The sequence below is a fragment of the Triticum urartu genome, chromosome 4A, assembly GCF_056163025.1.
Source record: "Triticum urartu cultivar PI428250 chromosome 4A, HENAU_Tu73, whole genome shotgun sequence".
Lineage (NCBI taxonomy): Eukaryota > Viridiplantae > Streptophyta > Magnoliopsida > Poales > Poaceae > Triticum > Triticum urartu.
This window is the reverse complement of record NC_141876.1, coordinates 64,935,663-65,079,841: the sequence shown is the minus strand read 5'-3', so window position 1 is coordinate 65,079,841 and position 144,179 is coordinate 64,935,663. Positions and strand designations below refer to the sequence as shown.

The window sequence follows — 144,179 nt, the reverse complement described above, 5'->3', positions numbered from 1 at the left end:
AAAGAGAAGAGGTAAAACTAAGTTGCTTCTTTGACCAATGAGTGAAACCAAAGGACCTTGAGAGTTTGAACAAAAGACATAAACAAGCAACGGAGATGACGAAGTTGAAAACACTCCGCTAGAAAAAAAAGGAACAAGCACATTGCGAAAAACCTTGAGGTTGAAAGGCAAGATATATATTGAAACCACTCCAGTTAAAACAAGATAGAGAAGGATTAAGAATGATATAATTTGGACAGCACTCCAACTGTAAATGGAAGGAATTGAACATGAATTTGGCAAGAAGAGGGGATACTTGATGAAAACAACAATACACTGCCTCCGGAACTATTGAAAGAATGGCACAGTGGGTAAGGACGATTTCAGGCGGCACTCCGGTTGAAAAAAAAATGCAAGGCTTTGTGAGGCGAAAAGAACTTTAGTAAAAAGGCACAACACTCCGGTTAGATGGATAAGCATAAAAAGAACATGATCTCTGACAAACGAGATGATGGGTTGAAAAGAGCAACATCAAAATGCCTCCGGAACGAAAGAATAGAATATAGATAATTGAGATAGGAGAGAGGAGAAGAAAATGCCAACATCTACCACAAAAGGCTTGACAAGGCATCTTTAGAAGAAGGTTCGAACGAAGTTGTTGGAAAAACCAACAACGAAAAGAACAAGGTTGTAGTGGACTTATGGAGAACATCTCAAAACTAAGAGGTGAAATTCTGCCACTAACGGAAAAATAGATTGGATTGATATAAACAAAGAGACGAGACTATATTTCACCGGGAGGATAGATGAAGAACTTGGGTCACTTATAAGCACCATAATTAGCAACAATCCTTAGGGAAGGCTTTAGGTGAAATATAACCCAAGACAATTTCAACGAATAGGTTGATGGATCTAAAATATCCCAATCTTGATAGCATGTGAATCATGAAAACATGAACTCAAATTATCAAGAATGACATAATACCACCTCCAATGATACGATAGACAGAAATGCACTCCGGATTACAATATGAAGAAAGCTTGAGTTTCTTAGAAAAGAATCTCGATGAACACTTCGAGAAGGAATATAAATCCTTGATGAACCATCACGTAGAACTTTCATGAGAACTCCGGAAATAAAAGAAATGGTCAATCGAAATGGAGGATGAAAAGAATAAGGTTGAAGCCTTGCAATGATTTAGATGGATCTCCGGGAAAAGAAAGATGAGCACTTAAAACCAAAAATAAGTATGATGAACCACTCCGGAAAACAGGAATTGAATAAACTCGATGAAACAAGAATAAGAATTACATTATGCGTATCCTTCACCAATATAAAATTGATGACAAGCAATGGAATTGGCATACTATGCTCCGTCCGCCACCCAGTCATTTCGTAACTTACCCCACATTTCGGACAAGCGCGTCTCTAAGCCATGGTTCCCCACTGCCATCCCATTCGCCCACCCATTCGTACACCAAGGCCGCGAAAGCCCATGACAAAACCTCACACTATGCTCCGTCCGCCACCCAGTCGGAGCCTCTTCCCCGACGACGTCGTCCACAGCAACACCTCGACGTCCCTCATCCACCATACCAGATGAGGATCCGTCGGCGATCTCATCGTCCCGCCGGTTCAGCCATCCCGTCCTCCACCTCCAAGGAGCTTCCCCGACGTTCCCCTCGTCTTTCGCGCCACCTCCATTCCCACACCGCTGTCTTCACCTACACCAGCGGAAGAGCATCATCATCACTGTTTCCTCGGATGAAGCTGCGGCCTAATCGGCGCCACCAAAGAGGTTGTACACTAATTGCCGCATTTTCTTCTTGATTCGATCTCACAGTGCCGCCGACGCTCGGTCCTGAGCCGACACGACGGGGCTCCATCCATGATGGCGTCGCCAACCACTTCCTCCACGACGTCGCTCCCTCGGCGGTGATGTCCACATCGGTAGGAGTTGCTGCCACTTCAGCTCTCGCTCGCGCTGCTGCTCTGCTCTTGCTCTCGGTCCCCTGCCTAGTCTGCTCTTGCTACTGCTCTTGCTCGCGCTGCTGCTCTCACTCTTGCTTGCGATGCTGCTCCGATTTAGCTACACTTCAATCGACTGAATCGACTTTTCGGTCAGTCGATTTTCAGGGGGTGGGGGGCTCGCCGGGGTGAAGGAAGAACCAGCCGCAGCGGGGAGGGGGGCTCGCCGGAGAGGTACCCCACTATCTATATTAGGGTTCGGGATGGGGGTGGTGGTCGCTGGCGGTGGCGGGGCGGTGGCGGGGGGATCGGCGGAGAAAAAGCTTGGCTCGGGGGGTTAGAGGGATGGTCGGGGCGGCGGCGGACCGGCGGTGGGGAGTGTTTTCGGGGCAGGCGGGGCGGCGCACCGCCGGCCGCGGGCGGCGAGGGGATGTTGTTTGGCCTATGGTAGCTAGCGGCCTAGGGGGGTGGAGGTTGAAGATGTACCGCAGGCCCTTGATTTCGTATCCAACGGCTGCAAAATCGACTGACCAGAGATGAAAAAGTCAGTCGACCGACGTGTAGCCTCACCTTGCTAGTGCGTTCAGTTTTGACAGCAAAATTCAGTTTCGACAGCAAAATTCAGTTTCGACAGTTAAGTTCAGTTTCGGCAGTTAAGTTCAGTTTCGACAGTTAAATTCAGTTTTGACAGTTAAGTTCAGAAATGAGCGGCTGATGTATTTTACATCTAGCACTTTGTGGTTATGTATTTTACATCATGTATTGGAGATGCTATTAGAATTCCACTCAGGTTAACGTTGTTCATTGTCTCTCTTGTCCTACTTCAGCCTCGGCGTCGTACAACTCACTGGAGCTGCTCCAACGACGAAACCCTCCATCACAGGGGAGCAGTACCTCGGGCTCCATATCCAGATGCCTAAGATCTTCTTCCGCTCCTCCGAGGAGCCAAGTCAGCCAGAGCATCCTCACCGGCCAACCCAATCACGCTGAGATCGACATGGCTTCGCCAAAGAGGTTGTACACTTGTTGCATCTCTTTTTTACTCTACATGTTATATATATTGTCCACTGAGCACTCGTAGTAACGGGAAATACGATTATTTTATCCTACTATATGACAAGCAGTGAGGTACCAGGCAGCTTAGCTATCCATGATGGACTCTCTTAAACGCCATCATTATTTATCTCTGCGTGTTTGAGCTGTGCATTTGTCGATGGGCTTGGGAGTTGAGCTAGTATGGCAGTGGCCTGGGTCCAAAGTAATAGAAATAGCACAAAAACATTTTTTTAGTGTAGGATTTTCCTTGCTCAAGCCTGCCTACTAGAATCGCCAGTGCTTGAAAGGAAAAGTGAATGAAAAACATCGGAATTGGAAAGTTTCCTATGGTACTACTTTTCATGAATTTGGTGCAAAGGAATGGAGCAAAGGAAAATTGTAGGATTTGTTCCTTTAGTGTCTCCTTGAAAGAAAAACCGTAGGAATTCTAATTTCCACTTCTCCTCCTTTTCATATTCCTATTCATCAAGCACAAGACTAAGAGATAGTAGCATAATAGCATTATAATTGTACATTTTCTTGTGGTTTGACTTAATCTCACCATGCTTTTTTTCATCCTGTGATCTTCCAATTGTTGTGAATCAAACACCCAGATTGGAGGAAATCATGTGTTTTTTAAATTCTCTGTTTTGCACGTGCATTCCTATCCTACTCCTGTCTATTTCCTATCCCTGCATTGTTAGAATCCTCAAATTCAAACGAGCCCTTACTCAATTACTTCTGTTACAGATATGTGTCAAAGAAAACCTTGTGTGGTTTGTCCTGCTCCTGCGGCGCTGTGTTCCACCCCAGCTCAGCTGCTCCAATGACGGAAGGGTTCACCACAGCAGGGATCCGCTCTCCAGACTGTCTTTCGCCGCCTCAGATCTTCTTCCCCGCCGCCCGCAGCCACGGCAACTGCATTATCATCATCAACTGAGTAGATGACCTTGAGGACTACGCGGGTCCGCAAGAGAGGTCGCACTCTTCCGTGTCTGCTTACGTTATGCATCGCTTAATATGATGACATGCTACATTATCGTCGTGTTCACTTATTAGACTCCGAGTTAGGTCCAAACTAATGCTGAAACTTGAGTTTTTAAATGGTTGTGGGGTACATATTGGGGCAGCAATCAGTACTATCTGTCTACTATCTGGTTAATCTCCGGTGTCTACTATGAGTTTCATGTTGGGTGCAAACAAACATTAAAGGAGCCATTATTTGTATTTTTTAACTAAAGCTATTATCTGCCTGCTATCATTGGTTTTGGGTCTATCCACAGTTTGCTACCATCACTCTGGATTTGTGCATGCACTCCTTACATAATCTCACTATGTTTTATTCCTATGCATGCCAGTTATTGTACACAATGGAACTGATTATGTAGAGCAAAAGAGACGATCCTTGCGTGGCAATAAAATTTCATGCAGACGTCATTCCATGGTGGGCGCAAAGGCAGCCCCCCCCTCCACCCATTTCGGATCGTAATCAAGAGGAAGATAACTATTCTGAGGGGGATTCAGAAGGAGAAGACCACTCCTATTTACCCCATGAGGTCTTCACTCTAACTTGGCATGCTGATGTTGGTAATATCATGCATATGGTGCCTTGCATTGCTTACTCTATACATTAAAGATGTCATCTGCTTAGTTTAGACATGCTTTGTGTCAATGCCATCTGTTTAGTTTCTTTATTGTATATGTGAATCATGCAATGCCATCTTTTCTAGCCAGGAATCATATATGTGAATTTTGCAATGCCACCCTGGTTAACCAGTCATCTTATACGTGAATTATATCATGCCATCATTTTTTTATTACGTGTTAAATTTGTCAACAATTAAGTACATTCAATTACTCTTCCTGTGCATCAGCCATTCGGCACGGTCATGGAAAAATCTGGAGTGGAAACAAGGTCTTCAGAGCAGACAATGCTATCTGACGAAGCGCATGTGTTGTTGGTTATAGATAGCTCCTCAGAGGAGGATTCAGAGACAGATGACCAGTCATATCCCCCCCCCCCCGAGGTGCATGCCCTAACTTGGCAGGGTTATGTTGCTCATATCGTGTGTATGGTATCTTGCATTGCTACGTCATTTGCTTAGTTTAGACATGCTTTGTGTGAATGCCACCTGTTTAGTGTCTAATTACCATATATGTGAATTATGCAATGCCATCTTTTGCAAGACATTATATATGTGAATTACGCAATGTTATCTTGGTGCAAGGCATTATGTATGTGAATTATGCAATGCCATGCTGTTTAGGCAAGCATCATATATGTGAATTATATCATGCCGTCCTTTTTTTGTATTTCTCATTGCTTTTGTCGACAATGTTTGTATATTCAACTGCTCTTCCTGTGCATCAGCCATTTGAATTGGTGATGGAGAAATCTGGAGTGAAAACAAGGTCTTCAGAGCAGACAATGCTACCTGCTGAAGCAGATATCTTGCTGGTTACAGATAGCTCTTCAGAGGAGGATTCAGAGGTAGATGACCAGTCCTATTATCCCCCTGAGGTGTATGCTCAAACTTGGCAGGGTTATATTACTCATATAATGCATATGTTGTATTGCAATTCTTAGTTTTTACATCACATGCACAATATTGAATGCCATCTCCTTAGTTGACACATCATATATGTGATTTCCCTCTGCTCACTTCCTTAGTATATAAATCATATATTTGAATTATGTCATGCCATGATGTTTACATAGACAGCATGTATCTGAATTATGGCATGCCAACCCATTTTCTAAAGACATAATATAGTTATATCATCTCATCCTGTTTACATAGTCATCATATTTTAAATTATGTCATTGTATCCGTGAATTATATCATGCCATCATGTTTCCATCGACGGCATGGTTGTGATTTATGGCATGCCAACCACTTTAATAGACACATCGTATAGTTATATCATGTCATCATGTTTACATAGTCATCATATTTTGAAGTATGTCATTCTATCCTGTTTAGTTAGCCATCATACAGGTGAAATTGTGTCATGCTATCCTGTTTAATTAGCCATCATATCTGTGAAATTAGGTCCTGCTATTCTGTTTGCTTAGACAACATAAATGTGAATTATTTCATGCCCTGTTTTCTTCCTGATACTTCCATTTTGCATCATGCTTTTATATCGATATTTATTGCATTATGGGATGTTATTTCACATTATGTCACAATACTTATGGCTATTCTCTCTTATTTTACATGGTTTACATAAGGAGGGAGAATGCCGGCAGCTGGAATTCTGGGCTGGAAAAGGAGCAAATATTAGAGACCTATTCTGCACAACTCCAAAAGTCCTGAAACTCCACGGAATACCTTATAATAAATAATGAAAAATCCTCGCCAAAGATGAAGACCAGGGGGCCCACACCCTTTCCACGAGGGTGGGGGGCGCCCCCCCCCCTAGGGCATGCCCCCCTACCTCGTGGGCCCCCTGGTGGCTCTCCGATGACCATCTTCTCCTATATGAAGTCTTTCGTCGAGAAAAAAATAAGAAGCAACCTTTCGGGATGAAACTCCGCTGCCACGAGGCGGAACCTTGGCGGATCCAATCTAGAGCTCCGGCAGAGCTGTTCTGCCGGAGAAACTTCCCTCCCGGAGGGGGAAATCATCTCCATCGTCATCACCAATGCTCCTCTCATCGGGAGAGGGCAATCTCCATCAACATCTTCATCAGCACCATCTCATCTCAAAACCCTAGTTCATCTCGTGTATCCAATTCTTGTCTCCAAGTCCGGGATTGGTGCTAGTAGGTTGCTAGTAGTGTTAATTACTCCTTGTAGTTGATGCTAGTTGGTTTAATTGGTGGAAGATCATATGTTCAGATCCTTTATGCATATTATTACCCCTCTGATTATGAACATGAATATGCTTTGTGATTAGTTATGTTTGTTCCTGAGGACAAGGGAGAAGTCTTGCTATTAGTAGTCATGTGAATTTGGTATTCGTTCGATATTTTGATGAGATGTATGTTGTCTAGCCTCTAGTGGTGTTATGTGAACGTCGACTACATAACACTTCACCATTATTTGGGCCTAGAGGAAGGCATTGGGAAGTAATAAGTAGATGATGGGTTGCTAGAGTGAGAGAAGCTTAAACCCTAGTTTATGCATTGCTTCGTAAGGGGCTGATTTGGATCCATATGTTTCATGCTATGGTTAGGTTTACCTTAATACTTTTGTTGTAGTTGCGGATGCTTGCAATAGAGGTTAATCATAAGTGGGATGCTTGTTCAAGTAAGAACAGCACCCAAGCACCGGTCCACCCACATGTCAAATTATCAAAGTACCGAACGTGAATCATATGAACATGATGGAAACTAGCTTGACGATATTCCCATGTGTCCTCGGGAGCGCTTTTCCTTATATAAGAGTTTGTCCAGGATTGTCCTTTGCTACAAAAAGGATTGGGCCACCTTGCTGCACTTTATTTACTTTTGTTACTTGTTGCTTGTTACGAATTATCTTATCACAAAACTATCTGTTACCACTTATTTCAGTACTTGCAGAGAATACCTTACTGAAAACCGCTTATCATCTCCTTCTGCTCCTCGTTGGGTTCGACAGTCTTACTTATCGAAAGGACTACGATACATCCCCTATACTTGTGGGTCATCAAGACTCTTTTCTGGCGCCGTTTCCAGGGAGTGAAGCGCCTTTGGTAGGTGGAAGTTGGTAAGGAAAAATTTATATAGTGTGCTGAAATTTACTGTCACTTGTTACTATGGAAAGTAATCCTCTGAGGGGCTTGTTCGGGGTATCTTCACCCCGACCAGTAGAGCAAAGAGTTGATCCTCAACCTACTGAACCTATTGAAAATGAAATTCCTTATGAGTATCCTTCGGGTATGATAGAAAAACTACTAGCTAATCCTTTTACAGGAGATGGAACAAAGCATCCTGATGAACACCTAATATATGTGGATGAAGTTTGTGGATTATTTAAGCTTGCAGGTATACCCGATGATGTTGCTAAGAAGAAGGTCTTCCCTTTATCTTTGAAGGGAGACGCATTGATATGGTATAGGCTATGTGATGATACGAGATCATGGAACTATAGAAGATTGAAATTGGAATTTCATCAAAAGTATTACCCTATGCATCTGGTTCATCGTGATCACAATTATATATATAATTTTTGGCCTCGCGAAGGAGAAAGCATTGCTCAAGCTTGGGGGAGGCTTAAATCAATGTTATATTCATGCCCCAATCATGAGCTCCCAAGAGAAACAATTCTTCAAAAAATTTATGCTCGGCTTTCTGAAAATAATCGCACCATGCTCGATACTTCTTGTGCTGGCTCTTTTATGATGAAGACTATTGGATTTAGATGGGATTTATTGGATAGAATTAAACGCAACTCTGAAGATTGGGATCTCGACAAAGGTAAGGAGTCAGGTATGACACCTAAGTTTGATTGTGTTAAATCTTTTATGGATAGCGATATTTTTTGTAAGTTTAGCACTAAATATGGACTTGATTCTGAGATAGTAGCTTCTTTCTGTGAATCTTTTGCTACTTATGTTGATCTCCCTACGGAGAAGTGGTTTAAATATCATCCTCCCATAGAATTAAAAGTAGTTGCACCTATTAAAGTTGAAGAAAAGATTGTCACTTATAATGATCCTATTGTTCCTACTTGTTATGTTGAGAAACCACCTTTCCCTGTTAGGATAAAGGATCATGCTAAAGCTTCAACTGTGGTTCGTAAAAGCAATATTAAAACATATACACCTCCTGAGCAAGTTAAAGTAGAACCTAATATTGCTATTGTTAAAGATCTCTTGTCTGATAATATAGATGGGCATGTTATTTACTTCTGTAATGAAACTCCTAGAATTGCTAAACCCCATGATACAGATAAACCTAGACCTGTGGTAGGCATGCCTGTTATTTCTATTAAAATAGGAGATCATTGTTATCATGGCTTATGTGATATGGGTGCTAGTGCTAGTGCAATACCTATTGACTTATACAAAGAAATTATGCATGACATTGCACCTGTTGAGAAGAAATTGATGTTACTATTAAACTTGCTAATAGAGATACTATTTCACCAATGGGAATTGTTAGAGATGTTGAAGTCTTGTGTGGGAAAACTAAATATCCTGCTGATTTTCTTGTTCTTGATTCCCCACAAGATAGCTTTTGTCCCATTATATTTGGTAGACCCTTCTTAAATACTGTTAATGCTACCATAGATTGCACAAGGGATGTTGTTACTGTCGGCTTAGATGATATGACTCATGGATTTAATTTCTCTTAATTTAGTAAACAACACCGTGAAGAAGAATTGCCTAGTAAGGATGAAATTATTGGTCTTGCTTCTATTACCGTACCTCCTAGTGATCCTTTAGAACAATATTTGCTAGACCATGAGAATGATATGTTTATGAATGAAAGAAGGGAAATAGATGAAGTATTCTTTAAACAGGAACCTATGCTGAAACACAATTTGCCTATTGAAATCCTAGGGGATCCCCCTCCACCTAAGGGTGATCCCGTGTTTGAGCTTAAACTGTTGCCTGATAATCTTAAATATGCTTATCTTGATGAAAAGAAGATATATCCTGTTATTATTAGTGCTAACCTTTCAGAGCATGAAGAAGAAAGATTATTGAAAACTCTGACGAAGCACCGTGCCGCTATTGGATATACTCTTGATGATCTTAAGGGCATTAGTCCCACACTATGTCAACATAAAATAAATTTGGAAGCAGATGCCAAACCAGTTCGTGATCCTTAACGATGTCTGAATCCTAAAATGGAAGAAGTGGTAAGAAAAGAAATACTAAAGCTTCTGGAGGCAGGTATAATTTATCTCATTGCTGATAGTCAGTGGGTAAGTCATGTTCATTGTGTCCTTAAGAAGGGAGGTATTACTGTTGTTCCTAATGATAAAGATGAATTGATTCCACAAAGAATTATTATAGGTTATAGGATGGTAATTGATTTCCGCAAATTAAATAAGGCTACTAAGAAAGATCATTACCCCTTACCTTTTATCGATCAAATGCTAGAAAGATTATGCAAACATACACATTACCGCTTTCTAGATGGTTATTCTGGTTTCTCTCAAATACCTGTGTCGGCTAAAGATCAATCAAAGACTACTTATACATGCCCTTTTGGTACTTTTGCTTATAGGCGTATGCCTTTTGGTTTATGTAATGCACCTGCTACCTTTCAAAGATGCATGATGGCTATATTCTCTGACTTTTGTGAAAAGATTTCTGAGGTTTTCATGGACGACTTTTCCGTCTATGGATCTTCTTTTGATGATTGCTTAAGCAATCTTGATCGAGTTTTGCAGAGATGTGAAGAAACTAATCTTGTCTTGAATTGGGAAAAGTGCCACTTTATGGTTAATGAAGGTATTGTCTTGGGGCATAAAGTTTCTGAAAGAGGTATTGAAGTTGATAAAGCCAAGGTTGATGCTATTGAAAAGATGCCATGTCCCAAGGACATCAAAGGTATAAGAAGTTTCCTTGGTCACGCCGGATTTTATAGGAGGTTCATTAAGGACTTCTCAAAAATTTCTCGGCCTCTGACTAATTTATTACAAGAAGATTTACCATTTGTCTTTGATGATGATGTGTAGAAGCATTTGAAATACTTAAGAAAGCATTAGTCTCTGCACCTGTTGTTCAGCCACCTGATTGGAATTTACCCTTTGAAATTATGTGTGATGCTAGCAATTATGCTGTAGGTTCTGTTCTAGGGCAAAGAGTTGATAAGAAGTTAAATGTTATCCATTATGCTAGTAAGACTCTAGACAATGCTCAAAGAAATTATGCTACTACTGAAAAAGAACTTTTAGCAGTTGTATTTGCTTGTGATAAGTTTAGACCTTATATTGTTGATTCTAAAGTAACTATCCACACTGATCATGCTGCTATTAAATATCTTATGGAGAAGAAAGATGCTAAACCTAGACTTATTAGATGGGTTCTATTGCTACAAGAATTTGATTTGCATATTGTTGATAGAAAAGGAGCTGAGAACCCTGTTGTAGACAACTTATCTAGGTTAGAGAATGTTCTTGATGACCCACTACCTATTGATGATAGCTTTCCTGATGAACAATTAAATGTCATAAGTACTTCTCGTAGTACCCCTTGGTATGCTGATTATGCTAATTACATAGTTGCTAAATTTATACCACCTAGCTTCACATACCAACAAAAGAAAACGTTCTTCTATGATTTGAGACATTACTTTTGGGATGACCCACATCTTTATAAAGAAGGAGTAGATGGTGTTATTAGACGTTGTGTACTTGAGTATGAACAGGAACAGATCCTACGTAAGTGCCACTCCGAAACTTATGGAGGACACCAGCGGGAGATAGAACTGCACATAAGGTATTGCAATCCGGTTTTTATTGGCCTACTCTCTTCAAGGATGCCCGTAAGTTCGTCCTATCTTGTGATGAATGCCAAAGAATTGGTAATATTATTAGACGTCAAGAAATGCCTATGAATTATTCACTTGTTATTGAACCATTTGATGTTTGGGGCTTTGATTATATGGACCTTTTCCTGCCTCTAATGGATATACACATATTTTAGTTGCTGTTGATTACGTTACTAAGTGGGTAGAAGCTATTCCAACTAGTAGTGCTGATCATAACACTTCTATTAAGATGCTTAAAGAAGTTATTTTTCCTAGGTTTGGAGTTCCTAGATATTTAATGACTGATGGTGGTTCACATTTTATTCCTGGTGCTTTCCGTAAAATGCTTGCTAAATATGACGTCAATCATAGAATTGCATCTCCGTATCACCCACAGTCTAGTGGTCAAGTAGAATTGAGTAATAGAAAACTCAAATTAATTTTGCAAAAGACTGTCAATAGGTCTAGAAAGAATTGGTCCAAGAAAGTTGATGATGCATTATGGGCCTATAGAACTGCATATAAAAATCCTATGGGTATGTCTCTGTATAAAATGGTATATGGAAAAGCATGTCACTTACCTCTCGAACTAGAACATAAGGCATATTGGGCTATTAAAGGGCTCAACTATGATTTCAAACTTGCCGGTGAAAAGAGGTTATTTGATATTAGCTCACTTGAAGAATGGAGAACCCAAGCTTATGAAAATGCCAAGTTGTTTAAAGAAAAGGTTAAAAGATGGCATGACAAAAGGATACAAAAGCGTGAGTTTAATGTAGGTGATTATGTATTGCTATACAACTCTCGTTTAAGATTTTTTGCAGGAAAACTTCTCTCTAAATGGGAAGGCCCCTATGTTATCGAGGAGGTCTATCGTTCCGGTGCCATAAAAATCAACAACTTCGAAGGCACAAATCCGAAGGTGGTAAACGGTCAAAGAATCAAACATTATATCTTAGGTAATCCCATAAATGTTCAAACCAATATTATTGAAACCGTAACCCTGGAGGAATACATAAGGGACACTTTCCAGAACGTTTCAGACTCCGAAAAGGAATAGGTATGTGGTACGGTAAGTAAACCGACTCCAAAACAATTTTAAGACAATATTTTAAGGTTTTGGAATATTTAGAAAAATAGAAAATTAAGTAGCAGTCCGGGAAGGACATGAGGGCCCCACGAGGGTGGAGGGCGCGCCCTACCCCCCTGGGCGCACCCCCCTACCTCGTGAGCACCTCGTGTACCTTCCGGACTCCGTTTTGTTGCACGATACGTATTTTGGTTGGTAAAAATTCACTATATATTCTCCCGAAGGTTTTGACTCCCGTATCACGCAATTATCCTCTGTTTTTGTTTCGAGCTGTCCCGCTGCAGATTAGATCAACATGTCTTCCCAGGATTCGGAAGGAGAAAGCTATGTGGATGATTACTTAGCTAATCCTAAGGTCTATGGAGATATGGAGCATGATGGTTGGACCACGGAGGAAGAAGAGGACTATGAACCCAATCAGAAGGAGGAGGTGAGCTCAAATGAAGATGAAGCCCCATTACCTCAACCTGGGGATATGCACGTGGAGTTCAAAAAGTCAAGTCTCCCTGATAGGGTAAAGAAACCAAAATTCAAGTTTATCCCTTTTCATCTCTTGCAGGAAAGTAAGCAGGACCTATGCAAAAAGATATTAACCCTGGAGTGGGAGATTGATGATCTGAGGGATCAAAATGCTGTCCTCAAGCGTAAATTAAGGGAGAAGTCTATGCCATCAACTAAGTCAATAACACCTCCATCTTCACCAACCAAGGAGATATAATAACTTGGGTATGGGCACTCCCCCTTGGCAACCGCCAAGCTTGGGGGAGGTGCCCCGGTATCGTATCACAATCACAACTCCTATCTTTACCGTTTTCCTTAGTTCGATCCTATTAGTAGTATTTTGATCTAGTAGAATAAAGTTTATGGCATGATTTAGTTTTAAGTTTTGCTTTATGATCTCTCTATGTAATCGAGTCCGTGAGCTATATAATAAAGATTAGTGTTGAGTCAAGGGCTTGATTTTCTTGCTATGATCTGGGGTGAATAAAAGAAAAGAGAAAAAGAATAAGAAGAAACAAAAGTTCATATTGATCTTATTGATAGTAATGACTGCACATAGAAAGAGTGTGATGATTAAAAGTTGTTGGGAGTTGGCAGACATAGCTTTGGTCATCGTTGCAATTAATAGGAAGTAATAAGGAAAGAGAGGTTTCACATATAAATATACTATTATTGACATCTTTTATGATTGGGAGCACTCATCAAAATATGACATTCTAAAGAGTTGATGTTGGACAAGGAAGACAACGTAATGGGTTATGTTTTCTTATATTGGAGATAAAGTATGTTGTCATGGATCGTCCAACATGTTGAGCTTGCCTTTCCCCCTCTTGCTAGCCAAATTCCCAGCACCAAGTAGAGATACTACTTGTGCTTCCAAATACCCTTAAACCAGTTTTGCCATGAGAGTCCACCATATCTACCTATGGATTGAGTAAGATCCTTCAAGTAAGTTGTCATCGGTGCAAAGCAATAAAAATTGCTCTAAATATGTATGATTAGTGTGGGAGAAATAAGCTCTATACGATCTTGTGATGTGGAAGTAATAAAGCGACGGACTGCATAATAAAGGTTCATATCACAAGGGGCAATATAAAGTGACGTTCTTTCGCATTAAGATTTTGCGCATCCAACCATAAAAGCGCATGGCAACCTTTGCTTCTCTCTGTGAAGGGCCTATCTTTTATTATTATCTTCTACCTTATGCAAGTGTCATGGTGATCTTCACCTCTCTCTTTTTCATTTTATCCTTTGGCAAGCCCAGCATGTTGGAAAGAACCTGATATATATATATATAATTGGATGTATGGGGCATGAGTTATTATTGTTGACGTTACCCTCGAGGTAAAAGGTTGTGGGGCGAAACTATAAGTCCCTATCTTTCTCTGTGTCCGATTAAAACTTCGTAACCACAAGTATTGCGTGAGTTTTAGCAATTATGAAGGACTAGATGATAGTTGAGTATGTGGACTTGATTTTTAGCTCTGACATAGACTCTTTCTGATGTTATGATAAATTGCAATTGCTTCAATGACTGAGGTTATAGTTTGTTGGTTCACAATAAGGTTTCTGATTCATACTTTCGCATTGTGAATAGATCATCACTTGAACATAAGTAATCATATGACAATATCTATGTATGTTGTTGTTATGAGAATAATCATGATGCCCTCATGTACGTATTTTATTTTTATCGACGCCTCTACCTCTATGTAACGCCCTCGATGCGGCTATATCTCCCACGTGTCGAAGCACGACTTAGAGGCATAACCGCATTGAAAGCAATGTTGCAAGTGAGGTAATCTTCACACAACCCATGTAATACAATAGGGGGAAAAGATACATAGTTGGCTTACAATCGCCACTTCACACAATTACATGAATAAAGCATTACATCATCCAAATACAATCAAGGTCCGACTACGGAACCAAAATAAAAGAAGAACCCCAAATGCGACACGGTCCGAGATCGACCCCAACTAGGCTCCACTACTGATCAACTAGAACGAAACAACATAAAGGACAAGATCTTCATAGAGCTCCTTCTTGAGCTTGGTTGCGTCATCTGCACGGACACATCGGCACCTGCAAACTGGTTTTGGAAGTATCTGTGAGCCACGGGGACTCAGCAATCTCGCACCCTCGCGATCAAGACTATTTAAGCTTATGGGTAAGGTAAAGGTATGAGGTGGAGCTGCAGCAAGCGACTAGCATATATGGTGGCTAACATACGCAAATGAGAGCGAGAAGAGAAGGCAAAGCACAGTCGATAAAAGTATGATCAAGAAGTGATCCTAAAACAACCTTCGTCAAGCATAACTCCAACACCGTGTTCACTTCCCGGACTCCGCCGGAAAGAGACCATCACGGTTACACACGCGGTTGATGCATTTTGATTAAGGTCAACTTCAGGTTTTCTACAACCGGACATTAACAAATTCCCATCTGCCCATAACCGCGGGCACGGCTTTCGGAAGTTCAAATCCCTGCAGGGGTGTCCCAACTTAGCCCATCACAAGCTCTCACGGTCAACGAAGGAATAGACCTCCTCCCGAGACATTCCGATCAGACTCGGTATCCCGGTTCTACAAGACATTTCGACAGGGTAAAACTAAACCAGCAACACCGCCCGAATGTGCCGACAAATCCCGATAGGAGCTGCACATATCTCGTTCTCAGGGCACACTCAGATGAGACTACCTACGAGTAAAACCAACCCTGAAGTTTCCCCGAGGTGGCCCTGCAGGCAGCTCAGTTCGGACCAACACTCAGAGGAGCACTGGCCCGGGGGGGTTAAAATAAAGATGACCCTTGAGTCCGCGAAACCCAAGGGAAAAAGAGGCTAGGTGGCAAATGGTAAAACCAATGTTGGGCATTGCTGGAAGAGATTTACTCAAGGCGAACTGTCAAGGGGTTCCCATTATTACCCAACCGCGTAAGGAACGCAAAATCCGGGAACATAACACCGATATGACGGAAACTAGGGCGGCAAGAGTGGAACAAAACACCAGGCATAAGGCCGAGCCTTCCACCCTTTACCAAGTATATAGATGCATTAATTAAAGAAGATATATTGTGATATCCCAACAAGTAAACATGTTCCAACAAGGAACATCATCTCCATGTTCCAACGAGGAACAAACTTCAATCTTCACCTGCAACTAACAACGCTATAAGAGGGGCTGAGCAAAGCGGTAACATAGCCAAACAACGGTTTGCTAGGACAAGGTGGGTTAGAGGCTTGGTTCAACAATATGGGAGGCATGATAAGCAAGTGGTAGGTATCGCAGCATAGGCATAGCAAAAGAGCGAGCAACTAAGCAAGCAAAGATAGAAGTGATTTCGAGGGTATGATCATCTTGCCTGAAATCCCGCAAGGAAGAAGAACGAGTCCATGAAGAAGACAAACGGACATAGACGAACGGGTCCTCACAAATGCGACGTTACCGGAACCAACCCGAAGAAGCAAACACCGGAAAGAAACACACACCATAGTAAACAAACCACACATGAACATGGTATGATATGCGGGATGCGGTATGCGATGCATATGCATGATTGGACAAGGAATGCATGAACCTGGCCTCAACTTGGAAATCCAAGAGTGCCACTGGAAAGGTGAGGTGATTTCGGTTGAAATCGATATAAAGATCACCGGAATCGGAGTTACGGTTTGGAAATGGCAAGCAAATCAAATATGGCACCGGTCTGCGATATACAGCAAGTAGCCTTCTAAATGCAACAAGATGAACATGCTACAGCACTCAAATATGGCAACAAAATACATGGCAGGGATCCACTCAAGAATCTTAACAAAATATGAACACTGAGCTACGGCCAATTCATCCATTAACAGGTTCAAACAAGCATGGCAAAAGTGCAATTGGTAAACAGGTTTCAGACTTAGTGAAATTAACACTTGTCTGGAATTTCAGATCAGGTAGCACACTTTGGAGCATGAAAACTATATGCTAAAGGACCTGAACATGGCAAAGAAAAGTATGGCATGGAGCTACTCAAAGATCTTAACAAAAGTCCCTTAGTGACCTTGAGCCAAAAGGGATCAGAAAATACATTTGCAAGCATGTGAACATGGCAAAAACATAATCAGGTTACAGACTTAGTGAAAACTGGAGCATGCTGAAAACAGATATCAAGTAGGCATGTTTACGAGCCCGATGCACTCACTACAGAGCAAGTCATGACAAACTAAGCATACACCCATCAAGAATACACATTATACAAGCTAGACATGGCAAGAACAATAACATAGCATGCACGGATCAACTACAACATCCTCGGCAAAATCGCTAACAAGTAGACAATCTGCCCAGATTCACGAAATAGCAAAAGTAGAGCTCGATTGACTCAAGCTAGGGTGCTCCATAATTGCAAACAAGGACATGGATGGATAGAGCACTACAAGATTAACAAAACATCCTTACTGATCATCCTTAAAAGAGGCACGGATCACTAGGAAACAACATGAACATATGGCATCATGAGAAAAACAGGTCAAGGACTTAGTGGAAATGCTAAGTCCCTGAAATCAGCATTACCAAGTGCCTCACTTTACAAGCTTGTGCTAGTCACCACACACATCACAAAAATACATGGGTTGCACCTCTGGATAGATGGCAAAACATATCAAAACATATGTAGAGCTCATGGACATATCATGCACACATTAATCATGGCAAAAATGACAAATACCTAAATGGAGCAGCAGATCTGACAATTATCTCAAGTAGTACTCTTCTAACAGCATTTCGGGCATCAAGATGAACTCAAATGAAAATGATGCAATGAGATGAAATGATGTACTCTCTGAGACGAACATTTTGATATGATATATGCCCGAAACAGAGCTACGGATGATGAGATGCGACATGATGAACATGGGCATATGGATCTGGGAATTTCGGGGACTTAGTGGCATTATACCTCCGCGAAAAGTCAACGCGGGACGAGGTGGTGCGGGACGGAATGGATCAGGCCGCGGGGAGGCCGTTTGGTTGGACTCCCAGTGGATCCGGTCCACCTTCTTCTCCGGCGAGGTACGGACTCCAGCGAGGCGGGCTTGAACTCCGGCGATCACCGGAATGGCAAAGGAGCGGCGGGTCCGGCGGGGCTTGACTCCCCGGGTCCGGATCTGTCCAAGACGGTGGCGCTCGGGCCCCGTGGACGAGCAGCAGCGAGAGGCGGAGCTGCAACGAGGGCAGGCCGTGGCGTTCCGGCGAGCGTGAAGCAACTCCGGCGAGGCAGGGAGCCCGTGGCGCGGGCGGGGCGCTGCGCGGGTTGCGGGGCAAGGCGCGAAGGCGGCGGGATGCGGTGGCCGGCGGCGAGCAACTCCGGCGAAGACGGCGGAGTCCGGTGATGATCCGGCGGCGGAGTCGGCGGCTGATGGCGGCGCGAAGGGAACGAGCGACTCGGGCGCACGGCGGCGGGGAACGGGCCGGGCGGGCCCGCGGTGGGCTGCGCGGGCCGCGGCGGAGAGGAGAGAGAGGCGCGGCTGAGGTGGCGCGCTCCGGTTGGCCGGAAGCGGTCGCTGGGATGACGTGGCAGGTTCCCATTGGTCGGAGTGATGTGGCGGCGGCGGCGGACACGTCCAGCGGCGGGACGGACATGTCCGGCGGCGTGCGGGAGTTGGATCTAGGGTTTGGACTGCGGGATTTTCGGAAGGGATCACATATTTATAGGTAGAGGGAGCTAGGAGAGTCCAAATGAGGTGCGGTTTTCGGCCACGCGATCGTGATCGAACGACCGAGATGATGGAACAGGTTTAGGTGGGTTTTGGGCCAAATTGGAGGGGTGTTGGGCTGCAACACACACGAGGCCTTCTCGGTCCCTCGGTTAACCGTTGGAGCATCAAACGAGGTCCAAATGGTACGAAACTTGACAGGCGGTCTACCGGTAGTAAACCAAGGCCGCTTGGCAAGTCTCGGTCCAATCCGGAAATATTTAATCCCCACCACGAGAGAAAGGTAGAAATGACCACCGGAGGAGAAGAAGCGCCGGAATGCAAAATGGACAACGGGGAAAATGCTCGGATGCATGAGACAAACACGTATGCAAATGAAATGCACATGATGACATGATATGCAATGCATGACATGCAATCAATGACAAGGCAAACAACAGCGAATAACTGGACGACACCTGGCACATCGGTCTCGGGGCGTTACACTCTAAACATGGGGACATATTTATTGTTATCGGCTTTCTCTTGAGGACAAGCGAGGTCTAAGCTTGGGGGAGTTGATACGTCCATTTTGCATCATGCTTTTATATCGATATTTATTGCATTATGGGATGTTATTTCACATTATGTCACAATACTTATGGCTATTCTCTCTTATTTTAAAAGGTTTGCATAAGGAGGGAGAATGCCGGCAGTTGGAATTCTGGGCTGGAAAAGGAGCAAATATTAGAGACCTATTCTGCACAACTCCAAAAGTCTGAAACTCCACGGAATACCTTATAATAAATAATGAAAAATCCTTGCCAAAGATGAAGACCAGGGGGCCCACACCCTTTCCACGAGGGTGGGGGGCGCCCCCCCCCCCAGGGCGCGCCCCCCTACCTCGTGGGCCCCCTGGTGGCTCTCCGATGACCATCTTCTCCTATATGAAGTCTTTTGTCGAGAAAAAAATAAGAAGCAACCTTTCGGGACGAAACTCCGCCGCCGCGAGGCGGAACCTTGGCGGACCCAATCTAGAGCTCCGGCAGAGCTGTTCTGCCGGAGAAACTTCCCTCCCGAAGGGGGAAATTATCGCCATCGTCATCACCAACGCTCCTCTCATCGGGAGAGGGCAATCTCCATCAACATCTTGATCAGCGCCATCTCATCTCAAAACCCTAGTTCATCTCTTGTATCCAATTCTTGTCTCCAAGTCCGGGATTGGTGCTAGTAGGTTGCTAGTAGTGTTAATTACTCCTTGTAGTTGATGCTAGTTGGTTTAATTAGTGGAAGATCATATGTTCAGATCCTTTATGCATATTATTACCCCTCTGATTATGAACATGAATATGCTTTGTGAGTAGTTACGTTTGTTCCTGAGGACAAGGGAGAGGTCTTGCTATTAGTAGTCATGTGAATTTGGTATTCGTTCGATATTTTGATGAGATGTATGTTGTCTAGCCTCTAGTGGTGTTATGTGAACGTCGACTACATAACACTTCACCATTATTTGGGCCTAGAGGAAGGCATTGGGAAGTAATAAGTAGATGATGGGTTGCTAGAGTGACAGAAGCTTTAACCCTAGTTTATGCGTTGCTTCGTAAGGGGCTGATTTGGATCCATATGTTTCATGCTATGGTTAGGTTTACCTTAATACTTTTGTTGTAGTTGCGGATGCTTGCAATAGAGTTTAATCATAAGTGGGATGCTTGTTCAAGTAAGAACAGCACCCAAGCACCGGTCCACCCACATGTCAAATTATCAAAGTACCGAACGTGAATCATATGAACGTGATGAAAACTAGCTTGACGATATTCCCATGTGTCCTCGGGAGCGCTTTTCCTTATATAAGAGTTTGTCCAGGCTTGTCCTTTGCTACAAAAAGGATTGGTCCACCTTGCTGCACTTTATTTACTTTTGTTACTTGTTGCTTGTTACGAATTATCTTATCACAAAACTATCTGTTACCACTTATTTCAGTACTTGTAGAGAATACCTTGCTGAAAACCGCTTATCATTTCCTTCTGCTCCTCGTTGGGTTCGACACTCTTACTTATCGAAAGTACTACGATAGATCCCCTATACTTGTGGGTCATCACTTCCCTACTATCCATTGCACCTGTCTATCTTACAATGTCTGTACATTTAATTACTTTTTTTGTTTATCAACCATTTCAATTGGAGGGAGTGATGGCAGTATCTGTGGGAGTAAAAACAAGGTCTTCAGAAAAGATCGTGCTACCTGTCGATGTAGATAGAACCACGGTTGTACTTGCCCAAGAACCAGCCCCACCACACATAACCCACACTCATGCAGATTGTACCCCTACCTAGTTGGACAGAGAACCACCTACACCCCTTCTAACCCCAACCCCAGCAGATAGACACCCAGATCTGGTTGACATAGCACCATCTCCACCACAAAGCACCCAAACACGAGAAGTTAGTAAGGCAACTGCAGTGCCCAAATCACGAGGACCACCACTCCGAACCTGAAGTCAATGCTTAAAGCAGAAGAAGAATTATTCTCAGGTCAGGTTCCATAGCTATGGTTCATACTACTTTGCTGTTGCATCACTGTATTTACTGATACCAACTAATTTCAAATTTGAAGGATGCAATTGAAACTCCAATGGCGCAACAGGTATGTTTTAAACCTATTTCTTCAACGTGTTTGGCTGTTTGCTGTTGTAACTTGCTCTATGTTGATTTCAGTTTCAATTGAATAAACAGTTATGTTCTCATGCCATGCACATTACAAGTGTTGTTATTGCTGTGTAGTTTCCCACACTTATATTCTGTCTATGTTGCTTTGTCTTAAATAGATATGATTTGAATGGTATCTATCTTGATTTGGCAACATAAACTAGAATGATATAGACCATACAGTGACCATACTATAGATATATGTTTGTTTCATGCTGTTATCCTGTCCACCTTACTACTGAACTGGTTTACCAAAATGAGTTTCATATACTACATTGTAAACCTGAGATGTGTTTGTTTGTTTCTCTTTTAGAACATGGATAAAATATTGGAGAAGAGTACCCTGTTATGCAATGGTAAAGGAAGTAATGCAGATAAGGTTCAAGATAGTGAGACATCCCTGTTGGTCTCCAAGAAAGCTGATAAAAAACTATATTGAAGACACTGAGACAACCCCAAAGTCCTGTCTTGATGTAGTGTTCGAGTTACTGGCTACCACTGTTGGCACCAGCTCTTCGAACTCGTTGCCTGAATCAGTTCGGCTTCTTGAGTCTCAAATTCAAGTTGAAAGACATCGACCAAATGTTATGCGACAGGAAGCCGAAGGACTGAGGAAGTCCCTGCAGAATTCAGATGCATACTTTCTGGTGCAACAGCAAGCGCTGGTGGACTTAAGCGCCAAACAAGAGAAAGTTAATAAGCTTGCTAAGCATCTTGCCAGCATTATGGGTACCCAGGATATTGTTTCTTGAGCTCTTCTAAAGTGGTTTCAATTCTAGACTTGTTTTGCTGTGGCATTTATATGCTCATGTGTTCCCTATATTTGCACTGGTGGCGAACTTTGATGCCCAGTGGATGTAATATGTGTAATAGCCGTGTTAGCCTAGTGTAAGTTGCTTGCTTATTTATTTCCTTGTTGTCTTGTTTATTTGTTTGCTTGTAGTCAGTGCAGTTCTTTTTCTGCGGTTTGCTAGTGGCTGCAATAACCTATTTTTTAAAACTAGGCCACAATAACCATGGGCTAATATTTACTGTAGTGACACTGGGCCTCCTATGGGCCGTAGAAACAGTGGGCCTTCTATGGGCCATATAAACAGTGGGCCTTCTACGGGCCGTAGAAACATTGGGCCTTCTACGGGCCATAGAAACAGTGGGCCTTCTACGGGCCGCAGAAACAATGGGCCTTCTACGGGCCGTATCATCAATGGGCCTTATACGGGTCGTATGATCGATTGGCCAAACATAGGCCAAACAGACCGCATTCTGGCCGTAAACGGGCTAGAGTTGGAATCGTCCGTTCATGGGCCGACCATAACGGGCCATCGTTAATAGGCCGTATTTGATGACGCTATGAAAACGGCCCAACGTATTAACGGACCACAAACAGGCCGACTGTAACCACGGGCTGAATTTGGCCCACAAGCAGAAAATGATAGTAACGGGCCGTAAGTAAACGAATGCTAGAAAATAACCCAAGAATAAATGGGATCTGAGAAGGCCGAAAGATAACATGGGCTGGAAACGGCCCAACGGAATAACGGGCCATTAATGGGTATAAAGTGATACACTATTCTTTACGGGCTAGTTTCACCTCGGGCCGTTAATGGGTGTAAAGTGATACACTGTTCATTACGGGCCAGTTTCACCACGGGCCGTTAATAGGCCAAGAGTTACATAGGGCCTCATATGGGCCGAAAGATGTCATCGGCCATACATGGGCCAGAAGTGAAAACGGGCTGGAATCATATTGGATGGCCCAGATGACGCTACTAGGCCTAATTCGAATAGGGCGTAACGGGCCTTGGGTTAGCGGGCTGTAAATGGGCTATATGCGAACAGGCCGTTAACAGGCTTTCCATGGGCCGGCCCGCCACCTTTTGACCAAGCCAAATGGGCTGGCCTTTTCACAGGAATGGGCCTCTGTTGGGCCATGCCACGTGTCGACGTATCATAGGCGCCTTCTGTCCAATGAGTGGATGACATCTGTCCCAGCGATGAGCCGACACATGTTTCCTCCAGCCAATGATGATTTTACACGTGGAAAATCCCCATTGGTCGGGGCTGTTAACGGGTTATCGGATCCAAAACCCGACCCAATAGCTTAACAGTGTTCCGTTATGGTGGATGCCACGTGTCGGTCACCCTTGACAAAAGCACTTCTGTGATGCGCGATTTATCGTCATGGAAGTGGACACTTTCGTGATGATAATTTTGGTAATTCATAGAACACTTCTACGACAGCACAGGTATGACTATCTTGATTTTGTCATAAAATCGTCATGGATGTACATGCATGACAGAAAACGTGACCTACTGTGACAAACACGTATCATCACGGAAGCATATTTTTTTGGAGTGTATTCATGCCGTTATATTATTTGGATGTTTTAAAATCATTTTATAGCAACTTTATATCATTTTTTTGGGACTAACCTATTGTCCTAGTGCACAGTGCCAGTTGCTCTTTTTTGCTTGTTTTTTACATCGCAGGAAATCAATATCAAACGGAGTCCAAACACCACAAAACTTTTTGTGGATTTTTTATGGACCAGAAGACATCCAGTGGGCTAGAGAAGCACCTGGGGGGTTCCCCGAGGGGGTCAAAACCCACCAGGGCGCGCTTGGGGGTCCAGGCGCGCCCAGGTGGGTTCTGCCCACCTCGGTGGCCTCCCGCACCCCCTCTTTACCCTATAAATTCCCAAATATTCTAAAAACCCTCGGGATTAACCTAGATCAGAAGTTCCGCCGCCACAGGCCTCTATAGCCACTTAAAACCAATCTAGAACTCGTTCCGGCACTCCGCCGGAGGGGGGAATCATCACCGGTGGCCATCTTCATCATCCCGACGGCCACCACGATGAGGAGGGAGTAGTCCACCCTCGGGGCTGAGGGTTTGTACCAACAGCTATGTGTTTAATCTCTATCTCTCTCTCTCACGTGTTCTTGAGATGTCACGATCTTGATGTATCGCGGGCTTTGTTAATATAGTCAGATCATATGGTGTTTCCCCCTCTCTATCTTGTTGTGATGAATTGAGTTTTCCCTTTGAGATTTCGTTTTATCGGATTGAATACTTTTATGGATTTGAGAGCACTTGATATATGTCTTGCAAATGAATACTCATGGTGACAATGGGGTATCATATTGATTCACTTGATGTATGTTTTGGCATTCAACTCACGGATTCTCGAGCTGACATTGGGGTAATCTATGCATAGGGGTTGATGCATGTTCTTGTCTTTGTTTCTCCGGTAGAAATCTTGGGCCACTCTTTGAGGTTATTTGTGTTGGATTGAGTATTATGAATCTGAAATTATTTGGTGTTATTTTAGTACAAACTCTTGGATAGATCGATCGTAAAGAATAGCTTCGACGTGGTTTCGTACCCTACAAATGATTTCTTCTTATGTTCTCTGCTAGATAGGAACTTTGGAGTGATTCTTCATCGCACGTTGAGGGATGGTTATATGATCTAATTATATTAGCATTGTTTAGAGATTGCACTAGCGAAAGTACGGACCCTAGGCCTCATTTTCAAGCATTGCAATAACGTTTTTGCTCCATTTTATCAATTGCTACCTTGCTATTTTTATTTATTCAGATTATAAAAATATATTTCTACCATCAATATTACACTTTTATCACCATCTCTTCGCTGAACTAGGTCACCTATATAATTTGCCATTGTGTTGGGTGTGTTGGGGACAGAAGAGATTTCTTGTATTTGGTTGCAGGGTTGTTTGAGAGAGACCATCTTCATCCTACACCTCCCACGGATTGATAAACCTTAGGTCATCCACTTGAGAGAAAATTGCTACTGTCCTACAAAACTCTATGCTTGGAGGACCAACACGAGTCTACAAGAATAAAGTTGCATAGTAGACATCACACAACGAGGACCTTGAATGTTGCAATGACACGAATCAAGAGTTGAATGGACACGAAATAATTTTGAAGCAACACATGTTACATGAGATGGACAATGGACAAGAAAGAGAGAATTTGGACAGCACTATGATTTAAAATGGAAGGAATTAGCATGAATTTGACAAGATGGGATGATATTAGACGAGAGCAACAACACAATGCCTTCAGAAGAAATGAAAGAATGGAATGAAAAGAGTGGAGAAGGAAATAATATCTTCTACCACAATGAATTTGAAAGGGCAAGCTTACGAAGAATGGTTGAACGGAGTTGTTGGACAATCAAGAGCAGAAAGATATGAAACTCGTGGACTTATGGAAACCATCCCAAAATTATGAGGTGATGACCTGCCACTGACAGAATCAATTAATTTGATTGAGAACACCAAAGAGATGAAAAACTTCTTCCACCAAGTTGATAAAGAGATAACTTGGATCATTGATAAGCACCATAATAGCAACATTCCTTATGGAAGGCTTTTGGTGAAATATAACCCAAGATAACTCCAACAAAGAAATTGCTTGGTCGAAAAGATCTCATGAACTAAGAGAAAATGATGATTTTAAAATATCTCATTCCTGACAAGTTGTGAATCGTGAAACACGAAGAGAAATTGTCAAGAATGACATAACACCACCTCAAAAGATAAGATAGAAAGAATTGCACTTTGGAATGGAAGATGAAGAATACTTGAGCTCCTCTAACAAGAATGTTGACAAACGCTTTGATAATGAATGCGCTCTTTGATGAACCACCAAGTAGAGCCTTCATGAAGAACTCCGGTAATAGAAGTATGATAGGAAGAAAGGTTGAAATAACATGGCAAAGCCTTGCAATGATTTAGATGAAGCTTCGTGATGACATAATGAGGAAACTTTCAACTCTGGAAAAGAAAGATGAACAACTTAGCACCGAGAAATTTATATCCTGAACGAACTCCGGAAGAAGGAATTAGATCATCTTGATGAAGTGAGAATAAGATTTATGTCCTGCTTACCGATCATCAACTTAAATTGATGACAAGTAATGGGTTTGGCGTACCACTTATTCTTGTTGAAAAGGATTGAGGAGAGATATAGCGCAAACTTGGGAAGGTCTTAAAAGAACCACTGGTAGGATTTTAGGAAGAACGAATGAAATGATACAATAATAAAGGAAGAGCAATGTTGAACGAACCACCGTAAGAATTGAAAAAAAACGAAGAAAAGAGAACGAATCGTCGGGAAGAATTAGAAAACAAATAAATATATTTGAGGGAATTTTGATACAAGAGAACAAAGAGATCATGAGCTGACTAGAGAATATTTGAACAAAGCACTAGAAGAATATGGAGATGATCGAAGAGGCATGAATTGAGAAGAATTTTGGAAATGAAGTTGAAAGATCAGAATGAAGAAATCTTTTGAAATGATGGGCTTTGGATGATCGAGAAAGGAAAACAACTCTAGAAATGTGTTGGATTGGTATGAAATGAATTCTGGATGATCGAAAACAATTTGAGAGGATGGCATGAAGCTTGAACTATGAATCTTCAAGAGAACGGACAAGGATTTAAGAGAAATTCTTCTTTGGTCTTCAATGCTGAGAATGTCGACTAGAAACACCACCAAAATTGTCGAGGCACTTCGGAACAATGAAGAATATCAAGCGGGGAACAACTAAGAGGTGCACCGACATGAGAATGCATTTGAAACAATGAAAGGCATATGATGAACATCAAAAGCTTGAATTGAATCCACTGGAGAAGAAAATGAGAATGAATGATGATGAACTTGAATCTTCCTTGGCATTTCATGAGAAAACACCGAGTAAGAACATAGAAGGAAAAAATTAATAGAATTCACATGAATAAAATGCATACTTGATTGCGACCTCTAAATCCAAGAAGAAAAAGGATGGGAGGGTGGGAAAAACCACTTGGGATGGGTGAAACAAACGCTGGTGAGAAACTGGGAATTGATCTTGCAAATGTGGAAAATGATAGGCTCATCTTGAAAAGAAGCACACCGGTTGGAAAAGAATTACCCTGACAATCACGATAATCAAGAAGAATTAGCACTCCCATAGAAATATGAGAACACTACTTAGGAAAGGTATGGAATCAACACTTGACATTGAAGCAACTCGAATACCACAACTCAAAAAAACTAAGAATTGACTTGCAAAATAAGTCGGAAACAAGTACATAACCCCTCATGCATTTGTTGGAAGGATAAACCTAGGTAACACTTGAATTCCCACCTAAGAACTCCTGAAATTTTGGTTATGCAATCCGGTATAACAAGTACATGGAGCAAAATATGATCACACAACTCCTAGCAGAATTCTACGCAAATGTACCGCCTCCTCAACACATAACCAAGAACCTCGGAAACTATGTAGTTAGACCTTCGAAAAACAACAACTAGTATAGCTGTGGCAATAAATCTAATCGCTCTACCTAGTACTGGGTGGCGTCACCACAAAGAGTATAGAAGCGTTTTCGATGTCGGCGTCCACTGGTATTCCAGAACTGAAATGATCATGAATGTGACAAAAACCCCTTGGAGCTCAACTCCCTGGAAGAAGTCAAGTCAAATAGAAGGCACTGATACATCTCCAACGTATCAATAATTTATGAAGTATTCATGCCGTTATATTATCATTCCTGGATGTTTTACAATTATTTTATAGCAACTTTATATCATTTTTTGGGACTAACCTATTGACCCAGTGCCAGTTGCTGTTTTTTTGCTTGTTTTTTACATCGCAGGAAATTAATATCAAATGGAGTCCAAACACCGCGAAACTTTTTGTGGATTTTTTATGGACCAAAAGACCACCAGTGGGCCAGAGAAGCACCTCGGGGGTGCCCCAAGGGGCACAACCCACTAGGGCGCGCCTGGGGGCCCAGGCACGCCCAGGTGGGTTGTGCCCACCTCAGTGGCCTCCCACACCCTCTTTTACCCTACAAATTCCCAAATATTCCAAAAACCCTCAGGGTTAACCTAGATCAGAAGTTTCACCGCCGCAAGGCTCTGTAGCCACCGAAAACCAATCTAGACCCCGTTCCGGCACCCTACCAGAGGGGGGAATCATCTCCGGTGGCCATCTTCATCATCCCAGTGGCCACCACGATGTGGAGGGAGTAGTCCACCCTCGGGGCTGAGGGTTTGTACCAGTAGGTGTATGTTTAATATATCTCTCTCTCGCTCTCTCTCTCTCTCCCGTGTTCTTGAGATGTCACGATCTTGATGTATCGCGGGCTTTGTTAATATAGTCGGATTATATGGTGTTTTTCCCTCTCTATCTTGTTGTGATGAATTGAGTATTTCCCTTTGAGATTTCGTTGTTATCGGATTGAATAATTTTATGGATTTGAGAGCACTTGATATATGTCTTGCATATGAATACTCGTGGTGACAATGGGGTATCATATTGATTCACTTGATATGTGTTTTTGCGCTCAACTCGCGGATTCTCGAGGTTACATTGGGGTAATCTACGCATAGGGGTTGATGCATGTTCTTTTCTTTGTTTCTCCGGTAGAAATCTTGGGGCACTCTTTGGAGTTCTTTGTGTTGAATTGAGTATTATGAATCTGAAATTATTTGGTGTTATTTTAGTATGAACTCTTGGATAGATCGATCGGTAAGAATAGCTTCGAGGTGGTTTCGCACCCTACAAAAGATTTCTTCTTATGTTCTCTGCTAGATAGGAACTTTGGAGGTATTCTTCATCGCAGTTTGAGGGATGGTCATATGATCCAATTATATTAGCACTGTTGAGAGATTGCACTAGCAAAAGTACGGACCCTAGCCCTCATTTTCAAGCATTTCAATACCATTTTTGTGCCCGTTTACTATTTGCTACCTTGCTGTTTTTATTTATTAAGATTGTAAAAATAATTTCTACCATCAATATTACACTTTTATCACAATCTCTTCGCTGAACTAGTGCACCTATACAATTTTCCATTGTATTGGGTGTGTTGGGGACACAAGAGATTTCTTGTATTTGGTTGCAGGGTTGTTTGAGAGAGACCATCTTCATCCTACACCTCCCATGGATTGATAAACCTTAGCTCATCCACTTGAGGGAAAATTGCTACTGTCCTATAAAACTCTGCGCTTGGAGGCCCAACACGAGTCTACAAGAATAAAGTTGGGTAGTAGACATCAAGCTCTTTTCTGGCGCCATTGCCAGGGAGGTGAGTACTTGAAGGTATATCTTTAGATCTTGCAATTGAATCTTTTAGTTTCTTGTTTTATCACTAGTTTGGTTTATAAAAAGAAAACTACAAAAAAATGGAATTGAGGTTGCATCATATTATTGATCATATTTATAATATCTTTCTTGAAAATGATGGATCGGAAAATTGTGCTCAATTCTTAGAAGAAGAAGTCAATAAAACTTTTGGCATAAAAAATTTGGATGATGAGCATGATTGCAATGTTGTTAATATGAATTATTTGAATATCCAAAATGCTAATGATGATTGCACAAGTCATGACAAAAATGTTTCAAATAAGCATGCCAATTTTTGCGGAGTGAATTGGGAGTGCAATTGCACACCAAAAAGGGAAGATAGATTTTGTAAGAAGCATAAATATTTAGAAATGAAAAAGTTGAAAGAGAGGCTAGATTATTGTGCTGAAAGATTTATTTTTTTCGCCAACCTTGTGAACTTTGCAATGAACATGGTCATTTAAATCTCCAATGCAAATTGTTTCATTATCAAATCGTGTCCAAAAATTGTGATAGCTTGATTACCCTTGAGCATCATAAAGAGTTTAGTCTCCTTTTGGGATATGAAGAAATGAAACGTATAACTGAGGATATTCCAAAATTTAATCTCAAGAGATTTCCTGATTTTAATCTAGAGCAAATTTATATGTTTTGTGCGGTAAATTGCATTGAGAATCCTTATATTGCCAATATCTAAAGACAAGAAAACAAATAGAATATGAAGAGAGTACTAATGAAAGGGAAAATATTTCCCAATACCCTCCTAGTGTTTATTATGATGAATCAGGTAACAAGGAGGAGCTTTCGGTGTCAAAACTGGTTGATCTCAGGTAGGGGGTCCCGAACTATGCGTCTGAGGATCGAGGGTAACAAGGGACAAGTGGGACACAATGTTTACCCAGGTTCGGGCCCTCTTAATGGAGGTAAAACCCTACGTCCTCCTTGAATGTATTTGATGAGTATAGGAGTTACATGAGTTGATCTACCTCGAGATCATAATGGCTAAACCCTAGTTGTCTAACCTATGAGAATTCTGATAGCCTCTACGGACTACACCCTCCAGTTTATATACACACCGGAGGGATCTAGGGTTGTACAGAGTCGGTTTGTAGGGGAAGGAAATAACATATCCGGACACCAAACTTGCCTTCCACGCATATAGGAGTCCTACTCGGACACGGGGGAAAGTCTTCTGCTTTATCTTCACGGCCCATCAGTTCGGCCCATGTCAAATAGTCCGGAAACCCGATGACCCCCTAATCCAAGACTCCCTTAGTAGCCCGTGAATCAGTCTTCGATGATGATGTGTTCAGCACGTGGATTGTCTTCGGCATTGCAAGGCGGGTTCCACCCTTTAAACATTTCAAGATAACTCCCTGTACACATGATCTATATCCGGCTTTGTATAACTAATACAACCCTTGGCCACAAAGGCAAGATATCAAAATAAAACAGTGGCTTTTACTGACAACTTTTTTTGGCAAAGTTTCCCATATGGCTCTTTAACATTTCGAACCATTTTCACGCCTCTCGCTTTGCATTTCGAGGCATAGCCCTCATTGGCATGTCTTGTCAAAACAGAGATTGTGCCCGCTCATTGCGGGATCCTCATCAATACGGTTTTGGGTAATCCAACCATGCCATTCGCATGATCTCTTTGGGAACTGTTGAGTTTTAAGGCTTGAGAGGGGGCATTTGGAATTTTACTGCCTATAAAAGGGTAAAGTTTCCTCCTTTTTCCCCACGCCTTTCTCCTAGCTCCTGCCTTCCCTTCCTTTGAGCTCCAGCTCCCAAAATCTCAATCTTTCCCACCGCCACCAACCTCCCCAGCCATGTCTGGAGCTGGTTCCAAGGGCAAGTGGGAGGCCTCCTCCATCATTTAGAAGGATGTCAAGGAGCTCCGGGGCGCGGGGTATCTATCCACGGACATCGCGCACAGGCTCCCCAACAAGGGTCACGTCATGCCTACCCTGAAACCCGGCGAGAGAGTAGTGTCCATTCCCCACTTCCTCCGCAGGCTAGGGTTTCCCCTTCACCCCTTCGTCCGTGGCCTCATGTTTTATTACGGGCTAGATTTCCATGGTCTAGCCCCAAACTCCTTCCTCCACATATCGGTGTTCATAGTCGTGTGTAAGGCTCTCCTCCACATCCCACCACACTTCGGACTATGGCTCAAGGTTTGTAATCTAAAGCCAAAGGTGGTCGACAGACAGCACGCGGACTGCGGCAGGGCCATGGTGAGCAAGCTTCCCGACACCGTCTGGCCCAAAGGGACGTTCGTGGAGACGGTCAAGGTGTGGCAGTAGGAGTGGTTCTACATCACCGAACCCCGCAATGCCAACTGGGCAGCCGCAACCGACTTCAGATCCGGATCCCCCACCAGGCACACCTCCTGCACTACTAAGGGCCTTGACTGGGGCTCCATGACGGATGTGCAGATGCTGCAAAAGCGCATCACCAACATGATAGGCAAAAACATCGGTCTCACAGACGTGATTCAGGTGATGCTCTTCCGCCGGACTCTCCCTTGCCAACTCCGGGCCTCTCACATGTGGGAGTTTAGTCCGGAGGAGCCACGTACCTTGAAGCACTTCTTCGGCACGACGCATGAAGACATTTGGAAGTTGCTCTTCAAGGCCCAAAAAACATGGCCGAAGAAGAACGAAGACATCGGTCTCGACATTGAGAATCCGGCCTCACCGGTAAGCATGATTTTCCGGAGTACCTATTCGGTAAACAAGTTTAGATATAATATATCATATGTCTTTCGTGTAGGGCTGGACAGCAAAGGCGGAGCAGATCAAGTGTCCAGCACCACTGCTCGAAGACCCAGCCACCCCCTAGCTTACAGAGATGCTGGTCCCGTCGCCGTATCAAGCGTCGGAGAAGAAGGCCAAGAAAAAGAAGGGCAAGGAAACCAAGAGCGGCCCACGCCACAAGGGTCCTTTGGACGCTATATCCGGAGAGACCGAAGCCCCCTCCTCCCATGAGGGAGACTAGGAAGAGGAAGAGCAGGAGGAGGTGGAAAGAGACTCCCCCCGCAAGGGGAGGAAGAAGAAGAGGGTGGCCTTCGAAGACCCAAAGGGGGAGGCGGCCAAGAGGGGGAAGATGACCCTCTAGGACATTTCGGACTTAGATGTCGAACTGGTCCCCGAAAAACCTCCCAGGGCGAAGCCCCTGGCCGAATCGTAAGTGTTAAAATACTTACTGTTTATCTTTCAGCCTTCCTATTTTCATTATATAAGTTATCATCTTATGCGCCTTTCAGCCCTCCCCGCGATCTCCCGAACACTTCGCTATCGGCGGGGAGTTCTCTGCCACCTGAAATGGCAGAGAGCAAGACGTCGCCACGATCCCTTGCCTATCACCATGGATGACACCGAGGTGTTATCCCGAAGGACCTCTCCTGGTCGCGGAGGGGCGGGTGAGACTATTGAGATAGCGCCTGAGTGTAATACCTCAGTCCCCGAAGACATAGGGGAGGCTACCCCTATGACAACCGCGGTGGGGACCGTCAACAATCCAGGCCCCAGCCGGACACTCTCCCAGAGACCAATGTGGCTCCGGGATCGGGTGAGCAGCCCCCCTTGAAGGAGGAGGGAGCATCAGCTCCATCAGCCACCTCCACTAATCCGGAGGCTCTGTCCGATTTGAGAGAGACCGAATAGAGGATCCACATATTATTTAGGAGAGTTAATCATACTACTCTATTTGTTTGCAACAGGCTTCCCTGTTGGCGGCAACCGCCCATGCCGCAGAAGTTTCTGAACTCAATTGGAAGCTGAAGTTGGCCGATGAGAAAATTGACCGCGTTAACAAGCGGTTCGATGAGACACAAGGTATGCGTATAGGTTTTAAAAGTTCAATTGTATATCATAAGTGATAGTTATATTAAGATATTTAATTTGTGTAATGCTTTGATTATGAGCATAGTTGGCGCAGCCGAGGTCAGACCCTCAAAGGCGCCCTTGCCCAAGCCCAGAAAGAGGCGAAGGCGAACAAGGCAGCCGCTGACAAACCGGCTGCAGAATTGAAGACCGAGCAGGCTGCCCGCCGCCAACACGAAGCTCGGGTGGCCAAAGTCGAACAGGAGCTAAAGGATGCCATCCTCAAGTGCGAGGGTTTGGAGTAGAAGGCTTCGGCCCAATTGTCCGAACTCGCCAAAGCCCTCCGGGAGGCGAAAGAGGCGCGGGTCGAGTCCCGGAGTGCTCGCGAGGAGATCCGGCAAGCAAAGCAGATAGCGGCTGGTAAGGCCTTTCTTCTGCATAGTATATTTGGAGGTCAAAGATATGCTTTGCTCACTCGAGTGTGGAGTTCTCCAGACGCGTTTGCGGATCTTCGGAGGAGTGCCGCCGATGCCTCATAGTTCTTCCGAGCCCAGGAGGGGAACTCGACCGAGAAGCTGTTCTTGTCGCAGTTTCATGCGTCGGAGCACCCGACGCCCCTGAATGACCAGCTGAAGCAGCTGATGGAATTTCATAGGGTGGCCGCCTTGGCCATGAAGGATTTAATAGTCCAGCTTTGTCCAGCCGAACCAATTCCCAGTAGCTACTTCGGTTTGGTGAGGCGGCTCGTCGACGCGCTGCCTCGGGTTGAAGTTGTGAAGCGCTCGGCGTGCATAGACGGTGCTTAGATGGCCTTTTCCCATGTCAAGATGTATTGGGCAAAGATGAAGGCTACTAACGTGGTGACCATGGGCCCACCTAAAGGCAAGGACCACCGCAAGCCGGAGAGGTACTTCCAAGACATCCTCACGGGGGCCCGAATAGTAGAGGGCCAATGCTCAAAGGACGTTATATTTGAGTAGATGTATTCAGGTTGTAAAGACTATGTTTGTGAACCCAGGCTTGTAATATGTGTGCGCCTTTTGATATTAAGCAAGTTTCCTCCTATGTGGCCCTTTAATTCTAAAAGTTGCCAGTCGTCGGCTTCAGCCCCCTCATAGATGCTACGGGGGTGTTCGGCATAGCGCGTGACCACACTTTATCCAACGTCTTGGTCCGTGAAGGAGGTATGTGCGAACTGAACCAGGCAATCAGACTATGTGGCTTTATTACTTTCACTTAGCCATAGGAGTTTGACGGTGGGGCTAAGTACTAGCCCCTTGTTTGTGTGCGGCAATCCGAACTAAGGTGCCTTTTCCGCGCGGCTAGACGATGACCAGCCCCTCGTATAACATGGAGGAAATCACTAACGATTTGTAGTAAGTCACCGAATCACCGACCAGTTCTCGCTATATCATGACAGTCAATTTTCAGCTTTCTCTACTGAGGTATTAGACCAGACAAACCAGAAATACAATCGCAGTAGTTCTCCCTTTACTACCTTAGCCGAACAAGTGAAACGTAAGGTGGTAAGCACAGGAGCAGGTCAACCCAACTATAGACCAAAGACATGATTCGGAGCCGATGCATATAGTGCAATATTCGGGATGCCGAAGAGTACTTATAGGTGTTCGGACTTGGAAACATGCGGAGCTGAATACAGCCCCTGGTATAGAGGCCGGATTAAAGCATGTGTGGCAATCTGAAGTAAGGAGGGAAGACAGATGACAAAAATAAATCAGTACCAAATGAAAGTGGTGATCAACTGTTTCCTTTATATCCTAGTTAATACATCGAGACGTTATATTGCAGATAATGCCAAGAATATCAAGGCTATGTTACATGCCGAAATTTTACACAAGGGAAAGTTTTACACAGGGCCAAAAAATAGTGGCCTTGAAGATCCCAATGGTGCCCTGTCGCATGCCTGCGCCGTTTCTCCTTGGTGAAAAATCCTTTGAGAGGAAAAGTCGATGGTCGCCTATAAGAAAGGGGAGCCTGGAAAAGAGCCCTTGCACGACCGTAGGGTAGGTAGGTTTTTAATGAACCTGTAGTGAAAAAAAGGAGAAAGAAAGTTAAGGTCCGAATAGGGTCAAGCCACACTATAGAACTTTTCCGCAGTATGCCTCTGGCGCTGCCCAAGGTATTTTAAGTGCGTAATTATGCACATGCGGTACCTATGACACAACCTTATGGGGCGATCTGTTGGGGAACGTAGTAATTTCAAAAAAATTCCTACGCACACGCAAGATCCATCTAGGTGATGCATAGCAACGAGAAGGGAAGAGTGTTGTCCATGTACCCTCATAGACCGTAAGCGGAAGCATTATGACAACGTGGTTCATGTAGCCGTACGTCTTCACGATTCGATCGATCCTAGCACCGAAGGTAGGGCACCTCCGCGATATGCACACGTTCAGCTCAGTGACGTCCCACGAACTCTAGATCCATCTGAGTGTCGAGGGAGAGTTTCGTCAGCATGACGGCATGATGACGGTGATGATGAAGCTACCGGCGCATGGCTTCGCCTAAGCACTACAACGATATGACCGAGGTGGAAACCTGTGGAGGGGGGCACCGCACACGGCTAAACAATCAACTTGTGTCCATGGGATGCCCCCTCCCCACGTATATAAAGGAGGGAGGGACGAAGAGGCCGGCCTAGGAGGAGGCGCGCGCCAAGGGGGGCAATCCTACTCCAAGTAGGTTGGGCCCCCCTTTCCTATTTCTACTAGGAGAAGGATGAAAGAGGAGGAGGGGAGAAGGAAAGAGGGGGCCGGCCCCCAAAACCCTGAACCAATTCGGTTTAGGCCTAGGGGGTGCGCCCCACACCTTGCTTGCTGCCCTCTTTCTCCACTAGGGCCCAATAAGGCCCATAGACTCCCCAGGGGGTTCCGATAACCTCCCGGTACTCCAAAAAATACCTGATACACTTCAGAACCTTTCCAGTGTCCGAATATAACCTTCCAATATATCAATATTTATGTCTCGACCATTTCGAGACTCCTCATCATGTCCATGTTCACATCCAGGACTCTGAACTACCTTCGGTACATCAAAACACATAAACTCATCATACTGATCGTCATTGAACGTTAAGCATGTGGACCCTACGGGTTCGAGAACTATGTAGACATGACCGAGACTCGTCTCCGGTCAATAACCAATAGCAGAACCTGGATGATCATATTGGTTCCTACATATTCTACGAAGATCTTTATCGATCAAACCGCATAACAACATACGTTGTTCCCTTTGTCATCGGTATGTAACTTGCCCGAGATTTTGATCGTTGGTATCTCAATACCTAGTTCAATCTTGTTACCAGCAAGTCTATTTGCTCGTTCCGTAATGCAACATCTCGTAACTAAGTCATTAGTCAAATTGCTTGCAAGGCTTATAGTGATGTGCATTACCGAGAGGGCCCAGAGATACCTCTCCGACAATCGGAGTGACAAATCCTAATCTCGATATATGCCAACTCAACAAACACCATCAGAGACACCTGTAGAGCATTTTTATAATCACCTAGTTATGTTGTGATGTTTGATAGCACACTAAGTGTTCCTCCGGTATTCGGGAGTTGCATAATCTCATAGTCATAGGAACATGTATAAGTTATGGAGAAAGCAATAGCAATAAACTAAACAATCATAGTGCTAAGCTAAGGGATGGGTCAAGTCAATGACATCATCATCTAATGATGTGATCCCGTTCATCGAATGACAACTATTGTCCATGGCTAGGAAACTTAACCATCTTTGATTAATGAGCTAGTCAAGTAGAGGCATACTATTGACACTCTGTTTGTCTATGTATTCACACATGTACTAAGTTTCCGGTTAATACAATTCTAGCATGAATAATAAACATTTATCATGATATAAGGAAATATAAATAACAACTTTATTGTTGCCTCTAGGGCATATTTACTTCAGTCTCCCACTTGCACTAGAGTCAATAATCTAGTTCACATCATGATGTGATTTCACACAAATAGTTCACATCTTTATGTGATTAGTTCACATGTTCATGTGACTAATACCCAAAGGGTTTACTAGAGTCAATAATCTAGTTCACATCACTATGTGATTAACACACAAAGAGTGATCATGTTTGGCTTGTGAGAGAAGTTTAGTCTATGGGTCTGCAAAATTCAGATCCCTATGTATTTTGCAAATTTCTATGTCTACAATACTCTGCACGGAGCTACTCTAGCTAATTGCTCCCACTTTCAATATGTATCTAGATCGAGACTTAGAGTCATCTAGATTGGTGTAGAAAGCTTGCATCGACGTAACTCTTTACGACAAACTCTTTTATCACCTCCATAACCGAGAAACATTTCCTTAGTCCTCTAAGCATAATTTTGACCGATGTTCAGTGATCCACTCCTGGATCACTATTGTACCCTCTTGTCAAACTCTTGGTGAGGTACACAATAGGTCTGGTACACAACATAGCATACTTTATAGAACCTATGGCTGAGGCATAGGGAATGACTTTTCATTCTCTTTCTATTTTCTGCCGTGGTCGGGTTTTGAGTCTTTACTCAACTTCACACCTTGCAACACAGTCAAGAACTCCTTCTTTGACTGTTCCATTTTGAATTTCTTCAAAATCTTGAGAAGGTATGTACTCATTGAAAAATATATCAAGCGTCTTGATTTATCTCTATAGATCTTGATGCTCAATATGTAAGTAGCTTCAGCGAGGTATTTCTTTGAAAAACTCCTTTCAAACACTCCATTATGCTTTCCAGAAAATTCTACATCATTTCCGATCAACAATATGTCATTCACATATACTTATCAGAAAGGATGTAGTGCTCCCACTTACTTTCCTGTAAATACAGGCTTCACCGCAAGTCGGTATAAAACCATATGCTTTGATCACTTTATCAAATCATATATTCTGATTCCGAGATGCTTGCACCAGTCCATAGATGGATCGCTGGAGCTTGCACACTTTGTTAGCACCTTTAGGATTGACAAAAACTTTCTTGTTGCATCATATACAACTCTTCTTTAAGAAATCCATTAAGGAATGCAGCTTTGACATCCATTTGCCAGATTTCATAAAATGTGGCAATTGCTAACATGATTCGGACAGACTTAAGCATCACTACGAGTGAGAAAATCTCATCGTAGTCAACATCTTGAACTTGTCGAAAACCATTTGCAACAATTCGAGCTTTGTAGATAGTAACACTACTATCAGTGTACGTCTTCCTCATGAAAATCCATTTATTCTTAATGGCTCACCAATCATCGGGCAAGTCAATCAAATTCCATACTTTGTTCTAATACATGGATCCCATCTCTGATTTCATGGCTTCTAGCCATTTCGCGGAATCTGGGCTCATCATCGCTTCCTCATAGTTCGTAGGTTTGTCATGACATGACCTCCAGAATAGGATTACCGTACCACTCTGGTGCAGAACATATTCTGGTTGACCTACGAGGTTTGGTAGTAACTTGATCTGAAGTTTCATGATCATCATCATTAACTTCTTCACTAATTGGTGGAGGAATCACTAGAACTGATTTCTGTGATGAACTACTTTCCAATTCGGAAGAAGGTACAATTACCTCATCAAGTTCTACATTCCTCCCACTCACTTCTTTCGAGAGAAACTTCTTTTCTAGAAAGGATCCATTCTTAGCAACGAATATCTTGCCTTCGGATCTGATAGAAGGTGTACCCAACAGTTTCCTTTGGGTATCCTATGAAGACGCATTTCTCCGATTTGGGTTAGAGCTTATCAGGTTGAAACTTTTTCACATAAGCATCATAGCCCCAAACTTTAAGAAACGACAGCTTATGTTTCTTGCTAAACCACAGTTCATATGGTGTTGTCTCAAAGTATTTAGATGGTGTCCTATTTAACGTGAATGCATCTATCTCTAGTAGTATACCATCCTCGAAGGGGTGAAGTGTAACGCCCTCGATGCGCCTATAGCTCCCACGTGTCGAGGCACGACTTAGAGACATAACCGCGTTGAAAGCAATGTCGCAAGTCAAGCAATCATTACAACATCCCATGTAATATATAATGAAAGGGGGAGATACATAGTTGGCTTACACTCGCCACGTCACATCAAAGTACATAAATAACATCCATCATACCAACACTCATGGCCCGACTATGGCGCCGAAATAGAAGAAAACCCAACATGCGACAAGGCCCTGAATCGAAACCCAACTAGGCACCACTACTGATCATCAGGAAAAGAAACATAATAACGCTGAGAGTCCTCGTCGAACTCCCACTTGAGCTCGTACTCGTCACCTGGAGCGGAATCACCTGGACCTGCATCTGGAGTTATAGTAATCTGTGAGCCACAGGGACTCAGCAATCTCTCACCCTCGCGATCAAGACTATTTAAGCTTATAGGAAGGGTAAGGCAATTATAAGTGGAGCTGCAACAAGCGACTAGCATATATGGTGGCTATCTTATTCGCAAAAGAGAGCGAGAAGAGGAGGCAAAGCGCGAGCGAGAAGCTAGAAGGCAACCTGCGCAAACATTACTCCAACACCGTGTCCACTTCCCGGACCCCGCCGAGAAGAGGCCATCACGGCAACACACTCAGTTGATTCATTTTAATTAATTAAGGTTCAAGTTATCTACAACCGGACATTAACAAATTCCCATATGCCCATAACCGCGGGCACGGCTTTCGAAAGTTCAATCCCTGCAGGGGAGTCCCAACTTAGCCCATGACAAGCTCTCACGGTCAACGAAGGAATAGACCTCCTCCCAAGACGTTCCGATCAGACTAGGTATCTCGGTAACTCAAGACACTTCGACAGGTTAAAACAAGACCAGCAACACCGCCCGAATGTGCCGACAAATCCCGATAGGAGCTGCACATATCTCTTTCTCAGGGCACACTCAGATGAGCCAGACGTCGGCTAAGCCAGCCCAGAGTTGCCCCTGGTAGCCTCGGACATCGCTCGGTGGGACCAACACTCAGAGGAGCACTGGCCCGGGGGGGTTAAAATAAGATGACCCTTGAGTCTGCAGAACCCAAGGGAAAGAAAAGGGGCTATGTGGCGAAAGGTAAAACCAATATTGGGCATTGCTGGAAAAGCTTTAATCAAGGCGAAATACCAAGGGGTTCCCATTATAACCCAACCGCGTAAGGAACGCAAAATCCGGGAACATAACACCGATATGACGGAAACTAGGGCGGCAAGAGTGGAACAAAACACTAGGCGAGAGGCCGAGCCTTCCACCCTTTACCAAGTATATAGATGCATTAAGATAACATGGCAATATAATGATATCCCAACAAGTAAATAAATGATGTTCCAACAAGGAACGGCCTCCAATCTTCACCTGCAACTAGCAACGCTATAAGAGGGGCTGAGCAAAGCGGTAACATAGCCAATCAACGGTTTGCTAGGACATGGTGGGTTAGAGTTTCAACATGGCAATTGGGAGGCTGACAAGCAAAAGGTAGGCATCGTAGCATTGGCATAGCAAGAGCGAGCAAACTAGCATAGCAAAGATAGTAGTGATTTCGAGGGTATGATCATCTTGCCTGCACAGTTGTCAGAGCTGACTGGATCCTCACAAGCAAACTCAACGGGCTCCTTGGTAGCGAACTCGTCTCCCGTATCTACCCAAACAATACAAACAAGCAACAAGGATACAATCAACCACGTGCAAGACCAAGCAATATGATGAAATGAAGATATGCTATGCGGGATGCGATGCGGGATGCAAAATGCAAGATATGACAGGAAATGCATGAACCTGGACTCAACTTGGAATTCCAAGGGTGCCACTGGAAAGATGAGATGAAATCTCTTGAAAACGATATAAAGAATGCCGGAATCAGAGTTACGGTTTGGAAATGGCAAGCGATTTAAGAATGACACCGGTCTGCGATTTACAGCAAGTAGGCATCTAAATGCAATGAAATGGACATGCTACAGCCACCAAACATGACAACAAAATACATGGCAGGGATGCACACAAGATGCTTAACAAAAGACTAGCACTGAGCCACGGCCAATTCATCCATTATGAGGTTCAAACAAGCATGGCAAAAACGCAAATGCAAAACAGATTCCAGACTTAGTGAAATTAACACTTGTCTGAAATTTCAGATCACGAAGCCCTCTTCGGAGCAGCAAAACAACATGATACATGACTTGATTAAGACAAATAAGAACATGGCATGGAGCTACTCAACAAGCTTAACAAAATACCCAAAGTGACCTGGGGCCAAAAGGGTTCACAAAATATACTAACGAGCACACGAACATAGCAAAAACATAATCAGTTTTCAGACTTTGTGAAAACTGAGACATGCTGAAATATAACTCACGAAGGCATGTAAACGAGCTCGACGCACTCACCACGGTGCAAGTCATGGCAAGGCAAGCATACATCCATTAATAAGGCACAAAATACAAGCTAGACATGGTAAGAACAATGGCATAGCATGCACGGATCAACTACAATAGCATCGGTAAAATCGCAAACGAGTTGACGATCTGCCCAGATTCACCATGAAGCAAAAGTAGAGCTCGATTGACTCAAGCTAGGTGCTCAAGACATGGATGGATAGAGCATAACATGATTAACAAAACTCCTTTACTGATCATCCTCAAAAGAGGCACGTATCACTAGGAAACAAGCTGAACATATGGCATCATGAACTAAATAATCCCAGACTTAGTGAAAACTACTAAGTCCCTGAAAACAGATTTCCCGGGTGCCTCACTTTGCAAGCTTGCACAAGTCACCACACACATCCTAAAAATGCATGTGTTGCACCTCTGGAAAGAAGACAAAATCCTTAACAAAACATATGAAGGACTCACAGGCATAGCATGCACACAATAATCATGGCAAAAATGACAAAAGTCTAAGATGAACTAGCAGATCTGACAATTAACTCACGAAGCCTCCTTCTAACAGCATTTTGGGCATCAAGATGAGCTCAAATGAAAATGATGCAATGGAATGAAATGATGTACTCGTCGAGATGAACATTTTGATATGCTATGTAACCAAATCGGAGCTACGAATGCAAAGTTACGGCAGGTCAAAGTAGGCATAAAAAATTAGGGTTCGGGAGCGAAAAGTCAACCGAGATATTTTTGGATCTAGATCCAGATCGCACGGGAACCGAGGCCGCTGGAGTTACTGTAGCTTGAGGTCGCCAGAAATGTCGCCGGAGAGGAAGGAGAGGACTGGGGCGAGGCCGGCCGTCGAGGGCGCCGCGGTGGAGGGCGGTGGCGGCGTCCGCGGCTCGGGGCGGCGCGCCGGAGTGGCAGAGGCCCACGGCGGCGGCCGAGGAAGTCGGCACCGGCGTGGAGAAGCGGTGCGGTGGCTCTGCCACCGGAGCTGGAGGCGATGGCGGCGGGGGCGAAGGCCGGGCGGCGCGGAGGCGATGGGCTCGGGGGGCCGTTCGCGGGCTCTCCCGGGCCGGCTGCGGCGGCGGGCAGGCGTGCCACATGTCGCGTCGTGGTTAGACGAAGGCGGAGGCGGACACTGTCCGTCCGGGGGCGGACGTGTCCGTCGGTGGCGGAATCTCCTTTTTTTTAGGGTTGGACGGGGAGAGATCCGAGATCCGAAAACGGGGGGGCTATTTATAGGCATAAGTGGAGCTAGGAGAGTCCAAATGAGGTGCGATTTTCGGCCACGCGATCGTGATCGAATGCTATAGATGATGGAGCTGAGTTTGGTGGGTTTTGGGCCAAAATGGAGGGGTGTTGGGCTGCAACACACACGAGGCCTTTTCGGTCCCTCGGTTAACCGTTGGAGTATCAAACGAAGTCCAAATGATACGAAACTTGACAGGCGGTCTACCGGTAGTAAACCAAGGCCGCATGACAAGTCTTGGTCCAATCCGGAAATGTTTAATCCCCACACATGAAAGAAAGCTAGAATTGACCACCGGAGGAGAACGAAGCGCCGGAATGCAAAACGGACAACGGGAAAATGCTCGAATGCATGAGATGAACACGTATGCGAATGCAATGCACATGATGACATCATATGAGATGCATGACAAAGAAAACAACACATGAAGACAAAGACCCGAACCCGAGAAATAAATATAACTTAACGCCGGAAACGGCAAGAGTTGGAGTACAAATTGGGCAAGTTACATCCGGGGTGTTACATGAAGTGAGCACGTGTAAAGGAGATGATTCACCTTTGTGTATGTGAAGTAGATGTCGCACGTGTCACTTGGCAAACGGACTCTTGACATGGTGATGTCCATAGGATGCTCCGCATCACCTACCATTGCGATAATTTGAACCCCAAATCGATAGTGATAAATCGGTAAGAGACATCATAGATCGCACCATATCTAATAAAGTACGGTTATGACGTTCAAACACACCATTATGTTGTGGTGTTCCAGGTGGCATGATTTGCGAAACTATTCCGCGTTGTTTCAAATGAAGACCAAACTCATAACTCAAATATTTGTTTCCGCGATCAGATCGTAGAAACTTTATTTTCTTGTTATGATGATTTTCCACTTCACTCTAAAATTCTTTGAACTTTTCAAATGTTTCATACTTATGTTTCATCAAGTAGATATACCCATATCTTCTTAAATCATCACTGAAGGTCAAAAAATAACGATACCCGCCACGAGCCTCAACACTCATTGGACCGCACACATCAGTATGTATTATTTCCAAAAAGTCTGTTGCTCGCTCCATTGTTCCGAAGAACAGAGTCTTAGTCATCTTGCCCATGAGGCATGGTTCACAAGCATCAAGTGATTCATAATCAAGTGATTCCAAAAGTCCATCAGCATGGAGTTTCTTCATGCGCTTTACACCAATATGACCTAAACGGCAGTGCCACATATAAGTTGCACTATCATTATTAGCTTTGCATCTTTTGGCTTCAATATTATGAATATGTGTATTACTACGATCGAGATTCAATAAACCATTCACCTTGGGTGTATGACCTCAGAAGGTTTTATTCATGTAAACAGAATAACAATTATTCTTTGACTTAAATGAATAACCGTATTGCAATAAACATGATCCAATCATATCCATGCTCAAGGCAAACACCAAATAACATTTATTTTAGGTTCAACACTAATCCCACAGGTAAAGGGAGTGTGCGATGGTGATCTTATCAACCTTGGAATCACTTCCAACTCACATCATCACCTCGCCCTTAACTAGTCTTTGTTTATTTTGCAACTCCCGTTTTGAGTTACTAATCTTAGCAACTGAACCAGTATCAAATACTGAGGGGTTGGTATAAACACTAGTAAAGCACACATCAATAACATGTATATCAAATATACTTTTGTTCACTTTTCCATCCTTCTTATCCGCCAAGTATCTAGGGCAGTTCCACTTCCAGTGACCATTTCCTTTGCAGTAGAAGCACTCAGTTCCAGGCTTGGGTCTAGCTTTGGGCTTCTTCGTTGGAGTAGCAACTTGCTTGCTATTCTTCTTTGAAGTTCCTCTTTCTTTACCTTTGCCCTTTTCTTGAAACTAGTGGTCTTGTTTAACCATCAACACTTGATGCTTTTCTTGATTTCTACCTTCGCTTATTTCAGCATCGCGAAGAGCTCGGGAATCGTTTTCGTCATCCCTTACATATTATAGTTCATCACGAAGTTCCAGTAACTTGGCGGTAGTGACTAGAGAACTCTGTCAATCACTATCTTATCTGGAAGATTAACTCCCACTTGATTCAAGCGATTGTAGTACTTAGACATTCTGAGCACATGCTCACTGGTTGAGCTATTCTCCTCCATCTTGTAGGCAAAGTACTTGTCAGAGGTCTCATGCCTCCCGACTCGGGCATGAGTCTGAATACAAATTTCAGCTCTTGGAATATCTTATATGTTTTGTGGCATTCAAAACGTTTTTGAAGTCTCGGTTCTAAGCCGTAATGCATGGTGCACTAAACTATCAAGTAGTCATCATACTGAGCTCTGCCAAATGTTCATAATGTCTGCATCTGCTCCTGCAATAGGTCTGTCACCTAGCAGTGCATCAAGGACATAATTCTTCTGTGCAGCAATGAGGACAATCCTCATATCACGGAGCTAGTCCGCATCATTGCTACTAACATCTTTCAACATAGTTTTCTCTAGGAACATATCATAAATAAAACGGAGAAGCTATACACGAGCAATTGATCTACAACATAGATATGCAAATACTATCAGGACTAAGTTCATGATAAATTTAAGTTCAATTAATCATATTACTTAAGAACTCCCACTTAGATAAACATCCCTCTAATCATATAAGTGATCACGTGATCCATATCAACTAAACCATGTCCGATCATCACGTGAGATGGAGTAGTTTTCAATGGTGAACATCACTATGTTGATCATATCTACTATATGATTCACGCTCGACCTTTCGGTCTCAGTGTTTCGAGGCCATATCTGCATATGCTAGGCTCGTCAAGTTTAATCCGAGTATTCCACATGTGCAAAACTGGCTTGCACCCGTTGTATTGTGAATATAGAGCTTATCACACCCTATCATCACGTGGTGTCTCGGCACGACGAACTGTAGCAATGGTGCATACTCAGGGAGAACACTTATACCTTGAAATTTAGTGAGAGATCATCTTATAATGCTACCGTCCAACTAAGCAAAATAAGATGCATAAAGGATAAACATCACATGCAATAAAAATATGTAACATGATATGGCCATTATCATCTTGTGCCTTTGATCTCCATCTCCAAGGTACCGTCATGATCTCCATCATCGCCGGCATGACACATGATCTCCATCATCTTGATCTCTATCAACGTGTCGTTCATGGTTGTCTCACCAACTATTGCTTTTGCAACTATTGCCATCGCATAGCGATAAAGTAAAAGCAATTATATAGTGATTGCATCTTATGCAATAAAGAGATAACCATAAGGCTCCTGCCAGTTGCCGATAACTTTAACAAAACATGAGCATCTCATACAAAAATTTATATCTCATCACGTCTTGACCATATCACATCACAACATGCCCTGCAAAAACAAGTTAGACATCCTCTACTTTGTTGTTGCAAGTTTTATGTGGCTGCTACGGGTTGAGCAAGAACCGTTCTTACCTACGCATCAAAAACCACAACGCGGTATAGTGATTGCTTTTTGATCCTTAGAAAGAACCATGTTCATTGAATCTGACTCAACTAAAGTTGGAGAAACTGACACCCACCAGCCACTTGTGTGCGAAGCACGTCGGTAGAACCAGTCTCGCGTAAGCGTACGCGTAATGTCGGTCTGAGCCGCTTCATCCAACAATACCCCCGAATCAAGAAACAACTAGTGACGGCAAGCAATATGTATATACCCACGCCCACAACTCCTTTGTGTTTTACTCATGCATATAACATCTACGCATAGACCTGGCTCAAATGCCACTATTGGGGAACGCAGTAATTTCAAAAAAAATCCTACGCACACGCAAGATCCATCTAGTGATGCATAGCAAAGAGAAGGGAAGAGTGTTGTCCACGTGCCCTCGTAGACCGTAAGCGGAAGCATTATGACAACGCGGTCGACGTAGTCGTACGTCTTCACGATACGACCGATCCTAGCACCGAAGGAACGGCACCTCCGCGATCTGCACACGTTCAGCTTGATGATGTCCCGCAAACTCTAGATCTAGCTGAATGTCGAGGGAGAGTTTTGTCAGCATGACGGCGTGATGACGGTGATGATGAAGCTACCGGCGCAAGGCTTCGCCTAAGCACTACAGCGATATGACCGAGGTGGAAATCTATGGAGGGGGAACCGCACACGGCTAAATAATCAACTTGTGTCTATGGGGTGCCCCCTCCCCACGTATATAAAGGAGGGAGGGAGGAAGAGGCCGGCCTAGGAGGAGGCGCGCGCCAAGGGGGGCAATCCTACTCCAAGTAGGTTTGCCCCCCCCTTCCTATTCCTACTAGGAGAAGGAGGAAAGAGGGGGCCAGCCCCCAAAACCCTAAACCAATTTGGTTTGGGACTAGGGGGAGCACCCCACACCTTGCTTGGTGCCCTCTTTGTAACGCCCCGAGACCGATGCGCCGGGTGTCTTCCAGCTATTCGTTGTCGTTGCCATGTCATTTGCTTGCGTGTTGCATCTTATCATGTCATCATGTGCATTGCATCATCATGTTTTCGAAACTTGCATCTGTCCCGGTCTCCCAGTTCTCTCCGTTGTCCGTTCTGAGCCCAGACACACTTGCACACGCCCGCGGCATGTCTGAAATATTATTTTATAAGTGGCTGGAAAATGTTCTCGGAATGGGTTGAAAGTTGGCCCGCGGTGTTGTTATAGTGTAGATAGGCCGCCTGACAAGTTTCATCGCGTTCGGAGTACGTTTGACGCCCCAACGGATAACTATAGCGGCAATATAGCCGGTCTAACGTCGGACGTTTTCGGTCTCCGGAAACAGTCACCGGGTCTCTCTCTTCTCTTCTCTTAGCCCAAGGCTTTCTGCACAGCCCACTGCCTACCGCCAGGCCCAACCTAACCTCTCTCGTCAGCCCGCGGACCTCCCCTCGCGCGCGTCCGAAAGTTGTCCTGAACCCGACCCGGGCAGTCGTCACCGTTGGGTCCGGATCATCCCCAAACATCTACAAAACGTCTCCGTATTGTTAATTGGTCTTCCTAACATATTTTTTCTCTACCGCTCGATTACGATCGAAGGGACGAGGTAGCCCTAGCCTAACCTACCCGCTATATATACTACTCTAAACCGAGACCAAACTCCTAATTTCTAGGGATCCTACCCTAGCGCCGCCGCCCACTTTCTTCTAAATTTCAGCGCCAGGCCAATCACCTCGCTCCGACCATCTCCCTCGATTTGCGCTGATCCACCCAACCAGCTCGCAGCCGCCTCCCCTTCCCTGCTCCCGTGCGTGTCCAGCACCAAAGGAGAGGTGCTCCTCGAGCCCTCGATCCAGCACGCAGACGCCTGAGCGCCTCCTCACCTCGTCCTCGCGCCGCTGTCGCTTCGCTGCAGTGCCCGCAGCACTGTGCTTGCAGCATCAAGAGCAGGCCGAGCTCCTCTCTCCATCCAGCCCCGCCTCCGGCCGGCAGGTCACCGGAGTCGCCCGACGGCGCCAGATCCATCAGGCCAGGGCCCTCGCCGCCTCCCCTTATTTATCCTTCCTCCCTCTGCTATCTCCCTCTCACGCAATTCTCTCCCTCTCTCTGAACCTTCACAGGAACAATGGCTCGCCGCCCAGAGCCGTCGCCTTCCACCGCCGCCCTTGCCTCGGATCCGGCCAGTTCCCGTGGCCCCTCGCCCCGCCAAGTTCCTCTGCTGCTTCTCTGCTGGCCCGCCGTCTTCGACCTCCCTCTGCATGCCCGCAAGCCCGCCGTCGCCGCTCCTCTGCTTCCGCTGCGTCGAACGGCAGCAGTTCAGGCAAAGGACGCCGCCTCTGCCTCGACCCCGCCTGGACTCCCCTCCGTCGGCCTTCAACGCCCTCCAGCACCCGGATCCGCCCCTTCGTCCCGCTCGCTGGAGTTCCGATCCCGGTCACCGGTGCCTGCAGTGCTGTTCTGCTTCACCCCGGCCCCTTCTGCTTCGACCACGCGAGGATGAACACGCGCCGCTCCCGTTTACCGCGACCCACAGGCCCAGCGCCGCCCCTGCTTCGATCGGCCTACGAGGCCCAGCCCCGCTGTCCCAAGCCGGCTCCTTTGAAGATGGGCCAAAGCCCATGGTGAGACAGCCCAGCGCCCTACAGATTCAGCCCAGTAGTGTTTTTTTAGTCTGTGCAATTTTAGCTTTTATCCGCAAGATTGCAGTTTTGCAGAAAACCCCCCCAGCATCATACATTTAATAAATGTTGAACCGTGCATCGGATTAAAACAAACTTAATATGAAAGTTGCTTAGAATTTTGTGTAGTTTCATAATATGTCTTTTTCATCCATGTTTAAAATGCTGTTTGGTTAAATTTGCTCCTATGTCAGGTTAAAATGATTTAATTCATAACTAATTAACCGTAGCTCGGATTTAAATAATCTTTATATGTATATGGGGTAGGAAAATGCATAGCTTAACATGGTGGCATCTCTTTGCATGTTTAATAACTCTAAAATATGGTTTAGGGCAGAACAATACCAAACCTAAAATATGCACATGAGGAGTTTCCGGACTTGTTGTTTTGTTGTTCCGGCCTCATTTAAACTTTCCTAGATGGGTAGTTTCATTATGCTTCACCTCTTGCCATGCTAACAACATTTAATATTGTTGAGTACATAAACAAGATCGAACGAAATAAGTCATGTGGAGTTCCGTCAATATGCAACTCGTTGCATATTGAGCTCCACCTAATTTGTAGGATTGCTTATGCATTTTGCCATGCCATGTATCTTTAAACCGGACATGCATCATACTTGGTTGTGCATCATGTCATGATTATGTGATGGTTGTTCACTATGTTGTTTGCTTTCTTTCCGGTGTACTTCTTCTCGGTAATCCGGTAACGTTGCGTTTGTGAGGATACGTTGGCTACGTCCGCTTGTCTTCTTCATGGACTCGTTCTTCTTCCTTGCGGGATTTCAGGCAAGATGACCATACCCTCGAAATCACTTCTATCTTTGCTTGCTAGTTGCTCGCTCTTTTGCTATGCCTATGCTACGATACCTACCACTTGCTTATCATGCCTCCCATATTGCTAAGTCAAGCCTCTAACCCACCTTGTCCTAGCAAAGCGTTGTTTGGCTATGTTACCGCTTTGCTCAGCCCCTCTTATAGCGTTGTTAGTTGCAGGTGAAGATTGGAGTTTGTTCCTTGTTGGAACAGGGATATTTGTTGGGATATCACAATATCTCTTATTTAATTAATGCATCTATATACTTGGTAAAGGGTGGAAGGCTCGGCCTTATGCCTGGTGTTTTGTTCCACTCTTGCCGCCCTAGTTTCCGTCATACCGGTGTTATGTTCCTTGATTTTGTGTTCCTTACACGGTTGGGTTATAATGGGAACCCCTTGATAGTACGCCTTGAATAAAACTCCTCCAGCAAGGCCCAACATTGGTTTTACCATTTGCCACCTAGCCTTTTCTTTCCCTTGGGTCGGCCGGCTCAAGGGTCATCTTTACTAAACCCCCGAGACAGTGCTTCTCTAAGTGTTGATCCAAACTGAGTAATGTCCGGGGCTACCAGGGGAAACTCTGGGCTGGCCTACCCGACGACTGGCTCATCCGATGTGCCCTGAGAACGAGATATGTGCAGCTCCTATCGGGATTTGTCGGCACATTTGGGTGGCTTTGCTGGTCTTGTTTTACCATTGTCGAAATGTCTTGTAACCGGGATTCCAAGCCTGATCGGGTCTTCCTGGGAGAAGGAATATCCTTCGTTGACCGTGAGAGCTTGTGATGGGCTAAGTTGGGACACCCCTGCTGGGATTTGAACTTTTGAAAGCCGTGCCCACGGTTATGGGCAGATGGGAATTTGTTAATGTCCGGTTGTAGAAAATCTGAAACTTATCCTAATTAAAATGCATCAACCGCGTGTGTTGCCATGATGGTCTCTTTCCGGTGGAGTCCGGGAAGTGAACACGGTGTTGGAGTTACTCTTCACGTAGGTTGTTCTAGGTTCACTTCTTGATCATAGTTTCTCGACCGTGCTTTGCCTTCTCTTCTTGCTCTCATTTGCGTATGTTAGCCACCATATATGCTAGTGCTTACTGAAGCTCCACCTCATACCTTTTTCCCTTACCCATAAGCTTAAATAGTCTTGATTGCGAGGGTGTGAGATTGCTGAGTCCCTGTGACTCACAGATACTACCAAAAACCAGTTTGCAGGTGCCGATGATACCGTGCAGGTGACTCAACCGAGCTCAAGGAGGAGCTCGATGAAGATCTCGTTCTTTGTGTTGTTCCGTTTCCAGTTGATCAGTAGTGGAGCCCAGTTGGGACGATCGGGGATCTGTGTAGCATTTGGGGTAGTCTTCTTTTATTTTGGTTTCGTAGTCGGACCTTGATTGTATCTGGATGATGTAATGCTTTATTCATGTAATTGTGTGAAGTGGCAATTGTAAGCCAACTATGTATCTCTTTCACTTATGTATTACATGGGTTGTGTGAAGATTACCTCACTTGCGACATTGCTTTTAATGCGGTTATGCCTCTAAGTCGTGCTTCGACACGTGGGAGATATAGCCGCATCGAGGGCGTTACACTCTTTCTCCACTAGGGACCAATAAGGCCCATAGACTCCCTGGGGGTTCCGGTAACCTCCCGGTACTCCGAAAAATACCCGATACACTTCGGAACCTTTCCGGTGTCCGAATATAACCTTCCAATATTTCAATCTTTATGTCTCGACCATTTCGAGACTTCTCGTCATGTCCATGATCACATTTGGGACTCCGAACTACCTTTGGTACATCAAAACACATAAACTCATAATACCGATCGTCATCGAATGTTAAGCGTGCGGACCCTACGGGCTCGAGAACTATGTATACATGACCGAGACTCATCTCCGGTCAATAACCAATAGCGGAACCTGGATGCTCATATTGGTTCCTACATATTCTACGAAGATCTTTATCGGTCAAACCGCATAACAACATACGTTGTTCCCTTTGTCATCGGTATGTAACGTGTCCGAGATTTTGATCGTTGGTATCTCAATACCAAGTTCAATCTTGTTACCGGCAAGTCTCTTTACTCGTTCCGTAATGCAACATCCCGTAACTAACTCATTAGTCACATTGCTTGCAAGGCTTATAGTGATGTGCATTACCGAGAGGGCCTAGAGATACCTCTCCGACAATCGGAGTGACAAATCCTAATCTCGATCTATGCCAACTCAACAAACACCATCGGAGACACCTGTAGAGCATTTTTATAATCACCCAGTTATGTGTGACGTTTGATAGCACACTAAGTGTTCCTCCGGTATTTGGGAGTTGCATAATCTCATAGTCATAGGAACATGTATAAGTTATGGAGAAAGCAATAGCAATAAACTAAATGATCATAGTGCTAAGCTAACAGATGGGTCGGGTCAATCACATCATTCTTTAATGATGTGATCCCGTTCATCAAATGACAACTATTGTCCATGGCTAGGAAACTTAACCATCTTTGATTAACGAGCTAGTCAAGTAGAGGCATACTAGTGACACTCTGTTTGTCTATGTATTCACACATTGCTAAGTTTTCGGTTAATACAATTCTAGCATGAATAATAAACATTTATATCATGATACAAGGAAATATAAATAACAACTTTATTATTGCCTCTAGGGTATATTTCCTTCACGACCGGCGGAGGCTAAACTACCATTCAAGCGCTGGATCCGCCGAGCTGTCGTTTTGTAGCATGGACCGGACTCGCTTGGCAGTGTCAGGGGTCTTAATGACCGATGTGTTGTTTGGCTTAATAAGGCTATTCTGTACCTTGGCCGCAAGGGCCGCGGTGTGCTCCTCGGTATGGAGGGAGCGCTCCACATTTTCCGTTGACTGTAATAACGCCACACGGTCCGGGCATTTTGAGCTTTAAGTAAGCATAATATGGGACTGCATTAAAGCGGGCGAAATCAATTCGTCCAAGCAGCGCGTGATAACCACTGCGGAAAGGGATGATATCGAAGATCAAGTCTTCGCTTCAGAAGTTGTCCGGAGAATCGAAGACTACTTCCAATGTTAGGGAGCCCGTACAATGGGCCTCCACGCCGGGTATCACTCCTTTAAAGGTAGTATTGCTAGGCTTGATTCTTGACGGGTCAATACCCATCTTACGAACATCGTCTTGATAGATCAGGTTCAGACCGTTGCCGCCGTCCATAAGGACTCTAGTGAGATGGTATCCATCGATGATGGGATCGAGTATCAGGGCCGCCGAACCTCCATGGCGGATACTAGTTGGGTGGTCCCTGCGATCAAAGGTGATCGGACAAGCTGGCCATGGGTTGAATATTGGGGTGACAGACTCTACGGCGTAGACGTCCCTTAGTGCGCGCTTGCGCTCCCTCTTTGGGATATGTGTGACATATATCATGTTCACTGTTTTCACCTTGGGGGGAAACTTCTTCTGTCCCCCTGTGATCGAAGGGCGGGCTCATCCTCGTCCTCACTTTGAGGCCCTTTCCCCTTGTGTTCGGTATTTAATTTACCGGCCTGTTTAAAAACCCAGCAGTTTTTGTTGGTGTGGTTGGCAGGCTTGTTAGGGGTGCCATGAATCTCGCAAGGCCTATCTAGTATTTTGTCAAAGTTGGACGGACCGTCTCTATTTCCTTTGAATGGCTTCTTCCGCTGACCGGGTTTGGAGCCACTAAATCCGGCGTTTACCATTGTATCCTCAGTTTCTTCATTGTTGTTCCGACGCTTGTTTTTGTTACATCGTGGCCTTCCAGCGCCATCCCTGGCCTCAGAGGTGCTGGGGTCACGGGTGTTGTTGCTTCTATGAGCCAACCAGCTATCTTCACCCACGCAGAAGCAGGTCATAAGTGAAGTAAGAGCTACCATAGTGTTTGGCTTTTCCCGACCGAGGTGTCGGGCAAGCCATTCGTCACAGACGCTGTGCTTAAAGGCCGCTAAGGCTTCGACACCTGGACAGTCGACGATTTGGTTCTTTTTAATTAAGAACCGAGTCCAGGGTTTGCGGGCTGACTCTCCGGGTTGCTGGACTATGTGACTAAGGTCATCAGCGTCCGGTGGCCGGACATAAGTGCCTTGGAAGTTGTCTCGAAAGGCATCCTCCAAGTCCTCCCAACTGCCAATGGAGTTCTCCGGGAGGCTATTCAACCAGTGTCGTGCTGGTCCTTTTAACTTTAGGGGGAGGTATTTGATGGCATGGAGATCATCACCGCAAGCCATGTGAATGTGGAGAACAAAATCTTCAATCCATACAGCGGGATCTGTTGTTCCATCGTATGCATCGATGTTTATGGGTTTAAACCCTTCCGAAAACTCATGCTGCATTACCTCATCGGTAAAGCACATGGGGTGTACGGCGCTTCTATATCGGGCAACATCACGATAGAGTTCGGATGACATCTGTGTTTGGTTCTCGGCCCGAACTTGGTTATGCTTGTCGTGCTGGGCTTGATGGTCGTCGTCTCGTGTTGTAGCACGTCCCCTTGATCAGTAGATTGATCTGGTCTGGCCGGCTCTATTGTCCAGGTCCTGACGTAATTCGTACGTGTAGCCCGGAGGCGCTGCCTCTTTGCCTCTACGGCGAGGTTACGCGGGCTGGTATTTAGCATAATTGGCCGCTTTGTCCCGTCCATGTGGTGGTCGTTCTAGTTGATCGGGATGATTGTATCTTGACGGTATTGTCTCAAGGACCTCGTCGTTGAATTGTGGCAGTAGCTTGCGCTTTGGGTAGCTCTTTGTTGGGCACTCGAGGCCATATACCTCGGCAGCCAGGACCTTGGTCCATCTGTCGTTGAGCGTACCTTGTTCGGCTTGAAGCTATTGCTAGTGTTGTTTCTTTTTAAGGCTCCTCATAGTGGTGATGAGTTGTCGCTTGAAGCGTTCTTATTCGAGGGGTTCCTCTGGTACGATGAAATCTTCGTTACCGAGGCTAACATCCTCCTCGGAGGCCGGCAGATAGTTACTATCTTCCGAATCCTCATGGTCAACAAGTTTGTCTGGGTTGACTTGTCCTTCTTCCCACTCATCCTGCTCAAACGCAGGCTCGACGGGGTGGTCGGAGTCTTCGACACTGTCCGGAGTGTCATTGTCTCCGGTGCCGGTATTGCTTTCCTTTTCTCGATGCGATCCTGAGCGGCACCGCTGACGTCGGTGTTTTGGTGGTGCCTCGACGGGCTTGTCCTCAATCAGATCTTGATTGTCATCGCCGTATTTCTTCTCGAGTGTATCCACCATGTACACGTCGTAAGTAGAAGTGGTCGTCCAACGCCCAGTGATAGGCGGGTTTTGGCCTGTTTCGGCTCCGGCATCATCGTCCATACCATCGATGTCTTCGGATGCGTAGTCTAGCATGTCGGTTAGGTCCTCGATAGTGGCTATTAAGTGGATGGTGGGTGAGACAAAAAATTCCCTGCTCTCAGCCCCCAGTTCAGGTTGGGCGTAGTTCGGAAGTGACACCTCCGTGATGGCGAGAGATCGCATTAGGTCCAGAGCCTCGTTTAGGAGCGAGAGCTCGGCAGGTGGATGAGGACCTGTGGAGCTGGTTCTAGTAATCACCACTTGACCATGCTCGGTGGACGCAGATTTTGAGAGTTCGGAGTTGACATCCCGAGATAAGTCCGGCTTCCCAATGACAGGGAGAGTCCTGTTTGACTCGAGGCCTGCTGACAATATGGTCACCTCTGGGTCTCCGGCTGGGAGCTCCGTAATAGGAGAGAGTCCGGCGGGGCTTCGTCTTCGAACAAAGTAGTCTGCTCTGGATCTAAGGCCATGGCAGGCATGAGAGTTGGTCCTTGAACGGAGTCTGATGGTGGATCTGATGGGCTTCCTTCATGTAGATGAGGAGCGGCGTCCGAGGCCGCGAATCCTTCGAAGATCAAGTCTCCTCGAATATCAGCGATGTAATTCAAGCTTCCAAACCTGATCTGGTGACCAGGGCGCAGCTGTCGATCTGCTCAAGGTGACCAGTTGAATTGGCACGCAGAGTGAAGCCGCCAAACACAAAGAGTTGACCAGGGAGGAAAGTCTCCCCGGAAACAGCATAGTCGCCGATGACAAGCTGAGCCATCGATCCTTCCGTCGACAGCACAGTTGAACTCTCAATGAAAGCACCAATGTCGGTGTCAAAACCGGCTGATCTCGGGTAGGGGGTCCTGAACTATGCGTGTGAGGATCGAGGGTAACAAGGGACAAGTGGGACACAATGTTTACCCAGGTTCGGGCCCTCTTAATGGAGGTAAAACCCTACATCCTGCTTGATTGTATTTGATGAGTATAGGAGTTACAAGAGTTGATCTACCTCAAGATCGTAATGGCTAAACCCTAGCTGTCTAGCCTATGAGAATTCTGATAGCCTTTACGGACTAAACCGTCCGGTTTATATACACATCGGAGGGATTTAGGGTTGTACAAAGTCGGTTTGTAGGGGAAAGTAATAACATATCCGGACACCAAACTTGCCTTCCACGCATATAGGAGTCCTACCCGGTCACGGGGGGAAGTCTTCTGATTTCATCTTCACGGCCCATCAATTCGGCCCATGTCAAATAGTCCAAACACTCGAGGACCCCCTAATCCATGACTCCCTCACTAGGCCTGAGCCCGGCATGGCCCGGCCATCGGGCCTGGTTTTTGGGCCCAAGCCCAGCCCGAAAGTGATAAAGCCCGCTGGGCCTCGGGCCATGGGCCGAGCCCCTTCAATAAATCACAAAAATGGAGGGGCCGGGCCCGGTCTGGCCTTTGGGCTCAAAATCTAGGCCCGGGCCCGGGTGCAACATTGGGTCGGCCGGGCTGCCCATGGCCACGAGTAGTTCCAAGATTTGCCAAAATAACGCCCAAACAAAGGAGATCGGGGGGGAGGGGGCTTGAAGAGGAGGAGAGAGGCGCATCCTCTCTGTTCGGGGTGAATAGGATATGACTTGCTCGAGAGAATGGGTGGGTAGTTGGCCCATCCGCCGCACCGTTGGCCACTTACCTCTTCACGCCTATCGCCATCGAGCCTGGCAGTAGGCTATAACAGGCTACCACCACGGTCCTTGTAGGTAGCCAACTATTCATGTAAGTCGGTGCCATGACGGCGCATACACATTGACTTGTTTCCTATCGCCAGTGACGATGATGATACATAGTGGTACCCTACCGCCAAGGACGATGACGATAGCAAAAAATGTTCGATCTGTTTTTTTTTAATTGATCAAATTGTGCTAAACTTTCAACAAAGGTGAGAAGTGTGATTTTAGCCGCTATCGACATGTGTGTGAAATTAAAGGACGGTGCAGGATGATGAATGGACCTGGCGAGGCATTGATCAAGTGATGTTTGTCTGTTTGCGCTCGGTGGTAGCCGCGAAACGGACGTTGCAACGCCTGCCCTGGCGTCATGTGCTCGATCACCGGGGATCACTTGTGGCCTGCTTACATTGCGTACTTGCGCTGAGCCGCGCAGATGGATCTGCTCGACAGCTCAATCATACTAACATTCTAGAGTTTGGCGCAAACTGTAAATCACGAGGGTGAAATAATACGAGTAGATCGTTCGTGAAATTACAGCTCGTTTGAACCGCGCCGGGGGAGGAGTGATTTCTGTACACATTCCTGTGAAATTCCAACTGTTTTCGCGGCAGAAAAGGTAGAACTCGAGTGTATTGGATGTGAATCATAGTATCACTTCGTGCATTGCTTGCGGCCAACACCTGCAGATCATTCGTGACGCCACAACACCGAACACGCCAAAGCGGGAGGTGCGTTTCACCAGGACAAGCGCACGTCAGCTCCAAGGTTACAAACAAACCTCACCTAGAAACCCGTCCAGATTCATTGCCTGCATAAAGACCCTTTTTAACCCCCTCGTCACCCGCATACTCAAGGCCACAACGCACTCGATCGGCAGTCGCCACCGTACACGTGAGATCGACAACTTGATCATCGACCGCGACATCGCCATGGGCGGCCTCTCCATGGACCAGGCCTTCGTGCAGGCGCCCGAGCATCGCACCAAGGCGAACCTCGCCGACGCGGACGGCATCCCGGTCATCGACCTCTCCCCTCTCGCGGCCGGCGACAAGGCCGGCGTGGACGCCCTCGCCGCCGAGGTGGGCAGGGCGAGCCAGGACTGGGGGTTCTTCGTGGTGGTGCGCCACGGCGTGCTGGCGGAGACGGTGGCGCGGGCGCTGGAGGCGCAGAGGGCCTTCTTCGCGCTGCCGGCGGACCGGAAGGCGGCCGTGCGGAGGGACGAGGCGGCACCGCTGGGGTACTACGAGTCGGAGCACACCAAGAACGTCAGGGACTGGAAGGAGGTGTTCGACCTCGTCCCCCGCGAGCCGCCGCCGCCTGCCGCGGTTGCCGACGGCGAGCTCGTGTTCGAGAACAAGTGGCCCGAGGACCTGCCGCGGTTCAGGTACGGTCATCGACTCAATCGATTCTGCAACCACGAGAGAAATGGTTCATATGATTCAGAATTTCGGATGTTAATCTCGATGCAAATTGATGTGTGCATGCAGAGAGGCGCTCGAGGAGTACGCGGAAGCGATGGAGGAGCTGGCGTTCAAGCTGCTGGAGCTGATCGCCCGGAGCCTGGGCCTGCGACCGGACCGCCTGCGCGGCTTCTTCAAGGACCAGACCACCTTCATCCGGCTGAACCACTATCCGCCCTGCCCGAGCCCCGACCTCGCCCTCGGCGTCGGCCGCCACAAGGACGCCGGCGCGCTCACCATCCTCTACCAGGACGACGTCGGCGGGCTGGACGTCCGGCGCCGGTCCGACGGCGAGTGGGTGCGCGTCAGGCCCGTCCCGGACTCGTACGTCATCAACGTCGGCGACATCATCCAGGTGTGGAGCAACGACAGGTACGAGAGCGCGGAGCACAGGGTGTCGGTGAACTCGCACAAGGAGAGGTTCTCCATGCCCTACTTCTTCAACCCCGGGAGCGACGCCATGGTCGAGCCGCTGGAGGAGATGGTGAGCGACGAGAGGCCGGCCAGGTACGACGCCTACAACTGGGGCAACTTCTTCAGCACCAGGAAGAACAGCAACTTCAGGAAGCTCGACGTCGAAAACGTCCAGATCGCACACTTCAGAAAGGACCGATCTTGAATGAAGGATCCATCGTGAATTCATGATCCTACCGCTCTCCTCGGTGATCCTAGTGCTACAAGCATCTCCCCATTTGTAGTAATATAAATAAGTAATTGTGTCGGTTTAAAAAATAAATAAGTAATTATCCGTACTAATAATTACTTTCTTCGTCCCATAATATAAAAGCGTTTTTGACACTAGTATAATATCAAAAACGCTCTTATATTATGAGACAGAGGAAGTACTTCCCCTGTTTCAAAATAAGTGATGATGTGGTTTTAATTCAAATTTGAACGGAGGCAACTAAAAAGGATATTTTAGGACCGAGGGAGTACTGGATATATATGTGTGTGTATTTCAATGTGATTTGGCGCATTTGAGCAGATCATTATTACTGCATTTGTAAGTGTTAATATCACCGTGATTCACCGGCACAAATTGACAGTTGCATCTCTACCTAGAAATGCAAAATGCTAAACTTGACGATGAAAACCCATCAAAAAATTACTACTCCAAAAAAATTTCCATTCTCAAAAGTTAGACCACTTCAAGCCCTTGCTCTAAATTTGATAAGCTACTCTTCAAATTTAAGCAGGAGGCAGGCGTTCCCTGCTCTCCCCGACCACTGTCTCGATGCATGTGCATCCCTGCCAAGCTCCGGCGAGATTCCGGTGACATTTTTTCCTCCACTTTCTCGTCTTTCCAGACGTCCCAAACACTATTTTGGAATTTCAAAAAATCACCAAGCAAAAAAGTACTCATAAAAATTTGAGGAGGGTGGTTGTTCTACACCTCAGCTCGATGCACACATACTACAACCACGCAAGAAAACATAGCAAAATATTTCAAAAAAATCTAAAATTTTGTGGGAATGATTATGAGCATGTTATAGATGCTTGCAAAGTTTGATGGTCAAATGACATCCGAGGATGTCATTTGACCACCTAATTTTGAAACCATCTATAAAATTTGTTGATAATTATTGCCACAAAAATTCAGATTTTTTGAAATGTTTTGGTATGTTGTCTTGTGTGGGTGTAGCGTGGGTGCACCGAGCTGGGTTCAGCCACTACTTTCTCAAATCTGAGAAGAAGCTTTGTTAGGGATGTCAATGAATAAGGTATGAGTCGGTACAACCCTTTTTTGTCTAAAACCACCGTGCTCGATGGGCATTTGAGCAGAACACTACTACTGCATTTGTTACTAAATATCAGTATGCTTCACAGGCACAAGTGACAGTTGCCGTCTCTACCTAGAAATACAAAAATGCCAAACTTGGGAATGAAAACCCATAACTTCTCCAAATTTGACGATTTGAGGCGTTACAGCATCTCTAACCAATCCACAGTAAAATTTAAACGAATAGAAATTCGGTTTACTCCTCTAAAGCGCACCTAGCCGATCTCGTATCTCCTTTAGAGGAGCAAAGAATTTACTCCACGCAGCGCTCGACTCTTAAATATGCTTGGCCGCCCAAGCTAAAGTAAAAAAATTCACATCTCCCACTGCTCCACCTTATTCACTCTGTTGCGGCCCAAGCACCCGCATCCCCCAGCTGGCACACCCCCCATCCACTCTAGTGCCGCCCTTGCCGCCCAAAATGGCCGGATCCAGCCGCGCCGATTAGAAGCACAGATCCACACCACCACGCGCAGTCTCAAGCTCGTGGCAACAACAATGCTTCCTCCTCCCGTGGTGGCGCTTCCCGCTTCTCCGATCTCTCACTGCTGCCAACAGCACAAATGATATACCTAGGCGTGCAACAACTGGCATGGGAGACATGGGTGACGGAGATCACCGACTGCGAGACCCACGAGAAGATTTGGATTGGCTCATTCCATTCAGCGGTGCAGGCGGCGCGGGAGTACGACATTATGCCCATGCACCTCTACGACGCAGAGGCGCGGAGGAACTTTCCCGGCAGACTGCTATAGCTGGAGCCCGTCGAACCCTGAGTGGCCACCTCAAGCGAGATTCGGGAACACAAGGAGCCATGTGAGCACCTCGAGGCGGAGCAAGCCGACGAGGCATACATGGCGGACCTCTGCCACATGTACCTAGAGCGCGTCAGGGGGGAGCGTCGACAGTATGAGCTCTACAAGGCGGGGCAGTGATAGTAACCGATCTTTTCTCCAGCGACGACTTTGGTTCGGCAGCGACGACGATGGTGAGGGCGGTAACCCAGACCCCATGACCGAATCGGACTGGGGAGGATGTTGAACGAGACCGACATCAAATAGTTAGTTTTAGTTTAAATTTTATTTAATATGTTATGTAAAATAGTTTATGCAAGTGGTTGAATCGAATCAAGTTTGATGTAGTAGTTTGAATCAAATTTGCACCGAATTCGTGTTCATTTTTTCAAGGGAGTAAAGTTTAGGGTTTGGTTAGAAACCACACTTTTTTAGTGAAGCAAATATACTCCCCTAAAGGATACTTGACCATTTTCTCCCCTATACTTTAGGGGATCGTTAGAGATGCTCTTAGATCACTTGAAGCCCACCCTCTAACTTTGAGAAGTTACTCTTCAAATTTAAACAGGAAGGAATCCTCCTAAAATTATCTCTCATTGGGCAACCCCCTCTCTCTCTCTCCGCCATAGATGCCATGGTCGCGCTCCTCCCCGCTCTCAACGGCCACTGTCCCTACGCATGTGCATTCTTGTCGACCTCCGGCAAGATTCTAGTGAGATTTTCTTTTCCTCGTCTTCCCAATCACCCCAGCCAATGCCGCCCCTCCATGTAATCCTTCGCCACGGTCACGCTCCTCCCTGTCATCCATGGACAATGGCAGAGCAACACCCACATAGCATCAGTTTTTGTATGAAAACATGGCTGCTAGACCTTGTCGCTGATTCTCACGAGCCATTGCGTCCCGTACCATGTCATCATGCCAACAAAAGAGTGAAGAGGATAATAACTCATTTAAACAAATATTCTCCCAAACCGTGGCCTATGTAGGACAAATTTCACTGACTTTCTGTTAGGAAATAGTTACTTTTTGGTTAGCCATAATCCATATTAGCATCATCACAAGATTACCAACATAGAAAATCGCATACGACAGGTTAGGATCATCTAGCATTTAAGCATATGGACTAAAGGCACATGCCAACAAAGATAGGTCCAGAAAATACAAGTTCACCGGAAACTCCGGTACTACAACAGGCCATCGTGGTGAAGACGATATGGTCTTTCCATGTAGAGGAAGCAGGCAGGCAGAGGCAGACATCGATGATGTAGTCAATCTTTCACGAGTCATCGCGCCAAGACGCTCCCCAGAAACCTTATCACCCCTCACCCGGTGTAGGTTCTCAAGGGACGCGGTTTTGGAGGCCTGCTCTCCTTGATGGCTATGCACGCAACCACCGGGACTAGGAACTCAACTATAGTGTGTGTGTTCAGTGTACTGCTATGAATTCTACGTGTAACCTCTTTTCTCTGGATCTCCTATACATAAAGGCGGACACATGGTATAGTGAAGAGATCTAATTGACACATGATGGAAGAACTCTTTGCAAGTTGAAAATGTGTCCACAATGAGCTCGAGTATTAGCACGTACACCCAAAACAAAGCAATGCACTACCATGCAAAATTTTAGTTATTCCAATGAGGCATATAACATTAGCCCGAACTCAAACTTGATTTGTGAACGCGACGTGCGTGCATTGCGTGGTTTGGCATGAAGTGGGTGAGCGCGCACACTGTTGTTCGTTTTGCTCATCATGCTACAAGAAGTAGTAGAACAAGGCACCTTTTATATTGTTGCCGCTCTTCCTCAACTAACAAAATGGTAGTAAACTTACACACTTGCCATGCAACTCAAATGGCTTTGAGATTTCAGGCTTTTAACTGGGCTAAGGTATAAGATAGAGTGGGTCCAGACCCATAAAATTTAACAAGACCCCATCTGATTTTGTAGGCACATTGGATTTCATCTGTTCCAAATTCTATGTTTGATACACCTGATGTTCAATGGAGACCGATTATGGTTGAGCCCCACCTAGCAGACAAGCATCTAACTTATCCACAATTGAACAATGGAAGACTTGCAACCGCATGTGTTGCAATCTAACAATAATTGCATGACCCCCAACAGGCCTGCAACTAGGGCCGGTAGCTTCTTTTTTGTCGGCTAGTTGCATGTCCATTAATAGAGATTGCAATTGCAAATGTTGCGACCCGCTTGTAAGTTTGTAACTGCACAGACCACCAACACGGCCTCATGTGTTACAACCAAGAGTGCAACTGCAATGGCCCCCAATGTGACTGCCGGGACTAGCAACTCAACTAATGGTGATGGATTTTTTTCACTTTATTAAAAAGGACACAAACTCTTTCCAAAAATCAGTGAAATTTTTTAAAAGCTTGTGATGTTTGCAAATTTGTGAACTTTTTAAGAAGTTCACGGATATTTTTTGAATTGGCTACAATTTTTAGAATTTGAAGAATATTTTTTAAACTCATGAATATGTTTGTTGAATTCGTAAACATTTTTTAAAATAGCGCAGACCGACCAATCCACGTAAAGGCACGGAAGGAAACAATTTTCCTGTCCTGTAGCGCACAATACCTTTTTGTGTGAATACATTATGTACTCATGGGCTGTTTTGTATATCCCACACACATAAGCCCATGGGTTTTACTATTTTCTTGAGGAAGATAGAGAGCCCTTTATTTCATTTCCAGAAACATTAACAATCTTTCTCTTTTACATTCTTGATACCGAATGGCACATTGTTACTTTGTTAGCCAGACAAAAAATCATCATAACAGTGTGCATAATCGTCGAGCTCATGTCCAACCATGTTGCCCTCTCTGTTGATCTTGGTCACGTTGAACAAATCCAAGTTTTCAACACGCCAAGAGCATTTTCCTAAGTGGCCCACCACCTTACTATCTGTTTTTAGCATTTAATGCCTTGTCAATTCTTCATGCAGTCAGTTTGTAATAGTGAGACATATATTAAAAAATGTTGACCATGTATAGAAAAAAAGTCAAATGTATACAGAAAAAATGTTGACCATGTATTCAAAGAATGTTAAACTTCTCTCTGAAATTTTTTAAATATGTAAACAAAAAATGTTGACCATATATTAAAACATATTAATCTTGTAATTAAAATGTTAATAAAGCATTTGAAAAAAATGTTAATGTGTATAAAAATATTTTTTGACAATGTATTCAAAACATGTTAATATTTTTTTTTGAAAAATGTCAATCAAGCATTTGAAATTTTGAAAAAAAATGTGTGAAAAATGTTGATCATGTATTAAAAAATGTTAAACTTGTATATGGAAAATGTTAAACCTATACTAGAAAATGTATTAGATATATACCAAAAGTGTACAATGTGTACTAAAAAAGTAGACATAAAAATATTTATAAAAAATTAAATCACATATTTAAAAATATTAAACCTGTATATAAAAAATATTTTTGATGTAGACAAAAAATGTTGAATGTGTACTAAAAACCGATAATATCATAAAAAAAGAAACAAAGAAACAAGAAAGCCAAAGAAAACCAAGAAATAAAAAGATAGAAGAAAAGAAGAAAATGAAAAATGAAGTGAAAACCGGGAACAACGACGAAAACTCAAAAAACCAAAGAAACACGTGAAAGCAAAGAAAACTGATAAGAACCGAGACAAAATTAAGAAAAATGATGAGAAAATATAGAAAAAAAACCAATGATAAAGATAAAGAAGATCAAGCTTGAAGAAAACCGGTAAAAAACAAAGAAACCAAAATACCAAAAATAAATAAGAAACAAAGAAATGTCTGCAGCAAAAAGACAGCGAAGCCACGAAACGGAAAAGGCAAAAAAGAGATTAAAAACAAAGAAACGTCCACAGCGAAAAAACAGTGAAGCAATATGCAGTATGTTCGAATGAACCAACGAAGCGCTTGTCTCACGGAAAAAAAAACAAAAGAATAGGCTGGCCCAGTCTCGCACGCGAGAGCTATATCCTTCAGGCGAAAGTAGCTTCCAACTTGCTTAAAGGATATATAGTTCTCGCGGAGCAAGTCAATCAAAACTGCCTTTAGGTGGTATCAGAGTATCAAAATAGTTTGAAAGCTCATGAGCAACTTAAAAGATAATGCTTGGAAGCCCATGGGTTATGTTGAACCTTAGTTGTCGTACACCTTACCCAAGAAACAAAAAATGAACAACGAACAACCCAATAGAGTGTTATTTTTTATGGTAATATGTATCCCATTTATATTAAATATTATAAAAATCGTAGTATAAGTCATGTATATACGAACCTGACAAAATTGGAAAAAATAACAAAATGTTAGCCTTTGCATAAAGGAACACCAGTCAAGAATAAAACTACACACAAGAACGGAAAAACCTCTGAGCTTGACACCAGCGCTTGTCACCTAACTCTGGCACCAACACAGCAGCTACCAAAGTTTTAAAAAAATGACAGATCGCCTTCACACCCGAGCTCGACACGGCTCCATCGCTTATATGCAGCTTTGCGGACCTGACACGCCAAAGACGAAACCATTACAGTTGAACGAAACCGGGGCAACACTCTGGACACGCCACCGAACTCTAGATCTGACACCCCCACATGACTAAGACGTCGGGAGGAGGAAACCATACCTGCCATCCACATACCACGAACCCAACACATGATGAAGGATATTATCGATGCAGACCACAATCTGGCTCCGTACCTAGATTACCTCCCAAGCTCTGCACCGGCGCTGGAGCAAATGTCGTCGCAATGATGGCGCCCGAGGACACGGGTCCATCACGAGAATGTCGCCGTCGCCGCATCATCCTTGCTTGAATAGAGTGGATTCTAAATCCAATCCCAACCATATGATTGATCGTCTCGTCGGAGTAAGATATGGAGAGACTTTATTCAACGTTGCCGTCATCATCGCTGAAGCCAAGACGATGAACAACCTAAAAGCTAATCTACTTTGACCTAAAGCTATCCATACACGTGAATCCGACGACCCCTCTGGGAGCCGCCGGAAGACGACGGCAAAGGAACTCCCTAGCGACTGGTGCTGCAGAGATCGCCTTTTCCTTCGAGGGAAAAAGGAAGGATAGGCGTGCCCAAAAAGTAGTGACAACGTTCAGCCACAATTATTTTGTACACAAGGACAGGTGACGTCAGGTGGTTGGGACATAATTATATCACATCTAGATGACGCTTACTTTAGCAAATTCATCCTTGCTATGACAAATTCGTCCCCTTTTTCCCTTTCCCTCCTTATAAATGACCCCCTAACGCTTCAGTACGCTCCCACACTATTACACCAAGCAACAACCAGTCAAGAACGGCAGAAAACCAACTCACACATACTTGCTCCCAGTGCTGAGGAGCAACATATCAACAAGAAGTGCAGAAACAATGAGACCAGGGGCAGGTTTCAATGCGACGGCGGCAGCAACGAAGGCTGCGGTAGCCCCTCTGGCCGCCGGCGCCGCGCACTCCGCGTGGCACTCGCCGGTGCCGTACCTCTTCGGTGGCCTGGCCGCGATGCTCGGACTCATCGCCTTCGCCCTTCTCATCCTCGCCTGCTCGTACTGGAAGCTGTCCGGGTACCTGGAGGGCAGCGCCGGCCGCGGCCACGACGAAGGTTCCGCCACCGACGGCGCCAAGCTGGTGGCCTCGGACCAGGCGCCAGCAGCGTGGGAGGAGAAAGTACTGGTGGTCATGGCCGGGGACGTGGAGCCGACGTACCTGGCCACGCCCATGTCAAGCAGAGACCGTAGCAGCAAGGGAGAAGAGGAGGAGAAGAAGGTGTCTGTGGTCGCCATGGCTAGCATCAAGGATGCTGGTAATGGTGAGCGCAGTCGGAACCAGATGTGAGTTTTGCATCCTGTAACTCCTGTTCCTTTTTAGGCTTAGGTGAGCTGGCCGTGGAGCCTTTTGATTCTTCCAAACAAAATAGGAGAAAGTTCATCTGCAGTTCTGGACTATGCAGGGAGAGCGTAACCCCGAGCCATGTTTTTCGTGGGGTTCTTCAATTTTTGCAATGACCAACTGGACTAGATCAGCAATCAAGGTTATGTTTTGTGGAATTACGGCATGAGAAATGCAGGTTTTGATAAGCTTTTTGTCACCTGAGAAATAGTTGGTGCTCTGTTTCCTTTCCTTTTGTTTTCTTGCTCTGAGTAATGGAAATGAGCATATTTTTCTTCTTTCTCCCCATGCTCTCTATCGTGGCCAATAGGCCCCGTGTGTGTGTGGAGGAATCAGCAGGTAGGGCACACACATGGCATGTACTACGTATGAGTAAACCAAAGGCAAAGTGGATGGGAATGAATCGTTCGTTTCAGGCAGGACAGGACGCGGTGCGTCGATGGGCATACTTCTCATGATTGCGAATATATGATGTGATCAGAGGGATACTCTCAGGAGAGGAGACTTGCTTGAGCTGCTTGTTTCCTTGTGGGCTTGTGGCCAATATTGTTTCCAGGATATCCAGAGTCAGCCAAACCTGGGAGACAGGGTGTAGTGAGCAGATTCTTGAAGACGATGTAAGACATCCTCCATGATGTGAACTGTTGACCTGCACGTATCACTAGGAGTCTATAGGATGAATGTATGCTGCTATCACCAAGGGTATAATTAGTGCTTGGAACGGTAGCATGGCGACCAGACCAAACCACGTCTACAGAAGTTTGAAACGGCCGCCGGTGGCCGGAGGTATGCTGATTCAGCCGGCTCCACAAACCCTTCTTATACGCCCCGGCGGACGGCCAAGTTACTGACCGGTCATAAAATCTTGACTTAGACAGACTCCTCAAACCGGCCTTATACGTCCAGTTCAAATCTGAGGCAGATATAGGAAGGTCTGGACGCGTCTGTCACGTCGGATCCGATAGGTAGGACCCATCATATTTGCACAAAATTGATCAAGTCCACCAAATCCACGGCCCTCCTCCCTCGTTCATTTTTCGCGCCCTGCTCCCCCATCCATGCCGCCACCCCACCCGCTGCCCTAGATGTCGTCGTCGGGTACCCCGCCCACCACCGTTACCACGGATGTTGCCTCGGCGTTGTCCGTGGGCCTCCCGTCAGTGGTGCCGAGTTGCAAGCCGGAGAATGTCGCCCCGAGAGAGCGGCAATGGAAGCACCACAAGAGGGAAGCGATGACAAGGAGTTTCAGACAAGGATGTTGTGGACCTCGAAGAGGATGTGTCCCCTCCGTTGTGTCTGGTCGCCCCACACCCGTCGATCCAGCCGCCAACAATGAAGTCGCCGTTCGCCCTGCCCATGATCGACATCGATCCAGCGACCAATTGGAGGATTCCAGACAGGTTTACAAGACCGCAGGGGGTGGACGACGAGTTGTGCGACTCACTGCAACTCCACGGATGCGCACAAGCACGGGTATCACCGGCGGCAGCAGGTCTGCTCGTGTCCTGTTCGAGAAAATGTCCCAGCTGGAAGGGGTAAATATTTTGCTCAATTTTGTATGCCTTTGTTCATTATGTTTGTTATGCATTGTATACGTTAGTTGCATATGCCATTGAATGAATTAGTTGCATATTCTGTTGGTTTATTTGAAATCATGATCGTTTTAGGGGAATTACATGATCGAGATGATCAACGAGGGTCAAGAGCCTATGGCCGGTATGGAATATGAGTTGAGGGATTCAAATCGTCTTACTTTTGATGTTAGGGTAACATAACGTACGCAAGGCACCGAAGGCAAGAACAAAAAAATGACAAAGGCACCCAAGGCAAGAGGTTCGGACTTCACAACATTTAAGGATGTTTTGTTGGTTAAAGCATGGACCCTATATGTGGGGAAGAGCAAAAGGGCAACAAGTACTAGGAGAAGATCCACAAGTTCTATCATGAAGACATGTGTGAAGCCGTATCCTATTATTACCCCCCGCAATGATGTTTCTCTCCAACATAGATGATCCACCATCCAAGAAAATGTGAACAAATTTGCCGGGCACTATGCTTCCGTATTTGGCCGGAATCAAAGTGGGAGATGAGTCCAAACTCACGTAAGTAAAATTGCAAAGTTTGTTGTGAAGTGGCATGCAAACTTCCGAGACGCCGTGGGTTACAAACTTTCGTGCACTATCATCTTTTTTCATGTATGCTTCATGATGAAGGGACATGCTTGCGTGTTGAGAGACATATGATAGTGGGATGGACCTTTTCTCATGATGGGGCATGCTTGCATGTTAAGAGAAATAGTTTTTTTTGAGCTGGAAATAGTTACTGAACCCGTACAGAAGACTCGCTGGCGACCACACCTGAAACAAAATCCGGAGCCTGCTCCATCCAAGACGTGGTCACAGCTCCCACCCTGAAGCCATACGCGGCTAGTTCATGGGCAACCTTATTACAATCGCGAGTACAAAAAACCAAAATCAAAGGACTCAAAGTTACCAAAACGTAAACTACACGTTTCCCGCAGGAGAACTCCAATCACGGACTGCTCGTAGTCATCGGACTTGAGCGCTTTCAGCAGCACTTGAGCATCTGATTCAAACTTCACTCTATGAAAACCCAACTCAGCACTGGCCTCGCCAGCCTTCACACAGGATACCGCTTCTGCATGCAACGGACCCGACAAGTGCTCCAGCTTCCCTGCAATGGCAGCCAGGAACTCGCCTTGATCCGAGCGAGCGACACACCCCCAGTGGAGTCAACAGGACAAAATGAATAGATGTCATTGGGTTAGTTGGGTGAAGATGACAAGATCAAAGAAGGATGGAGGACTTGGTTTCCAGGATCTCCATATTTTTAACATGGCCATGCTTTCCCGGCAGGGTTGGAGGCTACTGGAAGCACCAGATACCCTGTGTGCTCAAGTCCTAAAGGCACGCTACTATCCTGATTGTTCAATCCTTGAGGCTGCTGAAAGAGATGGAATTTCCTACACTTGGAGGAGTATTCTGAAGGGTATATCACTGCTGAAAGAGGGAATTATTTGGCGTGTTGGAACGGGCGAGAATATTAGAATCTGGGAAGACCCATGGATTCCAAGAGGCACTACTAGACGGCTTGTTTCACATGGGGGCAACGCTTTGGTTACCCGGGTCTCAGACCCGATTGATCCGGTTACTGAAACTTGGGACGAGGAGTTGCTGAGAGACATTTTTGTGAAGCGGATGTAAAGGATATTCTGCCAATCCCAGTGAGAGCAGGGATGGAGGACCAAGTTGCTTGGCATTTTGATCCAAAAGGAAAATTCTCAGTCAAAGTTGTGTATCACAGGGGTGTTGCCATTCGGGATGAAAACCTTGGTCGAGATGCGAGTACATCCGTAGACAATGTGTAGTGTAGGGGGGGAATGGAATCGGCTGTGGAACCTTCCTTTGCCTGGGGAGATTCGTATTTTCTTGTGGAGATTTGCACATAATAGCCTCCCCCTACGCATGAACATCAAGCATAAACGAGTCGAGCTTGATACTCGATGTCCTGTGTGTAACCGGCTGGACGAAGATGGTGGGCATCTATTTCTGAAATGCAAATTCGTAGAGCATGTCTGGAGAGCTCTTGATTTGGAGGAGACGAGGTTGGCGGTGTTGGACCTCACGAGTCCTGTGGCAGCTCTGGAGCATTTGTGTAGCCTAGATTGCCAGTGGTTGTTTGGATAGAGGAGATTAGCGATGGGATTATGGAAAATGCGTTTTAAGCTGGTTTTAAGGAAAATCGGTTTTATCTACATTTTTGTGAATAACCAGTTTATACAAAACTATGTTTGGATTAGAAAAGTAAAAAACTGGCCGCTTCAGTTATTTGCTTGGATAGCCCGTGACTTGTGAGTGTCTTCTCCCGTTCGTAAACTTCGCTCGTCACTACTTTCCCCAAATTAGCCGCCATGGCTTCTTCATCGAAGCACGCATGTGCCGCTGCTCCCCACCAGTTCATCCTCAGGCCCCTCTGATTCTCCTCCGCCATTAGCTCGTTGACACCGCTGCTCCATTCCTGTCGGTCGTAAATGAATCAGCGCCTTTTGCCACCATCTATTGCTCGGCTCCCCTCCGTTGGCGCTTCACCAGGTAGACGCCACTGAAGGGTGCGGACGGCGGCAAGGACTTCCACTCGACGACTCGCCGTGCGCAGCGGCTGCTTTACCTCGACGTCGGCAAGCACGGACGGCGGCAGCGGCCGATTCCCTCGACGACTCGCGCGTTCGTGTACTGCGGCAGCCACTTCCCCTCAGCAACACGGCGCGGCCGGCTGCTACCACTTGGACTCGGTGCCTTGGCGTGCGCGCACGACGGCAGCTTCTTTCCGTCAACGACTTGGCGCATGCGAACGGCGGTGGCCTCTTCCACTCAACACACAAGACGACGGTACAGCACTGCTTCTCGAAGTCAACAATTGGAAGAAAACGTGCGCTAATGAATTTGTTGCAGAAGGATAAATCAGTTACATTGAGTTTTTGTAATCGTGTTTTTACAAAAACGACTAATAGTGGTTTTTCGCAAAACGCATATTCCTGGTTTTGTGGAAACTGAATCCTACTTATCCATGTTTTATCTGCGATAATCAAATATGGTTTTAGTTTGTTAGGCGGTTGCCTCAGTTGACGGAAAACTAGTTCTATTAAAACACGGTATCCAAACAAGGCCTAAGAGGGATTTGGCGCTCATCATGCCGAGAGAAATAGTCAGTGAGGTTAGCTGTATGTTTTTTGGGAGCAACCAGTTAATGAGCGTTCCTTCGGGAGCCTCAGAACGATCAGCGTCACTTAGCGTGCTCTCAGCCATTCGTTATGTGTCGTGCTCTGGATGCTCCTTTCGAATTTTGTTTTTTTATTTTTCCGCACGCGTTTTCGACTTTTTAAACGTTTTTTTCCGGGTTTTTCGATGTTTTGGTTTTCTCCCGGTCTTTCTTAGCTTTTCGATCAAAAAAAAAATTACGCGAAAAAACGCATTTTTTCCCGCAAAAGTCACAGATTTTTTTCGCGAGAGGCACGGTTGTACTTTAGCGAGAGTTACGACCGTGCCTTTCGGAAACGAAAAAAAAAACACGTTTTCTGTTTTTTTTTCTTTCGCGAGAGTCACGGTTTTGCTTCCGCGAGAGGCACGATTGTGTGCTTTCGTGAGAGTCACGGCCGTGCCTCTCGAAAAGGGAAAAACAAAACGCGTTTTCTGTTTTTTTTTCTGTCACGAGAGTCACGGTTTTGCTTCCGCGAGAGGCACGGTTGTGCTTTCGCGAGAGTCATGGCTTTGCTTCTGCGAGAGGCACGGTTGTACTTTCGCGAGAGTCACGGTCGTGCCTCTCGAAAACGAAAAAAAAATGCGTTTTCTGCTTTTTTTTTCTTCCATGAGAGTCACGATTTTGCTTCCACGAGAGGCACGGGCGTGATTTCGCGAGAGGCACGGGCGTGATTTCGCGAGAGGCACGGACGTGCCTCTTTCGGATAGGGAAAAAACTGTGCTCCCGGTTTCGGTTTTTCGCCTGGTTTTTTTTGGAAAAAAAGTTTGTCAAAACCTAGTATCTAGTTTTGAAGATCTCGACGCGAGGAAAATCCAATGACGAAAACGGTTCGAGATTTGGACGCATGGTTTAAAAAATAAAACATTTTGAATAAATGAATCTACGAAAAAAAACTCTCAGGTTACGACAGTGGCGCGCTGAATATGCGCCACTTGTCGCGATCTGATAAAGTGAAGTGTTCTTTGCAACGAGTACTGATTTCGATGTTTTTAGGGAGTCGAGGGCCAGCTCTGGGCCTGTAAGTGTGGCAAGTGTGCCAGCACGGCACGGCCCATTTATAAACGGGCCGCCGTGGGTCGTGCCGCGCCAGGCATGTTTAACGGGGGGCGAGCCGTGTCGACCCATTCGGTCAGGTCTGCTCCTCCTTCCTGCTCGTGCGACCCGGATCCCCTCCTCCCTGGTTCGTCAGTCCACCTCCGCCTCCCAGCCATACAGGCCACTCAACGAAAACGAGGTCAGATTCTCAATCTCCACTCGGAAATCAGTACCGTGGTCATCTCCGTCGCCGCCGCCTGCCGCCGCCATCGCCATGGCTTTCGCTCTACGGGCCCTTCACCACCGCCTCCCCCGCTCTCTCCACCACTCCAATCCCCTCTCCACCTCCGCCTCATCCCACGACCTCCGCGAGCTCCTCCGCATCCAACGCATCCTCGGTGACCCCGCAGCAACCACCCAACCCCCGCAAACGCAACAACGCCCACTAGCCTCCAGCACCACGCACCTGCACCGACTGCTCCACCGCGCGGCCGGCCTCAGCACCGCCGAGGCCACGTCCCTGCTCCACCGCGTCCCTAACACCCACCGCCTGGGCCACCTTCTCCAAGAACTTCGTGGCCTGCGCCTCCCGGCGGACGAGATCAAGAACGCCCTCGGGTCCGACCCCGACGGGCTCCTCTCCATGGAGCCGGGCGAGCCGTCCCGCCTCATCGAGCTCCTGGACGAGCTCCGCTGCCGGGCGCCCATCAAGGACCAGGTCCTCTCTCACGGCGTGCTCAGCGCCGCAATCGCCACGAGGCGGCGGGTAGAGCTCCTGCACGAGCGCGGGCTGAGCCGGCGGGACGCGCTGAGGGTGATCTCCGTTGAGCCCAGGGCAATTTTATATAGCCTGGAGGATGTGGAGAGGAAGGTGGAGTTCTTGGTGGGCAGGATGGGGTTTGAGATCGGTTGGCTGGTGGAGTACCCGGAGTTCTTGGGGATAAATCTCGACAGGTCGATCGTCCCGCGGCACAATGTGGTGGAGTATTTGGCGTCGGTGGGTGGGCTTGGGGACCCCATTGAGATGAGGCATTATGTGAGATTCAGCCGCCTCAAGTTCTACAATCTGTTCGTGAAGCCATACCCGGAGTGCGAGAGGATTTTCGGGGGCCTAGTCAGGGAGAGAAAGGATGAGGTGAGGCGCCAGCATCCGGTGGGGTTGTGGAAGCTGTTTAAGCCGGCGAAGTATGAGAGCACTGAGGAGAATGTGAAGGACATGAAGTTGGTTGTTGAATCACTTCATTAGCTCTGTTCAGAACACCAACTGGTACCGATTTTGAATGGGGCTGCTCATGATTCTGGGGATATTTGTGGTGGTAACAATGTGGTTCGTATTGTGAAAGCGTATGTTTGAATTGCAGTGCACTGCATTCTGCCAGCAAAATCAAAATGTCATCTGTGCTGATCAAACATGGAACCGATTGGAATCTGCAAGATTAAGTAAATCGAGTCCTAGGCTCCTAGCTTAAGATGAGGTCAATTACAATGACCCCATCATGAGAGCTGGTCTCATCAGGAAGCAAACAAGATAATAGTTTGATGAAATCTGGCAACTTATGGAAGGCTCATCTCAAGTTACCAACAAATAGGTAAGAGAGGCAGTCACTCTTTCTATATTTTGAGTAATCAATGATCATCGGGGGATAATACTCGATAGGTTGCCAAAATGATTATTAATGTTGGAAGACTTGTGAACTTGGTGGTCTTCTTGGAGAAAGGTTATTGTGATACAAATTATATAGGCGGCTAATTTTTCACCTGAAGTTTTCGCAAAATCAAACTGAATGAATAAGCAGATGACATAATATGTGCTGTTTTGCTTGGAATTTGTGTACGAAGATGGCAGATGATAGCAAAAAGTGATGGATCTGGAAGAAGAAAACAGCAGCGAGGCTAATACACAGTTTTAATATTGTCATTAGAAGTGAGGAAAAAATCATAGGTACTCAGGTAGTATGATTTTGTTGCTGGTTCTTGCATGATCTGTTTAGCACAGAGGATGTAGGATTTGTAAAATGGTCATGCTTCCTAACTTGTATCTGTTGGTCAGTAATACTGTGTAACAGGGTTGACATTCTCTCCACCTAATGTGCTATAGATCCTAACTCTTTCTCTATTAGATTATTCATTTCATAGGAAATGCCAAGCTGATTGTTGCCATTTCCCGTACATATAAATACAGGAGATATGACTCTTGGTTATTTTGAATCACAGAAGCTGACCTCTGGTTCTATCTGTCGTAGTGCTCATTGTCCTCAATGCACAATATCAATAATAGTTTACTCATTTAATATTTTTTTGGTCCGTGGAAATTTTCAGTCTGCGTTTAGAAGTTAATCTTTTTGTGATCGATGACATAAAGTATATTATTTATTTAATTTTGTATTTCTGGTTATTACATTGGCAATGTCCTGTTGTATGAAGATTCTGGTTTGGGTACAGTTTTACCTTTCAAAGAATATTACCTTGCTGAAAGCTTAGTGACCCATTGGCACATTGAAAGATGTCCTTACTTCACATTCAAGGAAAGATAGTTTGTTGATGCATTGCTGCTTTAAGGAAAGATTAGGGGGATTCGAACTTCTGATTGGTGAGCTACAACATGTCATCGTGGACAATTTTTCACCAAAAATGTTTTGTTCTGTGATAAGCTGCTATAAAAGTGAAATAATTCATGCTCTTGGTAAGCCATCATAGCATTTAGAGAGTAGTCATATCTGCACTTCTGCAGAAGTAAAGGTGGAGGGATGAGGAAGCTTGCTCTACTGTTTATAGCCATGGTAATTTTGGAATTATGCTGTTTTATGTGTGTATCAAGTATGGAATCTGTCCGATGTAAAGTTCTCAAGCTATAACCTCATGTGCATTGAACATGGATCTTCTTCTTTTGTCAAGTGTGGAGGTTTTCCTTTTTACCACACAATAATTAATGTTAGAAAATGGAGCTGCTGGAAACTAAGGCCCCCTTTGGTTTGGAGGAATTTTGCAGGAATTCTATAGGATAGGATTTCTATAGGAAAAATTCCTTTAGGCCTCCTTTGCTTTGTAGGTTTGTAGAAATTTTATAGAAATTTTATAGGATATGATTTTTGAAGGAGAAAAGAAAAAAAATCCTTCAAAGCCTTTGGTTTGTAGAAATGGATTTCTATTCCTATGTAGGATATGAATCAATCTTTCATATTTTGAAGGAAAAATAACATTAGCCTAAACTCAATGCAAAAATTCATATTTTATGCATCAAATGACATTTTTTTTCTATAAGAATTGAGATACATGTCATCTCATTTTTTATGATTTTTCCATTCCTATGATACATGTCTTGGCATAGCGGTAAAGTTGTTGCCTTGCAACCATGAGGTCACGGGTTTGAGTCTTGAAAATAGCCTTTTGCATAAATATAGGTTAAAGCTGTGTACTATAGACCCAAAGTGATCGGACCCTATGCAAGCGGGAGCTACATGCACCGGACTGCCTTCTTATGATACTATGCAAGGGGAGCTACGTGCACCGGACTGCCTTTTTAATGGTATTTCTATCATATGAACCAAAGAAGACATGAAGTTGATGGTGATGACATGATCCATTGGACCCTGGGTTTGAACGAGTTCACTCCCCCATTCTGAACCCATCAGATTACTTTGGTTTATAAAAACTAACAAAAATAATGTCGTTGGGGAGCCTTGACCGCACTCTGCACCAGCTCAATCAAACCAAAAAGTGACCACTGTCGTGGTTCTAAGCCTGACAGTGATGTAGGGGGGTACGTATGGAGAGGCAGGATCTTAGCTGTGGAGAAGTTGTAAGCACGCAAGGTTTACGAGTTCAGGCCCTTCTCGGAGGAAGTAATAGCCCTACGTCTCGGAGCCCGGAGGCGGTCGACTGGATTATGCGTGTATGAGTTACAGAGGTGCGAACCCTTGTCTCGGAGGGGGGTGGCTTATATAGAGTGCGCCAGGCCCCCGGCCAGCCCACGTTACCAAGGGTTCAATGTTCATTAAGGCGAGGCGTTACTGGTAACGCTAGTAATAAAGTGCTATGATGACCATAAAAAGCTATTTAATGACCGACCGTTAGCGTGCGGAGTGACTTTAGGTCTCCTAGCCGTCAAGTGGTTGCTTCTTGGTCGAGTGTCTTCGAGTCTGTCGAGTGGAACACCTTCAAGTCGATTGAAAGGTGATTTCTTCTAGAGATGTCCTCGGGTAGGGTAGGTAGGACAGGTCCATGACCCTACCCTAGGTACATAGCTTCATCATTAGCCCCCGAATGGATCGAGGTTTGAGTGGGGAAGGATTTGAGAGCTTCTCCGACTCGTTTTTCATGTCGTGAGCATATCTAGTTTCAGATCAATGGGCCTGAGTGATGGCAGCAACTTCCTTTCCAGTCGCCTTGATCCTTTCTTAATTCCTCGTCGAGTGGGTTTCTTTACTTGTAAGGCTCCGAGTGATGGTGTGGAGGAGATCCTTGGTCTGACAAGTTATTCGCTGCCCGCGGATTTAGTGGGATCCGAATTTTGGGAAGCGCGCAGGACGGGGGAGGCCGCAGTAATCGGACGAGATAGAGCGGAGCTGCCTCGATCCCCGCGCCACCTTTTTCGCCACGTATCGCTCGTGCGGTCGTTGCGGGATTTGACAGGGCCACCTGGGCCTACCCGTCACGTCCCTCCGCCGCGCTCGCTCTCGCCCTAACACCACCGCACCGCACGCGCCTCGCCGGCGACAATGGGGAGGGAGAAGACAGCGGCTCTGGAGCGGGCCAAGAAGGCGACGGCGAAGTCGAAGGGGAAGGCGACCAGCCGGGGCGGATCTTCCTCGCGGTCTGGCCTGCCGAAGGGCTGGATCCAGGGCGACTGGATCCACTCGAGGATCTGCCAAGACGACCTCGATGACTTGGCCGAAGGGGGGCTGATCCCCTACGACGCGGCGCGGCTTCCGGGGAAGGAATCCAAGCCGCAGCCTCGGGAGGGTGAGCGCGTTCTTCTTGCCACCCACGTCGACCGTGGGTTTTCCTTGCCTCCTCATCCTTTCTTTCGAGGGTTTCTAAACTTCTTTGGGGCTCAACTCCACCATTTTACCCCCAACTCAATCGTTTATCTTACCGCGTTCATTCCTTGTGTGAGAACTTCTTGGGTTGTCGACCTCACTGGGGTCTTTTCAAGCATATCTTCACTTGTTGCTCCCAGACAGTGAAAAGGGCTAATCCGAGTGACGAGAGGACCCAAGTGATCCAGATGTGTGGGGGTCTTGGCATCCAGACGAGGGGAAAAAGCTCCTTTCCGGCCATGATTCTCCCCGATTCAGTTCGCGGATGGCAGTCGACTTGGTTCTACTGCAAAGACCAGTCGACGCCAGGGCAATCGACTGGCCTCCCTCCTTTTACCATGGACTGAGTGGAAAAACCCTCCCCTTTGAAGGTGCTCCCAGAGGAGAAGGAGCACGTGCAGGTGCTGGTCGACCGAGTGGTCCAGCTTATTCGCGATGGGGTCACTGGTATGGATCTCTTGTAGGTCTTCCTTCAGCGGCGCATCCAGCCTCTCCAAGCCCGGGACCATCCGATGTGGATGTATTCGGGTCTTGAAGACTCCACTCGGATCCAGCCGGAGGAGGTCGACGACGACACGCTGGAGAAGTGGCTGTCTGGCATTACCGGGAATAAGGACAATCCCAGGGGAGCCAGGAGAGTCCCTCCATTCGACCAGTCCCACGCACCCGAGCAGGTCTGATTCTGAGTTTTTGCTTGTAATCTGAGTTCACTCGCGCAGCCGTCTGTATTGCGTCGACTGACTTTGTTCTCCCTGCTTTCTTTCAGGCCATTATTGAAATGTATTCCATGCCCAACGGGGAGCAAGAGCAAGCTCTGGAAGGCGAGGCGAGTGGCGGCGAAAGCGGCGAGGGGGCTTCCGATGGTGAAGGGGACAGAGGGAGCGACGACTCAAGCGCTGGAGAAGAAGTCGAGTCGCCTCCTCGCAGGGAGAGGCGATCCAAGCTTGACCAAGAATGGCCGAGTGCTCGCGACAAGGCAACTGCTCCGGCTAGTCAGTCTTCGAAGAGCCCTCGGATCTCTTCACCAACCCCGACTGGGAAGGCGCCAAAGCACCCCAAAGTTGCAGAGCCGAAGACTCGGAAGGCGCTGCCAAAGATCAAGATCAATATCCCTGTCGCGTCCGGTGAGTGTCTCTCCTTGTATTCACTCGACGCTCCGCGCTGCCACTTCCGGAACCTCAACTTACAGGGATGATGATGAGGCGATGGAGGATGCGGTCACTTCTAATCCGGGTATGATTTCTGCCATACTATCTTTTTTTGGTCGATTCAACTGTATTGTGCATCACTGGGTGACGTGCTTTTGGCAATTTGAACCTTGCACAGCTCCCAACATTATTGACCTCCCTGCTGATGAAGGAGAGCCCGAGAGGCCTTTGATGAGGAAGAACAGGCGAGCTCCTGCAAGCGGGGCGCTACAGACGACGCCGAGGGCGGAACCAGTTGTTCAGGACACTGGCGACATCAATCGGGGTCCTGTTACCTTCGCTGAGCCGCTGTCGAGTGCTTTGCCTTCTTCATCAACTGCTCAGGCCCCTGTCGACCCGCCTTCAATTTTTGCGACCCATCGTGTCCCGGAGGACGAGGTGAATGCTGCTAGGGAAGCCATTCGTCAAGCGGGCATTATGATGGAGAAGATGAAGGCGGTGCGGGACGCCAGCCAAGCCGCCTATGATGCCAGCTCGGCCCTCCAGAGCAACATTCAGGTTAGTTGGTTGCCGCTTGTTCTGTTAGGATATGCTACCTGAAGAGTCTTTTCGAAAATCTTTGCATCTGCACACCCACTGGGTGCGTCGATTGAATTCTTGGACTAGTAGGGGCACGCTGAGTGCACCCACTGGGTGTAGTCCCCAAGACTACGGTGGACTGCTGACAGTCGACTGTAGTCTTAGTATTTTGTCGAATGTATAGTTTGTCTCTTCCACTCGATCTGGTCGAGTGGGATCAGAACTGGTGGGGGCACGCTGAGTGCACCCACTGGGTGTAGTCCCCGAGACTACGGTGGACTGCTGGCAGTCGACTGTAGTCTGAGTTCTTTCTCTCTTTTTTTTGGACTCGACTTCGGCGGGCCGGTCGAGTGGGGTCAGAACCGGTGGGGGCACGCTAAGTGCACCCACTGGGTGTAGTCCCCGAGGCTATGGTGGACTGCTGGCAGTCGACCGTAGTCTTAGTATTTATTGCCTTTGTTGTTTTTCGCTGTAAAATAACTTCTCCCCTTTAACTTCAGAAATCTTGCGATCTTGGAGCTCGCTTTGCTGACTTGGAGAAGTAGCAGATTCAACTGAACCTTGATCTGGAGCTGGCCAGGACAGAGCTGCAAAAGGCCAGAGACGGCGCCGCAGGTAAGACTATTTTGTCGACTGGTTAGTTTTAGGCTTGAGTACCCTTCTGCTATTTCCGAATCAATCATCATTTCTTTGCAGAAAAACTGAGAGAAGCTCTGGCGAAAAAGGATCAGGTCTTGGCTGCTACCCGTAAGGAGGCTGACGACAAGACCGCTCTGGCCGAACAGAAGCTGGCTTCGGTCGGCCAGTTAGAAGAAGAGAATACCAGGCTGAAGACCGCTCTGAATGAAGCCAACAGGGAGTGTACATGCTGGAAGAAGGATAACCTCAACCTGAACGAAAAGATGGAAGGCATTGCTCGCAGGAGGGACGATCTGGAGAGCTACTTGAGGAGCCTTAACAAGAAGTTGTATATCAAGCTTGAAGGTGCACATTTAGTTCTGACTGATTTTTTTTTGTGTCGACTCAGTGTATGAAAATTGACTTATCCTTGGATCGTGAATGCAGAGTTTTGCCAGAAATTTGAAGAGGAGACTGGGCGGATCGAACCAGGTTTGGATCCAATCAACTCTCCCATGAAAGATGAAGCTGCCATGAATTTGCTCTGACTGGAATCTCGCATTGACGGTGCCGTGGACTACTTGGCTCGACTGAAGGTCGCCATGTCACGGATCGACCCGACACTTTGGCCAGAGGCTACGCTCCAAAATGATCTCGAGTCTCTGATGACTCGTCTTAATGGAATCCCTGACCGAGTGCAGGAGTGGAAGAAGTCTTCTGCTCGGTGCGGCGCTGATGTGGCTCTGTCTTTGGTTCGTGTCCACTGCAAGGAGGTGCGACAAGACAAGCTGGCAGCAATCAAGGTCGCCAACACCCAGAAGCATGACTTCCGAACCTTTATGGAGACTTTCATCGCTGCAACCACTCGGATAGCCGACGGCATTGACCTGGATGAGTTCATCGAGCATGCCAGCCCTCCTCCCGCGAAGTGAACAAACTCTTATGTCCCACCTTAAATTTGCCTCGGAATGCCGAGTGGTTTTTGTAACCGTTAAACTTTTTCGGGTCGCATGCCCGAGTACCTCGATCCGTGATCCAGAACCTTTAGGATTTTATCTAAACTTGGTTTACCGTTGAATATCTTTATGAATCTCCTGCTGAGTGAACCCAACCTTTATTCGAGACAACTTTCTGTATTCGCAGCACAGCTCCGAAGGAGGGGGAAGTAGTCGACCCATGCCTTGTATTTGTGGCGAAGCTCCCCAGGGGCGGCGGCGGTCGACCCACACACTGTTACTGCAGAGTGGGACGGAGCGCACATTGTATTTGTGGCGAAGCTCTCCAGGAGAAGGGTGGGGGGGGCAGTCGACCCGTACTTCGTTACTGTAGAGCGGGATGAATCGCGCATTGTATTTGTGGCGAAGCTCTCTAGGAGAAGGTGGCAGTCGACCTGCCCCTCGTCGTCTTTGAGGATTGAGATGTGTTTGGGAGAACTTAGGCGAGTACTGGACTGCAGCTAAGCCCCCGAGTGGGAGGATTGCTCTCCGCTCGGTAGGGTTTTTTCAAACTTAGGCGAGTGCCTGACTGCAGCTAAGTCTCTAGGTGGGAGAACTTAGGCGAGTACTGGACTGCAGCTAAGCCCCCGAGTGGGAGGATTGCTCTCCACTCGGTAGGATTTTTCAAACTTAGGCGAGTGCCTGACTGCAGCTAAGTCTCTGAGTGGGAGAACTTAGGCGAGTACTGGACTGCAACTAAGCCCCCGAGTGGGAGGATTGCTCTCCACTCGGTAGGATTTTTTCAAACTTAGGCGAGTGCCTGACTGCAGCTAAGTCTCTAAGTGGGAGAGTTTAGGCGAGTACTGGACTGCAGCTAAGCCCCCGAGTGGGAGGATTGCTCTCTACTCGGTAGGGTTTTTTTAAACTTAGGCGAGTGCCTGACTGCAGCTAAGTCTCTAGGTGGGAGAACTTAGGCGAGTACTGGACTGCAGCTAAGCCCCCGAGTGGGAGGATTGCTCTCCACTCGGTAGGATTTTTCAAACTTAGGCGAGTGCCTGACTGCAGCTAAGTCTTTGAGTGGGAGAACTTAGGCGAGTACTGGACTGCAGCTAAGCCCCCGAGTGGGAGGATTGCTCTCCACTCGGTAGGATTTTTTCAAACTTAGGCGAGTGCCTGACTGCAGCTAAGTCTCTAAGTGGGAAAACTTAGGCGAGTGCTGGACTGCAACCAAGCCCCCGAGTGGGAGGATTGCTCTCCACTCGGTAGGATTTTTTCAAACTTAGGCGAGTGCCTGACTGCAGCTAAGTCTCTAAGTGGGAGAACTTAGGCGAGTGCTGGACTGCAGCTAAGCCCCCCGAGTGGGAGGATTTCTCTCCACTCGGTAGGATTTTTTTTCAAACTTAGGTGAGTGCCTGACTGCAACTAAGTCTCTAAGTGGGAGAACTTAGGCGAGTACTGGACTGCAGCTAAGCCCCCGAGTGGGAGGATTGCTCTCCACTCGATAGGATTTTTTCAAACTTAGGCGAGTGCCTGACTGCAGCTAAGTCTCTAAGTGGGAGAACTTAGGCGAGTGCTGGACTGCAGCTAAGCCCCCGAGTGGGAGGATTGCTCTCCACTCGGTAGGATTTTTTCAAACTTAGGCAAAACGGATTCACAGCTAAGCCCCCGAGTGGAAGGCTGGCTCGCCACTCGGTAGGATTTTTTTCAAACTTAGGCGAAACGGATTCGCAGCTAAGCCCCCCGAGTGGGAGGCTGGCTCGCCACTCGGTAGGAAACTGTTTTTACAAACTTAGGCGAAGCGGATTCGCAGCTAAGCCACCCACTGGGGGATTTCTTACGCAAACAAAAAACAATAATAATCACTGGGAAAATTATAACGCTCTTGTCTTTGATAAATAAACTACAGGAGTTTTTCTTATTACATCTCATCCGAGTGAGAATTTAGGTATAAAAGGGGCGGAGTAGCTCCGCATTCCAGGCTCGTGGCTCATCGATCTGGCGATCGACATTGTAAACATGATACGCTCCATTGTGGAGGACTTTGGTGACGATGAAGGGGCCTTCCCAAGTAGGAGCGAGCTTGTGTGGTTTCTGTTGATCCACTCGGAGGACCAAATCTCCTTCTTGGAAGGCTCGACTCTTCACATTTCTGGCATGGAACCGACGTAAGTCTTGCTGATAAATGGTTGATCGGATCATAGCCATTTCTCTTTCTTCTTTCAGGAGGTCGACTGCGTCTTGCCGGGCTTGTTCTGCTTCATCTTCGGTGTAAAGCTCGACTCGGGGTGCATTGTGAAGTAGATCACTCGGCAGGACTGCTTCCGCTTCGTAAACCAGAAAGAACGGGGTTCTTCCAGTCGACCTATTCGGGGTGGTCCTCAATCCCCACAGAACTGACGGAAACTCGTCGACCCATGCACCTGCTACGTGCTTGAGATCACGCATCAGCCGAAGTTTTAGTCCTTTGAGAATCAGACCATTTGCCCTTTCTGCTTGCCCATTCGACTGGGGGTGGGCGACCGATGCGTAGTCGACTCGTGTGCCTTGAGAGGCGCAAAAAGCTCTGAACTTGTCTGAATCAAAGTTTGACCCATTGTCAGTGATGATGCTATGTGGGACCCCATATCTGAATGTTAACTCCCTGACGAAACTGATGGCAGTGCAAGCATCAAGATTCTTGATAGGCTTGGCTTCAATCCATTTGGTAAACTTGTCGACTGCCACAAGCACATGTGTGAAACCGCTCCTGCCTGTTCTCAATGGACCAACCATATCCAACCCCCAAACAGCAAAGGGCCAGACGAGTGGAATGGTTTTCAGGGCTGATGCGGGTTTGTGCGACATGTTGGAGTAGAACTGGCACCCTTCACACTTGTCGACTATCTCTTTTGCCATTTCATTTGCTCTTGGCCAGTAAAAACCCGCTCGGTATGCTTTAGCCACAATGGTCCGAGAAGACGCATGGTGACTATAGGTCCCCAAGTGGATCTCATCAAGGATTATCTGGCCTTCTTCTGGTGTTATACACTTTTGACCGACTCCAGTCGCGCTTTCTCTATACAACTGTCCCTTTATGCCTGTGAAGGCCTTGGATCGATGGACGATCTGTCGAGCCTCTTCCTCGTCATCCGGGAGTTCCTTCCTCAGGATATACGCGATGTACGACATCGTCCAGTCGGGGGTGATTGCCAAGACTTTCATGATTAGGTCGACCACCGCTAGAATTTCGACTTCAGTCGGATCCGTGGCACTCTTTGGCTGCGGGACTTCATCTGTAAAAGGATCTTCTTGGACTGACGGCGAGTGGATGTGTTCCAAAAACACATTGCTGGGGATGGCTTCTCTCTTGGAGCCTATCTTTGCCAAATCATCAGCTGCTTGATTTTTCAGTCGGGGATGTGATGAAGCTCTAACCCCTCGAATTTCTTCTCTAACTTTCTTACTGCATTACAATAACCGGTCATAGCTGGACTTCTGATGTCCCACTCCTTCATCACCTGATTAACCACCAAATCTGAGTCGCCATAGACCATGAGGCGACGGACGCCGAGTGAAATGGCCATGCGCAACCCATACAAAAGTGCTTTATATTCTGCTTCATTATTGGAGGAATCGAAGTGAATCTGGAGAACATATCTGAGCTTATCTCCTCGGGGGGAAACCAATACTACCCCAGCACCGGAACCATTCAGCATCTTAGATCCATCGAAGAACATGGTCCAGTGCTCCGAGTGAACTTGAGTTGGAAGTTGCTGTTCAATCCACTCGGCGACGAAATCTGCAACTGCTTGGGACTTGATAGCTTTCTTTGCCTCAAACTTGATATCTAGGGGAAGGAGTTCAATCGCCCATTTGGCAACTCAACCAGTTGCATCTCTGTTGTGCAAGATCTCTGACAATGGAGCGTCGCTGACGACTGTAATGGAATGATCAGAGAAGTAGTGGACAACTTTCTTTGTAGTCATGTAAATCCCATATACGAGCTTCTGATAATGAGGGTATCTTTGCTTCGATGGGGTCAAGACTTCAGAAATATAATATACTGGGTGCTGAACTTTGAAGGCCTTTCCTTCTTCTTCCTGCTCGACCGTAAGTACTGTACTGACAACTTGTCCTGTGGCTGCAATGTAAAGCAGTAAAGGCTCCTTGCTGATTGGGGCAGCAAGCACCGGCTGGGTGGAGAGCAGAGCTTTGAGCTCTACAAATGCTGCATCTGCTTCCGGAGTCCACTCGAACTTGTCAGACTTCTTCATCAGTCGGTAAAGAGGCAATGCCTTTTCACCGAGACGAGAGATGAATCGACTCAAAGCGGCCAAGCAACCTGTAAGCTTCTGGACGTCATGCACACGCACAGGACGCTTCATCCGGAGTATAGTACCAATTTTTTCAGGATTGGCATCGATTCCCCGTTCGGAAACGAGAAAACCGAGTAGCTTTCCGCCTGGAACTCCGAATGTGCACTTTGATGGATTGAGCTTGATATCATACCTCCTGAGGTTGTCAAAGGTTTCAGCAAGGTCATTCAGCAGGTCTGAACCCTTCCGTGACTTAACCACAATATCATCCATGTATGCCTCCACATTCCGAGTGATTTGGGTGAGTAAACACTTCTGAATCATCCTCATGAACGTGGCTCCGGCATTCTTGAGGCCGAATGGCATGGTAACATAGCAGAAGCACCCGAATGGGGTGATGAAAGCTGTTTTAATCTCATCAGGTCCATATAGACGGATCTGATGGTACCCGGAATAGGCGTCTAGAAAAGACAGTCGCTCACATCCTGCAGTCGAGTCGACTATCTGGTCGATGCGGGGGAGAGGAAAATGATCTTTCGGGCAGGCCCGATTGATATGTTTAAAGTCAATGCACATGCGAAGTGACTTGTCCTTCTTGGGAACCATGACAACATTGGCGAGCCACTCGGAGTGGTAGATTTCTCGGATAAACTCCGCCGCTAAAAGCCGAGCTACCTCTTCACCAATAGTCTTTCTCTTCTGGACGGCGGACCGTCGGAGATGTTCCTTGACAGGTTTTACTTTTGAGTCGACTCTTAGGCGGTGCTTAGCCAGCTCCCTGGGAACACTCGGCATGTCAGAGGGCTTCCATGCGAAGATGTCCCCGTTTTCACGGAGGAACTGGATGAGCGCTTCTTCCTATTTGGAGTCGAGCGTCGTTGAGACGTGAGTCGGAGCAACATTGGGATCGGTCGGGTGAATCTGAACTGGCTTCGTTTCACCGGACGACTGAAAAGCTGATTCTGAAGCAGGCTTCTTGGCTCGTAGTAACTCACTCGGATCAGTAGTCTTCCGGTACTCTTGCAGCTCGACCACTGCCATCTGAGCATTAGCAATCTTTGAGCCTTTCTGAAAACACTCTTCTGCTTTTTTCCGATTGCCTGTAATGGTGATCACACCTTTGGGACCAGGCATCTTCAATTTGAGATACACATAAAACGGTCGGGCCATGAAGCGTGCATAAGCCGGCCTGCCCAAAATAGCGTGATAGGCACTCTGGAAGTCTACAACTTCAAATGTCAACTTCTCTTTCCGGTAATTCTTGGAATCACCAAAAACCACACCAAGGGCAATCTGGCCGAGTGATTCAGCCTTCTTCCCAGGAATGACTCCATGGAAACTCATGTTGCTGGCGCTGAGTCTGGACATCGGAATGCCCATCCCTTTTAATGTCTCTGCATACAATATGTTCAAACCACTGCCACCATCCATTAGGACTTTGGTCAGTCGAGTGCCTTCAACCACTGGGTCGACCACCAGAGCTTGCCTCCCAGGGGTGGCAATATGCGTTGGGTGATCGGACTGGTCGAACGTGATGGCAGTCTGGGACCATTTCAGATAACTTGGTGTCGCCGGAGCAACCATATTCACCTCTCGATTGATGACTTTCAGTCGACTTTTGCTCTCAACATCAGCAAAAATCACCAAGGTGGAATTGACTTGAGGGTATCTGTCGTCACTGTCCTCTTTGTCCTCGACTTTGTCCGACTCCTTTTCCTTACCCTTGGGTTGCTTACCCTGAAACTGTTGGATCAAGAGTCGACACTGTCGAGTGGTATGTTTCGGGTAAATGAAATTACCCTCTTCATCTTTCTTCGTGTGGACGAGACATGGCAAGTCCAATACATCATTTCCGTCCTGGTCTTTAACCTTTTTGGGGTTCCAAGGCCCTTTAGGTTTCCCTTTAAACTTTCCCTGAGTTACGGCCAAGGCTTCCTCGGGAGCAGCTGGCTCGGCTTTCCGCTTCTGTTTTCGATTGGAATTCCCTCCGGTTTCTTGGGCGACTGACTTCAGCTTGCCGCTCCGGAGTCGATCCTCATCTTCACCATTAGCGTACTTGGTGGCAATCTCCATCATCCGATTCAGGGACATCTCTCCGGTTCGACCGAATTTCAAGCTCAGTTCTCTGTACTTGACGCCCTCCTTGAAAGCACAAACCGCTTGGTGGTCAGGCACATTCTCCACCGAGTGATGTAACGTGATCCACCTCTGGATGTAATCCCTCAAAGTTTCATTTGGTTTCTGTACACAAGACCGCAGTTCCGTCAGCCCTGCCGGTCGCTTGCACGTGCCTTCGAATGTGGTGACGAACACTCGAGAGAGATCCTCCCAAGTGTAAATGCTGCTAGGCGCCAACTGGTTCAGCCACGCTCTGGCCGAGCCCTCTAACATGAGAGGCAGGTGCTTCATGGCCACTTCATCATTGCCGCCGCCGATCTGGACGGCCACTCGGTAATCTTCAAGCCAAGTATCGGGCTTGGACTCGCCAGTGAACTTACTGACTCCAGTCGCCAACCTGAAGTTGGGAGGAATCACAGCGGCCTTGATGGCTCGACTAAAGCACTCTGGCCCCGATACATGCACTCTGCTGTTGGTAGGGGCATCTCTGTCGTGACCTTCTCGGTGAGCCCTGTTCCGGTCGACCAAACCTTGGATGAGAATGGATCTCGCGTCAAAGCCTGGCCCTCTGGGGTCGACTAAAACCCTTCGCCCACCACTATGAGTGCGCCTGTCATCCTGCTGGCGAGGCACATACGACCCGCTCCTCGGGGGAGGCGTGGGCACTCGATGCCGACCGTCACGACCGACTCGATGTTCATACTGTTCATGGTTCCCATACTGGTCACGCCGGTCCCCACGTCCCTCACGCTTCGGGGGCGATCTCGGGCTGTGAGCCGACTGGACTGTGTCCGTGGCAACGGATCTGCTGTGAATCCTGTTCTGCGATTGAGAAACAGCGGAATTCTGATCTCCTGCTGCCCGGAGCAACTCTCTGATCTGCAGCAAGCCTCTGCCAGCCTCCGACTGGGAAGGCTGAATCGACTCCACTATGCGGGCTGCAGCTGCTAAATTCTGAATCGGAGTTCGATATACCTGCGGGGGCGGGAAAAGCTGACGTCGACTGGATTCAGGAACCCGTTGTCGCGCCCGCTCGTCGAGTGCTCGCTGGAGGTTTTCCAGTCGAGCACGCTCGGCCAAATTTGCCAGGCGCGCGTCCTCCAAGGCGCGAGCCTCGGGGGTTTCTCCAATGATAGGAGTGTGCAGTGCATCCATGTTCCGGCGGCGAAGTTCTTCCCTCTGCAGCGACGTGAGAGGCTCGGGAAGATATTCCTCATGGGGACGCGACGGGTCGCCTCCGCCCGTGCCTCCGTCGGTGCCGGGAAAACCGGGAAGACTGGGTGGTCCATCGGCCATCAGAACCTCCGCCGCCGAATCGCTGCTGCCGCACTCGGATGCAGTCTCCGCGGAGCCAGTCGACAGATCGAACAGGCTGTAGAGGGATTCGTCGGGCTCGATCGCCGCGACTTGAGGGATGGCCGACTGACGGGCCACCGCATGTCTCACCCACCGCTGAAGTCTCGACCGACCGGAGCGCTTGCGCCGGCGGGAAACGGGGAGGGAGGACAGCACAGGAGCCGACCGGTAAGGGGTCGACGGTTGCCGCAGGAGAACGCCGCGGACGCACGCGCGAAAGTGCGTTGCCCCGCGGACAGGGAGTGCGTCCACGTCGAGCGGAGCCTCCTGAAGTCAGGCGGAGTCGTCGGCGATGAACGTGAACGCGCCGAGACGGATCTCGCGGCCCTCCACCAAAACTCCGTCGAAAACCATGATGATTCGGGTCGGAAAAGATCGCAACTCCTCCAACAAAACGCTAAAACACCGGCCCCACGGTAGGCGCCAATTGTCGTGGTTCTAAGCCTGACAGTGATGTAGGGGGGTACGTATGGAGAGGCAGGATCTTAGCTGTGGAGAAGTTGTAAGCACGCAAGGTTTACGAGTTCAGGCCCTTCTCGGAGGAAGTAATAGCCCTACGTCTCGGAGCCCGGAGGCGGTCGACTGGATTATGCGTGCATGAGTTACAGAGGTGCGAACCCTTGTCTCGGAGGGGGGGTGGCTTATATAGAGTGCGCCAGGCCCCCGGCCAGCCCACGTTACCAAGGGTTCAATGTTCATTAAGGCGAGGCGTTACTGGTAACGCTAGTAATAAAGTGCTATGATGACCATAAAAAGCTATTTAATGACCGACCGTTAGCGTGCGGAGTGACTTTAGGTCTCTTGGCCGTCGAGTGGTTGCTTCTTGGTCGAGTGTCTTCGAGTCTGTCGAGTGTCTTCGAGTCTGTCAAGTGGAACACCTTCAAGTCGATTGAAAGGTGATTTCTTCTAGAGATGTCCTCGGGTAGGGTAGGTAGGACAGGTCCATGACCCTACCCTAGATACATAGCTTCATCAACCACCTCACATATTTTTTTAATGAGAAAGTATTTATAAGTAAGTTTGCAAAATGATCTTATATTATGGGATGAAGGAAGTACATGTTAGTGCTTCATGGCCGTGCATTTACGTAGATGCAGTTTTTCCAGCGTTGGAAGTCCGTTGATTGTAGTATACTACTTTTATCGGAAACGACCCAGATTTACAAAAAGCATCCCTCTCCATGTCTCTTTAGGTTGTTGATGCAGATCACATAGTCTCGGGACTTTGTTGTTGATGGTATTCCTGTGTTGGATTTATGTCCTCGGGCTCTGTTGTTGTGATGGCGTTTGCTCCAACACTAGCGTGGAGCTCGGGAGGTAGTTTGGGAGCGGATGCAGATTGTGGTCTGCATTGGCGGCATATGAAAGATGGTGGATCGTGTGCTAGGTTCGTGGTTCGTGATAGACATATATGATTTCTTCCTCCGACATTTTAGTTGTGCAGGGGGAATCAGATCTGGAGTTCACGTTTTCGGGATGTTGCCTCAGTCTGATTCGTCCAACGGCAATGATTTCGCCTCTATTAGTGAGCCATCTTGTAGGTCCGTAAAGCTGCATATCAGCGATGGGGCCGCGTCGAGCTCGAGTATGAAGGTGAGCCGTTATTTTTACTTTTGATGACTGTTGTGATGGTGTCAGAAACAGTAACAGTGTTGGTGCCCCGAGCGTTTAAGGCAGGTTTGGGAAGCCGGCTTTGGGCTCAGTCAGGGATACGTGCGTGACACATACGCCGCACTCCAGCCCCGCCTCTCGTCTCCTCCGGCCGGGCGCGCCACGCACCGTTCCCCGCCGCGATTGCTCCGTCACCCGACTCCCCCGGCTCGGAACCCTCCCCGTTGCTGTAGCAGGGCGATTGCTCCTACCCCACCCACTGCTGGGCTCGGCCCCGGTGCTCCCCAAACAATGCCACCATACAGGTCACTCCAAGAACAGTTCCCACGAGGCCCTCAGCCCCGCTGACAGCCCGCCCCCTCCGGCCCACCAGACCCCCCAGGTCCACCTACCCAATCCACGACCGCGAGGAACGGCGCCGCGACCACCAACCAAGCCCGTAGCCGCCGCCGCCGTCGCCAGCGCACCCACAGCGACCGGCCCTCCTTCCCTTTCCCCACGAGGTGCATTTATACGCTCCCACACCTTCCTGACACTTGCTGTAACTCCACCTTTCAGCTGACTCCCATCAATCTCGATTTGCCAGCCCTCCGCGACGCCGGCGAGCCCGACTACCCCCCGTAGCGGGCATGGGATCGACGGCGCTCGGTGGTGCGGCTCCGGCGCGCGCCGGATTGGCCCCCAAGGTGACTCCCGCTCTTTGGTTCCTTTTCTGTCCTGTGCAAGCTCTGATTGATTGGGGAAATGAATAGGGGCGTGCCTGAGTTGGTTCGGACTGTGTTAACCAGCCCTGGCCGTGTATTGGTTGGTTCTCACCTGTAAGTTGAACGCGATTAGCTGTTCTAGTGCGGGTCATTTCCCCCCTCTGTAGAGTGGGAAATAAGGTTTTAGTGAAACTGATTGCTTCGCTACCAGTAAGGTTTGAATTTGCGAACTGAAATGTCTGAGAATGGTATGATGACATCTCTTAAATGGGAACATGAACTGTACCTTAAGAGTGGGTGAATTGGTCATAACCCGATTAGCTGTTTAGTATGGTCGTTTTTCCCCTTTGTAGAGGATGTAATAAACATATGCCTAAAGCATAGCATGGGAGTTTCATCAAACTACAGTAAGGTTTTAGTGAAACTGATTGCTTCGGTACCAGTAAGCAATTTTGAATTTGCTAACTGAAATGTCTGAGAATGGTATGATGGCATCTTTTAAATGGGAACATGAACTGCATATCTTAAGAGTGAATTGGCCATAACGGGTGGTCCTCTGACCCAACTGTGGCATTGTTCCAGCAATTGCATCCTGTTTCGTCATGAAATTGCTTATTTTTAACTTAAGCGCTGAGGTGATTTTTTTATTTCACGTGTAGAATGGACTCCTTGGATCTACTTTCAAGCCATGTGGTGGTTTCAAGCTCAAAACAACTCCTAAGGTGAGTTTTATGCTCTCTTATTTCTTATAAATATTTGTTTGTTTAGTGTCATACTCCACGTACTAATAAAAATGTCTACATTGAAGGTTGGACGCTCTTCAGTTTGTGTGAGAGCATCCATTGCTTCTTCACCACAAAAACAGTACTCTCCTAAGACACCAGCAGTTAAATCAGGGGAGGAAGTGCGCATTGCAGTGCTAGGAGCCAGCGGTTATACTGGAGCTGAGGTTGTTATTTTTTCCCTGTCATTTTCCATTTGTATTGACTGCTTATCATCCAGGCCCAGGGGTAGATTGTTTTACCCGGCAACCATATAAACAAGGGGCACATTCTTGGCCATTATTACCAGAAATCTGGCAGGGTAGGGTTAGTTTGGTCGCAAATCTAACAGGACAACCCACCTTTACTCCTATGCACTTATCTTTTTTTGCTTTTCCGATGCAACATTCCGGTGCTAGGATTCCGATATTCTGATCCTCTTATGGTTCAGTTACTAATGTTGCACGGTACATTTTTGCCAACAGATTGTTCGGCTTCTAGCAAACCACCCTCAGTTCCGTATCACAGTGATGACCGCGGACAGAAAAGCTGGTGAACAGTTTGGATCTGTATTTCCTCACTTGATAACACAAGTAAGAACTTCTCTTCACTTCCTCCTTATTTGATGCATCATTCTTGTACATCAAGAATTAGCGAAACCTTTCAGCAGTAGCACATTTCTGTATATGAATTTGTGCTGGCTTATGTTGATCCTCTTTTAATATTGCAGGACCTGCCAAATTTAGTTGCAATTAAAGATGCAGATTTTTCAGATGTTGATGCTGTTTTTTGTTGCTTGCCACATGGAACAACACAGGTTGGTATCTTCATCATGATTTTTCTGAGATATTTTCTATCAATTGCTGAACTTATGAAGGAATCCAGTTATATGCTCTGCTGTCAATTGGGAGATCAGATTTTGTACTGGACACACTAAGAGCAATGTCTGATCGCAAGTTTTTTATCAGGAAATTATTAAAGGCTTACCCCAGCAACTGAAGATTGTTGATCTCTCTGCGGTATGCTCTACACAAACTCATGCTTTATCTGCATAGGTCCTCGGTTGCTATTGAACATCCAATCATTCTGACTTACCATGCTTGCAGGATTTCCGTTTGCGTGACATCAATGAGTATGCTGAGTGGTATGGTCATGCTCATAGGGCACCAGAACTTCAGGTTTTCTTGACTACTATACCCTACAGATTTTTTAATATACCAGCCATTGGTCACACAAATTTTGAAGCTACCAAGTTCTGAAGTTCCAGTTTCAACATTTAATTACCAACTTGGATTCCTATTGACATGTTCCATCGATTTCTTTGTATATTACATTTGGGGCTTCAGTTAGATTCCTTTGTAGCCTATGATGTTTTTTACTCCTCTCCTGTCATTTTGTGTGTTTGTTATAAACTCATTTCCTTTGTGGTCTGTGTATCTTTATATTCAGGAAGAGGCTGTTTATGGTTTGACGGAGGTTCTTCGAGATGAAATAAGAAATGCTCGGCTTGTTGCCAACCCGGGATGTTATCCCACGTCTATTCAGCTCCCTCTTGTTCCTCTAATAAAGGTTAGAATCAATAGAAGTTCTTAGTCCTCCCATTCTTTGATCAAAGCAACAGAAATTTAGACTCAATAGCCCCCACTTGTGTGATATATTTACAAATGTACAAAGAATCTCCATTTTCTGTAGCAAAGGAAGTAAATTTGTCAAAATATTCTGCCTAGTCACGCTCCTTTATGTAAATTTTAAAATGTCATCAGTTTAATATTACCTCCGTTCCAAATTATAAGATGTTTTGGATATTTCAATATGGACTACATATGGACTGAAATGAGTGAGCAAACACACAAATATACATCCGATTCAGAAAAAAGTTAGAACATCTTATAATTTGGAACGGAGGGAGTAGTCTTCTTAGTATCTAGGTTACGGACATACCTTGTCTCCACATGGGATTCAGAACTGGATCAGAGGTTCTAACCATATTTTATTTTACCTTGCAGGCAAAACTGATCAAGCTGAGCAATATAATAATTGATGCAAAATCTGGGGTTACCGGGGCAGGTATTTTTTGAAGATACGATGACTTCAAAATATAAGCTTGTAATGACTTGATTAATAACCAAACTGCTCCCCATGACATCTATTTCTTTAGGACGTGGAGCTAAGGAAGCAAATCTGTACACCGAGATAGCTGAAGGCATTCATGCTTACGGAATAAAAGGCCACCGTCATGGTAATCCTTTTTTCCAAACATCTCAAGTCTGACATTTGTTCTCCCTTTGGTAAAGTGGCTTTAGTATGGCCTTACTGACAATGAGATAAAACCATTTCAGTTCCTGAGGTTGAACAGGGATTGTCAGAGGCTGCTGAATCCAAAGTTACTATCAGCTTCACTCCAAATCTTATCTGCATGGTAAGCACTTACTCAAAGACAACTCCAGGTTCTGCAGTTTGTTCTGTGCTGCACCTGCACTAAAGGCATAAAAAATGTGTGGAATTCAGTTGTTAAATCAAATCATTTATCTGTATGATGAACAGAAACGTGGGATGCAATCTACTATGTTTGTTGAAATGGCACCTGGAGTGACTGTCAGTGATTTGTATCAGCATCTCAAGTCTACTTATGAGGTTTGTTTGTTTGACCATGTGGATTAAATTATCTATCTGCAGAGAGCTCCTATTTTACAGTTTTACCACATAAATGCCTTTTCTTTTGTTAGCATCATTCTGTGTGTGCATCTTTTCAGGGTGAAGAATTTGTCAAGCTGTTAAATGGCAGCAATGTTCCTCACACACGCCATGTTGTTGGATCAAATTACTGCTTCATGAATGTCTTCGAGGACAGAATTCCTGGAAGGGCCATCATCATCTCTGTCGTAAGTGTTGCATCAATCTATAAGTTGCTCAAGGTTAGCGAAATGTTGCAGACTTAAAGATGCAAAATCCTTATTCTTCTTGTTCTTCAACACTGCAGATAGACAATCTTGTGAAGGGAGCATCTGGCCAGGCCGTGCAGAACCTCAATCTGATGATGGGACTGCCTGAGAACATGGGGCTGCAATATCAGCCCCTATTTCCTTGATATGTTGTGCCTTTGTTGTGCTCTTTTTCGATGATGCTTTGGAGTTAAGCACCCATCTCTGTTTTCCGTTGAGAAGCAAAGAGCTGAATGTCGGAGTGTAACCAAACTCGCTCAACAGCAAAACTTGGTTTGTGCTGGTGTAGTATTTAGAGATGAGCAACAATTAGCAGTTGAATAAGAGTATGAACTGAGTGGCTTGGTGTAATGAAAGTCCGAAGGCTATTATATCCTACAGTGGATTTTTGTCATGAGATCAATAAAGCAGTGTAAAACCTGATTCAGAGACATCAACCATTGCTGTCAGCATTGGATAATAGTTAGAAGTGTGTTACTTTTAAATATTAAAGGATAAATTAGTTTTCAAGTTCTTTGTCAAATTTTATCTTGTGTGACGTGACCAGATCCTAAACTTTACCACAATAATGCAACTAACTGGTCATTGTGTTTCTGTCCTTTCTAGCCTATCAAAATACCATGATTTATTTCTGAGTCAACTTTGAATCTATCTAATTAGTTACCATCTGTTTTTTGGAATGCCATGGTAAAACTCCAGCAGTTAGTTCTGTTAATGTAAATGGGCTTGCAATAAGGTTGACTTGTGTGGCCCGTATGCAGTTGTGATTCAAGAGGAGCCTGGCAGCATAAATTTTATTTGAGAATTGCTTGTGTTCATTTGATTTCGTATTTACATGATAAATGTGTGTAGATGCATCGAAAGAGGAGCCCAGGGATTATTATTTTTATTTCCCATTGTTCTTCTATGTCTGGGTGATTCTTTCGTTATGCTGTTGGGTGCTATCCACACAACAGATCTTTGTTATTTTGACATATGTTAGGGGCTGCAAGCCTGTCATGAACTCTGAACTTCTAAATTGATTTTAGAAATGTATGGTCAGGTTTCAGTAGTTCTTCAGCCAAAAGTTTTAATTACTTTCTTCATTTTCTGGAGTGATGATAAAAAAAATATAGCTCCAAATATTATAATTTTGTCATTTTTTTTACTGGTCAATATTATGTTAATGTTGCAAAATCTAAGAAAACATAATAATTCGATGTGACTGTACAAACTTGTCAAAGATATAGGTACATATATCGATCTTCTACAAAATATCAATTGGTAAATATATGACTATGAGGGAGGCTGCAATGATAAGCCTAACTTGTTCATTGCATTAAAGTGGGTTAGCCACTCAGCCTACATACCTACGTAAGAGGCAATGCAAAGAAAACTGATGTTGCATGTAAGTAAACTTTAAGCCTAATGGTGAAATAGGAATATTAAGTTGTCCTGAGTATTGTTCTTCAAGGGCTCTTAACTCTTCACTTCTTCAGTACCACTTGTTCTTAAATTGCTTTGCTACTGGGTCTTGTTAGGAGATGTATCTAGGCCCTCCTAGCAAAATTTTGAGTTAAAAATTAACTGTTGATGCTTTCTTTTTTGGTTGTGCTAATCGAAGATGCTATGTTCTGTTTGACTTGAAATGGTTGTAGGCTTGGAAACACTTCTGCACTACTTTATTAACCTTTGACCTTCAGGCTTCAGGTCTTTATGCATATTCTCTGACTTCTGGTTCGTTCTCTGGTTTATTAATGTATTTTTGTTTTGTTTGACTTCTCAGTTTTTTGCGTTCACAATGCATATGAAATATGAAAGTATGATACATGTTCTTCTGTTTTTAATCAACTTGTTTGGGGGTATTTTCGGGAGTGGTAAAATTCAGATGGGCTTTGAGTTAGCCAAGATCATTGCAAGTCTTTATAGTCTGTGTTTCACACTTATTTGATATACCTACAAGATAAAATGAAACCGGCCTTCATGTTATTCTCATTTTCTGTTGCTTTATTTTCATGATAATATCATCATAGATGTGGAAATATCAAAATGTATTTTATCCACTTGAGCTTAAATAGGTGAGGAATGTTTATGCAGTTATTTTAATGTATATTTATTGAGAATATTCATGTTATCTAAAAGAATGTTTATGCAGTTATTATAATGTATATTTATTGAGAATATTCGTATTAACTAAGATAGATAGGTTTCAAGTGCATGCTGCGGCACGAGAACATGCAGAACCTACTGGAACTTTTACTTATAAACACTTTGACCTCAGTTTCATTTGAGTTACGTTACTGTGCTAGTTAATTTTCCTGTAGCATGGCTGGAGCAAACTTTTTTTGTAGCAACGACTCTGCAGGTAAGGTCTTTGTTTTGGATGCTATTTCACATGGTCGATATACTTTTCTTCACCATTGCTTGTTACGTAAATGTATATAGTTCAGTAAATTAGTATTTATAAGTAAAAACTTTCCATGTATCAAAAGTCTTACTCCCTCCATTTCTAAATATAAGGCTTTCTAGATATTCCAGTACGGACTACATATGGAGCAAAATGAGTGAATCTACACTCTAAAATACTCTAAAATACGTCTATATACATCCGAATGTAGTCCGTATCGAAATCTCTAGAAGGTCTTATATCTAGAAATGGAGGGAACCTTGGTGCAGTGGTAAAGCTGCTGCCTTGTGACCATGAGGCCACGGGTTCAAGTCCTGGAAACAGCCTCTTGCAGAAATGTAGGGAAAGGCTGCGTACAATAAACCCAAAGTGGTCGGAATGTAGTCCGTATCGAAATCTCTAAAAGGCCTTATATCTAGAAACGGAGGGAGCCTTGGTGCAGTGGTAAAGCTGCTGCCTTGTGACCATGAGGCACGGGTTCAAGTCCTGGAAACAGCCTCTTGCAGAAATGTAGGAAAAGGCTGCGTACAATAAACCCAAAGTGGTCGGACCCTTCCCTGGACCCTGCGCAAGCGGGAGCTACATGCACCGGGCTGCCCTTATCTAGAAACGGAGGGAGTACATGTTATTGTCTGACTACTTAATTAGCAGGTTGTTCACAATGTATATAGTTCAGTAAATTAGTATTTATAAGTAAAAACTTTCCATGTATCAAAAGTCTTACATGTTATTGTCTGACTAGTTAATCGAATACTTCTGAAATATATTGTGTCGGAGAGTTGTGTTCCTGGGTATCTATCATATCGACACTTCTATGCAAGTCAATCAGTAATATTCCATTATTTGGTTCGACTTGCCATTATCCTTTTTCTCAATTGAAAGTGACACACCATTTTATAAACTGAAAGTAACAATGAGAAATATGTTGTGTAAACATTTGAGCAAAGAATCGGAATTGGCTGCCAAGTGAAGCTGCCATCCCCATTGGGTAAATTTCCATGATACAGTGTTCCGAAAAGATCCATTATTATAGTGCACATAAAGTGATCCAAGTTAACATGCAAAAATAATAATATGAAATTCGTCCTTGATATGTAGAACCAAAAAGGGGATAGTGATCACTTGGAAAAAAAGGGGATAGTAATATTTGTGCGCATGAGCAGTACTCATACTCAAGCTCCATACATAAGTAGCTTTATTAGTGTTATTTAATCTTAATAAGACAACAACAAGGTTATTTATCCATACATATTTTATTAGGGGTAGTCCTATGCTTGATCTGTGGGCTAAGGAGAATTTCATGTTTGTCCCTTCAGATTTGAATGGGTTCAAAGGAAACAATTTTGTAATTTCGCTTCCTCATGATGCAAGTGGACCTTCTAGAAGTCGGAAAGTTACTTTGTATTTTGGGTATGTTCTAAGACTCCATATTCTTCATTTCTATGCCTATCAGAGACACAAGATTACTATGTAGGTATTTCACAAATCATTTTGCAATTTGGCTGCAGAATGTTCGGAAGTTCCTGATTCTTTCATGCAGCTAAAAGGGCAACAACAAACAGGTCTATAAACAAAACACATTATCTTGCTCCTTCCAATTCATTTCCTTTTGCCAGCATCTTAGATATCATTGTTTATTCTCTCCTTGATCCTCTGTGTGGAACAAAGAGGCAAGAAGAATAAGTCCTTTTTTGGTGGCGAAGGGGCAGTGCAAAAGTACAGCTCATTCCTTGCACGACTGGTAGATTCGAGTCATGTGCAGCTCCTAATTCCCTGAATATACGAAAATCAGTTCCGATTGATGAGGATATCGGCATCAGATCACCCAATGACTCAGATTTGCCGGGTCATTGCAAGACCGATGTTGTGCAGAGTCATTTGGATTTCACACGCTCTCTGATTTTGAAGATACGCCATAATCTGAAAAGAAGATTGGAAGTGCCCACCTGTGAATCTGTGATGTCTCTGGTAATCTTGGCTGAAACTGTTACCTGGTTGACCACCGGACAGATGTCATGTTATACTGATGATAGTTACAACCGTGTACAGGTTTCCTCAGTTCTCAGTTTGTCTAGATCTACATCACACTGTTTGGGTACTCGGAGCTCTTTCTTCTATACACTCGTTCGCGAAAGGTAAATGATTGGTGCAATTATTGTGTATCAGTGGCTTTGTTTCAATTTGATGATGTGGTATCATAAGTATGAAACAGACACGAAGGTTGCGGGCAGATGCTGTTGAAATAGGGGTGATGGAAAGCTGTACATTTTGAGTATAAGATGACAAGCAATCGGGATACACGGAGGACTGGAGGCATTGTCCAATCCCTTTTAAGCATTTAAAAATGTCCAGATTCCCTCCATCATGGTCGTGCAAGCCTCTCCTTGCAACTCTCTAGTTTATTGGGAGTGAATTATTCCATTCCAACAACATTCTCCACAATTCATAATGCCTGATCCTGTATTAATTGCTAAGATAAGCCCATGTTTGTCCTGGCTTTGATTTGAACCTCAGAGGCATGTTTTTTTCCTTGCCCTATTGGTGCATCGACGTTGCGGGAGAATTCTCTGCAATCATTGTAACCGGCCTTGGGACACTTGCCACTCGAGCTTTGATTGGCTTGACTTCTGAAGATGTGTGATCTTGGATAATTCACTATCTTGTTGTCTACCAACTAGCAGTTGAAGTTTTCTAAACTCATTATTTGCCCATCCCCAGGCCATACTTGGAAGGGTCGTTGTCAACACAGGTCATACCCAGCCGTGGGTGTCCATTTCTCTAAGCATGATCTTGCATTTCTTAATCCTGCAGCTGCTCTGTTTTCCTTCAGCATTCTCATCAGTATAAATGCACCTGTCCTAACCTGCATTTTTGCTTCAGGCACAAGTGTATCAAACAGCCAAGTCCTCTCTCACACCCTACACTTATATCAGGATGGAGTCTGGAGGAGTGATTACTGAAGCGGGCTGGGACTCGCTTGGCCTGACGTCGCAGGCGGAGGAGTCGGAGATGATGGAGCAGCTGCTTGGCACCTTCCCCTCCAACGGCGAGGAAGAACACCAGGAGCTGCCTTGGTCTGTTCAGGCCACACATGCATACTATGCCCACTGTAACGGTAGCTCTAATGCATACAGTTCCGCTAGTAGCAACAGTGTTGGTAGTCTCGTCCTTGATATGCCGTCGGATTATGGGGGCTTCTATTTGGGCGACTCAAATGGGATTGGCTCCTGCACCGCAGCACTTGACCTGAACATGGTTCAGGAGCAAGGTGCGGCTCAGTTTATGGATGCCATCTTCAACCCTTCATATGGGAATGGCGATTCAAGCTGCGACGATCTTGGAGACTCGAGCATGAACCTGCTCGACTCCATCGACACGTCCAACAAGAGGAAGCGCCAGGATCAGGGGAAAATAGCTGACCAAACAAGTGTGAGTGTTCAATGCTTTGTTCTTTTTTGTACAAGGGTCGTTTTCGTTGCCCGGTGCGAATGCTTACTGCTTGAATCTTTTTGAAATGCAGGGTCGGAAATACTCAAGGAAGGCCGACTCGAAGCGGACAAAGAAGGCCATGCAATGTGAAGGTGACGATGGCACCACTACTGACACAAACAAGCAAAGCTTGAGCTGCTGCACGTCTGAAATTGACTCTAATGCTTCTCAAGAGCCTCCTGTTGCCTCTAAGCCGAAGAGCAAGGCTCAGGCTGGCCGCCAGACAACAGATCCCCAGAGCCTCTATGCAAGGGTATGCTACACGTCATCCTCTCAGTTTTCTGCTGTTAATTAAAATTAACAGTTACTCATGCTCTTGTTGGTTGGATACAGAAAAGAAGAGAAAAGATCAATGAGAGGCTGAAGGTACTACAGAACCTTGTTCCGAATGGAACCAAAGTAAGCATCTCAGCAACATGTCCTTCATAGCTTTTGGGGGGATAGTACTGTAAAATGAAGGGCAACAACTCAAAGATCAACCCTTGTGCTATCTTGCAGGTAGATATCAGCACTATGCTTGAAGAGGCAGTGGAGTATGTGAAGTTTTTGCAGCTTCAAATTAAGGTGAGAGGCTTTTCCACAGTTCAGTTCAGAACTTCATCCATTTTGAATGCGCGTGTTAAAGAGTTATTTAATGGTTTATTTACTACTATGTGCAGCTCCTCAGCTCTGATGAAATGTGGATGTATGCGCCAATTGCGTACAACGGGATGAACATTGGAATCGACTTGAACCTCTCTCAGCACTGATAAGACACTTCTAACAGTCTAAAGAAACAGCAGCTATATACTTAAAAACGTGATTTGGGTTAATTGGCTCAAGTGTTCGTTACTAACGCGCAAGTGGTTTCTGATCAATAAGCTATTCCGGGCAGTTGTATCTCTCTCAGGCGTAAATAGAGGCTGAATACAATGTTCTCCAGAAGCTTTTTTTGTAACTCCGGTTACTAAAGGAGTGTCATGTATGGCCCGGAAAATACGCGAAAAAGACGAATACTGAATGTAGGAAGAGGCTCTGCAACTTGTGAAGACAAGGAAGGGCAACCTGTTCTTTTTCTCCTTACTTCAGATGCGACTTCGCATGAGAAGGCCGTGTCGTTTTTCTTCTTATTTTTTCAGGTTTGCTCTAGTAGCAAATTTGTGTCTTCACTAAATACAGTGTTTATAGCGTATATAATGTGGTTAGCTGGAACTTGGGCGGTTGTCAGACAGCTAATAATGTAAGATCGTGGCATGATGTGGCAGTTGTCATATAACATGTTTTGTAATGATTACTGTGATCACGTCATTTTCTGCTATACAGTTTGTGTTGAAACCTCAATTCTTGCTGTTGTCGTGACAAAGTGTGGTGCCTTCCTCATATTCTTTTCATCGTTGGCTGTTAGTGGAATATTTGTATACTGTTGTATTGCTGGTGTCATTGAATCATTGGTCCGGCATTATTTGGTCCACCTGTTGGTTCATGTTTCTTTAATCGGTTAAATTTTCCGGTCCCTTTTACCCTGTTTTCACAGGCAATACAGTCCATGATGCTTGTCTTGTACTTGATCCGTTCACAAATATAAGTTGTTTTGGATATTTGAGTGAACAAACTAAAATGTGTATATACATCCGATTCAGAAAAAAGTTACACCTGCGTGAACAAACATTCTCTATGGTGATATTTGGATCTCTAGTTCTGAGTGCCACCTGCAATATAGCGCCTTGAATCTGAGTAATAAATTTTGGATTTGCAAAAAATCAAAAAAACAACTTTTTAAATTTCCAAAAATCACACATTTACATAAGGATCAAAGGATGTATACTTAATGTCCATAAATTTTTCTTATGAAATATGTTTTGATGTGAGCTACATAAAAAAATCATGAAATTCATGATTTTTAGCACGTCAAAACATATTTCATCATGAAACTTTACACACATGGAGTAATTGTTTTTGATAAATTTTGAAATTTGAAATGTTAATTTTTGAGGTTTCCAAAATTCAGGCTCCATGGAGCCTGAGTTCTATTAGCAACCGTCCAACGCTATTCATCAACATAGTAGTAACAGATAGTATTACCCATGAAGTAATATCAAAAAGTTCATACTTGAAGAGCATATCTCACATGAGCATCGGCACACGCAGCTAGAAACTATGGCTGTGACAGTCCTAGAAAGGCCCGATGTTTTTTTTGGCACGAAACAAACTAAGTTGTTTCTAGGACGGTTTCACTCACTAAACATGGACACAGACCTAGATTGAATAGTACTACCTCCGTCCAGGCTTATTAGTCCCTCTTATATTCTGGCTCAAATTTTAACCATAAATTGACTAGTAAAATTTAATTTATTTGACACAAAAATATTATGTTGAATTCATGTATGAAAGAACTTCTCAATGGTCTAATTTTTATTACATATAAATTATATTTTATTAAATTTATGGTCAAATTTTGATCCAAAATACATTCAAGTGGGACTTATAAAACTCAGACTGAGGAAGTACGAATAAAGCTCGACAAGATTATGGTACCTCTTCACCGATAGATTTCTATTCAAGACCAATGCCAGAAACCAATACTAAAACATTTCCTACTAATCCTATGCACAAACGATCAAACATGAGAAAAATTGCTCAACCGGTCGGTGTGAACAAGACCAATTCAAAACAGTCCACGAAAACGAGCTCCAAGATATACAACCGAACCGATCATGGCATTGGTCAGGACTAGACTTTGTTTGGTACGGGAATTACAAAAACCATAGCACATGTTATACTAACATGACTTTTTGCCCGGTAAAACCTGTTCCGCCTCTTAATCTCACATATTTCGAAATGGGAAGCATCCATAGGCAACACGATTCTAAAAATTCACTCTCTTGCAATATTTGTGTATCTTACTAGGATGGAATATTTGCTTCACTGCTACATTTGTTGCGAGATATGTGCAGATGTAATTGCACGCATAGAGCATGACCTTTTTTAGGGGTGCCGGGTGCATAAAGCATGACTTTTTTTAGGGGAGCAAAAAGCATGACTAGGAGGTGTCAATTGCTTTTTTTAGACAATTCACGAAGCTTTTATTGATCCGTCACCAAAGTTACGGGGACGAAAGAGAGGTTATCGGGTGGCCTAACCAGACATGGCAGCCACCTCCTAACTTTAAAGTATGCTTCGCTAAATTGTGAGCCTCGACATTCGAGCTCCTAAACTCATGATCAAAAATACAAGAGGTAAAACTACGGGAATGTTCTAGTGTTTCCTGAATAATTGCACCATAACCCCCTCCATCTTGCTGCCTGATGTCGTCAACCACGATCTTGCAATCAGATGCCACCTTAATAGAGCGGAGCTGTAAATCGTCCGCCAATGCCAATGATTCTCTAACCGCAAGTGCTTCAAGAGTGGTGGGATCAGTGATGGATTTGAAGCCAAAGGTTGAGGCACCCAGAAAAGATCTCGCGCCGTCTCTGGCAATAGCTCCCACTGCTCCCACACCCGATCTCCCGGCCACTGCAGCGTCCACATTGATCTTCATCATATTGGGCGGGGGGGGGGGGGGGGGGGGAGCCAGTGATTAGCGCGTTGTACTCTGGTACTGCCTCCCACCGGCGATGGTTTCCTCAGAGTGTGTATATCCGACAAATATGATGTATAAAGAGGTGGGTGGACAACGGGCTCTGGTGGATGTCTTCATACACAACTTTCCTCTTCACGCTCCAGATAGCCCAAATTGTGACCGCCATATGTTCAAACATGTCCGCCGTTAGCGCTTCATTCATAGCAAACAACCAGTCCCGTGGATTACTGTTGGTATGCTGGCTCATCTCCTGGACTAGACCCTCATCCGCTAGAGACCAGATGCACTGAGCCATTGTGCATTCAAGCATCGTATGTCGCCAGGAATCAGGAGCCCCACATATCTTGCACGCAGCTGAAACAGCCATGTGCCGGTGTTCAAGCACATCCGCGGTGGGTATTGAGCTTCTCGCGAGTCTCCAGAGGAAAAGCTTAATCTTGGGCGGAACTTCTGCCTTCCACGGGGTAGACCAAGCGTCGCCTTCCCGCTCCGAACCCGATGTGCCCGCCGTCTCTTCGATCCAGTTTTCTCTGGTCAGTTTGGTGTTTAAAATGATTCTATATGCTGATTTGACAGAAAATAAGCCTCTTGCCTCTCCACTCCAAGCCCAAAAGTCATTGATATTTCTTGTGCATAACGGGATACGCAATATTGCCTCTACATCTATTGGCAGGAAAGCTGCCCAAACCAGTGTCTCGTCCCAGGCGGCCGTCGCCGGTATGATAAGCTGCGACACATATCTGGGAGGGTTCGGGATTAGGGAAGTGATGGGTCTCATCATCCCCTGTCTCGGGAGCCAATTATGTTGCCATATCTCGGTTGATCTACCATTCCCAATTCGGCGGATGATTCCCAATTTGAGCATATCTCTCCCGTCTAGCACTGCTCGCCAAATCTGAGACGGTCTTCCTCCTAGTTCGGCTTCCAGCAGTGTAGTATCAGGGAAGTACACCGCTTTCAGGATTCTAGCACTGAGAGAGTTGGGGTTTTTTCATTACTCTCCACGCCTGTCTGGCTAACAACGCTAGGTTGAAAATCTCCATATCACGAAACCCTAGTCCGCCCAAATGTTTTGGCCTTGTCATAGCCACCCAACTCAGCTTTCTCTTTCCCGCCTTACTTCCCCACCAAAACTGCCGAATAATGGCCATGCTATTTTCACATAATCCCCTTGGTAGCCTGAAACATGCCATCGAAAACACCGGCAGTGCCTGGACCACAACCTTGATCAAGACCTCCTTGCCTGCAGACGATAGGAGCTTCTCCATCCAGCCTTTAACCTTTTCCCACACCATGTCTTTGAGATATCTAAAAGTGCCAATTTTCGATTGTCCCACATTTGTTGGCATCCCAAGGTATCTTTCATTCAGAGATTCGTCCTGCACGTTGAGCATGTTTTTAATGTTATCTCTTACCACTTGAGGGCAGCCCTTGCTGAAGTAAATGGATGATTTGTCACGGTTGACTTGTTGTCCTGAGGCATTGGAATATGTATCCAGCAGGTTTGATACTGCCACTGTCCCCTCCACACTTGACTTGAAAAGCAGCAGGCTATCATCCGCAAACAGGAGGTGGTTTACAACCGGAGATGTTGGTGTCAATTGCTAAGATCAAAGTGCTAGCCGAGGCCAAATAAGAAACTTGTATCCTATGGCCCGCCATTTACTGATTTTAGTGGGCCAAATAACTATGTTCCCGCATGGGAAGACCGAGCCATCGCCCAGTATGGTCCCCAGGAGGCTCTGCTCGGCGTAGGTGTATGTTCGTGCCGCTCGCCTTAGGCGCCCCATAATTGGGCCGATTTGACGCGCGAGCAGCGCTGGCTCTCTGGCGCGCATTTTATTTTTTTATTTTATTACTTGTACTTACATTTATAAAATAAAAAATTACTTTACTTACATTTATCAAAAGTTCATACCATGTTAAAAAGATATTTGGTGTGGCAAAAAATTTCGTGCAACTTTAAAGAAATATTGACAACATTACAAATGTCGTGATATTTTAAAAATGTTCATGTATTTCGAAAAAATTGTTAGTATTTTTTTCTAAATGTCTATTTAGTGCATAAAATTATTTTCTTAATTCAAAAAATGGATATTTTGTACCATTTAAAATAATGTACCATGAAATTAAAAAAAGTGTTACAAGAATATGCTCGTGATTTAAAAAAAGTCTTTAACAATATAAGAAAGTATCGGTGTAGTTTACAAAATGTTCCATGCCATTTAAATAAATGTTACATGTTTCCGAAAGATGTTAACGCATATTCAAAAATATGTGCATCATGTGTTTGAAAAAGTTCAACTTGTTTCAGTTTTTATACGAGTGTATAATAGAAATGTAAATGTGTATTGAAAAAGTAGAGATGTTAAAAAAGATAAAGAACATAACCTAAAGGAAACCAAAAAAGAGAAACAAAGAAAACAGACACAGAAACCCAAAGAAAAAGAAAAGGAAAAGGAAAAAAACTAAGAAAAACCGATGCAAAACAGTGGAAACAGAGGAAACCGATACTACAGTACTGGGCTGGCACAAGACACTGGGCGCCAGAGGCGAGACTACCTTAGAGCTCGCGGTAAACAAGGAATAACTCTCGCGATGTTGTTCCACGTGCTGCAGCTAGCGGTGTTTCACAGAGAAGCAGAGGTGCTGGATCCCAGGAGCAGGAGGATTTGAGTCGTAGCTCCAACCTCCAAACATAACGACACGGCACAAGGCAGTGAGCCCAAACAGACAATTTGATCTCTGCCAGTAATGTGATTATTATTAACGTACGTAGTAGTGGTGCTTACTCGATAGCAGCAGACTGGGGTTTACTAATTGTTCAAACGTCACCTTGCGTCCTTTTGAACTGGTCACATCCATGAACCATGATCTATCGATGGTAACATTGTCGACTCTGTTTCTTTCCTGACATCTTCGAAGCCCATTCTTGCGATGAACGGCGAGAATCCATGCACGATAAGTGCAAACTGCTACGTACGTGTGTTGCCTGATACCATCGCACAGTTCTAGACCTCTTTTTTTTCGCGACGTTTTCTGCGCTAGAATCCAATATTCGTCACTACTTCCTCTCTTTTCGTAAAGAAATATAAGAGAATTTAGACACTACTGTAGTTGGGTACTTTTTTTAGGGTTAATTTGGCAGTGCTTGCGTTGTGTGTGTCCATCGAGATCGAGAGTTACCCGGAGAGCTTGAATCAGGACGAGACGTGAGAGGGTCCTCGTTGCTGAATTAAGGTCAAACGTTGGGAACCCAACCTCATCCGAACCACTATGATCGCATCGGCATGTTCAGGCAGCACGCATGCCTTACGACGCAAAATCTGCCGGCAGGCGGAGGGGCTGGCTGCCTCTGCCTCTGCTACGTGGTGCGTGCGGTCTTCGGTCACCCAAACGTACGGTCATGTCCTTGACTTTTGCAACTGTTGAGTAACCAGCAACGACGCAAAGCAAAAATGTGCAATCCAAACTAGCTTTGCCATCGTTGTCTTGCCAGGCATCTCGATTCCTAGAGCCATGGTATGATGACCTTCACCTCACGTCAAGCATGTTATTTAAGCGGTATATCTAAAGTAAACTCTACCGTGCGACCCTAAACGGACGTCCGGTTTGGTCGAATTTTGTCCTTTTAGGGGCGGCAATGGGTTCATCCATGTTCGTCTCTGTCCGTTGGGTCGTGGATGCGTCCAACGCGCGGCCGCACCCCAAATCGTGTCCAGGGTGGACGTGATAAAAAACAGAAAAACTTAAATAAAATACCTAAAAAAGTAAATAAACGCAGTTAAAAAACTTAAAACATAATTTAAGGTTCACGGCCACAAAACAGCCCAGTTTCACGGTTACCTTAAACGGTCCAGTTCCATAATTTACATAAAACAAAATGAAAAAACGCCAACCGCGCGCTCCTGCCGCGCTCGTCGATGCCATGGCCGTCGCCGTCTTCAGTGGCCGCTGGTGTCGTCGTCGTTGTTGACGAGGTCGACGTAGTCCGCCGGCGTTCAGAGGTGGGCCGGCGGTCCGTGGTGCACGGGGGCGACGGGCTGGAAGGTGGCCGGTGCCTGCACCACCTCCTTCCCATGGATGCGGCCGGCCGGCAAGGTCGAGGACGGGAAGCGGCTAGGGTTTCGAGTGTGTCGGGTTTCGAGGGGGCAGAGAGGGGTCGGAGTGGGAAGCGTGGACGACGACCGGTCCACGGCTTCTTATTTAAGAAGGACGACGACCGTTCGCTGGGCGGATGACAGGTGGGGCTACCCGCCCGTGCGCATTGATGTTGGCGGGTGGGAGGTAGGTGGCCGCTGGCCACGCGGCCCCGACGCGGACGTTCGCTGTCCGCCGCGACTCAAACCCGGCACATGTTTGCGCTCGAAATGGGTCCACCCGGAGACAAAATGGATCAGATGGGTTCGGACCGTCGCGCGCTGGGCCGTCTGGTTTGTCCCTTTTATCCCAAACGGACGGGGCCGGACAAAATGGGGTTGCGCGGTGGAGTTGGCCTAACATCACCGCCTTCATAAACCAAGCATGTTATTTTTAAAATGTTTGCAAAAATGTAAAAGATAAGCTAACACATTGACACAACATCAATGCATGTTGTCACACAATTTCATATGAAAATCGGAAACGTAGCTTGAGATACAAAAATGACAATTTTTACATCATTGTAATAATGGGCCAAATCTAAAGGTCAACTTATTTCATGTACTATTCAATGTCGAATTTATCATTTTTGTTTTTCAGCTACGTTTCAAATTTAGATTTGAAATTCTTGGACAACATACTGCCAGATATTCTCCTAGAAATTGGGTCACGGTTGGTAGGCCGACACATTCGGTTAATTTGATTAATATGGATCAATAAATACGGTTTTGATACTTTGGTAAAATAAGGTATAAATTACACCATGGTTCGGTTTCGGTAAATTCAGTACGGTTACGGTAAATACCACACTAACCAAAGTTGACGCGATTTGACAGTAAATGCCAAAAAACACGTTAAAAAATTTAGACAAAATAAATTGGTCATACAAAATTAAGCACATGCCATAAATAATAGTGCAGGAGCAAAGAAAGCACACAAATTGAACTGTACGTAGCATCAATGACAGTGAAGCATTAATAAAATAGTCTAGTACTCAACGATTGGTCTATGGATGTATATACACCCTGTACAAAAAATAATAATTAGATAAAAGTAAAAATATTAAAAATAATTTTAAAATAAGCTTGACCTTTCATTGTACTTATAAAAAATCCAAAAAAGAAGAATGCTGTTGACTTCGTTTAGATAAACAAAATTTTCGGCCGAAATAGTGTGAATGGTGACCTATAACAGCGATAGTTTTTTTTTTTTGCCCTGAAATCAATGTTGGTTTTTTATTCATGAAAAAATATATACTAGTGCAAAAGAAAGTCAAGTTTATTTTTAAAAACTTGTAAGCTTTCTTGATTTTTTTTAGTTATATTTTTCTCATATCCGTATGTCAACTAGCTATGTTGCTGAACATAGACTAATCGTTGGAGAAATGCACTTTGGCCATCACATGTACGCTAAACCTGGATACTTTGCATCTGCTAATTGTTATTTTTCTAAAAGGATCCGGGGCTCCTCCCCTCTAGGGTATGTGCTAAACCATGCCGCGGGTGGTGCGGATGGTGGTGGCTCCTCCCTTCTCCTGGGTTTGGGCCGACGGCGCAGTGCTTTGTGCGGCGGAGATAGCCAAGACCTGGGGCTCGTGCTCGGGCGGAGCAGATTGGGCCCTAGGCGGGTCGAAAGTCCCGCTCCAAATAGGTGATGATGGGCCCGGTGCGGCTGGTGGCTGTGAGCGATGAGGTCTCTCTCCTCGCGGGTGCGGTGGTCGATGGTGGTGATCGGGACTCCGCTAGTTTGTCGGCAGAGCAGCGTCGAAGATCACAAGCATGGCGTTGTGCGAGCGTGCTCGGCGATCGATAGCCATGGGGTTGTGTCTCCCCCGGTCCATCGAGACTAGCTGGAGAAGCAGGCCTGGACGCCTCCTATCTCCTACCGTGGAGGCGTTGACCCGGATACTCTGTTTCCCGGGCAGAAATTCTTTGGTTCATATTCCGTTTCATTTTCTTTGGTTCATATTCCGTTTTCCCGGGCTAAAAAATTGTCAATTTCTTTGGTTCATATTCCATTGCTCCCGGGCAGAATTTATCGGTCGGCTTACCTCCTTGTCAAAGATCGGGACGGTTGATGACTGGTTCGAAATGTTTTTTCAGAGGTTCCCGTCAGATGATGGCACTGATAAGCTAGATCGTGGGCCGAGACGACGATGGTTTGGACAGGAGGACCTGCCTGCTCCATTCCCATAAGGGAAGGCCCGCCATTGGAGGAGGGTGAGCTCGGTAGTAGCTCACTCAAGCAGTGCAAAGACACTGACACTGAAACAGACAACACCCAACATACATTGCCTTCGAAATTTATTCAGCCTTTGTGTAACGATCTGTATCACTGATATTGACATGTTTTTATACTAGATCAGTTCATGTGGATGGTTTCCGATATCGGCACCTTCCCCTTTTCTTTTCAGTGCCAATCAGGGTTCATATTATATGTTGAAGTTCAATTTAATGTGGATCAGGGTTGAAAACTTCTACGACAAGAAAGCTAGCTAAATCTTTATGAATTGTGACGGCATTTGATTGAGAATCCAAAAGTGGTGGCCGATAACAATGTGTAAGCTTCTCAAGTCTTGCTCTGGAGCTGGGTTGTTGCTTAGTGTTAGCTTCTTTGGACATCAGGGCTTACTCAGCTGGGACTATCTTCTACACAACTACGTATAACACAAAATGAACACGTTGTACTCGGGTGTCAGAAATAATGTATAGTTGTTGAGTATAATGTTTATTAGGAAAGACGAGATAGATTAGGATTTGTTCTGACTTGTCTTATACTTCAAGTAGATGATTGTAGTCCTATATATATGCCCACAAGGCTCAAGCAATACAACGACTATTCCATCAAATCCCTCTCTCCCTTCCAGCATGGTATCAGTTTCCGGGTTCTAAACCCTAGCCGCCGCCGATTCCGCACCCGCGCGCTGCCCCTGGGGCGGTCGGCCTCCATGACCGCCGCCGGGGGCCGTGCCGCCCGTACCTAGGCTTCGTTCGCCGGCCGTGTTGGCCGGCTGCTCTAGAGAGTCTTTTTCCCGATCCTTTGATCCGGGTTTTCTCTCTCTCGCCGGTCGCTTTGATCGGCGTCTCCTTTTTGGTTTTCCAGTCCATGTGATCCTGTTTGCGTCGCCCACCGCCGCCGTCGACCCCGTACGCCTCTACTCCAACACCGACGCGATCGGCCGGCTTCTTCACCGAACCGGCGGCCTCGCGCGTCGTCCGCGCGTCTGCCCATTGGTCGCCCCGACCTGGCGGCTTCGCGCAGCGTCCTTGCATCGGCCCGCTGGTCGCCCCGCCTCGGCGGCCTCGTGTCATGCGGCGGCCCTGCCTATCCCTCCACCACGCCCTTTTGTCTCCCGGGTGAAAGCCCTAACTGGGGTGGGTGGCGACAGTGTCTTTCCGTCGTTCCCTTCTTGAAAGCGCCACCTTGGGAGCTATGTGGCTGGTGGACACCGATCTATTGGCATTGGAGGCGATCTGGATCAGGAGGTGGTGCGATGTGGCATCTACCGCGTCGATGACGACGGTTCCTGTCGGCATGGTGCAGCAGAGTCTCGACATCGGATGTGTCTTGATGGACGTGCGTAGGGAGTGGCGTTGTTTGGCGTCGTGGTGGCATCGACAACAGGCCTGGCATGGTCGATGCGTCAGTACCTGCTCTGAAGATGGATCGGTGGAATATGGCGGCGGCGGACTCTGAGAGTGTCGGACCGTTGTGTCCCCAGAGCAGACAAGCGGCTTCGTGCGAGGTCTGTTTGGTATTTGGCTTGGACTATTGGCACCCCTTATTAGACTGGATAGGAGTAGCGACATATATTGCTAAGATGGTGACTTCAGACTTACAGATATATTATTTTGTAAGGTCTTTGTAAATAATTAATAAAATGGTTGTATGCATCACCGAGATGCAGAGGCCGGGATCATCCTCCTTTTCGTAAAAAAGCAAGCATACGGTGGCAAATCCAGTGGTATTATGCAACTGCAATACGTGTATAGTAAATCTTCATCGTCATGGCCTTGCCAAATCAAATTAAACAACTGATTCTGATAATTAAACCGTGGCCCAACAATGCCCCGATTATGAGCAGCTTGACCCACTGTGCAAGACTTGGGTGCGGCATTCAAAGTCCCTCTGAAGACAAGTACAGTATCTCGCTGCAGCGCTAGAGGGTGACCAGCACCGTAGAGTGAGGCCACTAGCTTAGCATGTGCCTTGGATGTTGGAAACAAGGAGAGGCGGATGGTCTCCATCCCAAATTCAAAGCTGCGCCTCCTAGCAAGAACCAACTTGATTTGATGCATCATTCATTCAAGATCAAGCCCTTCTCCTCTCCCCTCTCTCCAGGCAGGGACATGGCGTGCATTGCATTGCATTGCTTCCTTGCTACGATTTGATTGATGACCCATATACATTTTTGTAGTATCTCTTGCAGCCTATCAATGTCCTTGCTCGTACGTGGAAGAAGAACACAGGCAAAACAAAACAGGGAAGGTGGAGGTGGATGTCGATGGGGAGACAGCTTGCGAGCGAGCCTTGTCCTGCGGCCATGAATGAATGCGGCTCGTGGTCAGCCACAGTCCACAGTGCATCGTCGACGTGACCGCTCGCACGTCTCGGCTCGGCAAAGTTTCCTCCCCGGGTGAAAGGATGGAAGAGAGCCCTGCCCGCCTGCCCGCCCAATGATTCATATCCATGGCAGCCTGCTTTGCAATTTGCATTGCCTGGCCGCAGAGTACGTAAAGCTTCCTGAGACTGAAGTTATTGCGCCTGAATGCATTGCATTGCATGCAATGCAAAAGCAAATCTCGAGGGCCGAGATCTCGGTCCCAAGTCTGAACTCCCGCGACCAACCGCGGTCACAAATTTCTTCTTGAAACTTTTTGAACAGGAGGATTATTTCAAACTTGTTCTGCAAATTTTTGAACCGCTCAAGGAGAAGTCGGCAGGCAGAGATATGACCACTGTTGGCGATCTCATCGGCTCATCGCACTCTGTCTTTCTTCTTCTTGTGTATCCCTCCCTCCACGTTTCCGCTAGCTTGTCTAAGCAAAGCAACAAAGATGGACGGATATGTTTTTCCGGGCGGGCGCGATTGGTACCCAGATCTGTCTTTTTGTTTTGCTCGGGCCGGAGTGGAGCGGAGTGGTCACATATCCAAACCCTAGGTAGGGTAGCACGTACTAGTACCCAGCTACGATCGAGATCGATCACAGGGATCCCAGCGGGTGGTCCTTGGGCGATCCTGACTGAATTCCTCATGCGTGCTGCATGCAGCTGGCTATGCCTATACATGGCGCTCGCTCGTGGTGTGGCCACCGGCCGACACTGCATCGCACCGGCCGGTTCCTCCCTTGAGGAGCAGCAAAGGTATTTGCCACTGCTCCGTATTTTGTCCCCACGAAATGTGCGCCCTGTTCCCTCGCAAAATAAGGGAAGAAATGTGCACCCTGTTCATTACAGTGCCCAATATTATGTACTGTGTGTGTATATGCATGCATGAGGTCCAGATCAGTCCATACTCCGGTTGGTATATCGCCCAGCCTGTTCTGTAGCGCCTGATTGACTTCCATACAACGCCATACTACTAAAATAGTTCTCATTTGTGTGTCTTTTTAGAGAATTCTCATTTGTGTTTTGTGAGAGAAGAAGTATGAGTGTCTCCATTTTGGTACTAAAAAATTAACATATGATAACTCTCTCTGTCTCTACTCAGTAAAAGGGTGCCACATCAAATTTTTGCATAGAGCATATATAGTCGGAGTTGTCAAATATGACCCTACATATGTCTGTGTCTGCGTCCGCGGACAGAGGTCGGTCACCCTTGATTTGTTCGCCATTGCAACCAAAATTTTCATTTGCAAACCCTCATTTTCATACTATTCCATGCAACATCCATTCCACCTACTATACTACATAATACATGAAAAAAAACATGCTACATTTAAAAAGGAAACTACTCATAGTCATCGGAGATATCGATAACCCCCAAGCCGGAGCCGCCGGCCTCGTGGTCAACTGGAGGCAAGACAAAGCTCGAGCGCCTCCTCCTCGTCCTCCTCGTCCATGAAGAGTCGCACCCTCTTCATGTTGGCGAGGTGGACAAGGCGGTGATTCATCCGCATCTCCCACTCGGTCTGGATCGAATCTAGGATGGAATGTTTTATTCCATGAGTACGGGATCGGCGACGAGCACCACGAAGCTGGTATCGCCTGCTTGTCGGGGCTCCCACCATGTCATAATTAAGATATAGTCCAAGGTGAAGCACCATACTACCCTAAGCAAGCTGACATGAGCGTCAATCAATTAAACTTCCTTTTTGTGGGGGTAAAGGCCTACGATTGTCCATGAATCCAACATTTAGACATAGGCAAGGTCCTCAACATCAAAATGGAGCGAACCAAGCATTCAAGGTGGTTTAAAAGAGGCAAAAAAATTGATTTGCATGATTGTCAAAATGGAGCTTGGACTTCGTGTGTGGTAAAATCTTCTTTAGAACGAGAGGCTTATACTAGAACGAGTTCTAGAAGAAAAATCTTAGCACCATGGTGCTGTAATGGCATGACCAACATTTGCCTTGATCTTAGCAAGCAATTGTCAAAAAGCCCTGAAGGTCCATGGTTCCCCTCCTTCCAAATGTTTCACGTGATGTAGATGAACATCCTATTGAAACCACAATGATATGTATTGGTTATCGCCTTCGAAGGCTTAGACAAAAGTCTATGATGTTGTCGAACTTCAAAAGTAGGTGCAACTAAGTGGGCATCTTGGAGAAGAACCAAGTTAGTACATCGGACCTAACGCAGTGTGCGAAGCTAGTGGAGATTAAAGTGGATAACATTTATACCATTGAGTGATGTCAATGATGGCACATATTGGATCACCAAGAACTCGTGGGTAACCAAGGTGACAAGATGTACATCTACCCGAGGAAGGATCTACTGCAACCATTGGGGTTGTGTGGCTCATATTGATTGGGTGTGCCATTTGTGACGTCTTAGTGTTTGTCTTTACTATTAACTTTTATAGTGAGATTGGGTGTAACGCCCTCGATGCGGCTATATCTCCCACGTGTCGAAGCACGACTTAGAGGCATAACCGCATTGAAAGCAATATCGCAAGTGAGGTAATCTTCACACAACCCATGTAATACATAAGGGAAAGAGATACATAGTTGGCTTACAATCGCCACTTCACACAATTACATGAATAAAACAATACATCATCCAGATTACACTCAAGGTCCGACTACGGAACCAAAATAAAAGAAGACTACCCCAAATGCTACACAGATCCCCATCGTCCTGACTGGGCTCCACTACTGATCAACTGGAAACGGAACAACATAACGGAGACGATCTTCAACGAGCTCCTCCCTGAGCTTGGTTGCGTCACCTGCACGGTTTCATCGGCACCTGCAAACTGGTTTTGGAAGTATCTGTGAGTCACAGGGACTCAGCAATCTCACACCCTCGCGATCAAGACTATTTAAGCTTATAGGTAAGGCAAAGGTATGATGTGGAGCTGCAGCAAGCGACTAGCATATATGGTGGCTAAACATACGCAAATGAGAGCGAGAAGAGAAGGCAAAAGCACGGTCGAGAATCTATGATCAAGAAGTGATCCTAGAACGACCTACGTCAAGCATAACTCCAACACCGTGTTCACTTCCCGGACTCCGCCGGAAAGAGACCATCACGGTTACACATGCGGTTGATGTATTTTAATTAAGATAAACTTCAGGTTTTCTACAACCGGACATTAACAAATTCCCATCTACCCATCTGCCCATAACCGCGGACACGACTTTCGAAAGTTCAAATCCCTGCAGGGGTGTCCCAACTTAGCCCATCACAAGCTCTCACGGTCAACGAAGGATATTCCTTCTCCCAAGACAATCCGATCAGACTCGGCATCCCGGTTACAAGACATCCTCGACAATGGTAAAACAAGTCCAACAAGACCACCCGATGCGCCGACATCCCGATAGGAGCTGCACATATCTCGTTCTCAGGGCACACCGGATAAGCAATTTGTACAACTAAAACCAGCCCTCGAGTCTCCCCGAGGTGGCGCTGCAAGGGGCTCTAGTTTGGACCAACACTTAGACAAGCACTGGACCGGGGGGGGGGGGGTTAAAATAAGATGACCCTTGGGCTGGCCTAACCCAAGAGGAAAAATAGGCTAGGTGGCGAATGGTAAAACCAATGTTGGGCCTTGCTGCAGGAGTTTTATTCAAGGCGAACTGTCAAGGGGTTCCCAGTATGACTCAACCGTGTAAGGAACGCAAAATCCGGGAACATAACACTGATATGACGGAAACTATGGCGGCAAGAGTGGAACAAAACACCAGGCATAAGGCCGAGCCTTCCACCCTTTACCAAGTATATAGATGCATTAATTAAATAAGAGATATTGTGATATCCCAACAAAAATATCCATGTTCCAACATGGAACAAACTCCAATCTTCACCTGCAACTAACAACGCTATAAGAGGGGCTGAGCGAAGCGGTAACATAGCCAAACAATGGTTTGCTAGGACAAGGTGGGTTAGAGGCTTGGCTCAACAATATGGGAGGCATGATAAGCAAGTGGTAGGTATCGCAGCATAGGCATAGCAAAAGAGCGAGCAACTAGCAAGCAAAGATAGAAGTGATTTCGAGGGTATGGTCATCTTGCCTGAAATCCCGCAAGGAAGAAGAACGAGTCCATGAAGAAGACAAATGGACGTAGATGAACGGGTCCTCAAAAATGCGACATTATCGGAACCAACCCGAAGAAGCAACACCGGAAAGAAGCACACAACATAGTAAACACCCAACACATGAACATGGCATGATATGCGGGATGCGGTATGCGGTGCATATGCATGATTTGAAAAGGAAAGATTGAACCTGGCCTCAACTTGGAAATCCAAGAGTGCCACTGAAAGGTGAGGTGATTTCGGTTGAAATCGATATAAAGATCACCAGAATCGGATGCACGGTTTGGAAATGGCAAGCAAAACAAATATGGCACCGGTCTGCGATAAACAGCAAGTAGCCATCTAAATGCATCAAGATAAATATGCCACAACACTCAAACATGGAAACAAAATACATGGCAGGGATCCACTCATGATGCTTGACAAAAGATGAACACTGAGCTATGGCTAATTTACTCAATAGTAGGTTCAAACAAGCATGGCAAAAGTGCAAAAGATAACAGGTTTCAAACTTGGTGAAATTAGCAGCATGTCAGGAATTTATCATCAGGAAGCAATCTTACGAGCATGATAACTACATGCTACAGGAACATAATATGGCAAAGAAAGGTATGGCATGAAGCTACTCTAAGCATATAACAAAAGTCTCTTAGTGACCATGAGCCAAAAGGGATCAGAAAATATAATTGCAAGCATGTGAACATGGCAAAAACATAAACAGATTCAGACTTGGTGAAAAACTGGAGCATGCAAAACAGATTAACAAGTAGGCATGTTTACGAGCTCGATGCACTCACTACGAGGCATGGCATGATAATCTAAGCATACACCCAGCAAATAGACATGGCATAGAAGCTAGACATGGCAAGAACAACAACATAGAATGCACGAATCAATAGCAACAACCTCGGCAAAATCGCTAAACATGTTAACAATTTGCCCGGAACATTTTATAGCAAAAGTAGAGCTCGATTAACTCAAGCTAGGGTGCTCCATAAATGCAAACAAGGACATGGATGGATAGAGTACCACAATATTAACAAAACATCCTTACTGATCATACTCAAAACAGGCACGGATCACTAGGAAACAACATGGACATATGGCATAACAACAAAATCAGGACAAGGACTTAGTGAAATTCTAAGTCCCTGAAATCAGCATCATTGAGTAAGCTACTTTGCATGCTTGTGCTAGTCACCACAAAGATCACAAAAATACATGGCATATACCCCTGTACAGATGTCATGGCATATAACAAAACACATGTAGAGCTCAGGATCATAGCATGCACACAATAATTATGGAAAAAATGACAAAAGGCCATTTGCTGAAACAGATCCGACAAATTCATCACATAGCCCTCTTCCAACAGCATTTCGGGCATCAAGATGAGCTCAAATGAAAATGATGCAATGATATGAGATGATTTACTCGTCGAGACGAACATTTTGATATGCTACACGCACGAATCGGAGCTACGGATGCAGAGTTATGGCATGATGAAGATTGCATAAAAATTAGGACTAGGGACGAAGAAGTCAAACCTTAGACGATCCGATCCAGATTCGGATCTCGCCGTTATTGTAGCAGCTGATGCACGAGAACCGAGGGCGGCGGCGCGAGCTCGCTGGAACGGAGAAGAGGCGGCGGGTGGTGGCATTCTCCGGGAACCCGAGGGCGGCGAGGGAGCTTGGAGGCGGCGGCGGTCGCCGGCGCATGACCACGGCGGCGCAGGTCGGAGCTCCGGGCGGTGACGGGCGGCTCCGGCGAGGGGGCGGCCGGCGGAGCTGCCTGGCGGCGAGGTTCCGGCGAAGGGCGGTGGCGGCGGGGCGCCTGGGCGGGCGGCGCGAAGCCAGCGGAGGCTGGTGGCGCGGGGGCTCGGGCCCGGTTCGGCCCCGCGCGGGCCGGATCTGGGCCGGCGGGCTTCGGCGGCTAGCGCAATGGAGGAGGAGGAGAGAGAGCGGCGGCGCGGACATGTCCGACGCAGGGATATTTTGTCCGGCGAGCGCGAGATAGGAGGAGCTAGGGTTTCATCCGCGAGATTTTGGGGAGGGGATCACATATTTATAGGTAGAGGGAGCTAGGAAGCTCCAAATGAGGTGCGGTTTTCGGCCACGCGATCGTAATCGAACGACCGAGATGATGGAGGAGGCTTAGGTGGGTTTTGGGCCACTTTGGAAGGGTGTTGGGCTGCAACACACACGAGGCCTTTACGGTCCCTCGGTTAACCGTTGGAGTATCAAACGAAGTCCAAATGGCACGAAACTTGACAGGCGGTCTACCGGTAGTAAACCAAGGACGCATGACAAGTCTCGGTACAATACGAAAACGTTTAACACTCGCACACGAAAAGAGGTAGAAAGGGACACCGGATGACATCGGAGCGCCGGATTGCAAAACGGACAACGGGGAAAATGCTCGGATGCATGAGACGAACATGTATGCAAATGAAATGCACATGATGACATGATATGACATGCATGACATGCAAGCAATGACAAGGCAACAACAACGAATAACTGGAGGACACCTGGCACATCGGTCTCGGGGCGTTACATTGGGTGTGCCATTCTAGCGGATACCTTGGCCTAAGTTTATGCTTTTTCCCAATGCACCTTTTAACAATTTAGTCAGCTTAGGAATTAGACATGAAGTTAGTGGTTTATATTGCCCATGAAAAATGTATACCAACTAAGTAAGCTAATGCATCTAATGTATTTTTTCCTACAAGATGTTGCTTTATTTTTATATATGTTGGGGGTGGGTGGAGGGGCGATGCCACGTTTTCGTGCATCGTTTTCACTGACATACCCACCTTAAGTGTTGGCTTCTACATGGATACTATTTGCACTCCTATAAGAATACGAAGAGAACCGCATGATGCACGGTTATCACCTTGTGTATAAGATGACACTAGGACATGGCCGCCAAATGCCTGATCATGACTACAAAATTTTCTCTTTCCTTTTCTATATTTCATGTTCTTACTTCTTTTATGTCAATCATCCCAGCATGGATCACATTCCATAGTGAAATCAAAACTCATGGCTAGGTCTTCAGCTTCAACAACTTCCTCAGACGACAATGGGGGATACATGCATACACGTGCAAGCTAGTGTTCAACACGGTGAAGGGCGAGGTGTGGCATGAATTTTTGCAGTGTCTTTGGTCCGATTACATGCAATGTTGTACCATGGAGATAGAAAAAGGGATTTCTACATCTGGATATAATCCCGAGTCTTTCCCCATTCTATTTAGTTGTCTCTCCAATTCCCAAAGCCCTAATCTCTCATCTAAGTCAGGGAAGATTGTGGTTGAATCTGGGAGTCATTTGTTGACCTCCTTTTGTGTTACTCTCCCCATCTATCCCTCGACTGCATTTGTTGTTTTGGGTATGATTTGATATAGAGAGATTTAAGCATATGTTGTTTTTTGCTTTACATTTATTACATTGGTTTGAGCTTTATGTGTCAATTCATTGGAGTGAGAGTCTGGCTACTATTTGTGTTGATTCATTCAAGATTTGAAATGTTGGATAAATGTCTCGACCATGTTGGTTTCGATAGAACGTGTGAATGGCATACATCAAGGATGCGCTAATGAGGCTCAATCACAAGAATGAAACACCATTGGTTGTGGATTTAAACCAGCATACCACTTTGCTTTTAAGTGACAGAAATTACCAAACCCTAAGTTTATGTACTAATGAATGAGGGGTTGTTGGAACCCCGAAGTTTAATGCTATGGTCTGATGTTATCTTAATTACTCTTATATTTGCAGAAGCTTGTATAGAGGGTATGATCATGGGTATGTTAGTTGTTTAAGTAAACACAACACATTCATGTAGGTTCCATCATACAACAATTATCAAGGCAATGAACTTTAAATCAATGGAAATAGATGAAAACAACTTCGTAAAATTCTCGCGTGTCCTCAAGATTGATTTGATCCCCATAAGTAATACAACAGACTTGTTGAAAGTGCAACTATCCCTAGGTGGTTTTGGTAATTCATAACAACATATAGCTCATTGAGCTAATGCTATTCCAAGATGACTAGTTCAGGAAAGCTCAATGATTGGCATGGCATGGATGTGAAAGTGGAACCCTCAAAATGCTAAGGACAAAGGATTGGCTCAAGCTCAAAAGCTCAAGACTCTTCATTTTATATTTTAGTGATCCAAGATCACATTGAGTCTTTAGGAAAAGCCAATACTATCAAGGAGGGATGAGGTGTTGCTTAATGAGCCTCTTGCTTCATGTGCTTAGTGATATGCTCCAAAACCCTCAACTACTTTCCCATATCCACATATGACCTAAACCCTAAGCCAAACTCGGTCCTACCGATTCTTTCTATCCGGCGCCACCGAGTTTCACTTGTCATAAGCCACTGCCAAACCCTAGCAATTCGGTTCTACCGATAGGGATCTCGGTCTCACCGAGATGGGATTGCAAACTCTCTGTTTCCCTTTCGTAACTTTTCGGTCACACCGAAAGAGCGGATCAGTCCCACGGAGATTGCAATGTAAATTCAATGTTTCCTTTTTGTAACTTTTCGGTCTCACCGAAAGAGCAAATCGGTCCCACCGAGTTTGGCTGACCAACTCTCTGGTTAGCTAATTACCAAAATCGGTCTCACCGAGTTTGTGTAATCGGTCTCACCGAGATTACGTTATGCCCAAACCCTAACCATATCGGTCCCACCGAGTTGCATGTCAGTCCCACCGAAAATCTCTAACGGTCACTAGGTTTACCTTTTCGGTCCGACCGAGTTTGTTGATTCGGTCCCACCGAGATTGGAAAACTGTGTGTAATGGTTGGATTTTGTGTGGAGGCTATATATACCCCTCCACCTCCTCTTCATTCAGGGAGAGAGCCATCAGAACACATACACAATTCCAACTCATATGTTCTGAGAGAGAACCACCTACTCATGTGTTGAGACCAAGATATTCCATTCCTACCATATGAATCTTGATCTCTAGCCTTCCCCAAGTTGCTTTCCACTCAAATCTTCTTTCCACAAAATCCAAATCCTATGAGAGAGAGTTGAGTGTTGGGGAGACTATCATTTGAAGCACAAGAGCAAGGAGTTCATTACCTACACACCATTTGTTACTTCTTGGAGAGTGGTGTCTCCTAGATTGGCTAGGTGTCACTTGGGAGCCTCCGACAAGATTGTGGAGTTGAACCAAGGAGTTTGTAAGGGCAAGGAGATCGCCTACTTCGTGAAGATCTACCGCTAGTGAGGCAAGTCCTTCGTGGGCGATGGCCATGGTGGGATAGACAAGGTTGCTACTTCGTGGACCCTTTGTGGGTGGTTGCTTCTTCGTGGACCCTTCATGGGTGGAGCCCTCCGTGGACTCGCGCAACCGTTACCCTTTGTGGGTGGAGCCCTCCGTGGACTCGCGCAACCGTTACCCTTCGTGGGTTGAAGTCTCCATCAACGTGGATGTAGGATAGCACCACCTATCCGAACCACGGGAAAAACATCCGTGTCTCCAATTGCGTTTGAATTCTCCAAACCCTTCCCTTTACATTCTTGCAAGTTGCATGCTTTACTTTCCGCTGCCAATATACTCTTTGCATGCTTGCTCGAATTGTGTGATAATTGCTTGACTTGTCCTACAATAGCTAAAATCTGCCAAGAACTAAAACTGGGAAAAGGTTAAGTTTTTATTTGGTCAAGTAGTCTAATCACCCCCCCTCTAGACATACTTTCAATCCTACAAGTGGTATCAGAGCTTTGGTCTCCATTTGCTTTGATCTCCATAGCTTTTGGTGGTCATAGCCTTGGTTTCACAACCTAGGAGAGTATGGCGTCTAGCGAGGGAAATTATCACCGTAGAGGTCCTTACTTTGATGGTACTAATTTTGCTAGTTGGAAGCATAAAATGAAAATGCATATTCTTGGACATAACCCCGCCGTTTGGGCTATTGTGTGTGTTGGTTTGCAAGGTGACTTCTTTGATGGGAAAGAACCAAACCGTGAAGCTACCGCGGATGAGTTGAAGATGTTGCAATACAATGCTCAAGCTTGTGATATTCTCTTCAACGGATTGTGCCCCGAAGAATTCAACAAAATCAGCCGTCTTGAGAATGCAAAGGAAATTTGGGACACTTTGATATGCACGAAGGTACCGACTCCGTCAAGGAATCCAAGTTGGATGTTCTTCAAAGTCAACTTGACAAGTTCAAGATGAAGGATGGTGAAGGTGTCGCTGAAATGTACTCTAGGCTTGCTCTCATCACAAATGAGATTGCCGGCTTAGGAAGTGAAGAGATGACCAATAGATTCATCATCAAGAAGATTCTAAGAGCCTTGGATGGAAAATATGATACCGTGTGCACATTGATCCAAATGATGCCCAATTACAAAGATCTCAAGCCAACGGAGGTGATTGGAAGAATTGTTGCTCATGAGATGTCACTTAAGGATAAAGAGGAACTTCACAACAAATCAAGTGGTGCCTACAAAGCCTCATGTGAAGCCCCTACATCAACAAGTGAGAAACAAAACTTCAATGAAGAATTGAGCTTAATGGTGAAGAACTTCAACAAGTTCTACAAGAGTAGAAGCAAAGATAGAAGCTTCAAGTCAAGGTCCTACAATGACAAAAGATCTTCTAGTCGAGAGCGAAACTGCTACAGTTGTGGAAGACCCGGACACTATTCCAATGAGTGTACCGCTCCCTACAAGAGAGGAGAAGATTCTCCAAAAAGAAGAAGCAAAGAATCACCACCAAGAGAGAGAAGGAGTAGAGATGATCGTTATGAACGAAGATACTCACGGAGAAGCAAGGATTCAGAAAGGAAGGAAAAATCATCAAGGAGCTACACAAAACGAAGACATCAAGCTCATGTTGGTGAATGGGTATCCGGCTCCGACTCCGACAGCCACTCCGAGAGAAGTTATCACTCCAACTCTGAAGATACTCAAGATGAAGGTGTTGCCGGTCTAGCACTTGTGTCAACCAACTCCTACGACATATTTGACTCACCAAATGAAGGAATTGGAAGATGCTTCATGGCCAAAGGTCCTAAGGTAACACACCCCGAGTATGTTGATTTCAATAGTGATGAAGATGACTTGTTAGGTGATGATTTGCTTGATGTCAACTCTAGTGATGAATACTATGATGAAACGTCAATTAATCATGCTAATCAAGATAAAACGAATGACAATGATAAGGAGAAGATTGAGGCTCTAACTAAAGAACTAAACACTCTTAAGTTAGCTCATGAAACTATCTTCGAAGATCATCGAGAACTTTTAAGAGCTCATGAGAAATTACGCTTTGAAAAGCTCAATCTTGAGCAAGAGCATGAGTTCTTAAAAGCAATCAATGATGATCTCCGCAAGAAAAGTTCTTCTTACATTACCAAGCGTTTGCTCTTATCCACTTACATGCCTCAAGTCAAGTCTAGTAACAAGAACAAGAAAGATTCTTCCTCTAGCAGTAACAATGATCATGCTAAATCCAATATTGTTGCTTCTAGTAGTTCTCTTGATTCCACTAATGATTCTCTTAGCCAAGTTACACTTGAGCAAGAAAATAGCTTATTGAAGGGAATTATAGAGAAAGGAGTGTACAAAAGCCTTGCCGGGAGTAAGCAATTCGAGGAAATTGTGCGCAAGCAAGGAATGCACTGGAAGAATCAAGGTGTTGGTTTTGAACGAAATTTCAATGCCAATGGAGTTGAGTGGGAAGAAGATCAATACCCCAAGACAAAGTTTGTTCCTCAACAAGAGAAGTATGATACTTCTTTCAAGGGGACACAATCTCAAGATGATCTTCCACCACAAGACTACAAGCAAAAAGGCAAGGACAAGCTTCAAGAGGAAATTGATGCATTTGAAGAAGCTCCTAAGACCTTAGTCAAGTGGATTCCCAAGACTACTTCAAGTTCCACTTCATCAAGTACGACTACAACTCCAAGGATTCCCATCAAGATGGTGTGGATCCAAAAGAAGAAGAACTAGAGAGTTCTTGAGGGTGACTCCGCCAACATACTTCACTCTTATCATTTTGGCAAGAACAAGTGCAATCAACTTCCACATCTTGCACTAGTTCAAGGAGTCACAAACCCTCTTGTTGGTAAGACAAGGGACAAGGTAACCTAAAAGTTTTCATGGACATCATCTTGTGTGTGCATCACTCTATGTCTATGGATATCCTTGTTTGTTCCTTGTGGGACTAACCCATGTAGGTATTGAAAGTGCAATTCACTCAAATGGATAGCTCCAAGTGATCTACATCAACATTGAGCATCCACATCTTCAACATCTACATGAAGACATCATCGACAAAACCCGAGGTTAGTTCATCCCTCTAAAGGGGGGATATCACATCTAGGGGGAGGTTTACTCTAAGACTTGAGCTAAAGCAACTCTAAAGATGTGAACACAACAATGCTTTATGTAAAAGTGGTAACCCCACTTGAGCTTAAACGATGAGTATGACCTATGATCAAGTGTTCTCACTTGACTCCTAAGTCAATATACTCATATATAGATGACCTTGTCATCGCAAATTGCTTGATAGATGCTAGAATTGGTTGTGCATGCCTTGTCACATATTTCATTTGCCATCTTATTGTGTGAGCATGCTGGTTGCATATTTTACTCATTCAAGGACATCCACTTGTTGTTTTGATTGTTTGGTTTTATTTCCTTTTGCCAAGTGGATGGACAAGAATGCCTAAGAACCTCCTCTAGCTATCTATGCTTTTCTCGTCCCAAACTCTATTCATGCTACATCATAAAATTTGATCAATTCAGATTCGAACCACTCTGTGTGAGGAGCGCTCGGAGTCCCCGATTCGTCATAGACTTAAACTTCCAAAACCTCCTTATGATTCTCGGTCTGACCGATACCCCACTTTTGGTCCTACCGAGACCATTAAGTTGATCTAGGTTTTCGATCTCGGTGCAACCGATTTGAACCTTTCGGTCACACCGAGTTTCAGTAACTGCTTGCAGTTATGAATCTCGGTGCCACCGAGTTGTTCCACTCGGTCACACCGACAGGGTCGGGCTATATATAGTCACGGGCAAAAATTTGGAAATTTCTCCAAACCCCTTCGCCCGCGCGATAGCATGCTCTGCCAACTTGGTCTCCGGATCGTCTCCTCGCCGCCAGCCGCCTCCAGTCGCTGGTCTCCATCGCCGTCAACGGAATTCTACCCCGCCGTTGCCGCCATAGCGAGTCTCCGCCGAACTAGGGTATGGACTCGATCTTTGTGCTATTCCCCAATCCGATTCTTAGCACATTGTGATCATCATGATTCTTGCCACGATTGAAACACTCCTATCCAGTCAATGCGTTCGTAGATTATGTTTGATTCGAAAATTTTAGGGTTAGGTTTCCGCCGAAACCATCTTGGACCCACCGAGTTGAAAAACTCGGTCCCACCGATTTGTCTTATGCCATTGCACAAGTGAGACTCGGTCTGACCGAGAATTACTTATCGGTGTGACCGATTTTGGAACTTTGTGAAACCCTAGCAGTCTCGGTGCCACCGAACTGTGACTCGGTCTGACCGAGTTCACTAGTTTAGGTTCCAAAACTGCTTCGGTATCACCGAGTTTAGAAATCGGTAGATCCGAGATGATTTCAGTGGGAAACTAAAACTAAGTTTTTGGATCATTCTTTTGCAAAAATCTCTGCATTCTATGATGCTCATCTATTCTACCTCATCTATAAACTGTTCACAGGGTCAGCAGTCAGCTTGTTCTTCATGTCAGACCAGAGTGACAGCCAGAATGTGTCAGAACAGCAAGTGCACATGAGTGAGGGCACTAGTCCCTCCAGCTCTTCAGATGATGGCAGCAGGAGCACCCGAAGCAATTTTCCAAAAGCTGCCACCAGACAAATGAAGAAAAGAACTTCAGATTCTGAGGATGAAGATTATGTGGCAGAAGAGGAAGCAACTTCCAAGAGAATTGAGCCAGCACAGGGCACAAAGCCAGGCTTGAAAGTCAAAAGGCCAGCAGGTAGGCAGCCTATGCCAAAGACCAGAGCTTCAACTCAGATTCCTGAAAAGCCCACTCCCATAGAGCCAGTTGCTGCTGAAGGCAAGAAAAGAAAGGAAAGGGTGAAGAAGACCGTAGCCAGAGTGCTTGGAAAGGCTTCCATCATGGAAGAAGAGGAAGAAGAAGAGGTTGCTGCACCAACACCTAAGGCACCTAAGCTTATGGGTGATGCTATAAGATCAGGGGCTGCTGCATCCAAGCCCAAAGAAGCACCCAAAGCTTCCTCCAAGCCCAAGTCTGCACCAAAGAGAAATACGAGGAGCATACCTGCAACTGAGAAGAACAAGGCCCCAGTGCCTAAGACTGTTGTTGAAGAAGATGATGAAGAGCAAGTTCTCAGAAAACTCAAGCCCAAGATCCCAGACCACAACGATGCTCATCCTGTGGCTGAGGACATGAAGCTCAGGAGAGACTCAAGGCTGAGGAAGTGGAGAGAAGCAGATCCGTATGCTTCAAGGAGAAGAACTGCTGTGGATTACAGGTTCCACACTAAGGAACAGCAGGACTTCTATGAGACAGTTTTGTTGGACAAGAAGCCCATAGTTTGTGACATGAGATGGGTTGATTGGGAGTACATCAAGGACAATGAGGAACACTACCCTGGAGTGTATGACAGCTTCAATGCTTGTGGAGTAGCAGACTTTGTTGGGCAGAAGCTCACAAAGTGGAACGAGGAGCTCATTATGCAATTCTACTCCACAACACATTTTTACCCAGATGGAAAGATCACATGGATGTCTGAAGGTACAAGGTACCAATCAACTGTTGAGGAATGGGCAAAGTTGATCAATGCCCCAGAGGAAAATGAGGATGACTTGGATATCTATTCCAAGAAGAAGATAGATCATAACTCAATGTCAAACATGTACAAGGAAATTCCAAATGAAGCTCTTGAAACTTTCAAATTTGGCTCAGTGCATTATCTTCTGTCAGGACTGCCAACCATAAATTGGATACTGAGGCACACCTTATTGCCCAAGTCTGGAGATCACAAGATGATCAGAGGCCATGCAATCAACTTGCTACATATCTTTGATGTGCCACAGAAGTTCAAGGTGACGAGCCTCATGGTAGAGACAATCAAGAGGACAGCAGCAGACCAGAAGAGGAGCTGTGGGTATGCCCCACAAATTCAGGAGCTCATTAACTCCAAGATGGGCACGGGCATATACTTATTGGACAAGGAACACCCGCCCATCCGTCCAGATTTTGAGGACAATCAAGTTGTGATGACTGAGAATGAACCATCATCTGCACAAGCACAAGCAAAGAAGGAGAAGGCAAGGAAGGAGAAAGCCTAAACCAAAGAGAAATACAAGGAGCATACCTGCAACTGAGAAGAATAAGGCCCCAGTGCCTGAAGCTGCAGAAGAAGATGATGAAGAGCATGTTCTGAGAAATCTCAAGCCCAAGATCCCAGACCACAATGATGCTCATCCTGTGGCTGAGGATATGAAGCTCAGGAGAGATTCAGGGCTGAGGAAGTGGAGAGAAGCAGATCCGTATGCTTCAAGGAGAAGAACTGCTGTGGATTACAGATTTCACACGAAGGAACAGCAGGACTTCTATGAGACAGTTTTGTTGGACAAGAAGCCAATTGTATGTGATATGAGATGGGTCGACTGGACCTACATGAAGGAAAATGAGGAACACTATCCTGGTGTGATTGACAGCTTTAGTGCTTGTGGAGTTGCAGACTTTGTTGGGCAGAAGCTCACAAAGTGGAACGAGGAGCTCATTATGCAGTTCTACTCCACGTCACACTTCTATCCAGATGGTAGGATAACTTGGATGTCTGAAGGTACGAGGTACCAATCTACAGTTGCTGAATGGGCTCAGCTGATCAATGCCCTAGAGGAGCATGAAGATGACTTGGATGTCTATGCCAAGAAAAAGATGGACCACAACTCTATGTCCAACATGTACAAGGAGATTCCAAATGAAGCACTTGACACTTTCAAGTTTGGCTCAGTACACTATCTTCTGTCAGGGCTGCCAACAATTAATTGGATTTTGAGGCACACTCTCTTGCCCAAGTCAGGTGATCACAAGATGATCAGAGGCCATGCAATCAACTTGCTACATATCTTTGATGTGCCACAGAAGTTCAAGGTGATGAGCCTCATGGTAGAGACAATCAAGAGGACAGCAGCAGACCAGAAGAGGAGCTGTGGATATGCCCCACAAATTTAGGAGCTCATTAACTCCAAGATGGGCATGGGCATATACTTGTTGGACAAGGAACACCTGCCCATCCGTCCAGATTTTGAAGATAATCAAGTTGTTATGACTGAGAATGAGCCATCATCTGCCCAAGCACAAGCAAAGAAGGAGAAGGCGAGGAAGGAGAAAGCTGCCAAGATGCCAACTCAAGAGGAGGCATCTGAGTATTTCTTGAAAACTAAACAAGAGCAGCTTGGTTACCTGATTGCATCCACCCTGCGGATTGAGAAAGGACTAGCCACCCTAACTCAGAACCAGGCAAGCCTAGAGAGAATCATGGAACAAAAGTTCTATGACTTGGATGTCAAGGTGACAGAGATTCAGACTGCAGTGGAGCAGCTCCAGGATGACATGCAGGAGAGGAGAGGCAGGACTACAACTGATGCATTTGCCAGAGTGCCAAGAGCTCAGAGATCACATGCAGTGCCAGTTACTGACACCAGAGCCACCACTTCTGCACCAGCTACAGCCTCAGTTCCACCAGCTCCAGCATCTACTTCAGCCTCAACTCCAACCACGTCTACAGAAGGCTTCGTCCTTGGAGTGCTCCGGACTCCACCACCACCTGAAGATCAAGCCTGAGCGTCGATCTAGCACTATGCATTTTCTAGGAACTTTTTGGTAACTTGTTGCCAAAGGGGGAGAAAAATGTATAGATCATAGGCTTCGAGAGAGAGAGTGTTGCTTTTTTCTCTCTTGCTTTATTTGGTGGTTTTTCGAACTTTTTTGCTTTTGAGTGCTTGAGATACTATGTCATTGCTCGTGAGACATTGATGATCATGTGTTTGATCATAAGCTACACTTAATGTTTGCTTAATGTTATCATCTTATCTATCTTATGTGATCATTCACTATTCTTGGTGATGAGTGCATGTATTTCATTCTTATCATTTTAAGCGCTCCACCAAGATGTATGTGACATGGAAGAGTAACCCATGACTCTAACTCTTTGTGCATTTGCAGTCCAAAGCAAATTTTAAATATGCACAAATTTAGGGGGAGCTCTTACTTATCACATACTTTTCAAAGCGACGATATATTTCATGCTTATTATCATTTGTCGAAGCTTTGATCTATATGTTGTCATCAATTACCAAAAAGGGGGAGATTGAAAGTGCAACTATCCCTAGGTGGTTTTGGTAATTCATAACAACATATAGCTCATTGAGCTAATGCTATTCCAAGATGACTATTTCAGGAAAGCTCAATGATTGGCATGGCATGTATGTGAAAGTGGAACCCTCAAAATGCTAAGGACAAAGGATTGGCTCAAGCTCAAAAGCTCAAGACTCTTCATTTTATATTTTAGTGATCCAAGATCACATTGAGTCTTTAGGAAAAGACAATACTATCAAGGAGGGATGAGGTGTTGCTTAATGAGCCTCTTGCTTCATGTGCTTAGTGATATGCTCCAAAACCCTCAACTACTTTCCCATATCCACATATGACCTAAACCCTAAGCCAAACTCGGTCATACCGATTCTTTCTATCCGGCGCCACCGAGTTTCACTTGTTATAAGCCACTGCCAAACCCTAGCAATTCGGTTCTACTGATAGGGATCTCGGTCTCACCGAGATGGGATTGCAAACTCTCTGTTTCCCTTTCGTAACTTTTTGGTCACACCGAAAGAGCGGATCGGTCCAACCGAGATTGCAATGTAAATTCAGTGTTTCTTTTTGTAACTTTTCGGTCTCACCGAAAGAGCAAATCGGTCCCACCGAGTTTGCCTGACCAACTCTCTGGTTAGCTAATTACCAAAATCGGTCTCACCGAGTTTGTGTAACCGGTCTCACCGAGATTACGTTATGCCCAAACCCTAACCATATCGGTCCCACCGAGTTGCATGTTAGTCCCACCGAAAATCTCTAACGGTCACTAGGTTTACCTTTTCGGTCCGACCGAGTTTGTTGATTCGGTCCCACCGAGATTGGAAAACTGTGTGTAACGGTTGGATTTTGTGTGGAGGCTATATATACCCCTCCACCTCCTCTTCATTCGGGGAGAGAGCCATCAGAACACATACACAATTCCAACTCATATGTTCTGAGAGAGAACCACCTACTCATGTGTTGAGACCAAGATATTCCATTCCTACCATATGAATCTTGATCTCTAGCCTTCCCCAAGTTGCTTTCCACTCAAATCTTCTTTCCACAAAATCCAAATCCTATGAGAGAGAGTTGAGTGTTGGGGAGACTATCATTTGAAGCACAAGAGCAAGGAGTTCATTACCTACACACCATTTGTTACTTCTTGGAGAGTGGTGTCTCCTAGATTGGCTAGGTGTCACTTGGGAGCCTCCGACAAGATTGTGGAGTTGAACCAAGGAGTTTGTAAGGGCAAGGAGATCGCCTACTTCGTGAAGATCTACCGCTAGTGAGGCAAGTCCTTCGTGGGCGATGGCCATGGTGGGATAGACAAGGTTGCTACTTCGTGGACCCTTTGTGGGTGGTTGCTTCTTCGTGGACCCTTCGTGGGTGGAGCCCTCCGTGGACTCGCGCAACCGTTACCCTTTGTGGGTGGAGCCCTCCGTGGACTCGCGCAACCGTTACCCTTCGTGGGTTGAAGTCTCCATCAACGTGGATGTAGGATAGCACCACCTATCCGAACCACGGGAAAAACATCCGTGTCTCCAATTGCGTTTGAATTCTCCAAACCCTTCCCTTTACATTCTTGCAAGTTGCATGCTTTACTTTCCGCTGCCAATATACTCTTTGCATGCTTGCTCGAATTGTGTGATAATTGCTTGACTTGTCCTACAATAGCTAAAATCTGCCAAGAACTAAAATTGGGAAACGGTTAAGTTTTTATTTGGTCAAGTAGTCTAATCACCCCCCCTCTAGACATACTTTCGACCCTACACTTGTCCTTAGAGTAATAAGGATTGAAGACTTGTTGCACCATTTTGTTTTTTTGTTATAAATTACGCTCTTGCAACCAAACAAACCATCAAATAATCTATGTAGCTTTTACAGTGATTCCTTACTAGAATGCATCAACCAATTCCTTCTACTCCTCGCTGGGTTTGACACTCATACTTACTCCCTCCGTTCCTTGATATAAGGTGTATAGATTTTTGAGAAAAAGTTTGAAATATAAGGTGTATTGCATTGCACCACTCGTTTGGATAACTTTTTTTAGTGATTTGATTACATTTCCTTATATCAGCCAAGCTCCTCTATTTTATCATGTCAATTAGTCAGGTGTAATCTCGCCCAAAACTTGTGAAATTTTCCCTCCACGTGTGTTCTTTAATTTGCGCCCCAAAAACTATACACCCTATATTTAGGAACGCAGGGAGTATCAAAAAAGGGATACAATAGACCCCACACACTTGTGGGTTATCAACCATCTCTCCCGACCACCTTCACCTCCTCGGATCCTCCTCATACCCTCCTCCTACCCCTCCCTCCAATCCCGGTTTGCCCAACCTTACACTCCCCCTAGATAGGATCCACCACGGCACCAAGTAGCCATCTCTGCTCCCTCCCTGGATCCGTCGGGGAACCCATCTCCGATGGTTACTCCTGTAGTTCCCCTGGATAGTACCTCTATGCGCTCCATCCAATTAGGATCTGCTCCCCATGCCCCTTTATCTAGAGCTAGTCCTTCTAAATGGATCGATACAGTCGACTAGAGGGAGGGGGTGAATATGAGACTACAAATTTTAATCTTGTTTGTCTATTTTAGGGATACGTGGATGAATAGGTGAAAGATCGTGTAGAGGGGGGGGGGATTAGGCGCTTTAAAATAATTACAGTTTAGGTTTGAACAAATGCGGAATAAACCTAGCGGTTAATTTGTCAAGCACAAAACCTACAACAACTAGGCTCACCTACGTGCACCAACAACTTATGCTAAGCAATATAAACAACTAAGTGATAGCAACATATATGACAAGAAACAATATGGCTATCACAAAGTAAAGTGCATAAGTAAAGGGCTCGGGTAAGAGATAACCGAGGCACACGGAGACGACGATGTATCCCGAAGTTCATACCCTTGCAGATGATAATCTCTATTTGGAGCGGTGTGGAGGCACAATGCTCCCCAAGAAGCCACTAGGGCCACCGTAATCTCCTCACACCCTCACACAATGCAAGATGACGTGATTCCACTAAGGGACCCTTGAGGGCGGTCACCTATCCCATACAAATGGCAACCCTTGGGGGCGGTCACCGAACCCATACACTTTGGCAACCCTTGGGGGCGGTCACCGGAACCCGTCAAATTGCTCGGGGTGATCTCCAAAACCTAATTGGAGACCCCGACGCTTTCCCGGAGCTTTACACCACAATGATTGAGCTCCGAGAACCACCAACCGTCTAGGGCGCCCAAGCACCCAAGGGGAACAAGCTTAAGGGTACCAAGCACCCAAGAGTAATAAACTTCTCAACTTGTAACTTCCACGTATCATCGTGGTGAACTCAAATCGATGCACCAAATGCAATGGCAAGGGCACACGGAGTGCCCAAGTCCTTCTCTCTCAAATCCCACCAAAGCAGCTAATGCTAGGGAGGGAAATGAGAGGAAGAACAAGAAGGAGAACGCCAAGAACTCCAAGATCTAGATCCAAGGGGTTCCCCTCACATAGAGGAGAAAGTGATTGGTGGAAATGTGGATCTAGATCTCCTCTCTCTTTTCCCCCCAATACTAGCAATAATACATGGAGGGATTGAGAGATAGCAAGCTCGAAGAGGGTCAACAATGGGGGAAGAACACGAGCTCAAAGGATAGGGTCCAAAGAGGAAGAAGACCCCCTTTTATAGGTCCCCACGAATCTGCCCGTTATGTGTAGAAAACTGTAGGACCGGTAAAACCGGTGCACGAACCGGTACAACCGCTCAAAGAATAGGAAAAACCAACCTGTAGGAAAAAGCCCTAAGCGGTACAACAGCCCGGGGAACCAGTAGTACCGGTTAAACTAAACTAACCGGTACAACCGCTCCACAATCGCCCAAGAACTGCTCCACAACAGAACCCAGACCGGTGGTAGAGCGGTACAGGGCCGGTACTACCTTCGGACCAATTCTGGAGCGGTACAACTGCTCCAAACACCGGTTGTGCCAGTCAACCGGTACAACCTCTCTAAGGGGCGGTACAACCTCTCTATGTAAAACAGGTAAGATCAAAAGAACAACAACTTTCGCATACGAGCTCCGAATTCGACGAAACCAAGTTTGTTGGAAAGCTAGCGACAAGGGCTAACAAAATATTGATAGAAATAACAATAAGAAGGAAATTGGAAAGGGCCCATAAGAAAATGGTGAGAACCCTTCCTCGAAAAAGACTAGTAAAACCTCCAACACCGAAAACGCAATAGAAGAGGCATGTGAACTCCGTTTTCGATGAACTCGAGCTTGCCAAGAAGATGACCATAAGCTCCAAATATCACAAGGATAAAATCGAACAAGATCCAATAAAGATGATGCAAGGATGCAATGGTTTAAGCTCTCTACGAACGATACGATCAAGCTACTCATCGAGAGTCCCCTTGATAGTACGACAATAGATCCTATAACCAAGTCTCCCAACTACCACCATGAGACCGGTAAAATAGAAAACCTATCAAGGGCAAACCTTTGCCTTGCACATAGTCCACTTGAGCTAGATGATGACGATCTTGACTCCCTCAAGTTGGACCACCTTTCTTGATTGCGCTGGTGATACGTCTCCAACGCATCTATAATTTTTGATTGCTCCATGCTATATTATCTACTATTTTGGACATTATTGGGCTTTATTATTCACTTTTATATTATTTTTGGGACTAACCTATTAACCGGAGGCCCAGCCCAGAATTGCTGTTTTTGCCTATTTTAGGGTTTCGAAGAAAAGGAATATCAAACGGAGTCCAAACGGAATGAAACCTTCGGGAACGTGATTTTCTCACCGAACATGATCGAGGAGACTTGGACCCTACGTCAAGAAACAAAGGAGGAGGCCATGAGGTAGGGGGGCGCGCCTACCCCCCCAGGCGCACCCTCCACCCTCGCGGGCCCCCTGTTGCTCCACTGACATACTCCTTTCTCCTATATATACCTACGTACCCCCAAACGATCAGATACGGAGCCAAAACCCTAATTCCACCGTCGTAACTTTCTGTATCCACGAGATCCCATCTTGGGGCCTGTTCTGGAGCTCCGCCGGAGGGGGCATCCATCACGGAGGGCTTCTACATCAACACCATAGCCCCTCCGATGAAGTGTGAGTAGTTTACCTCAGACCTTCGGGTCCATAGTTATTAGCTATATGGCTTCTTCTCTCTTTTTGGATCTCAATACAATGTTGCACATAGTGCACAGTGCCAGTTGCTGATTTTGCTTGTTTTTTACTTCGCAAAATATCAGTACCAAATGGAGTCCAAACGTAGCAAAACTTTTTGGAGATTTTTTTGTACCAGAAGACACCTTGGGGGCCAAGAAAGCACCTGGAAGGAGTCCTGTAGGGACCACAATACACCAGGGCGCGCCAGGAGGCCCAGGCCTAGCACGCCCTGGTGGGTTGTGGGGCCCACGAGGGTCTCCTACACCGCCTCTTCGCCCTATAAATTTCCAATATTCCAGAAACCCTAGGGGAATCAACGAAAAACAATTCCAGCCGCCGCAAGTTCCAGAACCACGAGATCCAATCTAACACCATCACGGAGGGGTTCATCATCCTCATCGGTGCCTCTCCGATGATGTGTGAGTAGTCCACCATAGACCTAAGGGTCCGTAGGAAGTAGCTAGATGGCTTCCTCTCTCTCTTTTGATTGTCAATATAATTGTCTCTTGGAGATCTATGTGATGTAACTCTTTTTGCGATGTGTTTGTTGGGATCCGATGAACTTTGAGTTTATGATTAGATCTATATTCATGAATATTATTTGAATTTCTTTCTCTTATATGCATGATTATTTATAGCCTCGTATTTATTATGCGAATGTTTGGTTTAGTTAGGCCAACTAGATCAATTTTTCTTGCCATGGGAAGAGGTGCTATGTGATGGGTTCGATCTTGCGGTGTCCTCTCCCAGTGACAGAAGGGGCAGCGAGGCACACATGTATCATTGCTATTAAGGATAACAAGATGAGTTATATTCCTACATGAATAGATCTTGTCTACATCATGTCATTGTTCTTATTGCATTAGTCCGTTTCTCCATGAACTTAATACACTAGATGCATGCTGGATATCGGTCGATGTGTGGAGTAATAGTAGTATATGCAGGAAGGAGTCGGTCTACTAATCTTGGAGGTGATGCCTATATATTGATCATTGCCTTGGATATTGTCATAATTATTCGATCTTCTATCAGTTCCCAACAGTAATTTGTTTACCCACCGTATGCTACTTTCTCAAGAGAAGCCACTGGTGAAATCTACGGCCCCCGGGTCTATCTTTTATCATATTGCTTTCAAGATCTATTTTCCACCACATTTGTTTTCAGATGTATTATTCTAAAAACCAAAAAATACCTTGCTGCACTTTTCTTTATTTATTTTATTTCGCGTATTATCGAGATCTATTTATCCAAACTCATACAAATTTATCTATCTTTTTACCGAGGAGGGATTGACAACCCCTCTTACACGTTGGGTTGCGAGGATTTGTTCTTTGTGTGCAGGTACCGTTTACATAGTGTTGCTTGGTTCTCCTACTGGATTGATATCTTGGTTTCATAACTGGGGGAAATACCTACTGTAGCTATACTATATCATCGCTTCCTCTTTGGGAAAATACCGACACCGTTTCTAGCCGCATCAAAAGGAATTTCTGGCGCCGTTGCTGGGGACACATCGCCAACATCTATCAGGTTCCTAATCACATAGCTCATCTCCTTGCAATTTAGATTATTTGTCATTTTCCTCTCGTTTTCATCTCCCCCACTTCACAAAAATTTGCTTTTCTATTCGTCTTCTTTCTCGTTTGCCTTTTTCTCGTCAGATCTATCTTTTTGCTTGCAATCTTGTTTGTGTAGCCACGATGTCTCAAGAAAATACCAAATTGTGCTATTTTCCCAATACCAACAATAATGATTTTATTTGCACTCCTTGCTCCTCCCTCCATTAGTGTGGAATCTTGCGATATTAATGCCGCTTTGTTGAATCTTGTTACGAAAGATCAATTTTCCGGTACTCCTAATGAGGATGCCGCGTACCATCTAGACACATTCGTAGAATTGTGTGATTTGCAAAAGAAAAAAGATGTGGACAATGATATTGTGAAGTTGAAATTATTTCCTTTCTCCTTGCGGGATTGTGCAAAAATTTGGTTTTCTTGTTTTCCTCGTAATAGTATAGATTCTTGGGATAAGTGCAAAGATGATTTTATTACTAAGTATTTTCCGACCACGAAAATTATTTTCCTTAGAAATCAAATCATGAATTTTAAGCAACCTGAGCATGAACATGTTGCACAATCTTGGTAAAGAATGAAATTGATGCTAATAAATTGTCCTACTCATGGTTTAAATCTTTGGATGATCATACAATTTTTTATGCGGGATTGAATTTTGTTTCTAGAAATCTTTTAGCTTCCGCTGCGGGTGGTACTTTTATGAAAATTACTTTGGGTGAAGCTACTAAATTGCTAGATAATATCATGGCAAATTATTCACAACGACATACCGAAAGGGCACTTACTAGTAAAAAAGGTTAATTCGGTTGAAGAAATTAGTACTTTCAGTGAAAAAGTTGATATCTTATGAAATTGGTTGCTCGTAGAAGTGCTCCTATTGATCTTAATGATGTGCCATTGACCTTTGTCTACTTTGAATGAGCAAAATAGTGATCCCGTTGAAAGTGCTAGTTATCGACTAGAGGGGGTGAATAGGTGATTTGTATGAAAGTCTTCAAAACACGAGGTCTTTGAAGACACACAAATGAAACAAACCTATTGATATGCAGCAGAAGATAGACTACACTAGACAAGCCATAGTAAAATAAGCAATGTAGTGAAAGTACGAAGACTATCAGCAGCTAGGTAGTATGGATCAGGATGGAAGACAGTATGAAGCCAAACAGTAAATAGTCTTCACACAGTGAAGGTAATCAAATCAGACAAGCAAGCAATGACTTCATGAAGACAAACTAAAAAGTAAAGGGAAGTGAGGGATAGAACCAGTTGCTTGGTGAAGACAAGGATTTGGTAGACCAGTTCCAGTTGCTATGACAACTGTACGTCTGGTTAGGGAGGCTGGGATTTAACTCAGAAGACCGCGTCTTGATACGTCCATTTTGCATCATGCTTTTATATCGATATTTATTGCATTATGGGCTGTTATTACACATTATGTCACAATACTTATGCCTATTCTCTCTTATTTTACAAGGTTTACATAAAGAGGGAGAATGCCGGAAGCTGGGATTCTGGGCTGGAAAAGGAGCAAATATTAGAGACCTATTCTGCACAGCTCCAAAAGTCCTGAAACTTCACGGAAGACGTTTTCCAAATATATAAAAAATACTTAGAGCAAGAACTTCACCAGGGGGGCCACACCCTGCCCACGAGGGTGGGGGGCGCGCCCTACCCCCTGGGCGCGCCCCCTACCTCGTGGGCCCCCTGGTGGCCCTCCGGTGGCCATCTTCCACTATATGAAGTCTTTCGATGGGAAAAAAATAAGAAGCCATCTTCTCGAACGAAACTCTACCGCCACGAGGCGGAACATTGGCGGATCCAATCTAGGGCTCCGGCACAGCTGTTCTGCCAGGGAAACTTCCCTCCCGGAGGGGGAAATCATCGCCATCGTCATCACCAACGCTCCTCTCGTCGGGAGAGGGCAATCTCCATCAACATCTTCATCAGCACCATCTCCTCTCAAAACCCTAGTTCATCTCTTGTATCCAATTCTTGTCTCCAAGTCCGGGATTGGTGCTAGTAGGTTGCTAGTAGTGTTAATTACTCCTTGTAGTTGATGCTAGTTGGTTTAATTGGTGGAAGATCATATGTTCAGATCCTATATGCATATTAATACCCCTCTGATTATGAACATGAATATTCTTTGTGAGTAGTTACTTTTGTTCCTGAGGACATGGGAGAAGTCTTGCTATTAGTAGTCATGTGAATTTCGTATTCGTTCAATATTTTGATGAGATGTATGTTGTCTCTCCTCTAGTGGTGTTATGTGAACGTCGACTACATGACACTTCACCATTATTTGGGCCTAGAGGAAGGCATTGGGAAGTAATAAGTAGATGATGGGTTGCTAGAGTGACAGAAGCTTAAACCCTAGTTTATGCGTTGCTTCGTAAGGGGCTGATTTGGATCCATATGTTTCATGCTATGGTTAGGTTTACCTTAATACTTTTGTTGTAGTTGCGGATGCTTGCAATAGAGTTTAATCATAAGTGGGATGCTTGTCCAAGTAAGGGCAGTACCCAAGCACCGGTCCACCCACATACCAAATTATCAAAGTACCGAACGCGAATCATATGAGCGTGATGAAAACTAGCTTGACGATATTCCCATGTGTCCTCGGGAGCGCTTTTCTCTATATAAGATTTTGTCCAGGCTTGTCCTTTGCTACAAAAAGGATTGGGCCACCTTTCTGCACTTTATTTACCTTTGTTACTTGTTGCTCGTTACAAATTATCCTATCACAAAACTATCTGTTACCACTTATTTCAGTACTTGCAGAGAATACCTTGCTGGAAACCGCTTATCATTTCCTTCTGCTCCTCGTTGGGTTCGACACTCTTACTTATCGAAAGCACTACGATAGATCCCCTATACTTGTGGGTCATCAAGACTCTTTTCTGGCGCCGTTGCCGGGGAGTGAAGCACCTTTGGTAGATGGAATTTGGTAAGGAAAAATTTATATAGTGTGCTGAAATTTACTGTCACTTGTTACTATGGAAAGTAATCCTCTGAGGGGCTTGTTCGGGGTATCTTCACCATGACCAGTAGAGCAAAGAGTTGCTTCTCAACCTACTGAACTGCTGGGTTTCGTAGTAATTTCAAAAAAATTCCTACGCACACGCAAGATCATGGTGATGCATAGCAACGAGAGGGGAGAGTGTTGTCTACGTACCCACGCAGACCGACTGCGGAAGCGTTGACACAACGTAGAGGAAGTAGTCGTACGTCTTCGCGATCCAACCGATCAAGCACCGAAACTACGGCACCTCCGAGTTCGAGCACACGTTCAGCTCGATGACGATCCCCGGACTCCGATCCAGCAAAGTGTCGGGGAAGAATTCCGTCAGCACGACGGCGTGGTGACGATCTTGATGCACTATAGCAGCAGGGCTTCGCCTAAACTCCGCTACAGTATTATCGAGGAATATGGTGGCTGGGGACACCGCACACGGGTAAGGAATAGATCACGTGGATCAACTTGTGTGTTCTGGGGTGCCTCTACCTCAGTATATAAAGGACTAGAGGGGGGAGGTTGGCCGGCCACAGGAGGCGCTCCAGGAGAGTCCTACTCCCTCTGGGAGTAGGATTCCCCCCCCCCCCAATCCTAGTTGGAATAGGACTCCTTGAGGGGGGAAAGAGAGAGAGGGGGCCGGCCACCTCTCCTAGTCCTAATAGGACTAGGGGAAGGGGGGAGGAGCACAGCCACCTTGGGCTGTCCCTTTCTCCTTTCCACTAAAGCCCACTAAGGCCCATATAGCTCCCGGGGGGTTCCGGTAACCTTCCCGGTACTCCGGTAAAATCCCGATTTCACCCGGAACACTTCCGATATCCAAACATAGGCTTCCAATATATCAATCTTTACGTCTCGACCATTTCGAGACTCCTCATCATGTCCGTGATCACATCCGGGACTCCGAACAACCTTCGGTACATCAAAATGCATAAACTCATAATATAACTGTCATCGTAACCTTAAGCGTGCGGACCCTACGGGTTCGAGAACAATGTAGACATGACCGAGACACGTCTCCGATCAATAACCAATAGCGGGACCTGGATGCCCATATTGGCTCCTACATATTCTACGAAGATCTTTATCGGTCAGACCGCATAACAACATACGTTGTTCCCTTTGTCATCGGTATGTTACTTGCCCGAGATTCGATCGTCGGTATCCAATACCTAGTTCAATCTCGTTACCGGCAAGTCTCTTTACTCGTTCTGTAATACATCATCTCGCAACTAACTCATTAGTTGCAATGCTTGCAAGGCTTACGTGATGTGCATCACCGAGAGGGCCCAGAGATACCTCTCCGACAGTCGGAGTGACAAAACCTAATCTCAAAATACGCCAACCCGACATGTACCTTTGGAGACACCTGTAGTACTCCTTTATAATCACCCAGTAACGTTGTGACGTTTGGTAGTACCCAAAGTGTTCCTCCGGTAAACGGGAGTTGCATAATCTCATAGTTACAGGAACATGTATAAGTCATGAAGAAAGCAATAGCAACATACTAAACGATCGGGTGCTAAGCTAATGGAATGGGTCATGTCAATCAGATCATTCTCTTAATGATGTGATCCCGTTAATCAAATAACAACTCATTGTTCATGGTTAGGAAACATAACCATCTTTGATTAACGAGCTAGTCAAGTAGAGGCATACTAGTGACACTTTGTTTCTCTATGTATTCACACATGTATTATGTTTCCGGTTAATACAATTCTAGCATGAATAATAAACATTTATCATGATTATAAGGAAATAAATAATAACTTTATTATTGCCTCTAGGGCATATTTCCTTCAGTCTCCCACTTGCACTAGAGTCAATAATCTAGATTACACCATAATGATTCTAACACCCATGGAGCCTTGGTGCTGATCATGTTTTGCTCATGGTAGAGGCTTAGTCAACGGGTCTGCAATATTCAGATCCGTATGTATCTTGCAAATCTCTATGTCTCCCACCTGGACTAGATCCCGGATGGAATTGAAGCGTCTCTTGATGTGCTTGGTTCTCTTGTGAAATCTAGATTCCTTTGCCAAGGCAATTGCACCAGTATTGTCACAAAAGATTTTCATTGGACCCGATGCACTAGGTATGACACCTAGATCGAATATGAACTCCTTCATCCAGACTCCTTCGTTCGCTGCTTCCGAAGCAGCTATGTACTCCGCTTCACATGTAGATCCTGCTACGACGCTTTGTTTAGAACTACACCAACTGACAGCTCCACCGTTTAATGTAAACACGTATCCGGTTTGCGATTTAGAATCGTCCGGATCAGTGTCAAAGCTTGCATCAATGTAACCTTTTACGATGAGCTCTTTGTCACCTCCATATACGAGAAACATATCCTTAGTCCTTTTCAGGTATTTCAGGATGTTCTTGACCGCTGTCCAGTGATCCACTCCTGGATTACTTTGGTACCTCCCTGCTAGACTTATAGCAAGGCACACATCGGGTCTGGTACACAACATTGCATACATGATAGATCCTATGGCTGATGCATAGGGAACATCTTTCATATTCTCTCTATCTTCTGCAGTGGTCGGGCATTGAGTCTTACTCAACTTCACACCTTGTAACACAGGCAAGAATCCTTTCTTTGCTTGATCCATTTTGAACTTCTTCAAAATCTTGTCAAGGTATGTGCTTTGTGAAAGTCCAATTAAGCGTCTTGATCTATCTCTATAGATCTTTATGCCTAATATGTAAGCAGCTTCACCGAGGTCTTTCATTGAAAAACTCTTATTCAAGTATCCCTTTATGCTATCCAGAAATTCTATATCATTTCCAATTAGTAATATGTCATCCACATATAATATCAGAAATGCTACAAAGCTCCCACTCACTTTCTTGTAAATACAGGCTTCTCCGAAAGTCTGTATAAAACCAAATGCTTTGATCACACTATCAAAGCGTTTATTCCAACTCTGAGAGGCTTGCACCAGTCCATAAATGGATCGCTGGAGCTTGCACACTTTGTTAGCTCCTTTTGGATCGACAAAACCTTTTGGTTGCATCATATACAACTCTTCTTCCAGAAATCCATTCAGGAATGCAGTTTTGACATCCATTTGCCAAATTTCATAATCATAAAATGCGGCAATTGCTAACATGATTAGGACGGACTTAAGCATTGCTACGGGTGAGAAGGTCTCATCGTAGTCAATCCCTTGAACTTGCCGAAAACCTTTCGCGACAAGTCGAGCTTTGTAGACAGTAAATTACCATCAGCGTCAGTCTTCTTCTTAAAGATCCATTTATTCTCAATTGCTTGCTGATCATCGGGCAAGTCAACCAAAGTCCATACTTTGTTCTCATACATGGATCCCATCTCAGATTTCATGGCTTCAAGCCACTTTGCGGAATCTGGGCTCACCATCGCTTCTTCATAGTTCGTAGGTTCATCATGATCTAGAAGCATGATTTCCAGAACAGGATTACCGTACCACTCTGGCGCGGATCTTACTCTGGTTGATCTACGAGGTTCAGTAGTATCTTGATCTGAAGTTTCATGACCATCATCATTAGCTTCCTCACTTATTGGTGTAGGTGTCGCAGAAACAGTTTTCTATGATGTACTACTTTCCAATAAAGGAGCAGGTACAGTTACCTCGTCAAGTTCTACTTTCCTCCCACTCACTTCTTTCGAGAGAAACTCCTTCTCTAGAAAGGATCCATTCTTAGCAACGAATGTCTTGCCTTCGGATCTGTGATAGAAGGTGTACCCAACAGTCTCCTTCGGGTATCCTATGAAGACACATTTCTCCGATTTGGGTTCGAGCTTATCAGGTTGAAGCTTTTTCACATAAGCATCGCAGCCCCAAACTTTAAGAAATGACAACTTTGGTTTCTTGCCAAACCACAGTTCATAAGGCGTCGTCTCAACGGATTTTGATGGTGCCCTATTTAACGTGAATGCGGCCGTCTCTAAAGCATAACCCCAAAACGATAGCGGTAAATCA

The 144,179-nt window shown here is 45.5% G+C and overlaps 5 protein-coding genes across 8 annotated transcripts; all 5 read left to right on the top strand.

Annotated features, from left to right (window-relative positions):
- Nucleotides 1-57,781: 57,781 nt before the first annotated feature.
- LOC125550669 (fe(II)/2-oxoglutarate-dependent dioxygenase 4) lies at nt 57,782-59,417 on the top strand. The gene is made up of 2 exons (XM_048713715.2): nt 57,782-58,327; nt 58,431-59,417. Exons 1-2 carry the CDS (start codon nt 57,873-57,875, stop codon nt 59,020-59,022), a joined length of 1,047 nt encoding a protein of 348 aa, XP_048569672.1. The 5' UTR covers nt 57,782-57,872; the 3' UTR covers nt 59,023-59,417.
- A 6,873-nt stretch (nt 59,418-66,290) lies between these two features.
- On the top strand, nt 66,291-67,854 carry LOC125553544 (protein GLUTAMINE DUMPER 3-like). The gene is made up of 2 exons (XM_048717313.2): nt 66,291-66,843; nt 66,963-67,854. The coding sequence occupies exons 1-2, from the start codon at nt 66,386-66,388 to the stop codon at nt 67,015-67,017; spliced, it is 513 nt and encodes a 170-aa protein (XP_048573270.1). The 5' UTR covers nt 66,291-66,385; the 3' UTR covers nt 67,018-67,854.
- Nucleotides 67,855-72,802: 4,948 nt separating this feature from the next.
- Nucleotides 72,803-74,452, top strand: LOC125550670 (Mitochondrial transcription termination factor family protein). The gene has a single exon (XM_048713716.2). The coding sequence runs from the start codon at nt 72,990-72,992 to the stop codon at nt 73,959-73,961; it is 972 nt and encodes a 323-aa protein (XP_048569673.1). The 5' UTR covers nt 72,803-72,989; the 3' UTR covers nt 73,962-74,452.
- Nucleotides 74,453-90,754: 16,302 nt separating this feature from the next.
- On the top strand, nt 90,755-95,257 carry LOC125550671 (Putative N-acetyl-gamma-glutamyl-phosphate reductase). The gene is made up of 15 exons (XM_087517778.1): nt 90,755-90,916; nt 91,000-91,099; nt 91,777-91,839; nt 91,926-92,066; nt 92,364-92,471; nt 92,609-92,695; nt 92,847-92,897; nt 92,985-93,056; nt 93,328-93,447; nt 93,885-93,945; nt 94,037-94,117; nt 94,218-94,297; nt 94,423-94,512; nt 94,632-94,760; nt 94,859-95,257. Exons 2-15 carry the CDS (start codon nt 91,043-91,045, stop codon nt 94,964-94,966), a joined length of 1,248 nt encoding a protein of 415 aa, XP_087373904.1. The 5' UTR covers nt 90,755-90,916; nt 91,000-91,042; the 3' UTR covers nt 94,967-95,257.
- Nucleotides 95,258-95,480: 223 nt separating this feature from the next.
- Nucleotides 95,481-102,015, top strand: LOC147974789 (uncharacterized). 4 transcript variants are annotated; one of them, XM_087517780.1, is made up of 8 exons: nt 95,481-98,616; nt 98,715-99,174; nt 99,256-99,341; nt 100,087-100,635; nt 100,727-100,948; nt 101,029-101,094; nt 101,194-101,259; nt 101,355-102,015. In XM_087517780.1, the coding sequence occupies exons 4-8, from the start codon at nt 100,141-100,143 to the stop codon at nt 101,442-101,444; spliced, it is 939 nt and encodes a 312-aa protein (XP_087373906.1). In that variant the 5' UTR covers nt 95,481-98,616; nt 98,715-99,174; nt 99,256-99,341; nt 100,087-100,140; the 3' UTR covers nt 101,445-102,015. The 4 variants fall into 4 exon arrangements, with proteins under 4 accessions (XP_087373906.1, XP_087373907.1, XP_087373908.1 ...); XM_087517781.1 differs by having other exon boundaries at nt 99,256-99,955; XM_087517782.1 differs by lacking the exon at nt 99,256-99,341 and having other exon boundaries at nt 98,715-98,768.
- Nucleotides 102,016-144,179: the final 42,164 nt, after the last annotated feature.

Excerpts from the sequence above, each read along its gene's own strand:
- LOC125550669 (XM_048713715.2), top strand. The coding sequence starts at position 57,873 with ATGGGCGGCCTCTCCATGGACCAGGCCTTCGTGCAGGCGCCCGAGCAT. Across the intron at positions 58,328-58,430 it reads GAGGACCTGCCGCGGTTCAG|AGAGGCGCTCGAGGAGTACG; the intron begins GTACGGTCATCG and ends GTGTGCATGCAG.
- LOC125553544 (XM_048717313.2), top strand. The coding sequence starts at position 66,386 with ATGAGACCAGGGGCAGGTTTCAATGCGACGGCGGCAGCAACGAAGGCT. Across the intron at positions 66,844-66,962 it reads GAGCGCAGTCGGAACCAGAT|GGAGAGCGTAACCCCGAGCC; the intron begins GTGAGTTTTGCA and ends TGGACTATGCAG.
- LOC125550670 (XM_048713716.2), top strand. The coding sequence starts at position 72,990 with ATGGCTTTCGCTCTACGGGCCCTTCACCACCGCCTCCCCCGCTCTCTC.
- LOC125550671 (XM_087517778.1), top strand. The coding sequence starts at position 91,043 with ATGGGATCGACGGCGCTCGGTGGTGCGGCTCCGGCGCGCGCCGGATTG. Across the intron at positions 92,898-92,984 it reads AGATTGTTGATCTCTCTGCG|GATTTCCGTTTGCGTGACAT; the intron begins GTATGCTCTACA and ends CCATGCTTGCAG. Across the intron at positions 94,118-94,217 it reads AATAAAAGGCCACCGTCATG|TTCCTGAGGTTGAACAGGGA; the intron begins GTAATCCTTTTT and ends AAACCATTTCAG.
- LOC147974789 (XM_087517782.1), top strand. The coding sequence starts at position 100,141 with ATGGAGTCTGGAGGAGTGATTACTGAAGCGGGCTGGGACTCGCTTGGC. Across the intron at positions 100,949-101,028 it reads CCCAGAGCCTCTATGCAAGG|AAAAGAAGAGAAAAGATCAA; the intron begins GTATGCTACACG and ends GGTTGGATACAG. Across the intron at positions 101,095-101,193 it reads TTGTTCCGAATGGAACCAAA|GTAGATATCAGCACTATGCT; the intron begins GTAAGCATCTCA and ends GCTATCTTGCAG.